At 43.5% G+C, this 143414-nt stretch overlaps 11 protein-coding genes across 12 annotated transcripts in view; 4 read left to right on the top strand and 7 right to left on the bottom strand.

Annotated features, from left to right (window-relative positions):
* Positions 1-1982, bottom strand: part of LOC141006046 (SERTA domain-containing protein 2-like) — a 10912-nt gene extending 8930 nt beyond the window's left edge. Inside the window, exon 1 of the mRNA XM_073478146.1 lies at positions 1737-1982. The gene's annotated coding sequence lies outside the window, so the exon portion shown is untranslated. The remainder of the gene's footprint in view (positions 1-1736) is intronic.
* Positions 1983-8870: 6888 nt separating this feature from the next.
* On the bottom strand, positions 8871-16466 carry rab1aa (RAB1A, member RAS oncogene family a). The gene is made up of 6 exons (XM_073493390.1): positions 16306-16466; positions 13442-13514; positions 13207-13302; positions 13016-13111; positions 12084-12215; positions 8871-10256 (listed from the first exon to the last, which is right to left on the bottom strand). Exons 1-6 carry the CDS (start codon positions 16317-16319, stop codon positions 10059-10061), a joined length of 609 nt encoding a protein of 202 aa, XP_073349491.1. The 5' UTR covers positions 16320-16466; the 3' UTR covers positions 8871-10058.
* A 1249-nt stretch (positions 16467-17715) lies between these two features.
* LOC141018319 (E3 ubiquitin-protein ligase TRIM21-like) lies at positions 17716-23167 on the bottom strand. Its single transcript, XM_073493290.1, has 2 exons — positions 22963-23167; positions 17716-20081 (listed from the first exon to the last, which is right to left on the bottom strand). The coding sequence occupies exon 2, from the start codon at positions 20077-20079 to the stop codon at positions 18436-18438; it is 1644 nt and encodes a 547-aa protein (XP_073349391.1). The 5' UTR covers positions 20080-20081; positions 22963-23167; the 3' UTR covers positions 17716-18435.
* A 946-nt stretch (positions 23168-24113) lies between these two features.
* LOC141000357 (E3 ubiquitin-protein ligase TRIM39-like) lies at positions 24114-26773 on the bottom strand. Its single transcript, XM_073471067.1, has 2 exons — positions 26725-26773; positions 24114-25736 (listed from the first exon to the last, which is right to left on the bottom strand). Exon 2 carries the CDS (start codon positions 25725-25727, stop codon positions 24114-24116), a length of 1614 nt encoding a protein of 537 aa, XP_073327168.1. The 5' UTR covers positions 25728-25736; positions 26725-26773.
* Positions 26774-29408: 2635 nt separating this feature from the next.
* On the top strand, positions 29409-38796 carry LOC141018223 (actin-related protein 2-B). The gene is made up of 9 exons (XM_073493179.1): positions 29409-29524; positions 32191-32301; positions 32499-32714; positions 32834-32906; positions 33032-33168; positions 33389-33538; positions 33654-33799; positions 34205-34337; positions 35414-38796. The coding sequence occupies exons 1-9, from the start codon at positions 29477-29479 to the stop codon at positions 35582-35584; spliced, it is 1185 nt and encodes a 394-aa protein (XP_073349280.1). The 5' UTR covers positions 29409-29476; the 3' UTR covers positions 35585-38796.
* A 9609-nt stretch (positions 38797-48405) lies between these two features.
* Positions 48406-72997, bottom strand: LOC141002477 (sprouty-related, EVH1 domain-containing protein 2-like). The gene is made up of 6 exons (XM_073473818.1): positions 72972-72997; positions 55715-55889; positions 55389-55557; positions 55036-55100; positions 50738-50893; positions 48406-49280 (listed from the first exon to the last, which is right to left on the bottom strand). Exons 1-6 carry the CDS (start codon positions 72995-72997, stop codon positions 48588-48590), a joined length of 1284 nt encoding a protein of 427 aa, XP_073329919.1. The 3' UTR covers positions 48406-48587.
* Positions 60628-63635, top strand: LOC141019239 (tripartite motif-containing protein 16-like). Its single transcript, XM_073494127.1, has one exon. It carries the CDS (start codon positions 60806-60808, stop codon positions 62471-62473), a length of 1668 nt encoding a protein of 555 aa, XP_073350228.1. The 5' UTR covers positions 60628-60805; the 3' UTR covers positions 62474-63635.
* On the top strand, positions 64015-66509 carry LOC141019325 (tripartite motif-containing protein 16-like). The gene has a single exon (XM_073494248.1). The coding sequence runs from the start codon at positions 64226-64228 to the stop codon at positions 65891-65893; it is 1668 nt and encodes a 555-aa protein (XP_073350349.1). The 5' UTR covers positions 64015-64225; the 3' UTR covers positions 65894-66509.
* Positions 72998-80536: 7539 nt separating the features above from the next.
* On the top strand, positions 80537-128772 carry LOC140995360 (homeobox protein Meis1-like). Its single transcript, XM_073465337.1, has 13 exons — positions 80537-81039; positions 84410-84654; positions 86352-86493; positions 87306-87356; positions 87461-87511; positions 87768-87914; positions 89922-90033; positions 97342-97487; positions 108137-108213; positions 122032-122090; positions 125327-125416; positions 126209-126323; positions 127983-128772. The coding sequence occupies exons 1-12, from the start codon at positions 81028-81030 to the stop codon at positions 126265-126267; spliced, it is 1191 nt and encodes a 396-aa protein (XP_073321438.1). The 5' UTR covers positions 80537-81027; the 3' UTR covers positions 126268-126323; positions 127983-128772.
* Positions 111668-113930, bottom strand: LOC140994193 (tripartite motif-containing protein 16-like). Of its 2 annotated transcripts, XM_073463753.1 has the most exons (2): positions 113629-113930; positions 111668-113379 (listed from the first exon to the last, which is right to left on the bottom strand). In XM_073463753.1, the coding sequence occupies exons 1-2, from the start codon at positions 113899-113901 to the stop codon at positions 112222-112224; spliced, it is 1431 nt and encodes a 476-aa protein (XP_073319854.1). In that variant the 5' UTR covers positions 113902-113930; the 3' UTR covers positions 111668-112221. The 2 variants fall into 2 exon arrangements, with proteins under 2 accessions (XP_073319854.1, XP_073319846.1); XM_073463745.1 differs by having other exon boundaries at positions 111668-113930.
* On the bottom strand, positions 116251-118760 carry LOC140994208 (tripartite motif-containing protein 16-like). The gene has a single exon (XM_073463766.1). The coding sequence runs from the start codon at positions 118601-118603 to the stop codon at positions 116924-116926; it is 1680 nt and encodes a 559-aa protein (XP_073319867.1). The 5' UTR covers positions 118604-118760; the 3' UTR covers positions 116251-116923.
* Positions 128773-143414: the final 14642 nt, after the last annotated feature.

Here is a 143414-nt window from a genome sequence, read left to right as displayed (position 1 = left end):
AACACACTTCTCATTGATTCACAGAGGCTGCTAATTAATTGTAAAAGTCATCTTTATAATAATAATTAATAAAACTCAATACATACTCTGATACTGGTGTTAGATTGGCCGAAGATGATAACAGACTGCAGCACATGAATCACCAATAAATGATGGTTCAATTAATAAATAAACGTGACAGGCAAATATTAATTAACTTATTTATAATACAGGCTCGGCCTCATCAGACACATTTAACATTTAGTTGACCATTTTTCGCAATTTTGACCCGCCAGATGTTTTCAGCCAAAAAACAAATAATAACAATTTTTAAAAATCATATTATCATCAACTAATTCATCAACTGAGAGAATCTGGTACCATTCTGCATATTGACATAACTGTACAAAAGGTGCTTGCTTTTGGAAGAAGTTTGGTCACTGCTGCTCTAATCCACATTTTAAATCTTAATTACTTGAGGCTCTAATTTAATCCACAAAAAACTGGGTACAAGTTCAATCTACTGATTCTCTATAACAGATAAATATCAATAAGTACATTAAAGGAGCACTTTGTAGTTATTAGGAAATATATTTTAATTAGAAGAAAAAGTTTTCTCATTTTATTTTTATTTTTAAACAAACTAAATAAACAAACTGTCTTTGTTTTCATGACTGATACCGTTTCACTTTGTTTATATGTGGCGGACCCTGCCACCTTTCTAGCGTCAAACCTTATTGTCCTCTGAGAACAGCTGGTTTATTCACGTATGGAGAAAAGTTTGTGTTATTACCTCATTAATATTGTCAATATTAAAATTCCTGAGTTTGAATTTCTTCTACAAAACTACACAATGCTCCTTTAAAAAGTCACAAAGTATGAAAAAGCTAGGACAGACTGAGATTCAAACTCAGAATTTGAATATTGACAATATTAATGAGGTAATAACACAAACTTTCCTCCATCAGTGAATAAACCAGCTGTTCTCAGAGGACAACAAGGTCCCAGGACACTGTTTGAAGCTAGAAAGGTGGCAGGGTCCGCCACATATAAACAAAGTAAAACAGTATCAGTCATGAAAACAAAGCCAGTTTGTTTATTTAGTTTGTTTGTTCATAATAAATGATGAATCTCTCCTCTCACTAACATTTCTCCTCCAGAACTACAGACTGCTCCTTTAAACGACTAAAACAACATTACAGTCTTTCTAACAGCGTCTGTCTTCGTGTTTCTGCTCACGTGTCGCTCGGTTTCCTCCGCAGTGTGTGAATCACTGCGGGTGACCGGCCCAGTGGTCCCGGTACAAAGCTGTCAGAGCGGCAGCTGGTTCCCGGACCCGCCGGGACCCGCCGGGACCTCCGGGGCCACCGGCTGCTCCGCGCCACCTGTCCCGGCCACCGCGCAGCCGCCCCCCGGCCGCAGCCTCCGCACGGCACCGGGACAGGACGCGGTAGTTGTTTAACATGAAAACGTCAGTGTTTCTAATAATAAACGTGTTCCCGCGTGTCGGAGGTGTAACGTTACGTTACAGACACACAACTCCGACATCATCACTAATAACGTCAAACAACAGCAGCTTAGTTTCAGCAACACGACCCGCGGAGACCTCCCGGTTCCCGGCGGACTCACGGCGGCTCCGCGCGGACTCACGGCGGCTCCGCGCGGACTCACGGCGGCTCCGCGCGGACTCACGGCGCCAACACAACTTTGTGTGTATTTAAAGGTGTCGGTTCGGTCGGTGCCGCTCTGTCACTCACCACATGTAGCTAGTCCCATCCAGGGGCTCCTCTGCGGGCTGCATGGGTGTCGTCGGTGAGGCCAGGAGCGGAGCGGCGCGGCGGACCGTCAGGAGGCGGGAAGAGGAGGAGGAGGAGGAGGAGGAGGAGAACATGGAGGAGCGACGAGCCGTTAGTCCGTGTGTGTGTTCGTCCGCTGGGTTCTACTCCGCCATCGTCCCCGCGGCGGCCTCGACCCGACACTCACCGAGCTCCGCACACAATGGCGAAGCGGAGCGGCGGAGGGAGGAGGTGGAGGAGGAGGAGGAGGAGGAGGAGATGTGTCACCGAGGAGTCAAGATGGCACCGACCGCCATTAACACTACGTCCGGTAATGACCTTCAAAATAAAAGCTGCTTCCGTCGCAGTTTGCTGAGGGACCCTGTCAGAATAAAATGTGGTCCCGTCAACTGTTTTATGTTTTTATCAAGAAAATACAAATACAGCAATGACAGAATACTAATTCATTAGTTTGAGATACTAATTTATTAAAATGTGTTATTTTAATAAATGTTGTCGACCTTCAGAGGTTCAGCGGTGCGTCAGTGTTTCTAACAGTGTTGTAACTGACCCCAGGTCAGCCGCTCTCACAGCAAACACCCCTCAGATGAGCCTTCACTGCTGAGACGAGTCCAGTTCAGGGAGATCTGCTGCAGTGTCGTCCGTCTGAACGTTGATCCGTTTTCTCGCTTCTCCTGCTGAGCGAACGACCACAACTATGTGAAGCATCCCAGTTGTTCAGTGTTGGTCTGCTGTCAGCTGTGCACGTTAAACCCAACTCCTCTCACAACATTACAGTCAAAATTACACTTATTCTGAAAAGCCTTCTGAGTACTTACAAAAAGATAAGGCTTATTTTTTAACATAAAGTCCTTAAATGAACTGAACACCACTACCTGTGAGGCCGGATCATGTTAAAATACACTTAGATGAGATTCTTTACTTGTTAGCTTGGTTGTTGTCGTGCTAATATATTAGCACGTGCAGATTTGATGACAGTAACCAAGTTAACAAGTTTAGTTTCTAATTTAGTTTAATCTGAGTTTATGTCACTCTGGTTATCTATAGTTTGCTGCTAGCTAGCTTGGCAGCTAGTACCAAAAGAGACATCTAGTCACGAAAGTTCATTTCTTAAAAGTAGTATAGCAAATAAATGGACATAAATAATTGTTTTTATTGCCATTGGTGAGGATTTATTGGGGCTAAAGTCAAGAAGCAAGTCTGTTTCTTCTCGCTGCACAAATAATCCGAGCAGCTGCAGTTAAATACGACTCTGCATCTGTAGCTGTCTGCAGAGTGAGCTGACTTTCTGTGTCTTCTAACTTGAAACACATGAATATCTGCCAGCAGCTCATCCTGACGTCACAGCTGACTCACTTCAGAGTTAGACTGGTCGGACAAGTTCGACCAAACAGGCAGTTTTTCCAGCCCTGAGCTTCATCCTCCTGCAGGAACGTTTGCAGCAGATGCGCCTCGGTCCTTGTGATCGCGGTGCTGCTGCTCTCAGGCAGCTGCTCAGTGAGGTGCCGGTCAGGCCCGAGTGAGGCAGAGCGTGACATAATTGCAGCCAGATGGCCAGAATGAAAGAAAAAAAAACCCAGCACCAGCAGCTGATCCCCTTTAAATGAACATGTGTGTAAAGATATGGAAATCCCATATGTGACCGCTGGGCTCTGAGCTCCATACCATCAGACCAACATTACATGTGCAGAACTTGCCTTAGAAACATCATGTTTTTAAGTTTTCTTCAGTATCACAGTAACCCAGTGACAGTTGTCTGTACATCCACAGGTTCACTGCAAACAGGAACTACTATCAGATAATTGGGCAAAGTTTTAATGTTCATTCAGTTGTTTTTTTTTTCCCATTTTAAATCAAGTCTCCAGCTGCTTCAGTTGTTTAGCAGAATGCTGCAACTCTGTTTTACTGTGAAACTCCAGAAAAAAAGAAAGTGGAGCAGATCAGTTTACCTCACAGATATCGGACGCATTACCAGAAGTATTTTCCAGCTTGCTTCATGAAGTTATTCCTCAACCTCGTACATCATCTGCTGAGAAGAGTTCAATGTGTGTGTCCACATACTTTTGGCCAAGCAGTGTACGATGATCAGAGGCAAAAGAGGGATGGAAAACACGTCAGTCAGGGAAAAATCACTCGGTTTATTAAGAAAGTGAACCTGATGCAGCTCAGGTTCATTCAGACCTGTTCCTGTCCTCCGAGTCTCCACAGAAAACACTGCTGGCTTCTCCACCACATCATGCACCACTTCATGTTTACACTGTTGCCATGGATATGAAAACCTCGTCTCTCTCCAGGAACTAAACCACCAAGAAAAGGTCATTAACTCGTGGATCGCCCCGGTCTGCAGAGACAGAGGTCCAACCAGGAAGTACCAGTCTGAGGTTTCAGGGAGTGGGCGTCCTCTCGCCTGACTCGACCCCGGAGCTGCAGCCAGGCAGAGAGGAGGTCGGCCTGGTGTTCACGGCCGAGAGCAGAGGTGCTCAGAGAGGTGGTAACGCCTGAATGGAAGCAGAATACTGAAGTTTAACTGCTCTCACTGGTACGGACGTCCTGAGGGGCAAGTTTCATCCATGCGATCCATTTTCTCAAGTCTCATCTAAATTGTTTTCTGTGTTTATGACTTGAGAACTGGTGGGAACAAAACGTTTTGCAAGGATGAGTTCCTTATTTTCTGTCCATCACTGAAAACACGTGAAAAAAAATATTCAGGAGGAAAAAATTAATTAATTTGTGTGTTAAACCGAGTAAAAAGTACTATTTTTTTTTTCAGTTATGAACTAAGTACATTTTTTTGGGATACATTTTTTATGTGTACGTGGAAAAAAAGTTGAATTTCATTTGGTTCCACAGATGGAAAAACTAAAAATCTCATTGAAAAAAAAAATCCAGTGGTTTCAATGGGAAAGAAATGATACTGAAAAAACATTGACTCTGTTTCATACACCTTTTTTTTTTCATCCTGGTTTTTTTTTCACGTTTTCAACAAAGGAACAAAAGAAGGAGCTGAGATGTTTGTGATAAACTGAAGGATGAAGTTTTCCTTTAAGTGTTGAAGAAAATGACCTGCTTCTTAAAATATTTAATTTCTACCACGTCTGAAATAAAGAACGTCTTCCACATGTTTTGTGGGTTTGTGCAGATCCAGACCTTCTGGAGGAGTAAACACCTGGAGCCGCATCAGATTCTGTTCTGATCCGGATCCGTTTACTGACGGGAGGAGAGCTCAGAGGTTACTTTGTTACTACTTTGTAACTTTTGGGATTTTACAGTGTAGTGTTTTTACAGTGTAGTGTTGTAAGCAGATGAGTCAGGCTCAGCCGTGCGCTGCTGCTGTTAATGAGGCCTTCAGTGTGTGTGTGTGTGTGTGTGTGTGTGTGTGTGTGTGTGTGTGTGTGTGTGTGTGTGACACTGCAGCTCTGTGTCTTTACAGCGAGCCGTCAGTCAGATCAGCTGGTGAGCAGCAGACTGACTGTGAGACTGAACTTCACTCATGGACTCATAGTAACCTCCTCCTCCTCCTCCACCTCCTCCTCCTCCTCCTGCACCTCCTCCTCCTCCTGCACCTCCTCCTCCTCCTCCACCTCCTCCTCCTCCTCCTCCTCCTCCTGCAGCAGCAGCAGCAGCAGGGTGACTGGCTTCGGCCTCTGCAGCTGTCACAGATGCCCCCCCCCTCCACCACCAGCACCCCCGACCATCACCCAGCAACCGGCCACAAACCAGCAAACAGACCCAGCAACTCAGACACACCACCCCCACCTCCTCCACCTCCTCCTCCACCTCCTCCTCCCCCACTCCACCACTGCTCCCTCTCATTCCTTCAGAAGCTCAGACCACAACATCTCTCTCTCTCCTCAGTCGGTGTGAAGCTCACTCGCTCGCTCGCTGTGTGTTTTGTTTTGCAGCTGAAAGCAGATTGGGGGGTTCAGCCTCAGAGGGGGGGGCCTGACCTCATCCTCCCCCTCTTCTGTTTGAGTTTTAACGATGCTGCTTAATTTCATCAGAGTGCTGCTCAGTGAGGGAGGAGTTCACACGGACGCCCACTGAACCAGCTTCACCAAAGAAGTATTCTTACAGATATAACTTGTAATGACGACACTTTGTCTTCTACATGTTGTTGAGTTGTGTTCTTACATTTTTCCAAATGTTTCCAACAATGTTCAAACCAGAGAAATCCACAAGTTCACTGAAGGTAACGGTGCGTTTCATTTTATGACCTCTCGGCGAATTAAACTAAACGCAACGTGAATAAAACTTTAAAACGTGACCTCGTCTGTGAACATCTGAGTCACGTCAGACAGATTCTCATCAGCGATGGAGGTCGTTTCCATTTAATGTTATTGTTGACTTCTACTCTGACATCTGAGAGGTAAACACTGTACTTTTACTTCACTACGTTCACTTTATAGAAGAAAACTTTTTTTGAGGATTTCTAAGCTGATTCATGGAGTCATCATCTCCTCCCTCCATGATGATGTGAAGTCAGGTGAAGTCTCGTAGTCCACAAAACATTTCTGGACTTCAAGTTCAATCAAGTCTCCAGCTGCTTCAGTTGTTCAGCAGAACGCTGCAACTCTGTTTTACTGTGAAGCTCCAGAAATGTTCTGTGGACGACGAGACTTCACCTGACCTAGTGTTTTGATTTTTTGGGTGAACTGTTCCTTTAATAATACAAAATGTAACCCGCTAATAAATGATCATGCACTACTTGTTATTTTTTCTGTAATTAATACTTTTACTTTGTGTACTTGAAGTATATTTTGATTCTGACACTTTTTTTACTTGTACTTGAGTAAAACTTTGACTGACGGAGTATTTGTACTCTGTACTACTCTGTGTACTTCAGATGTGAATACTTACTGACTTCTTCCACAGATCTGAACCACACAACTCAGTCCTGTCTTTGCTCTGTGGAGACGCTCAGCTCCAGACTGGACTTCACCATTAGAGCTGTCAGCAGGTTCTCAGGACCATTAAAGGGACTGTGAGCATCAGCTGATCCTGTTGTTGCTGCTGTCAGCAGGAAGCCTACGCCGCCCTCTGCTGGTGGAAACATGTCACTTCACGTCACACCATCAGCAGAGCTCAGTGCTGGTTCTGTCTCACGTGGATCAGACCGGACTGCACCAGTGGTGGACAGTAACTAAGTACTTAATTTAAGAGCTATAGTTACTGCTTACAAATCAATAACAATCATGATATAATACTTTATATTAACAGTACAACACTGACGGACACTCTGCTTTTCTGAGTGTTTTTACTTTTGATACTTCAAGAACAGTTTGTTGCCAATACTTCCAGTACTTCGTACTCGTAATTAAATACTTCTGTATTGTTTTACTGATACTTTTATTCAAGACCTTGACTTGAAAACTTGAAGACTTTGTGTTAATGTGTGAGAGTGATGAGGTGATTACAGCCCTTAAAGGAACACGGTGAAATAAAGCTTCTTCGCTCTGTTACCTCTCACACATCAACACTGTAACCCTTCATGTCCAGTTCATGGACTTATTTGACCTTTTTAAACCTTTTCTTTCAGCTGCCGTTTTAAATATTACCTTGTACAAATGAGACACAATCAACAACACTCGAATCATGTTTCTGGGATGTGTGTTGTCGTACCTGGCAACCCAACCCAGAGGAGAGGTGAGCGTGTGCTAACGACCCTGCCTGACGTTCCCGATCAGCTCAAATCCTCCATTTTGCTTCTGAAAATGTCCCGAGAAGAAGAAATCAGCTTTGTTTGTTTGTTTGTTTGTTTGCTTGACTGTGAGCTGTGACTTTAAGACCAACTGAAAGATATTTTACTTCCACATCGTGGTGGTGCTGTGGGGTTGGTAGGTTGTGAGGGCTCATGTTGGCAAACCTCAGAAACAGATCAGAAAACTGTCAGTTCTTGTAAAATAATTAAAACATCGCTCAATCTGTTAATAGACCAGGCCCACAGCTCTGGGTGATGAGTGTGATTTGAGACATTATGCTGAATAAATAAACGTGACGTGACTCTGAGAGGATGTGGAGCTCCTTTCAGGAGTTTGAATCTTGTTCTCAGAGGTCAGATGTTTTGATAGTTTTAATTTTAGACCATATATGTTCTTGGATTTTGGATTATGTCGTGTTAAGAAATGTGTTTTCTTCACCTGGTTTTAAAGGCTGCGTTACACTGAAGTGTTTCTATTGACTGTTCTACTTGTTATACTTGTCTTTACCCACTTGATGATTATTGATCAGAAATCTCATTGTGTTTATATTTTGTGAAAGTACCAATAGTCAACCCTCCAATATTGTTCATCCATATTGAGGTATTCGGTCAAAAATAATGTGATATTTGATTTTGTTGCCCAGCTGAACATTTATAAAGTGCCTGGAGGAGATTTCAAAATATCAAGATAAATATTGTGTTTCTGGATAAAACCTAAAAATCAGTGGTCGACTGATACTGAGACTGAAAACTGACCTCTGGGACATTCAACAACCAGTGATGAAGTACAATTTACTCAAGTACTGTTCAATGTTCAGGTACTTTACTTGGGTATTTCCTTTATCCTTCCTGCTACTTTTCTCTCTACTACATGTATTTGATCAGATTATTCAGTGTTTATAGGCTGTTAATTGTGACCAATCAGAGAGTGTTGTGGGCGGGACATTGTGTGAGAGGATGTTGCATCAGTATAACTTTTTAAATACGTTTATTTTAATCAACAATGTGACAGAAATATCACCGATACTGAGTCAGAAATGTGCTGAATATCGGCCCTGATAATGAGTAAACTCTTACTAAAATATTGTGATATTTTAAGACCACTGTCGGCGTTTTAACTGGAACTACTGCATTATTATATGCGATATTGTGAAATGTGACTTCATAGTGATTTGTGTTTTTAAACCCTGAAGTAATGTCAGTACTTTCACATTGTAAAGCTGCTGTATTGAACAGAAGCCTTCAGTGCAGCCTGAGAGATGTGGGCCAAAGATCATCATTCCTCTCAGCTTATGGTCACTGACGGACCGGCTCAACCAAAGCTGCAACTGAGGCCCGACAACAAGTGTGAAGGAAGCGTGCAGATGGGAAATAAAACACACCGTGAGGACGAGCGGTTATCAAAGATCTCCTTCATTGTTTTAATAGTAGACATTGTGCCACAAAAATGTCATGTCATGTCCGCAGCCACAAATCACGTGCCGAGATTACTAATTCCAGCTACTTATCATGTCATTCGCTTCACCTGCTTCTCTACACAATTTTGCAAATCACTTCTTACATTTATGTATAAATATATACAGTTTATAGATTATTCTCGAGCTGGGATGGTGGTTTTCATTTCTCCTGTTGTGGTTGTGCTGTTGGTTGAGAAACATTAGCAGAGAAACACACACGGCTGACGTCACGTCTCCCAATGTAGCACATGCTTATTGTATCGTGGACACCAGCAGAGCACACAGAGCCGAATATAGATATATACAGGAATGTTAACCGCTATCATACAAAGTGGATTCTTTGAGAAGTCACGACTGCGGGCATATGAGGGGAAATATGCCGACAACGCAGGAGCACCGAAGGCATAAATGTCATGTAAATCTCCTGCCACAAAGGCACGTGGTTTTTCAGGGGGCGACTCTGCGAGGGTGGAGCGGGTGACGTTATCGGAGCGTTTCCTGGGTGAAGTTTGAGCCACTCGCTTCTGATCACATGCGGCCGAGGGGAGCATGTGATCAGGTCTAACATGCATGATGCTGGATTAAGCATGTGCTTCATTTGAAGTGCTTACTAATCATATGTTGGAGGAGATTGGGGGCCAAAGTCATGCTGTTCTCCACAGCTGAATAAAGACAACTTTGTGTTTTTTTTTTGTTTTTTTTTTCAGTTTTAGAAAAGTGACTCATTGAACAAAGGAGGGCAAACAATAAAGAAACAAAAAAAGAAAGAAAAGCTGTATACATGTGTTCTCTCTCATTGGTTAACTTCACACACTGTTAAAAATTGTTTACATGTCGTTTTTTTTTTCCAGTATGAGTGTGTTTTGGTAAAGTAAAGAAAAGAACCGCCCGGTGTGTTCTGTGGGTTTGGATGGGCTTACCGTCCTATTGCTGACTTTGAAATGGTGTGGTGGAAATCTGGTGTTGTAGCTGCACACACAATTACAAACCGGTCCACTCAAAGTCTTCGTGTCTTTCCCTCCCTTTCTCTCTCTCTCTCTCTCTCTGGTTCTTTCCCTGTGGAGCATGGTAACATTGAGACTGGTCGTGGGCTCGGGGGTGGATTCAGGTCGTGGCAGTTTTCGGGTCTCAGCAGCAGCCTCCGGACGAGGTGTTCACTGGCTTGCTCTGGATCTTGATGTTGGACTTCTCCGAGGCGCCGGCCGTGGCCCCGGGGCCCATCCTCTTCTTGATCTCGGCCGCCATGGTCATGAAGGCTTGCTCCACGTTGGTGGCACTCTTAGCGCTGGTCTCCAGGAAGGGGATCCCCAGGTTGTCGGCAAATTCCTGGAAGAAGAAGAAGAAGAAGAAGAGTTAAATGAAAGAAAAACCTCGACAACTGAGCAGTCTTTATCTGCTGAGGAAGACTGTGTGATGAGGATGAACGCTCCAGACCTGCTGCTAAACGGACCTCGTGGTGAGATGGTTTTACCAACTGCTGTTCTCAAGGTCCAGAATTTACTTTGAGTCGAACTCCAGGGTTAAATATTCTGAAGCCAACTTAACAAAAGAGGCCCAGTGTAGGGCTGCCACTGTTGACCTGTTGGTCTGTCAGCAGGATTACACTGAAATCACTGAACGGATCTCCATAAAGCTTGAATGGAGGATGTGTCTCAGCCCAGAACTTCTGGACCCCATGAACTTCTGGTGTGGATTCTGATAAAGGGACGGATCCAGGAAGTGTTTCTCACTTTCTTTAACTTTGCGTGACAGGGTGTTTTTCAATAGTTTCATAAATGTGATTTGTCCTGCTGGTGTGGCTGAAAATCAGCAGTTTATTTCTTTAACAACTGGGTTTTAACACAGTTTCCTGTTGCGTTTGACTTGGATGAAGAAAAAGATGTATTTATTAAATTAAAATGTATGATTGGATGCACTTAATGAAAAACTTAGGCATGTGACAATTAGTCTGGAGCCTGGTGAGGCAGTTATTGGTGGTGAGTGATTCAGGGCCATTGAGCTTGACATTGGATCAGGCTCGATGAAATTAAAGGATCTTGTTGGGCCTTGGCGGAGGTATGCGCTCTACTGGGTGCCGTTCTAGTTTTCATTTTCATAGTCGAGAAAATGTCAAAAAAATTGCACATGCATTATCACTGTCCTATTTATTCGCTTTATTTATTATATCTTCCTGAATGTTTGCCTGTTGTATCATAAGCACTTCAGTCAGTACCAGTATAAAAAAACAAACACAGAAAGAAAAGCAGTAAATCTTCACATTAAAGAAGCTGGAACCAGAAAATGTTTTGACATTATGACTTGAAAAATCACTAAACTGATCAACTGATTATCATAATAACTAATTTCCTTTTTAACAAATTACACATAATTTCTAATTTGACGCCACAGACACTAATTACACTGAATCAGGAAACCAACAATTTGCCTGCGTCATCGTTTCCAAATATCTTAGTTTCTGAGTCTCTTCACTCTGGAAGGAGTTTTCAAAAAACGACCCTCTTACATGTGGACCGGGCCTCATGTGTTGTAGTGATGTCGGTCTACTTCAACAACCGGCCGACGGCAGCCGACCTCATTTATTTTATCCACAGACGTAGATTTTTACCCTCATTTGGTGAGTGACGGGTGCCGACTCCGGATCTGGTTATAAAACATGTAGGTTGTTGCAGAGCTGGCAGCTGGAGCCTGACACATCTGCTGCACCTGGTGCCACCATTTATAAATCTAACTGGTTCATTAGGTCGCGGTCGAGGTGCCACCTCTAACTCATGCTGCGAGTGTGTCAGTGGAAACGGGCTGAAACAGTTTGCATGTGACTGACTGAGACAAACAATTCAATACTTGTGAATATAAATATAAAACCGGTTTATGCCGCTTTGATTTCCTCGATGTGACGCAGCTCAGTCAGCAGCTCCTGGACCTCCACACGCTGCTGCTTATATTTTCCACACTGATATCTCACAGTAACAACTGAGCTCATCAGATGTTGGAGGCTCTGACAGGAAGACCGCAGAGATACTCTGCTGCTCAGTCAGCTAATGCTTTATTTCATTATCCTGTTAGCTACAGACAATCTGTCAAACAGCTGCAGGACGCCAGACACAAAGATCCAATATTCCTGTGACACAGCGCAGTGCCATGATGTCCTCTTACCTTCGCTGTGGTGTAATCCACAACCTTCTTCGTTGTGAGGTCACACTTGTTGCCTACTAGCAGCTTGTTGACGTTCTCGCTGGCGTAGCGGTCGATCTCCTGTAGCCACTGTTTGACGTTATTGAAGGACTCCTGAGGACGGGAAGCAGAGAGACGAGGACATTAACTCTGATACCGACGTCTGACAAAAGAAACTATTCAGTCAGACACTTATCTCAATGACATCCAGAACCTACGACGTCTGATGGAGAGAAAAATCACACTTTTCTCTTTAATTGCAGAAACACACACCAATCTGTACTGAAGTGAAGTGAACCAGCAGCTGCCTCGACGTTATAAAACATGGCACACTTTGATGTAACTTCTAACAAAACACTTGAAGAACTATTTGAGAGATGATGTTTCTAATGTCGGGGGGTTTCCCCAGATGTGATGTCGGTTTGTAATTAAGTTACTGGTTATATTTATTAAATACATTTTCTCATGTCAGTGTTTTGAATTTCAGTTTGATTCATTCGATGAGCAGGACTTTGTCACGTTTAACAAGATACTTTTTGGTGTTAAGAAAATACGACTGTTTCTCCATCAGGCTGTTCTTGATCTTTCTTTCAGTGAAATTTTTGTTGATTAATGACATAAAACAAATGTATGTTCACTGGGTCAGGTATCGTTTAGTGTTTGCTTTCTTATTTCACTTCTTGAAGTAGTTTTTTCTGTTTACTGTTCACTCTCCTCTTCTTATTTGTGACTGTTTACAGCGTTTTATTTTTATTAGAGGTGAACTTTTATCTTCTTTGTTCACAAACACTGTTATCTTATCTTATTAAACGAATTAAATCATCATTACTGTGTGACTGGATGATGACTGGGTGTTGCAGTTCTTTAAGGACCTGGTGAGATCCCAACATTAAAACCAGCTGAGCTGCACTCACCTGATCTGTCACATCATAAACTACTATAATGCCGTGCGCTCCTCTGTAGTAACTGGACGTGATGGTGCGGAACCGCTCCTGACCAGCCGTGTCCCACTGAGAAGACAAAGCAGAACACGTCAGCTCGACCCGACACAAAGCAGTCCACAGTTTATCACTGCTTATCAGTTTACAGCCGCCGTGCTCCTTACAATCTGAAGCTTTATGGTCTTTCCGTCCAGCTCGATGGTCCTGATCTTGAAGTCCACACCGATGGTACTAATGTAGCTCTCTGTGTACGTGTCATCCTAAAACAAACACACACACACACACACACACAGGTGAGTCTGGGTGGTAAGTATGACACATGCAGGGTTATCAACCATCACAGTGCTGACAGGGAGAAAACACCTGTTATGTAATAACAGCTGAAACACAGACACTTACTGCAAACCGGAGGAGGAGACAAGACTTTCCGACACCAGAATCACCGATCAGGAGCAGTTTGAATAAATAGTCACTGTGAAGAAAGAGGAGGAGAAATCAGAAACACAGAATTATTATTAAAACACCTGCAGGGCACCAAACATTACACACGTCAGCTTCATCGATCAATCATTTAGTCGACAAAATATCAAAACAATCGTTAAAAAATGCTCATAAAAGTTTCCCAGAGCTCAAAGTGACGGTCCAGAACACAAAGACTCATTTACTGAAGCTGAGATCTTCAACACAGACTGTCACGTGGTCTCAAATAGAGCTGCCACGATTATTCGATCGACAACTATTTTGATAATCGATTAGTCATCTCAGTCATTTTTTCAAGCAAACCTGTCCAACATTTCCTGGCTGCAGCTTCCTAAACGTGAGGATTTGCTGCTTTTCTTCATCATCTGTGACACTGACTGAAGACTTCTTTGGTTTTGGACTGTTGGTTGGACAAAATAAACATTTGTAAGACGTCATTTTGGGCTCTGGGAAACTGTGCTGTACGATATAAAGTGAAAATTGCTCCTCACATTTTCCCAGAGCTCAAAGTGACGTCTTCAAATGTCTTCTTTTGTCCAACAAACACTCAACGTGTGTTTTCTGTTCATTTACCGATTGATTTTTCTTTCTGTCAATCAATTTAATTCCGCCCTCTTTTTATTTTCATTTTATTACCGACTCTGTTTTATTGGCATCATGGCCGTTATTAATTCTTCTTGTCATTATTGTTATGATTAATGACTCTGACTCACAGTTACTATAACTGCCAGAGAGGACGCTGCTGTGCTTTGTCTGGTTGTGATAGTTTTGTGTGTCGTATGTGTGATCGTCACGTCTCTTATACCTGTTGTTACGTCACAAAAACAAAAAATAAAGTTTGATTTTAAAAAAAGAGGAGAAAAATATCCGTCACATCTTAAAATGTCTTTTTTTCAAAATCCAAACATATTCACATTTTAATAATATAAAACAGAAGACGGCTCACAAAGAACCTGAGAACATTTTTAACTGATGAATATCTTAAATGATTAATCACCTGTTCAAATTTACTGACATTTCCCGTCAGTCGATTATTCATCTCAACACTGAATAGAATAATTTTATGACTAATACACTCATCCATTCATAATTGTCAGTACTCAGTACAATACTTGTTGGGCACAACCCTGCTAGCAACAACTGTACAATTTAACAACATACAGCTAAACAGAAGATCAATGTCAAAGATTACATTTAGTCAGTTGATTAAAACAGTCGATCAACAGAAGATTAATTACCAACATGATTAGGGCTGCAACAGTTTCATGTTCTTACAGTATATAACACAATTATTATCATCGTCATCATCTACAGTGACGCTTTAAAGACTACAAATTTAAGGTTCGTCTTTCTGGTTGAACACTTTATTATTATCATCATGTAAAATGAAACTTAATATAAACTTGAAGTGTATAACTTGTTAATAACACTGATATGGTAGAATTCAATACAGTAAATAAGAAAATGTACAACAAACCGTCATTCTCATACCTGTTGTACCTGAAGAGGAGCTGGAAATATTCATACTTAACCAGTCCGGCTTTTATATAATGTCTCATAATTGTTATGGTTTTAATGTTTATACTTACTTTGATTTATTTAGTTTTTATTCTTTTTACTTTATTTTATACTGATTTTTATTGTTGTTATTCTTTTGTTACTTTTTATAAACTTTTTAAATTAAATTTTATGTTGATATTTTATTTCATTACTATCATTATTTCTATTGCTTGTTTTTGTCTTGTTATTATTTCAGCTATTCATTTTATTACAGTTGCTGTGTTTTCCTCTCTGAACCTGTTTTTCTCCCCCAATCACCTGTAAAGCATTTTGGTTTGTCTGAAAGCTGCTATATAAATAAAGTTTGACTGATTGAAACCAGCCACTCCTGAACATTATTCAACATGTTGGATATTTATCTCGCATAAACACCAAACACGACCAGGTTCACCTCCTCACATGAGAAGATTTCTCGCTTTTCTCGGTTTTAATGAGTGTAAATTGAGTATTTCGGTGATTTTTAACTGTTGATCGCTCAAAACAAACAGTTTGAGGACGTCTCTTTGCACATTTGTCCTTTTTCGCAACCCTTCGGCACATTTTATTGAGTACACAACTAATCCGTTAATCAGAACAATCAACAGATTGATCCATAATGTAAATAGTTATTAGTTTGAGCCCTGTAGTGGAGCAACACACAGGCTGACATTACCTAACTGACTCCACATCAGCAGCAAATGTAGTAACTTCCTGTTTGCGTTGGATAAATGATACGAAAATATCCGTTGCACCGACTCCAGATCAGTGAAGATACGTTCATTAGCTTCGTGTTTACCGACAGGAATCGGTCCTGAACCATTAACCCGTCACTGCGTTTCTGACCGAGCAACTATCTCAACAACAAAATCCTCAACAGTGTCAAGTAACGCTACGTAGCTGCTCGGTTAGCATGCTAACGCTACTTCCATTTAAGTTCCCGTAAGTGAGCTAACACGCTTTGTAGACGGAACACAAACGATGAGTCGGTACAATCGGTGTTATATTGACCGGAAAATGTTGACGAACGTGAGTTTTGTGATAAACATCCGCGCTGTCATTTGATAGTGCGCACAGCCCACCCCAGCGCTCAGCTCGCTAACTTAGCACAGGAGACAAAGCAGCTGACGTTCATTTTGTACACAGCCCACCGGTCCGCCCGGCTAGCTAGCGTTAGCTTAGCTTCCCCCGGCTAAGCTGACAGCTCAGCCGGACCTGTCATAAACGTCATCAAAATTCCCACTTACTATTCGGGATTCATCGTTGACTACAGGTTATAAACCGTTGTTAGTGAGAATGCAGCTGGATGCCGTCGCAGGTGAAGCTCGGAGGCGACCTCGTAGTCAACACAAAACACCGTTTTTCTGTGAGGAGCTGGCTAAACTGTTTGTCGCAGCCAGAGCAGCATAATCGAATCAAATATGGCTGTCAGCATTACCTACCCGGAAATACCAGAGCGTGGGAATCATGGGTAATGGAGTCTTTTGGCAATGGGCGTTCACAGCACAGAGGCTTCTTATGTTGGACTGTGATGTCTTTGCTCCGCTTGTGTTTAGATTTTTTTGTGCCTAGTGAACAAGATATAAGCTTCATCCTTATGTTTTTATTTTTATATAAACCCCCTTTATTTATCTTATATCCTCCCTGAGATTGTGTATGTTTTTAAATCGATAAACATAAATAAATAAATAAAAAAACAGCACAGAGGTATTTGAATTTTGTTGTTAAAGTACTGGAGAAAGTATGTTACGTGAATAAAAGCACTGGTACCACACTGTAAAAATAAAAGTCCTGCATTGAAAATGATAACGATAGTAAATGTATGTAGTATTATTTTATTATATTTCTATTTACTTTTATGTACTTTTCTAAAGTACATTGCTACACACCGTGTGTGTATTATAACTATAGGTGCAATTATCATGTGTGATTCTCCTCCTTGGTCATATCTGTGAGTAAAAGGCAAATAGTGCATAAAGTATATAGTCTTATTGAATTTCCCTGCTAAATTAAAGACTTATTAAAGGGATTAAAGACTTATTTTACCTTACCTCATCTTATCTTATCTTATCTTATCTTATCTTATCTTATCTTATCTTATCTTATCTTATCTTACCTTACCTTACCTTATCTTATCTGGTACATTTAGGGAAATTCAGCCAAGGCTACTTGAAGAATTGAAAGTAAAAGTACTCACTGTAGAAGAAAGTCCCCTGCGACCGTTAATCTATGTCACATCACTTCTGACTCATGCGTGTAAAAGCAGGATGTCACTGTTGTAGGCGGTTGAGGTGGAACCCATTTTGAACTATTTTGTATTATATGACTGCAACTAAAGACTATTGCATTATGAAGTGTTTCTTCTTTTCTTAATCATTAAACCAAACGTACAGTTTGTATTTGAAATAGTTTTGTCCCCCAAAGAAGAATAATTTAAGATAAAAGCAAGAAAAAAACTACCAAACATAGAGAGTAGTCCTCGCAGCTCTGACTTTACTGGATCAAACTTTTGTGATAGGCTTTTCCAAAGTTATGAACAATATTATATAGTTTACAGTATCTTTGGATAAATGTGCAAAGATAAGTCCAGTACATAAAATATTCTTTATTGGCACACACAATCATACTCAGGACAACATAATCACACTTGTTCTGTGCAGTAAACTCATCACTGAGGAGCAGTGGGCAGCCACAGCTGGTGACTCTCTGTTGTTTCACCATTATGAGCAAAACCTTTCACATTACAGAGTCATTAATCCACTGATAATACCAAAAAATATAAACACCTTTTGGTGTTGGATATTAGATATGAATGACTCAAGTACATCCAAAACAAAGATTTTTTTCATTTGTTTTTGTTTTTTAAATTTCTATAAAGCATTAAAAAAGTAGCCGATAATTAATGTGAGAAACTCAGATTGCAAAATGACATTGTTTTCATGCATTTGTGTTAAAATCAAACATATTTTACACTGATCAGACACAAAAGTACTGTATACATAGAGTATCAACCTCAACATGAATAAATCATGAAATAAATGCATTTCATGATGTTTTGTACACATATTAAAGCCAGAGGAAACTTATGGTACATTGAGCTACACCTGTAGACGCTACACCTCCAGATAAAACACAAGTATTCAAAATGTCCATCATTTTATACACGTTTCTACTCACTTCCAGAGACATTGGTGCGTCTCACAGGGTTGCAGAGGTTAAATAATCAGCATGTAGAATCACATGTAGTATAATAACAAAAAGACAACAACCAAATCAATCAGAATCAGAAGAAAACAAACAAAATCCACCGAGCACTACCAATTAATCTGTTCGACTGCTTAGCACTGAGCACTTTCGTGCTAATTTAAGTAATTGATCTAAGTATTTCTACCGACAGGGGTGATGATCAGAGGGGTGGAGTTTTTACCACCATCATTAGGACAAGGACCAAAGAAAGGATAAAGTTTCTCAGTGAAGCAGCAGCCAGTGAAGCGATACATAAGAGCTGCAGCATCTACGTCATAAAAAGAGACCAGACCCTCCTCATAATCCATAAACACCCCCACCTTCTGAGGCCGAGACTTCAGAGAGAGACGGACTGAAGGGTCAGCAAGAGCTTTGTACTCATTTCTGTTTCTCAAACATATTGTCCAGTAACCATCCTGAGGCGTGAGTGGGATGTTCTCTTTCCTGTTGATCGACTCTCTCACCACTCCTAAAGTCCATGAAGTCTTTCTTTTAACTTGAACCTCGTAGTAAAATCTGCCTGAAGAGAAACTCTGCTTTCCTAGGACACAGGGCCTGGCAAAAAACCTCGCTGGGTTGTATGGTAGATTCTTCTTCTCATCACAATGATTGACTTGTTTCCCATCATGAGACAGAATGAGTTGAGGATTTGCTGTATCAGGATCAAGAGTCACATTTATGGCATATCGTTGGACCCTCTTCAGCTCAGCTTCAAACATCTTCTTCATCTCTTTACTGAGTGTCTCCTCCAGCTGAGCCACAGCTCTCACCACAGTCCCCTCATGTGACGGAGGATGGAAGCTGACCTCTGTCCAGTTCTTGGTGGGCGGAGCAGCATTCAGGGATGGGAGGCGCTGGAGAAGATGGAGGTGGTCTTCAGAGTGTGAGAGCTGCTCCAGCTCAGTGCTTCTCTTCTTCAGCTCAGAGATTTCCTGTTCCAGCTCTCTGATGAAGTCTTCAGCACGTCTCTCTGTCAATCTCTGCCTCTCTTCGATCGCCTCTATGAGCTCATTCATGCCTCTCTGAACAGACTCAATCAAAGTTGTGAAGAGTCGAACACCTTCTGCAATCTCACCTTCTGCTTTTTCATTGCTGAATTTGAGTGACCGTTTGATCTTCTGAATCCTTAGTTGTCTCTCCTGGATCATCTGCTGAACTTCAGCCTCTGTCTTCCCCAGCTCTGCCTTCTTTTCTTCACATTCCTCTTTCAGAGAAACAACATCATGTGTCTTGTGGTCTAAAACAGGACAGAGAACACAGACACACATCTGGTCGGTCTTACAGAACAGCTCCAGAGGTTTATCGTGCTTCAGACACATCCTGTCCTCCAGGTTCTCCACAGGGTCGATCAGCTGATGTCTTTTCAGGCCTGAAGCTGTCAGATGAGGCTCCAGGTGAGTCCCACAGTAGGAGGCCAGACACACCAGGCAGGACTTCAGGGCCTTCAGTTTGGGTCCAGTGCAGACGTCACAGGGAACTTCTCCTGGTTTGGACACTTGTTGCTCTGAGCTGCTGCTGCTGGCTTTCTGTTGAGCTTCCTCTCTGAACTGGGCAGCCATCTCAGAGATGAAGGTGTTGACGTGCAGCTGAGGTCTTGTGTTGAAAACCTCTTTACACATGGGACACAGGTACTGGTCATTATTATTCCAGTGTTCAGTGATGCAGGTTTTGCAGAAGTTGTGTCCACATGATGTGGTGACAGGATCAGTGAACACATCCAGACAGATGGAGCACAGAAACTGATCTTCAGACAGCAGACAGTTGGCTGCAGCCATATCTAAACAGTGAGAAACAAACATGAAAGCGTTAAAAACCATCAAACATAAGTCTTTTTTTTTGTTTTGAGGAACATTTGAGTCTTTATTCTTGCAGCCTTAGAACAATAGGGACCTACAGTAGCTCAGCTGTGACTGTGAAGGAGAAGATGAAGAGAAACCAGTAGGAAACAAACAGCCACCTGCTTGAGTGCAGATGGAGGGCAAGGAGCCTATAGCCTATAACCCTTTTATAGGTCTCTTGATGGAGGATAGGAAAAGATTTATGATACATTTAAACCATGTTGGCCTTTGTGGATTACGACCTTCGAAGGATGCAGCTCCTAAATTGAGATACGGCTTCAGGTTCACTCAATAATACACAGGAAGCACTATCACAAACTCATAAACTGCTGATGGTCTGTGTTGTCTATGGTTGCCCGAACCTTCGTCTGCTGTCTGGAGGAGTGCAGTCTGATAATGCCAGTTTGTGCAGTGACCACTTTGTTTCCTTACTTTGTAATGATAAAGTTATTTTTCCTTTCTTTTGTTGGACTCTGTGCCCTTGTAACTGAACAAAAGTAACTATCCTCCATCTCATTCATTCTGCATTCTCTGAGACAAACCAAAACAACTGATAAGACAGCCCTCGGGAGGAGAACTACTACTGCCTGAGATAAGCTTCGAACAGAGAAGATAGCTGTGCCAGTAGGAGGAGGAGGACTCTTCACCACCGCCATCTTCGCCCCCCAAAGAGGAGTGCCCTCTGGTCTCAACAGGAGGGAACACCCAACTCTCCGCCCTCTCCAGTAAGCTCTCCTCCCCCCTCCTGGATATCATGGACGAGGCTGAATGCCACCGTACCAGGTACAGGAGCTGTGTTATCCATGTGTCCACCTAAAACCAACTCTAACACCATGACACAGTTTGATCCAATCAATGACGAAAACCTGCAAGAGATAATACAACATTTGAAATCTTCCTCCTGCTGCCTTGATATTTTACCAGCAGGTTTCTTCAAAAAAGTTACAGATTGCATGACTCCAGATCTGCTACAGATTGTCAACATGTCTCTTCTTTCAGGTGTCTTCCCCCAAGCCATGAAAACTGCAGCTATTAAACCACTCCTGAAGAAGAACAATCTAGACACATCAGTAATGAATAATTATAGGCCCATATCAAACCTCCCTATTTTAAATAAAATCATTGAAAAAGCTGTTTTTCAACAGCTGAACAATTACTTAATAATGAATGGCTGTGGCAGTGACAGTGGCAAAATTTCAGTCTTAGTATTGCTGGACCTCAGTGCTGCGTTTGACATGGTCGACCACAACATACTACTGGACCGACTGGAGAACTGGGTGGGACTCTCTGGTACAGCACTAAATTGGTTTAATTCCTATCTAAATGATAGAGACTACTTTGTGTCTATTGGTAATTACACATCTGAATGGATGAAAATGACAAGCGGAGTACCCCAGGGGTCCATTCTGGGGCCTCTACTATTCAACATTTACATGCTTCCTACATTAGCTCAGATAATGGAGAACAACAAAATATGTTGCCATAGTTACGCAGACGACCTAAAAATTTACATAACCATATCACAAGGGGACTATAATCTTATATATAAACGTATCCATGCATTTATCTTCAGCAGACTCGACTACTGTAACGGTGTCTTTACAGGACTCTCTAAAAAATCCATCAGACAGCTGCAGCTGATCCAGAACGCTGCTGCTCGAGTCCTAACAAGAACCAAGAAAGTAGATCACATCACTCCAGTTCTCAGATCTTTACACTGGCTTCCTATCAGTCAAAGAATAGATTTCAAAATCCTGCTGTTGGTTTATAAAGCACTGAGTGGTTTCTGATCTGCTGCCACGTTATGAACCATCCAGACCTCTGAGGGTGTCAGGTTCAGGTCTGCTTTCAGTCCCTAGAGTCAAAAGTAAACATGGAGACGCAGCGTTCAGTTATTATGAACCACACATCTGGAACAAACTCTCAGAAAACTGCAGGTCTGCTCCAACTGTCAACTCTTTTAAATCAATACTGAAGACCTTTCTGTTTGCCACTGCCTTTCACTGAAACAATTTTAAGGCCTTGAGCTGCACTGTGACTTTTATTTTCTAGTCTTGTCTCTTTTATTTTATTTTAGCCTACTTTCCTATTTTTTTAACTTGTTTTAATGTTTTGTGTCTTGATGTTTTCCCACTTGTTTTTAATGTCTTTTAAATGCAGTTTTTTATTTCTTTTAATGTAATTTTTATGCCCCTGTAAAGCACTTTGAGTTGCCTTGTGTCTGAATTGTGCTGTACAGATAAACTTGCCTTGCCTTTCACTTCTGCTCTCCAGCTGAATTTCAGGAATCATCAGCATTGCATGACTGCAAACAACCTATTCAAACGTTAATATGCACTGACAACAGCAGGTGGCACTTTGACTGAACTTTGCAACTCCAGTGGTTGTAATAAAGGGAAGTCAAGTGTTCATGAACACAAATACTAATGCATCCGAACAACTCGTGGCATTAAATGGTACGTTTTGAGTGACAAAACCTGAAGGATAACCACAATGAATAAATCATTTATGTCACAAGAGGTTCCTGTCTGAGTTCAGCGAACTTTGTTGTGAATGCTGGTTGTTGAAAAAGGGGAAGGGTGTGCAAGTTTCTGTCAGCTGCTTGAAGGAGGACACATGCCAACATTAAAAAAATGAACATCTGCAACACTGCGGGGCTCCCAAGTTATTTTTAAAAGTAATTATGTCTAAAAACTGTGTGCGTCCCATACTTAACCCAAATTAAACGGCACAGTAAAGACGTTTAGGGAGCTCCTGAGTGTGGCAGACATTTCTCTTTTACCTTTAGATGTAACAGTAAATATGATCAGACGTACTCACCGGTGTTTGTAAGAGACGCTGCTACACCGTGGAGAGAGGCCTGGTGAATTTACTTTTAGAGAGACTCATCTCGACTTCAGCTCCATCGTCACTCTGACAAACTTTCACTTTCATTGGAGGGATTTTTGTTGAGCCTGTCCTCTCTTTGCTGTGATGCTTGAAAGACTTTTAAGGCAGATTTCCTGTCAGACTGCTTAGTAATCCTGTCACCTCTGGAGCCTCGGACGCACCTTAAACACCAGTTGTTATGACACAAGCTTTGAAGCAGCAGACAGGATCTGATTGGTCTAGCTTGCTGTGGGTTGGATCTGGAGGGTAAAGGCTGTCTGGGATGTAATTTCCCCTTTCATTGTTACTCCCTCATCTTAGTTTTGATTTTCAGGGACCAAACAAAAGATTGACATTCTTGAAATGTTCTGCCTGAGTCACGCAGAATCTAATCAGCAATGGTTGTTGTTTGACAATGAAGACAACAACTCCCATGATCCCACCCTGCTTATGTCTCCTGTATTGTTTGATTGAGAGATAAAATAGAGGCAGAGAAATTAAATATTGTGCGTTTAATCTTTTTAATTGAGTATGTGACAAAAGACTCAGTGATGGGGATTATATATATTTTTATTATAGATATAAGAAGTTACAAGTCAATCAAAGATGAACACAGTCTCAGTTTTTCCTTTCCCTGCCAGTATGTGTTATAAAAACAAAACAAACCCAAAGTTGTCAGATAAAGTGGTATGAAAGGAAATAATATTAATAGGAGAAAAAGATCTGATATGACCAACAGGAAAACCTTGACTCAGATTTGCTGCTTTATCCTTTGAATGGTTTGAATGTGTTTGTAATAATGTTGAGGTTTGTTGGTTGGACTAAACAATCAGTCCAACAATCAATCAGTTAATGGAGAAAACAATCAGCAGAGGAATCCAGAATGAGAAATGATCATTAATTCATTCAGTCGAAAGCTCAAACTAAATCTTCCTCTTTTGACTTGCGAAGGGGAAGTCTTTCAACACAGAAGACTTTCCAAATAAAGTCACAAGACATTTGAGTGTGAAATCATAAAACCTGTGACTTGACTTGAGTCCAAGTTATGTGTCCACACTCGTGTTTGTCATCTTATTTAACACTGAGACAATGAACTGATGAGTCTATAGCGCGATCAGAGGTGCAGAGTTTTTGCCATCGTTATTGAGACCAGGACCAAAGTATGGGACGAGTTTCTCAGTGAAGCAGCAGCCAGTAAAGGAGAAGATGAGAGCTGCAGCATCTACGTCATAAAAGGAGACCAGACCCTCCTCATAATCCACAAACACCCCCACCTTCTGAGGCCGAGACTTCAGAGAGAGACGGACATCAGGGTCATCAAGAGCTTTGTACTCATTTCCATTTCTCAACCACAAACTCCAGTAACCCTCGTCAGGACTCAGTGTGATCAGTCCCTTCCTGTTGGTCGACTCTCTGGCCACTCCTAAATCCCAATCAGACTTTCCTTCAACCTGAACCTCAAAGTAAAATCTGCCTGAAGAGAAACTCTGCTTTCCTAAGACACAGAGACTGGCTGAAAACCTCTCTGGGTTGTCTGGTAGCTTCTTCTTCTCATCACCATGACTCACTTGTTTCCCATCATCAGACAGGATGAGTTCAGGATGTGCGGTATCTGGATCAAGAGTCACATCCACTGCATACTGCTGGACCCTCTTCAGCTCAGCTTCAAGCAGCTTCTTCATCTCTTTACTGAGTGTCTCCTCCAGCTGAGCCACAGCTCTCACCACAGTCCCCTCATGTGATGGATGGACTCTGACTTCTGTCCAGTCCTTGGTGGGTGGTGGTTGTTGGATGTTTAGGGACTGGACACTCTGGAGCAGATGGAGGTGGTCTTCAGAGTGTGAGAGCTTCTCCACCTCAGTCCTTCTCTTCTTCAGCTCAGAGATTTCTTGTTCCAGCTCTTGAATGAAGTCTTCGGCCCGCTTCTCTCGTGTTCTTTGCTTTTCGTTTATCCTCTCAATGAGCTCGGCCTGACTTCTCTCAACAGACTCCTTCAGAGAAGTGAAGACCTGAACACCTTCTGCTATCTCTCTGTCTGCATCGTTCTTACTGAGGTCAACTGACTGTTTGATCTCCTGAATCTTCAGTCGTCTCTTCAGGATCATCTGCTGAACTTCAGCCTCTGTCTTCTCCAGCGCTGCCTTCTTTTCTTCATATTGGTCTTTCAGAGGAACAAACTCATGTGTCTTGTGGTCTAAAACAGGACAGAGAACGCAGACACACATCTGGTCGGTCTTACAGAACAGCTCCAGAGGTTTATCGTGCTTCAGACACATCCTGTCCTCCAGGTTCTCCACAGGGTCGATCAGCTGATGTCTTTTCAGACCTGAAGCTGTCAGGTGAGGCTCCAGGTGAGTCTCACAGTAGGAGACCAGACACACCAGGCAGGACTTCAGGGCCTTCAGTTTGGGTCCAGTGCAGACGTCACAGGGAACTTCTCCTGGTTTGGACACTTGTTGCTCTGAGCTGCTGCTGCTGGCTTTCCGTCCAAACTGAGCAGCCATCTCAGCGATGAAAGTGTTGACTCGCAGCTGAGGTCTCGTGTGGAAAACCTTTGCACATATGGGACACCGACACAGGTTGGTATTCCAGTGTTCAGTGATGCAGGTTTTGCAGAAGTTGTGTCCACATGATGTGGTGACAGGATGAGTGAACACATCCAGACAGATGGAGCACAGAAACTGATCTTCAGACAGCAGACAGTTGGCTGCAGCCATATCTCCACACTGAGAACAAAAGTGAGAGTGAGGAAACAGATTTTTATTGCAGAAATGTCCGTCTTAAACTGAAGTTCACCTGCCAGCCGTATCACTGCACAGAAGAAAGTGTGCATCTACTCATGGACGAGAGGCATCGTGACAGCGCGAGATGTAAACACCAGCTATCTTAGTGAGCTTAGTTAGCTTAGTTAGCTAGCCTCTCGTCCATGAGTAGATGCACATTTCCTTCTGTGCAGTGACACAGAAAGAAAATAGTTCCTACATGAAACTGCTCACAACAAGCTCTGGGGCTTATTTTTGGTAACTGGGTCATGATTTCTTCAGAAAGAGACGGTGCTGTTGAGATTTGAAATTGAAGAGAAAACAAACATTTCTACGGCCGATATCTGCAAAACTCTGCAACTCACACCAAAACAATCCAGATGGATCAATAACACCACGGGTAAGAAATGTGTGTTTTTCAGCAAACTGAAGCTCTGACTTGTTTGGTTCTTGTTCGCAGCAGTAAAGGCTGAAGAACCAGGCAGCACCACAGACTCATCACATTACTCTGTCTAATAAAACTCAGTGGCACATTAACAGAAATAGAGATTGAGGTTGACCAAGAGAACCGGTGGGTCAGTACTATGAGCTGGACCGTCCTGCAGGCTCGTTACATGTTTACCACAAAGATCCTCATTATTAAATGAGGGAGTATTCTTGTTTTAACAACACTACAGCACCTCTTAATCATTTGTTATGTCTGTTATTAAAAAGTAATTCCACTTTAATTAACTTGTTCCTCCATTTAATCTCACATTTCTTGTTTTGTTCCCCCATAATTACATTATTGAACATTTTTAAGCTCTTTTTGATAAATATATTAAACACTGTTTGTTGCTGGTGGTTTTATTTTTTAGCATAAACTAAAAGAAGTGTTCATTTCTCAGTAGATGAAAGAAATAAACACAGCTGAAGTTGGTTTGTTGTGTACATGATCGTGAGCTGTACTCACCAGTGTTTGGCAGAGACTCCGTTGTGTTGCTGAGAAAGTCGTGATGAGATTTTTCTTCAGACGGAAATCCTACTGGCAGCTCTGACAAACAACACAACTGTCCTCTGGTGTTGCTCCGCCTGTTTTGTAGGTGAGGTTTTCTGTCCGGCTTCTGCTTTACAGAATCAGAACATAGTGTGATATTTAGTTCTGGTACAAGAGGAAGTCAATATTGAGGGAGCAAAGCACCAAGAGTGTCTGGACTCTTTTCATTTTATCATTTTTTGTTCTTTCTTATTTTTCTTCTACACCAGCTCGTAGAAAACACAGCAGGATATAAGTTGTGTTTGTATATTTCACCAGCAGTTGAAGTGTCTCAGTTGTCACAGTCGGGTCAGTTTGATGAAGTCAAAACAACGAACACTTTGTGTTTTGGCGAAACCACATTTTGGTTTCTTTGGCGATGATTCATGAATGAAACACAGAAACAGGAAGTGAGACATTTCTCAACACACGTTCTCATGATCACTATAGATAGAATGTGATTTAGATTTATTAAATCTAGTGCAGCTATAAGTTTGTTATAATACAGGATTAAACATGACATCAGGTATTTTAACACAGGGACACAAACACATTTATTAAAACAGGTTCAAGGCTTTAACTTTTATATCAACTATACCAACATGAAACAATGTTGATGTAATGTTTGGCGATGGAAACCAAAGGAATGGTCACATCGAACAAAAAGCTGTTTATGTTGTTGATATGTTGATATTTAATGTGTTTTTACTCTCTCACACTATTCCAGTGTTGGTGAGACGCTGAAGTGCAGGAGGATCAGCAGTGTTTCAGATCGCTGTGCTGCCTCCAAGTGGACGAAAATTCAACTGTGTCTTAATGTGCAGACTCGAGGTTTGAAACCAAGTTTAGAAAGTTGAAACGCAGTGATGTAGAGCAGCTTCATCGTCAGTACATTTACAACACAGATCAGCCAGAACATCAAAACGACTGACAGATGAGGTGAGAAAACATTGTTCATCTCGTTCATCCCCTCATTGGAAACTGCTCCCACTGATGGCATTGCCCTCCACCGGCAGGACAATGCACTCTGCCACAGTGAAAAAGTGATATTGTGATTATTTTGAGAGATATAGTGAAAGATATAATTCATGATTATTATGGATGATTACAGTTTACATCACAATGTTCATTGTCGTTGAAAAACAAGTAAAATCATGTTGATGAGGCCAAACACACATGTTTTACTACATCTGGAGAACAAGCTTTGTAGGCCAGAGCTGCAAAAACACTTCAGATGAACGTGACAAAGAGATCAAGGTGGCGACTCGGCCTCCAGACTCCTCAGATCTCAATCTGGGGAGTCTGTGGGATCCCCGGAACCAGTCCAGCCCATGTCGGCTCCACCTGGCTAAACCCACTGGACACAAACCAGACACAAAATTAAAACCACTGACACCGATCACACACAACAATGTTTTAATAGAGCTGATTGTGGACAACAGGAAGCAGCTGGGAGATGAAGAACACACCCCCTATCTCCATCAATGGTACACAGACAGCAGGACAGCAGCTCTTCTTCCTCTGCAGGCTGAGGAGGCTCAACATGGACTCCAACATACTGTGAAACTTTTACAGGTGTACAAATAAGAGTATCCTGACCAGCTGCATCACAGCGTGTATATTTATGTTATATTTATATGGGCTGTAGCAGTGACAGTGCCTGAATAATGAGTACTTTAACTTACTGAAAGGGGCAGTGTCTAGATATGGAGAAGAAATTCAAGCTCAGAATTTTAATATTTACAGAATTAAAGGTCCAATATGTCAGAATTTTAGTCAAAAACATTAAAAAAATTAACTAAAACTATCAACAGAATGTGAATAAATAACAGTTTTGACATGATGATGTCTCTGTATTGTTTTGCAAAGATATCTCCTGAAGTGAAGATGCTAACCAACTAGCAACAGCCATTTCTGTGATTTTGGCGTAAACACCAACACTCAGCTAACACTGGTGCTCCGAGCTCCCAGTTTAGACCACTAGATTCACGGCTAATCGAGCTAACTAGCTAATGCATGCCACAGTAAGCAGCAGTTAGCGCTTACTCTGGTGATATTAAGGACGTTACATTACAGCGTTGGAGGAGGAGCTCCATTGATTTCTATGGAAGCTGCTCAGTGGCTCGACTTCCCGGGTATGAAATTATCCGGATCTTCCGTGTTGTGCTAGTGCGCTAGAGGTTTCTGCGGACCGAGCCAGCTAACCTGTACCTCACGTGATGCTGTAATTCTCTTCCTGGCGGCTGCTGGGGTGCTGCTACTGCCCCATGAGTAGTGGCTCCTTTAATGAGGTAATAATAACAATACAAACTCAGATATATGTATTTTTTTATTAAGTGAATAAACAAGCTGTTTGAAGCTAGAAAGGTGGCAGGGTCCGCCACATATCAACAAAGTAAAACAGTATAAATTGTGTTGTCCTTCATGAGTTTGTTTATTTTGTTTATTTTAGACATTAAAAAAAAAAAGTCAGCCAATGAAGATCTTCCTCTTCTCATTAACATTTCTTTACCAAAACTACAGACTGCTCCTTTAAGTGAAAGATCATAAACGCTTCCGCCGCCCTCCGTGCTTTTATTGTGAAGGAGCCCCACTCGGAGCTTCGGCGCGCTGCTTCCGGCGGCTCGGTCAGCTCGCCGTTAGCTGGTGTGCAGGCAGCAGGAAGCTTCTGCTGGATCAGGGAACAAACATGGACAGTCAGGGGAGAAAAGTCGTGGTCTGTGACAACGGAACCGGGGTGAGTTCGAGCTCAGGCGGCTCTGTTCGGTCTCTGTCCGTGTCGCTGTCGGAGCTCCGGCGGTGCAGTTTGACAGCAGCACGGAGAGAAGTGGAAACAGGAAGTGAGCGAGAGCTAACAGGCTAACGCGTTAGCTTGTCTGGGTGGGTTGTGTTAGGAATGTGTCTGTCAGCTGGATTCACCTCATTCATCCTGCAGCTGACGGTCACAGCGGGGGGGGGGTTTTATAGTCCAGCTGGTGTTTATGTTTCGCGGTATCTCACTAGTTTAAACGGGAAAGTGTCCGACAGAGAGAAGCTGCGGTGAAGCTAGTTAGCTAACTTGTAACTTTGGCAGTGTAGCGGTATGACAGTTAGCTAGCGTTGCTGCTAAAGTGAGCGCACTGATAACAGCTCCTCACAGCATTTAAGCTAGTTTAGCTTTCTGATCAGTCATTTTATGTCATGACTATAAAACAACATGATTTCCGAGCCTGTGAGTTTAGAGCTACAGTCCCTGGGAGCGTTAGCCGCGTTAGCTAGCTCCTAGCTCCGCTTTGTTTACTAAATATTCATATATATTTGAAGCACAGTCACCACACACAGGCTGGAAACACGAGTTTAAGCTTCTCCCAACATTTCCCCTTGTGTTTGTTCAGTTAGCTAGGTTAGCTCAGTGGCTAATTCAAACAGCCCCGCCCTCGTTAAAAACAGCAGCAGCCGCTTTAATTTCCTCAGCCGTGAACAGTTTGACCGCACAGGTGCGAACACGTCTTTACTGTGTCACCTGTCTCATTGTCATATTATAAATTAAACACGAATTCAATCAATTCGCCCAGTAAACCTGAAGTGAGGCAGTGCGCATGCGTGAGACTTTGGTTGCGGAAGTGGTGGCACTTCTTCCATGTAAGGAAACTTAGAGGCTGCTGCAGCCGCGTGAGGCTGAAGAGACGCAACACGTTTTATAAATCATTGACACCAGGAAGTGTGTTCAAAAACAGAACTAATGCACAGACTGAAACGTGTTCAACTGTTAATGCAAATAAAGACGCGTCAGATTCATTTCCAGGAAATAAATGGGCCAAGATACTGACTGTCATCTAATTTGAACTGCTGAGGCTACAGAGCTCCTACACACCTGAGGCAGGACAGGTGTGTAGGAGAAGACCAAGGCCGACAAAACCAGAAAGAAACAACTGTAGGACTGAATGATTAATAGATTTTAAAGTGAAATCGCTCTTTGAAACAATGTGAATAATGTTGCTGCACATTATTATAACTTTAACTAGTATGTGCAGTATTTAGATGATGACACATCTCACTGTCAGAAATTGTTTACAGTAATGTCCTATTATTTTCTTATTGGAAGTTCTTTGTTATTTGTATTATTATTACTTTATTTATATAATTTAAGTCAAAACTTTTGTGATAACTGTGGGTTTGATTGTTATATGTTCCACACCAATTGAAAAAAAAAAAAAAAAACACTTGTTGGCTTTATATCTTTAAGCTCACGTCTTTTCATGAGACTGTAGATCAGTTAATGTTTTGGTGGTATATCAGTGTGGTAATGCTCCATCACATGTTTTAAATCTGTCACACAGTGAACATTAAACTGATTTTGACAATTGATCGTTCAGCCTTAATTTGGACCAATCAGGTCACGCCACAGACAGACACCCCTCATAATCCCATGACACACAGCTGGACCAACAAAACTACACCACTGAATGAAAACACTGCAGAATCAGACAGCAGAAACACGGAGGCTGAATATACGGTGCTATAGGTCCACAACAACATTAAGACTTTTTAAACCATTTTTGTAAAAAGCATCATAATAGGAAAAAAAGTATATATCAATGAAAATGTGCGTGTTCACGATAGAAATAGTATAACAGTATAAATATAATACAACAGTTGGTTGGTGAGAGCTTAATGTGTCCTCGAACAGCAAAAGAAAGACGGATCTCGGCTATGAAGAGGCTGATAAAGACAAACTGTGACTTCAGACGACCATGTGATGAAAAATTACTTGAGAAAAAGAAGAAATACACTAACATGACTCTAATCTCATCAGAAAATGACACCGCCCACCTCATGACGTCGATAGCTGAGGTTAGAGTTGTACTTAGATGAGCTGTCTGATCGATATCTGACCTTTTCTAAGCCGGTCAGATGTTGGTCAGACGTGACTGATCACCATGCGGTTCTGGTTCTGCTCAGCTCGTTTGCTGTTGCACACTAACGTTGATTCATGAAGCTGCAGCTGATGAAACTTCACCACCTGCATGAGCCTCAAAACAAATTATAGTCTGAAGGAGTCCAGAAACATTTGAAGGACAAAATCGTTTCTTATTCAGTTTTTTATATAATAATTATTTATGGCTTCACAATATGGTAAAAAAAATACGTTATTATATTTTGACAGATATTACCACTGTGATATGATTCACAATCAGAGGGAATCTTCATTTTTACATCACAATTTTCATTTTTGGCCATATTTCAATTTAGGTAATGTTCGATTAATGGTGAAGCTTTGTTATTATGTATAAATACAGTATATTATTTTATATATACTTGTTGAGATCCTACAGTACAACACACAGTACTCAGCGAACATGTATTTAACCGTGTTATTTAAAACGTGTATGTTTCCTTTTTCTTCTTTCAATCTTGTTCTAGTTTGTTAAGTGTGGATATGCAGGCTCCAACTTCCCCGAACACATTTTCCCGGCGCTGGTCGGCCGGCCAATCATCCGCTCCACAGCCAAAGTCGGCAACATTGAAATCAAGGTAACGTCGCCTTCCTGAGGCTCTTTTTTATTCCTGGAGTTCAAGAAGGCTCGTGGCTCCACGAGGCCTTAGAGTCAGAAGAGTTTGCAAGTTTGCATCTTAACCAAATGCTGCAGCAGCTTCAATGATTTACCGAACATAATGAAGAAAAGTGTTTCTCTCAGTCTGCTGAACTGTCGACCTTTGAACTCTCACAGGACCTGATGGTGGGCGATGAGGCCAGCGAGCTGCGCTCCATGTTGGAGGTGAACTACCCCATGGAGAACGGCATCGTCAGGAACTGGGACGACATGAAGCACCTGTGGGACTACACCTTCGGCCCCGAGAAACTCAACATCAGTTCACGCGACTGCAAAATCCTACTGACGGAGCCGCCCATGAACCCCACCAAGAACAGAGAAAAGATTATCGAGGTGGGTCACTGCAGAGATAAATGAGACGTGTCATCAGGACCGTGATCTTCACTGATGATAAAACTGTGCAGAAACAAGAAACAGCATGAATGTATGTGTCTTTGTGTTTCTGCCTCCAGGTGATGTTTGAAACGTACCAGTTCACAGGAGTTTATATCGCCATCCAGGCCGTCCTCACTCTCTACGCTCAAGGTGCGTTTGTGTTCGCAGCATTACAGACATTTTTTTGACCACCGGTGGCGCCGTAGAGCGATGTTGCTACACACATGCACTCCACGAGTACAGCATGAGTCACATGATGCACGTTCTTGTTTCAGGCCTGTTGACTGGAGTCGTAGTGGACTCCGGTGATGGCGTCACTCACATCTGTCCCGTGTACGAGGGCTTCTCGCTGCCTCACCTGACCCGGCGCCTCGACATCGCAGGGCGGGACATTACACGCTACCTCATCAAGGTACCGGCAGCAGCTCACACCGAACAAATGTCAAAATAACCTTCTACCTTCATGTCAAATTTAATTTATGATCTCTTCCAAATTTGTTTCCGTTTTTTAGATTATGTTGATGTTTCAGTCTACATACATGTGGCTTACATGTTGTTTACATTAGTGCTTTTACAAAATTTAAAATGAATGATAATAACCACCAGATCCTGTCCTGTCTGTCCTCCACCAGCTGCTGCTGCTGCGAGGTTACGCCTTCAACCATTCAGCCGACTTCGAGACGGTGAGGATGATGAAGGAGAAGCTTTGCTACGTGGGTTATAACATCGAACAGGAGCAGAAGCTGGCGCTGGAGACGACGGTGCTGGTCGAGTCGTACACGGTCAGTCACGTTAATGAACTATAACGTATCTGATTCTTCGACACTAAAGAGATGACGAGGAGAGAGAAGTGTTGAGGACATTTCTGAGAGGAGGACGTTTGTTGTGTGTCTTCAGCTCCCGGACGGCAGGGTGATCAAGGTGGGAGGTGAGCGCTTTGAAGCTCCCGAGGCTCTGTTCCAACCTCACCTCATCAACGTGGAGGGCGTGGGCGTGGCCGAGCTGCTCTTCAACACCATCCAGGCCGCAGACATCGACACCAGGTGAGCTGCTCGTCGTGTACAGGCGATAGAAAACACTCAAGTTCTGACATCAGAGCAGAAGTCACATTTGAGTTATGACTGAATTTGAATATTTACGGTTGACATGACATGTCAAGAAGTTCCAGCACTCCAGTGTTTGCACTGATTGACGGTGTTGACGCTGTTAAAAAGCTTCTTAAACAGCTTCTTAAACAGCATGTAGATCAATATAGTTCACTAAATCCCTCTGAAACAGCAACATAGGATGACTGACGCCTTCATATAGCACCTAATTATGTCACAAACAACATACAATAACAATGAAGAACACATTTTAACATACTTTGTCACAGCCAGGGTGGAGTAACTTGATAATAATATTATTTAATAATAATAATAATAATAATAATGTGTCTGTGTGATCAGATCCGAGTTCTACAAGCACATCGTCCTGTCTGGAGGCTCCACCATGTATCCCGGCCTGCCGTCCCGCCTGGAGCGTGAACTGAAGCAGCTGTACCTGGAGCGAGTGCTGAAGGGAGACGTGGACAAGCTGTCGGTGAGTACAGGTGTCCAGAAATATGAGGCCTTGAGGTGATGGTGTCACGATCCATCGATCTGGATCAATGGATCAACCCACTGAGCAAAAAACATACAAAGAGGATTGAACCTCGAGCCTCAACCTCAGTAGCCTGCATGAGGTGTGAACTTCACCTGGAGAAGCATTCATCAGCTGTATTGAAAACCATGACCAAAACACACGTCTGTCTCCTTCATCCAAGCTCAGCTCTGTCTTAAACATTCGCACAGTGCGAGCAGCAGGCAGGTGAAGGTATGAAGACGAGAAAAAGACGATGATGATTTTATCTCCTCTCTCAGGAACAAATCAACATGTGTGGAAATATTTTAGATTTTGGAGAAAAGACGCAGAGCATCTCACTCTAACTTGTTGCTCTCGCTACAATAATATTAGCTGCTCAGTTTTTAACAATATCAGACTTAAGAAACGTGTGTGCAGGCCGACACATAACCAGAGACGTAGTGATTTAAACCAGCAGTGAGTAACATCTGCAAACATCTCATCCTGATGAGAATTGTGATTTACACCCCTACATCGAGGGAAGACGTTGAACTTTTAAAAGTGTCCCACTGTTCACATAACTTGTGTAAATCATAGAGATATAAAGACCATAGACTGACATTGTTATTAGCATTTATTTCTAATAATAATGAATGAAACGATCCTTTATTTTCAGTTATTTTTAGATACAAACAACAGAAATACTAGTGAAGGAGTTCACATCACTGCTTCTTCCCTGAGGTTTCTTGTGCAGTAAGGGTTTTGTACCACTAGGAGGTGCTGAAGCAACAGTCTTGTTAATGACTTCAACAGCTCAGAGTCGTCTCCCTTTGTCACGGTCCGTGATGACAAGGTGAAAATATAACCTCTCATTGTTCCTCCGTCTGTCCCTGAGAGGAAGCTCGCTCTGCCGCCGCTCAGGGAAATCCTCCAACCTGTAATTAAAAGACAATCGGTCTATTTTCGGGACCTCACAGGGCGGCGGGGGTTTCAACATGTTGTTATTATCTCTTCCTTTTTCTCTGTTAACACTCTCCGCCTCATCTCCATCGCAGAAATTCAAGATCAGGATAGAGGATCCCCCTCGGCGTAAACACATGGTGTTCCTGGGCGGCGCCGTGCTGGCCGACATCATGAAGGACAAGGACAACTTCTGGATGACGCGGGAGGAGTACGAGGAGAAAGGGACGCGAGTGCTGGAGAAGCTCGGAGTCACCGTCAGATAAAACACAAACAAACAGAAACACTCCCCCTCCATCTTCCCCCCATCAGCTGATATCCATGCATCGCTCATCTCGATGTGTCTGGACGGTCACACCGTGTCTTCGGTTCACGCTCATTTTGTGAAAAGCAAAGAGGGAGGAGTGATGCGGAGGGGTAAGAAGTCTCATGGCGAGGGGGGCAGCGAATCACCAGAGGTCTTGAATATTTGCCCACGACACAAAAAGTACTGAGAATTAAGTGTGGAGGTGCAGGAGGAAGTGCCAAAAGCGCTGCACAACATGGCAGCTGTAGTTAAAGGAATAGTACAACATTGTAGGAAATATGTTTATCTTGGCGAGAGTTGGATGATGATGATGACGCCACTCTGACGCTGGAGCCAGGAGGCGGTTAGCTTAGCTTAGCTTAGCTTAGCAGGGGTAAACAGCCAGCCTGCTTCTGTACAGAGGTAATTATGAATTATTTCTCAGCTGGCAGCAGAGACGTCACACCACAAACTCTTCTGAGGCCCTGGGTGTCGTCTCTCAGGCCACATACAGGCTGTCCTGCATGATGTGGAGGTTGTTGAGGTCCAGGATTAGGAAGGGAAAACCTGCAGAGACTGTTGAGTCCAGGTGTCACGTTGAAAACTCGTTTTAATCCATTTTGGATGTAGAAATTGTGACAACTCAACAGCTGAGGCCTGAGAAAGTGCTTCAGCTTTGTCAAACTCCTGACACAAATGATTATTTTCATTATTGATAAATCTGCCAAATATTTCCTACAATTAATTGATTGTTTAGTTTATAAAATATCAAAAAAAGGACAGAGGAATGCTAGCTGTTTCCCTCTGTTTCCAGTCTTTAAGCTAAGCTAACTGGCCGTAGCTTTATATGATCTCATCATCCAACTCTCAGCAAGAAAGCAAAAATAAGTGTATTTTCCAATGTTTCAAACTTTTCCTCTGGAGATGAGATCATGATGGATGGCATGAATGAGGCAGACTGATCTCTAACGGTTTACTTTACCGGTGATACTCAGTTTTTCTTTTAGAGCTGCTCGTCTGCGAGTATTTCCAGTCGTCTGCCTTCCACACGAAGCCGTTTCTAAGTCGAAGACGACGACGATGATGATTATTAATATTAGTGATGCATTTAAATTCCTTTCCAAAGCGAGACCTCCGCCATGTGAAACATGTGTCACCTAATCTGTGAAAACAGATACTGACATTAAAAATAACGCTCACAGCGTTTGAGATTAGATATCTGAACAAATAGATCGTTACATACTGATCATCAAATAACATCCCCCCCCCTCATGTTTCCTGTTAGTGTGTTTGGATTGACGCTCTGTGCTGTAGGTGCAGCAGGGCAGGCAGCCATTTTTAACTCAGCACCTTGTTTTGACTCTTTGTCGGGACTCTCGCTTGCTTTTAGAGCAGTTCATGTCCTCCACCAGAGGAACCATCAAGATGAAGGTGTGAGATGAATGCATGAGAAAAATCTGAAGGAAACTTGAAGTCTTCTTCTTCCTGAGTTACACTGTTGGAAGGTTTGATTTCAAATCAGTGATCTCAGATCTGTTTCCATTCCTTAGCGATAACAAAGCATCAGATCATTCCTGTAGTTCTGATCCAGGACTGTCACTTTACACATCTGTACATCCAGAGGTTCAGACATTTCAGTCACTGAGCAGCTCTTTAACATTTGTTTGGATCGATCAGGGCTACGCTGTGCTGAGACATATTTCCACGACTTACCAGGTAGTCCAACTTCTTCACTCACTTTCCTCCTCGGCAGCTCCTTTTCTGTCCTGTCTCAGTACGAGTAGATGTGTCATCGTCCAGCTCTGGGTCACGATTACTGATTATTATCCACAAAATCTTCGCTCGAGCCCGCTGAGCTCAGATTCTGAAAAATAATTAATAATTCTGGATCCTTACGTCACAGAAAATGTGACCGAGGTCCGTCTGTACACCTGAGACTCGGCCGTCATCGAGTCGTCTGAGGCTGAAGATAAACTGCTTTTTAACTTCGTGTTCGAGTAGACAGCCAGCGGCATCGTGGACGTAGATGTTCACATGTTTTATACCGGAGGATTAAAATCTCTTGGTGTTCTTTCTTTTCACGACACGTTTTATTTTACCTTGCAGCTCAGTGAGTGAAATGTCTGACTGATGAGTCCTGGATCAGACTCGCTCAGCTTCCTTTATTTTAAATGTATGTTTTTCTTCTCTTTTACAATAATGTGCTTTTTGCCTCTTTCCTCTGACGGACTGTGGATGTGCAGCTGTCTGCTGACCTGAGTCATTCCCCGTGTTCACTGAGGTCCACAGCGAAGCCTTCTGCTTTTAACAGCTGATCTGGGTTCAGTCGTCATCACGCTACAGTTTAGAAGTGATGCGGACAAACTGAACAGCAGGTTCTGGGTCAGATGTTAAAGGGAAAAGGAAAGATGCTGTTGTAAAGGGACAGTTCACCTCAAAATCATAGATACGTATTTTAAAAAGCGATTCTCTTTCCATAAAATCATGGAGCTGGTTACTCAAGATAATCCACAGATTTGTTGCAGAAGGTAGCGTGCATCTACTCATGGACAAGAAGCTAGCTTACTAAGCTAACTAAGCTAGCTAACGTTACAGCTCAGTTGAGGAGGACGCCGTTAATGTTTACAGCATGAGCCACTCGTCCACGAGTAGACGTAGGCTCACAACACATCTGTGGATTATCTTGAGTAACTGTGACGTGATTTCTTGAAAGAGACGTTGCAGCTGAGATGTTAAAATGTTTCTTTTTGGCTCTTTGACCATCACAGTTTGAGTCCATATCTCCAAAACTCAGCAACTCACACCAAAACAGTCTAGATGGATAAAAGACACCACAGCTGAGAGGAGAACTCTTAGATTTTTTGGTGAACTGTCCCTTTTTAGACGAACTCTCCAATTAAAGGTTATTCCATGTTTTTGTCCTGAAGGAGAAAAGGGGGTGTGGCTAGTCGAGGTACATGATGCAAACATCTGGAACCACAGATGATCTCATTGGTTGAGACAGAGTGGAGAGGAAGTGATGTCACATGAATAATTTAATGAGATCAGAAGTTATGTTTGTTTCTGCAGTCGGGACCGAACTGATGTTCTGATCAACCAATGAGATCATTCTGGGATCTTAAAGGAACAGTTCAGCCAAAATGTAAACTCGGTCATCATCTCCTCCCTCATGCTGATGCAAAGTCAGGTGAAGTCTCGTAGTCCACAAAACATTTCTGGAGCTTCACAATAAAACAGAGTTGCAGCATTCTGACAACTGAAGCAGCTGGAGACTTGATTTAAAACAGAAAAACAACCAAAAACACAAAAGAAATTCTCCAAAACTCCATTAAAACTTTGCCGAATTATCTATTAGTACTTTCTTTTTGCAGTGTACTCATGTTTGCACACACAACCATCACTGGGTCACTTTGATACTGAAGAAAAATTAAAAACATGATGCTTCTAAGGTGAGAAAGAAAAAAAGCTGGAGACTTGTTCTTCCATTTTAAATCAAGTCTCCAGCTACTTGAGTTGTTCAGGAGAAACATGTGCAGAACTTGCCTTAGAAACTTCATGTTTTTAAGTTTTCTTCAGTATCACAGTGATGCAGTGACAGTTGTCTGTACATCCACATGTTCACTGCAAACAGGAAGTGCTAATAGATAATTCTGCAAAGTTTTAATGGAGTTTTGGAGAATTTCTTTTGTTTTTTTGGTTGTTTATCTGTTTTAAATCAAGTCTCCGGCTGCTTCAGTTGTTTAGCAGAATGCTGCAACTCTGTTTTACTGTGAAGCTCCAGAAATGTTTTGTGGACTACGACACTTCACCTGACTTTACATCAGCATGGAGGGAGGAGATGATGACTGGATATTAATATGTGGGTGAACTGTTCCTTTACTGGAAGTCTCACCATCGACATTAAGAAAACTTCAGAGCGTAGTTTGAATTTGCATTCGACTGATCGTGGATCTTTGTTTTCTTGTTCCTGGTGACCACACTTCCTCCTCTCCTTCCTCGGCCGTACTGACGATGAATTTGTGGGTTTGAAGTTTGATTTTTGTGGGTCACTGAAATATTATTTGTTATATTAAATAAGAATCTGGTTTCAGGAAGCGGAGACCACGTAAGAAGCTGGTATTTGTGGTTTTCCGTCTCGGTTCTTGTGTGTATATTGGAGGCACTTGGCTCACATATATAAATATAAATGTATAATTTCCTCTCGACAACACGGTCATCAAGTGCCAAGTACAGTTATTCTTGCTGGATATTATTTTTGCTCGTCCTTTTTATGTTTTGTTTATAGCATAACTGCCAACCGCTGATTTAAATAAAGCAAAGTGATTTATAGACGCCCGCTGCTGCTGCTGTGTCTTCATGTCTGTTGTCTTAAATAGCGGCGACTCTGTCCTCTGCTGAGGACGGCGAGACGGCGGATTAAAGGGGAACGATTTAGAAAGAAGCACTTCATCTATTTTGGTTTGGTTTTTAAGGATTTCCGGAGCCGACAGAGACTGAATCAACAGGACGGACAGGATGTGTGTCTCATTACGGGTGTTGGAGGATGAAACCTGCTGCTTTAGACGGACGCTGCAGCAGAACCAAACTCTGGGCCCGGCTGCTTTAATGTGGGGCAGTGACTGAATCACACCAGAGCGACTCCGGCTCACCTTGATGACCTCACATGCTCTTCTATCCATGTTGACTCTAAAATAGATATTAAATATGCAGCTAATGAAGATGTTAGTCGCACATTTACTGAATAGAATGAAACACAGGCTAAAATAAATGAAGATAAATAAATAAAAATAAATTCAGCAGCCCTGAAGCTGTATTTTGGGGTCAAACATATTATTTCCTCTGTTTTCCCATAAAAACAAGTTAAATTGTATCTGTTTTCTTGAGCCCACGACTTATTTAAGTCTTTATCATGAGATAACAACTGTTTTTGTTCATTTGAAAGTCGTTTCGTTAATCACACATCTGTGCTCGCTGTCTATCATTTGGCTCGTTCAGTGTTTTCAGTCATAAACTCAATGGAGGTCGTGTACATGATACGTGCTGCGTTCAAGTCGCGAGAGCGTCGCTGCACGGAAATGGCGTCTAGCAACAGAGGCTAACAGTTTAGCAAGCTAGCGAGCGGGTAACGTGATTCAGGAAATGCAAAGACATCAGAAAGACAAAAAACAACTTTTATCTTGGACACGTTATAAAATGAAATAAAAATACAAAATCTCTGTACGACTAAAATGACAATATATTCATTAAATCAAACCTCGCAAACAAACACGTGTTTCTACACTGAGGTCGTGATGTCATGAATGCCACAAGAGTGGAGCGTGTGCATATTATGGACTCTTCTTGTGAACACAGGAAATAACGACCCCGCCTGAAGGCAGCACAACTTCAGCTTGTTGTTGAGGTGAAGATGCACCTGAGAAAAACAATAAAAACATTGTGTGTGTGTGTGTGTGTGTGTGTGTGTGTGTGTGTGTGTGTGTGTGTGTGTGTGTGTGTGTGTGTGTGTGTGTGTGTGTGTGTCGGGCCCCCCCAGCAGAGTGTGACGCCTGTCTGGGCCTGATTTACTGAGGCCCCAGTGAGTCTGCCTGCCTCGCTTTGTTTACTCGGATGAAATCTGAAACAAATGTGATGGACCACCAACCCCGCCGACACACACACACACACACACACACACCGCCCCTCCCAGCTCATCCTGCTCTCAACATAGACACCACTCTGTGTGTGTGTGTGTGTGTGTTTTCTTCAGCTCTAAATTAACACGAGTGCTGATCCGATCTGATCTGATCTGATCTGATCCGTCCACTTCAGAACGTCCCAACAGCTTCAGTTGGATCTCACCTCTGATCACTGATTCTTCTTCTGCTGTTTTCTAATCAACAACCGACTCAAAAATCACCTGACACCATTTAATTTAACCTCTAACGATGCCTCAGATCTTAAACGTTGATCATAAAAAGTAACCAGTAACTAAGGTTTCAGAAAAATGTGAAGTAAAAGTAAAATGTTTAGAGCAGCAAGTATAAAGCAGGATAAACTACTCAAAACTCAAGTACAAGTACCTCAAAACGGCGCTTAAACGCAGTACTTGAGTAAATGTACTGAGTTATGTTCCAAACACTGCTGAGCAGCTTCTGGCCTGATGAAAGACACCTTTTAGTTCAGACACTGAAGATAACGAGACGTCTGTTAAAGGAACAGTTCAGCCAAAAAGTAAACTCAGTCATCATCTCCTCCTGATGATATGAAGTCAGGTGAAGTGTCGTAGTCCACAGAACATTTCTGGAGCTTCACAGCATTCTGCTAAACAACTGAAGCAGCCGGAGACTTTTTTAAAAATGTAAAAAACAACTAAAAAAACAAAAACAAAATACTCCAAAACTTTGCTGAATTATCTATTAGCACTTCCTGTTTGCAGTGAACCTGTGGATGTACAGACAACTGTCACTGGGTCACTGTGATACTGAAGAAAACTTAAAAACATGAAGTTTCTAAGGCAGGTTCTGCACATGTGAGGAGCGTCTTTCTTTGAGGGTTTCAGTTCAGCAGCTAAGTGAAGATTTGGACTTAAAAGGGTGAAAAAAAGTCTTTTGAATCCATTCAGGCGTTCGTAACGGCACCAAATCAACAGCGTCATGTGTAAAAAAGGATCCGACGAGACGCAGTGTAACATGATGATGATGTGTCACGTGTGCAAAACCCAAATATTTTGAAACTTTACATTTCTTTATGATTTGGTTCCGTTTTCAATGTTATGTTGTGACGAGGCTTAATATAAATATTAATAGATTTCCGCTTCAACTATTTATTTACTTTCCCATTTAATTCAACATTATAACATTTTATAATTATTTATTAATCTGTATATATAAATGTATTTATTCCTGTATTTATCTTTACTTTTCTGCTCCATTATGCTGATGAATACTTGGTTATAGTTAGTAAAAGATCACGTTCTGCATTAAAATACCTGTTTGTGTCGCCACAAAGACGACTGGAAAATGTTCCAACTCTACGAAGAAGGACAGGAGGTGACAGGCGAGACTAACCGCCGTTCAACAGAGATGACAAATGATTTTTATTGCCACGTTGTGCTGGTATTTAGAAAGCAGACGCTGTTGTGTTGAAATCACACGTGTAAGTAAAAACTGATTTTTCCCCGGAGATAAAAAACTTTCAGTCAAACATGACGACTCTCGGATGTTTTCACGTGACGCCGTGCTGCCGTTGTTCCTCCGGCTCACTGTGTTTGTGTCTCGGCTACAAGATATTTAGATCAGAAACAATTACACAACCGCTCCACACCCAACCCAGCGCACACACACACACACACACACACACGCCTGCGTTTGTCCACAGGCATTGTGGGAAAGCGGCCTCTCCCTCCGGCTGCCGCAGGATGCCGTCTCTCCCTCTCCTTCTGTTGTTCTACGGGCTCAATAACATCCTGGTTCTTGTCCTGCGGCGCTGCCAGCTCTCACTTAACTGAACGCTGAGGTGGCACCGGAGCCTCCAGGTTCTTATTGGACCCGGGCCTGCAGCCACGAGGCCCGTCGTCATCCGGCCTGCAGCTCAGAGAGAAGCCTGTGTTTCAGGCACCGGCAGGTCGTTTATAAAGAGTTTGTGTTGCAGCATCAGGTTTGTAACTTGTAATTCATTAATGTCTCTTTTTGGGGCCAGAAACAGAATTTCAAGTGTATGAGTCAGAAAAGAAAGACAAAAGTACACGAGACTCACTGAACACTGCTGTGAGATACTGTCTGACCTTGTATCTGACACGGTGTTTGTTATAATCCCTGAGCTGTAACACGAGAAGCTTCGATTGTTTGTCGTTTGTTCAACAAAGGGTTTAAAAAACGGTCACAGGAAAAGGAAATGACCAAAATGGAAACTTCCATTTCGTTATGCAACAAAAAGTTAAACGTCAAATCCCCCAAATTTCTGCTCAGTTGACACCAAAGTCCTCACGTTTTGATATAATATTCCCTGAATATGTTATTAAGAGTCGTTACAGTGGCTCTGAATCATGAAGTTTGTCGTGACAACCATCAAAATCCAGTTTGTCCTTAAATTCTCCAAAATAATTTAATATAACAACGAAAATGTGTTATTCTTTTTACAATCCAAAACTAAACATAGACAACGTGTTTGAGGACATTTTGATTAAAGTTATCGTGTGATTGTCTCGAAACACACACACACACACACACACACACACACACACACTCTCTCTCAGTGTAAACGTCACCACCAGGCTGTGTTTGGTTTCCAGATGATGTATTTGTATTTGTACACGTCTCATTGTCTCTTTTTTCTGTTAGAAGAGATTTTTACATCCATCATATTAGAAACAATAAAAAAATAGAACTGAAAATGTACATCATACACTTGATACATATACATATATATATATATATTCTGTTTTTTTTACATAGGTAAAAATGTGAATTATATAAAAAAGACAAATCAATGAATTCAACCTTTGCTGTATTTTGTTTTCTGAACTGTACATCAGGACGTCAATGAAGAGGAGGCTTCAGGCACTTTCCTTTTTTAATAGCTGAAGTGGACGCAGACGCCGAAGACGCCGCGTCCAACAGACAAACTGCTTTTTGTTCACTTTCCTCGCCACCGATAGAAAAGTAAACGTGGGGGAATCTTCTCTACGACGCATGGCAGCAGTATCACGAAGCTCGATCGACAGGAGACACAGCAGAGAGGACGGACAGACAGACAGACGGACGGACAGACAGACGGACAGACAGACAGGTCGATGACAGAGGCCTTCACTCCTGATTGCAGCTCCACGGAGCCTCGAGTCCCTTTTTTTAAATGAAAGGTGCTTCATGTTGGATTCAGCAGCGTGTCAGTGGTTTTATAAGATGACGACAGTTTAATCTGTAACATTTCAACCAACCGTCGAACAAAATACCTGATGACTCAGCTGGTTGGTTTCTACGGAGCCTCCTGAGGGTCATGGCGAGAATTTTTCAGGAACACTTCTGCGTTACATCGCAATCCTCGTCTCCTCCCGCTCCCTCTGAGTTGTGTTATTATGGATCGAGCACAACAAACTCTTGGGCCTCTCCTGTCGAGGTCGCTCGTCCTCCGGAGCTGCTCGCAAAACATTTGGCGAGGTAACGCACAAGTACTCCTGAAAAAATCTCCCCACGACCCTTCAGGAGCTCTGTGAGTTTCTAATGTCAATCAACAAGATTAAAACTCTCACATGATCCTAAGATTCATTTTATAAAAACAAAGAGCAACAGTGGAAAAAACTAATGTTGTTGTTTTATCGCCTTTTTACCAATAAAAAATAAATAAGAAGAATAAAAGAAAGAAAATGACGAGGACAATATTAATTTGACAACATATTCACCAGTTTGCTCTTGTACGCGGTGTCGAACACTGATTCACCTGTTTCAGCTTCAGGTACAGTCGGACCTCCGTCTGTTCGTAAAGACTCACAACTCTGTAAAATGAGCACAAAATCTTAAAATGGAGGATTCAGAGTGGATCCAACTGGTGTCAGGACACTCGTTAGTGAGACGTGTTAATGAAATGTTCCGGTTTTATTTACTGACCGGAGAAAGGAAGCAGTCGTGATTTAAAGATGTGATGTGATGCAGAGAGACGTCGTCTGGATTTATTCACAATCAGAGGATGTTTGTTGTTTATTGATTACTGCAGATCTCTAATGTCGATCGATGCGACTGTTCCAGGGCAGATACTGATTATTAGAAATGACAGAAAAACTGATATTTTTACAAGTTGCAGCCGGTGTCCTACACGGCGCCTCAGAGCCAGGATTGTTTACGCTCTTGTCCCTGACATCTGGAGCTTTGATCGGCCAGCGTCGGGCCGTCGGGGAGCGTCTGTGGCTCTAGTTGTTGCTGCATCGTTGGCACTCGTCGGTCTTGGTCGGCAGCTTTTCGGTAGAAACTGAAGCCCTCTGAGTCTGTCGCTGTACGGGTCATGATTTCAGTGCCGCGTCTCCTCATTTTTTCTCCTCCTCCACTTCTTATCAGACGTATTCTGGATTAGAAGTGAACACATCAGCGAGAGTGGAGTGGAAAACCGCTGCTTTATCATAAGAACGGTTTGTACATCCTCGCCTGGTGGGTTGGAGGGTTATTTTGCAGAACGTACGAGCTGGTTGGCCGTCAGCTGTAGTCCGTGGTGCGTTCGAGTGCATCTTTTTGACTGAGACAAAAGAGACGGGAGGCGACGCAACAGTCAGCTTCATCGACGCTAAATCTTTGGTATTGATCTGGTGTGTTTGGGCCTTTAGGTTCCTTCAGCCACCGCGGTCTGAAGTCGTCACTGCTGTCGTGTGACAACGTGACAGCTGTTTTCACGACTATACGAAAAATGTCCCGAACGTGGTCTGAATCGATCAATCTGTCGTTTGCTGAACAAAAAAACAAAGTGGTTTCCCCCCGACAGGACCGACGTTAGGAGTTACATTAATGTGGACGCTCATCGCTGCTGTGGAAACACACAGAGCTCCTCCTGAGGCTCCTCGTCCCGGGGGAAGGGTCCTGCGATGGGGGAAATTCAAACCCTCCTCCACACTGTAACTGACTCCCTCTGGACTGATTGCAGTAGATTCAGATCACCTGTTGCAGGTGAGGACACTGACTCCTGATCAATGAGTGACAGCAGCTTGGATCGTCCCCCTCAGAGCCATCAGGGTGTGAGACGGCCTGTAGTGAAGCTGAAGAGTCGGACAGAAGCTCTTCAGGTTTCTCTGCCGTCTTGTTCCTTCTAGTTAAGAGAAACCCGCAGCATTCCTTATAAATATTTATTATTGTTCATATTTGGTTTTTAAGGCATTTTTCTGCCCGTACAGCCACAACACAGCTGGACAGTCCCAGAGGGAAGTGGGTGTACATGTCTGGTGACAAAGCCAGAAGTCACGTCGACCTCAAACATCTCAAATGAGATTTAAAAGTCTCTAATACGTTGAATCAAACGAGATGAGGTTAAAGTTTGAGGTTCATCTGTCCATCGCTGTCAAGATTATGACAGATTATTGTTGTTATTTGATTCCTTTCATCTTCTGAAAATGCATTTTTCCTGAACTCTGCCTGCACCGTCAGACTTTGTGCTCATCTTGTAAAAATGTTGTGAGATCGTTCTTCAATCAATCATCAATCAATGGAAGAAGAAACATTTCTAAATAAGAAAAATGCTCTTTGAAAATCATGAATTAGTAAAGAAATTGGTAGGAATTTAGTACGGTAGCATTGTTATGCGTTGGGAGTTGGACAATCCTGGTGTGAAGTGGGCGTAAATGTCAGGAGTGTCCTGGAAAGTTATGGAAACTGTTGAACAAAGAAAATAAAACTGAATTTGACAGAGTTGTTTCTGAAGCCTTCAAACATCTCAAATGAGATTTAAAAGTCTCTGATAAGTTGAATCAAACGTCATGATTATGACAGTCGTGACACATTTTTATGATTTCCTGTTTTGATCTTTCTCAAACCTGCACTTTCAGACTTTGTGCTCATTTTCAAGAAGATGTCGTGAGATCGACTTGTTCGCTCCACTTCCTGTTCTTTCACTTTCACTTGTCAAGCATTTTTTTAAATCAACCAATCAAAGGAGGAGCATTTTTTTAAAGGAGAAAAAGTGGAAAGTGTTTTTAACTTAACTCATAACACAACCTCTCGAGGATGTTTCTGGCCTTTGCGTCTATTTCCACCGATAAAAAGACTATTTTTGATAAACAAACCTCCGACAGACGCTTCAGATACATTCTTGAGCGCACACACAGATAATGAACCTCCCTTTCCCACACACACACACACACACACACACACACACACACTTTAAGCTTAAGTATCTGAAGCAGTGTTGTGTCATAGCTTTACTCTTACCAGTTTTTCTTCTTCTTACCATCAAACCAACCTCCAAACCAGTGAAGACGTACCAGTGTGACCAGTACATCAGTATGTCAGGCAGCTGGTTCAGTGAGGTACAGCTGTGACATCTACTCGTTTACTTATTCAGATTTAAATCCAACCTGCCGACAGACAGTTTTATGAACGTTGGCGTCATCGTGTTTCTGGTTCACCTGGCTGAGGTCTTACTGGTCAGACTGGTTTATCTGGGAGCAGAGCAGAGCAGCTGTCAGACCAGTGAAGTGATCTGCTGACCATCAGGACACCAGAGCTGTGAAACATGATGTCACCTTCACTGTGTGAAGAGAGTTCAAGTCTGCTGACAGCAAATGAAGAATGTGCTTTCTTTATGAGAAGTTATGAAACGATAGACCGAGAGCTGGAGTCGGGACGGTGTTAGCCTAGCTTAGCATAAAGACTGGAGGCAGGGGGAAACAGCTAGCCTGGCTCTGTCAACGCCAACTGAGTTTTATTTCTTAATTTCTGAAAATGTGACAATTAAACAAACTATAACGTGTTTTTTTTTGTAGCTGTTGATTGTTGGTGGGCATTTTAGACAGAGCCAGGCTAACTGTTCCCCCCTGCTTCCAGTCTTTATGCTAAGCTAGGCTAATAAAGTGAAGGTGAAAATGTTTTACAGCTGCAGTTTCCTCCACAAACTTTCATTCTGACCTCACACAACGCTGAAGAAATGACATATTCAAGCCTCTAAAACACGAGTGTAAAAATATACCTGTACCTGTTTTCATACATATACATATATATATATATATATATATATATATATATATATATATATATATATATATATATATATATATATATGTATATATATATACATATATATATGTTGTTCAGTCTCAGTGAGGTTTGGTGCCGTTTGGTCCCAAATGTCACAAAAGACATAAAAACAAAAAAAACAGGGATCTTTTTTTCTCCATCTGTTCAGACAAAGTTCTTCTCCTTCTTCTGAAAATCGGAGACGAGACAAACGACAACAACAACATAAATATCACAGCGGCCTCGCTTCCTCCCATGAGTCCTTGCTGTCACTGTGAGGAGGGCGGGGCCTGCGGCGCCTCAGCCCACGGCTTTGTGTTTCCCGCCGCAGCAGTGGCAGGCCACGCCGCAGCGGTAGCACGCCCTCAGGGGGGCGTAGCAGCACATGCAGGGCGCCAGCAGCGACAGACCCACCAGCGCCGTCCAGCGCAGGCAGAAGCGCTCGTCGCTGGTGTCGCAGGAGCAAGGGTCCGAGTAATCCCCCTCCGGGTCCGACATGCAGTGATACAGCAGGCTGTCCGCGCACCACATGAAGCTGACCCGCCTGATGCAGGTCTGAATGGGGTCCGGTGCTTCCTGGCAGCGGCCCCGCCCGTTGTCCTCATGGTTGAACATGTCCTGACAGTAAACGCAGCGCGAGCGCTCGCCGTCCTCCTTCCGCCTCTTGCCTTTAGGCTGCAGGGCTCGCGGCTGCACCGTCACCACCGCTCTGTGGCCGCTGCCCAGCTCCAGGCAGCCGGGTTTGCCGTCGCAGCCTCGCTGCACCTCGCAGCTGAGCGGGTACGGGTACGTGTAGTCGTGTTTGGGCGGCTCGCTCTTGGTGAAGTGTACGTAAGCGTCGAGGTTTTCGGGCTGGGTGAGTTTGTCTCGTGTGGAGTTGGTGAGGCGGTAATCCTCGTAGCGGGTGAGCCAGGTCCGCTCGCGGGGGTTGATGCGCACAATCTCTTCCTCCTCCACCTGGAAGCTGACGTGACGAGGGAACATGTGCACCGCCTGCAGAGACACAGACATGGAGACAATGTTGAGGTCAGCAGAACGTGGAACACAGCTCGTTATGGTTCGCTGAGTTAAATGAGTTCCTGTTCATAAATAAATCTCAACAGAGGATGTTTGCAGCGTGTTGGGCAGAGCTGCTGCTGCTGCAGATCCAGACCAAACACCTGGAGTCTCATCAGATTCTGTTCTGACCCGACGGGAGGAGAGCTCAGAGATTACTTTGTAACTTGTGGGATTAAAAAGTGGATTTATCTTCACTCCTGTTTATCAACCTGACTGCAGCAGTGATCTGGAGGTGACCTCCACTGTCGGGTGGTTCTGTTCTGTGATGTTGACTGCTGACTGGAGCTGGAGGGGAAATGGACTTTACTTCATGAACGTAACGTTACAGAGAGGAGACAGAGAACCAGAACCAGAGTCTCTGCTGAGCGCTGACTTCACTCACCTGGATTCAAACATGTCGCTCGCTTGCTTGCAGCTAACATGCAGTAAACTAATCTCGCTGTTTGGGGCGAATAAACACAACTAATGCAAATAAAAAGAAATGATCCTGTGATCGAACTGACTTCTGCTGGTGGTGAACACACCGTTAGACAACCACCATCGCTGGTAAAAATCTACATGACGTGACTCAGACGCTTCACAGACGAGGTAGTGTTATAAACCTCTAAGTTGGAGGTAGCGACAAATGAAAAACTTGGTTGGAAACATTTGGGAAAATGTCAGAACTCAACAACATGTAGAACAAAGGTCTGGTTGTTGTTTTTTAATTTTCTATTCTTACGATTCTTATTTCCTCACCAGTCCTTTCGCTCTTCGTAACTCAAGGGTCCGTGTGGAGTTAAACTTGTTTTTCTACGAGTGTGTTCCCACTTTGTTTATCTCGTGCGGCGACGTGATTCACAGACCTGCTAATTGTTTCACACTATTCTGCTGATTAACAGGTGGCGGCAATGAAAGAAGAAGACCGCCGGAAAGTAAACGAGGACGTAAACACATCTGGATTGAAAATATTTAAAAAATCAGCTGTGCAGATGTTTTTTATGCCGAAGGAACACACAGTGACACACACACACACACACACACACACTGCTTCCCTCCACTGTGTGATTGTGTAACACTGGATGTAAACACGACTTCAGCTGGTTTACAGGAAACTCCACAGAGCGCCTGTAAGTCAAACGAGATCCAAACTGTTTAACCAGGAACCAAACTGAAAACAGGAGGCATCATGGGTAATAGAGGCTGAACTGTTCAGAGGTCAGTACTTCTAACTATCGGCCTAACTACATACCACCGGCTGCAGTTAGCAGCAGTTAGCGGTGCAGTCACCGGCCTCCTTCGGGCTCCTCTGCAGCTCTTTGCCTCCTCACTTACTGTCAGCAGTCGATCTGTAAAAGACGTCAAGCTGAGTCAGACTTTTAATCATTCGGAGTCGGATCACTCCCACTCACCTGGTCCAGGAAGTAGTGATCAGAGGTCCGGTGCTGCTCGTAGAAATGTCCCAGGATGCAGTGGTGCCGACGGGCCTCGCAGAAGTTGGGCGGGGCCAGCGTGTGCATCGCCGGCTCTCTCTTCTGGGACGAGTTGGACGAGCTGTCGGTGGCCGTCTGGAAGGAAGAGGACAGAGAAGAGGACGGCGTGAACAAGCGCAGACAGGTGGGGAATGATTAGCTCCGTAACGACATGGCCACACCCCTATCAGTGATGTCACAGCAGGTGTTTTGGCTTTGATACCTGATTGAAAACACCTGCAAGAAAGTAGAGACAGCTTTTAAAACTTTTATTTTCATGAGCGCTTAAAGGCTTTTTAAATTCTCAATGTTGGCTTGAAAGTCGAACATCATCGTGACGTCACGCTAACAACAACAGTCACTTCCTGGTGGACGGTTCGACGGCAGTTTACAGACTGTTACATTTAAAGATATGTAGTTAACCGCAGTCCGACGTCTCTTCTGTGGATATTTTATGTATTTTGATAAACAGAATCTACCCAACAGCTACATCTCGGACTAACTACGAGTTTTGGGTAAAATCAAGCTGTCATTTTGTTTAGTCTGTTGCCCAACACGTAAATTAGGTCTCCAATAATGCAAATAAACATCACTGAGACAAAGAAAGAAAGAAGTTCATGTCGAACATTTACTGAAAGAACAAGAAGGCCGAAATAATGAAGAATTAGTCAGAGACAACGTTTCACAAAGTTTATAAAGTTTCTCCTAACTCAACAACTCACTAAATTGAACGTTTTTTAAAGGGAGTCTGGTCACTTTCTCCACAAGTAGCCCATGTTGGTTATTGTTGTATGTGAAATTTGACATGTTTACCAGCAGTAAATTGTCTTCTTTCATAAATGAGTATAAATGGTGAAATCAGTGTAAACAGTGTGTTCAAACAGCTGCTTAATGTTGGCAGGTTGGACAATCTTTAGTCGCAACAAACCAACACTTTTTACAGGGAAAAACAACACCTCATGTTTTGCATTTAATGCCGATTTTACAAGAAGGTCTAAATAGGTAAGAATTAGTCAGAGACAGAGTTTCACAAAGTTTATAAAGTGACTCCTAATTCAACAACTCACTAAATTGAGACATTTTATAAGGGAGTCTGGGGACAAAGAAGTCGCCTATACTGGTTACTGTTTAGTGTATCTGTAAAATGTGACATGTTTAGCGTGAATAAAATGTTTCTTCTTTCATAAATTGAGTGTAAATGGTGAAATCAGTGTAAACAGTGTTCAAACAGCTGCTAAATGTTGGCAGGTCAGACTTTAGCACTTTAGACACAGAAGCAGACAGGCTGGTACAGCCATGCTGCCACAAACTGACACTTTCTACAAGGAAACACACAACTTACTGTTTTCATTTAATGCTGAATTTACAAGAAGGAGACAATGGTTCAGAATCTGTCAGAGACAGAGTTTCATAATGTTTATAAAGTTTTATGCTACTCAACAACTCCTAAAATTAGATGATTTGTTAAGGGAGTCTGGTGAAATTGTGGTTAATAGTTGGCTTCATATATTACATTTAATGCTGAATTTACAAGAAGGCACCAATGATGTACAATTAGTTCTTTAGCCTCTTTGGTATCGAAAGGGGAGTCGGGTTTTGTCTTAAGTGTGATGCTCGCTGCCATCTGTTCTCTAACAAAGTGCTGCAGTGTGACATCATCGACCTTTGTCCTCTTTGTGTGTCTTTACCTCCACCTGAGAATCAACCTGCTGTGTACAACTGTGAAAACACAGCAAGGAAATCATGAATTCAGAAGATCTTGGTTCTCCTCTGAAACCACCTGAGCTTCACTTGAACGTGTCCTGACCCTCCACCAGACCTCTGTGTGCAATTAGACAAGAACGACGGAAAAGACTTAAAGACCTCCAGAACCAAAGCAGCGAAGCAGAAACGTCTCTGAAGTCTTTGTGTTTTTATTGGGTCTGTGCTAAATGAATCCCAGCCCGGTCTCGCCGCCTACGGCCCTGCGAGCGCCCGGCGCAGCGTGTTGGGTTGCGTCATCCTCGGCAGCTTTCATGTGGATCGCTCGGATCACACAAGAAGACTTTCACAAAGTGGGAAACTGAAGAACCTGCAGAACTGCTCGCTCACATTTCTGGCTTTGTTTTCGCTTCACTGTTTGAATAAAGATGTCACTTCACTGCGGGTTCTACATTTGACTGTTTTTCTTATGGACTTCTGTATGGACTTCGTTACAATCATACAGTTTTCTTTACATTAAAACTTTCTCACCAAAACGCAACGTCAGCATCTTTCAGGCCGACGGTAACAAATACATTTCCAACCATTTGCAGAGTTCTTCATAAAAAATGTTTTGGAGTTTGCAGTGTTTACATCAGCCTGTGGTTTTCTTCTTCTCCTCTTTTTATTAGTGCATTGATGCCCCCAAACTATGTGGAGACGTCACACAGTTGTTCTTGGTCAGTCTTTGAGATAAAGACCAGATTTCTTAACAACACATGAGCGGATTAGACGTGCAGGTCCAGAACATTTAACTTCAAATGACAGTCAAGACACACTGATTTGTTTGTGTGATGACAGGAGATACTAAAGGATTTAAACTTCTCTCTCAGACTCTTTTTATTCGTTAAAACGTAAAAAAGAAAAACAATTAACATCCTCAACACAGTCGAGCTCGTGCACCCTTTAGCTCAGCAGCTACAGCGAAGATTTCAGCAGGAACAAAGTGTGTAAATGACGTCTTTTTAAATCAGTTTGGGATCTCAGAGCTTCTACAGATTTCGGTGACGCTGGACGAGCTGTATGGAGACATGTGATGTTGTTTTTTTGGTTGTTTTTCCGTTTTAAATCAAGTCTCCAGCTGCTTCAGTTGTTCAGCAGAACGCTGCAACTCTGTTTAACTGTGAAGCTCCAGAAATGTTTTGTGGACTACGAGACTTGATCTCCTCTGTTATTCAGCGGCCTCCACAGGAAGATCATGACAGGGAGGGTTTTATTCACTCCTGACGGATGTTGATCTACGTCCTCGTTGTCCTCCGAGTCTTCTCAGCGCTCCAGAGTCGAGCTCCTCTTCCTCCTCTTCCTCAGAGAGCCTGACTCCAGAGCTGTGGACAGGATGGATGGGAACGATCTGCAGCCGGGCGGCTCGGCCACGTTCCCCTCTCTGTCCAAACCAGGCCAGCTATGTAAACAGGCAGCTCAGTGACAGATCACTGACAGCTCACACTCTCTCCTCCAGCTCTGGACCTCCTGTGAAACCATACAGCCCTTTCCTTTCAGGAAAAAAAGAGTCGGACCTGCTCCCTCCATCAGACTTCAAATGTATGGAGAATATTTAAGGGTCAGGGTTGTCTGCGGTTTGGTGCTGGTGGTCTAATGTGTCTGTAATCGAGGTGAACTCCGGACTCAGGCTAGCTGTTTCCCCCTGCTTTCAGTCTATATGCTAAGCTAACCCCGCTAAAACTCAACCTGACTGCAGCTCGTACTTCTTGAGGAAAATCTAGATCTATCTTCTCATCTAGATTCTCAAAATCAGTTAAATATTCAGTCACGACTTTGTAAATAAATTCCTGCAGGCTGTTCCTGGAGATAAAGGCTGTTTGAGGGTTAAAATAGGGTTTAGATCAGGGACTGCATTGTGTAAATGAGGGTCCTCACAAGTATAGAAGTGTGTGTGTGTGTGTGTGTGTGTGTGTGTGTGTGTGTGTGTGTGTGTGTGTGTGTGTTGCTCGGTGACAAAACCAAACCCCAAACAGGACGGCGACGTGTGTCTGGTCACAAACACCACAGGATACCAAACCCCTCCTGTCCTTCATACTTCCTGTCTCACACCCCGCAAAGCACAACACACACACACACACACACACACACACACACACACACACACACACACACCATTGCTGCAAACAAAAGCAGCATCTCCTGTCTGAAGCCAAAATAACAGTCCGGACAGCTCCATGTTCGGGCCGTCACGATATCAGACTTTTACAGTTCGATTATCGACACCTGTCCTCATTTGACAGGAAGTCGGTTCTAACACACTGCACCTTTAAATATCACGGTTGCTCTCGATACAGGTGTGTTACAACACCCCTGCTAGATAAGAACAAACACCAGGAATGTGAATTCTGATGTGTTGCATTGACAATTAAAGGATGATGGGTCCTATGAATGAAGGATGGAGGTGTTCGCTCCTCGTGTTATAACTACGAACAACAAGACAGGAAAAGATCCTGGAAGTTTCTGACACTCAGGTATCGACTTTAAGAGTTTCTCACCGTGAAGACGTCATCGTCGCCGAGCTCCGCCTCATTCTGCAGCGTGGACGAGGACGTGGTCGACCCTGGAGAACACACGGCAGGATCAGTGCGACAGGAACCTTTTATTTCATCAGCTGATTTCACTTTGAACACGTTTTACTTTGTTCAGCCAGAGCGGTTTGAATAAAGGAGGTGAGCAGCTCTATGACGGTCCAGGTCGAGTTTGGCTCGATTCAAATGTAGTACAGGAAAAATATGGGTCTGAGTTGGGCTTTAAATTTGGCAGCACCAGCTCGGGATGGGTCATGATTTCTGAATAATTGGATATTTGAACATTTTCCACTGATTGAGGTCATTAATCCTCTGCGTACCTTCCGTCAGGTCCTCCAGGGCCTTCCTCACGCCGCGGTCGAAGGCTCTGGCGTCAGCTGGACTCTGGAAGGTCAGACCGCACTTCCTGTTGTCGACCTTCCAGTGGTGGAACGTCGGCGTGGCCTTGGTGTAGACCAGATCCTTCTTCAAGAAACACTCCAGGATCACCTGGAATAAATCACAGACGACAGACAGGATGAGACGAATCGTGAACATAAAATCATGTGACCACCAGCAGCATTCATGCATCATCAAAACAACTGTAATAGCTACAGAAAAAGAGCGACAGGTGATTTTAGGCCGCTGTGTTTCTTGCGGCACCCACCTGCTTGTCTTTGAGGCGTTCTCCGTGGATGAGGAAGGTGTTGCGTCCCAGCAGCTCGCTCGGCAGCAGCCTGCACACGCCCACTCTGCTCAGGCATCCGTCCTGCGCCAACCAGCCGCCGCTCGAATCGTCTCTGGTCATCACCACCGCTTTGACGCGCACAATGTAGCTGTCACTGCAACACACCGGAGAGAGACCGTTAGCATGGTGGAGAACTTTTTACTATTTTAATACCAAATACAAGATTTTCTGTCAAGCAGCAAACTTTGGTCCAGATGCTACAGGTTGATCAGGAAGTGTTCAAACACAAGAACAGTCCAAACACACGCCAGAGAGTGAACGGACAAACAACGAGGGCGCTCACTTCATGACCTACGTGAAGCTTTTCCTTGAACCCTTCACAGTTTGATCTGTAGTTTACGTCTCACACACACACACACACACACACACACACACACACACACACACACACACACACACACACACGCAGGTCGAACAAAACATCTATTGATGAATGTAGGAACAGTTACGCTTCATTTTACAGATATGCAAATGTCCTGTCGAGCAACATATATTCAATTACCACAACACTCAAAATGTATTCTTAATCACCCTGATATTATTCAATCAATATATTCTGATTTTGTAGTTCACAAAACATTTCTGGAGCCTCACAGTAAAACAGAGTTGCAGCATTCTGCTAAACACCTGAAGCAGCTGGAGACTTGATTTAAAACGGAAAAACAACCAAAGAAATGTCTCAGAAGCTCGAGAACCCACCCAGACTACGAAACTGACTTTATCTCAACATGGAGGGAGGAGATGATGACTGGACTTTCTTTTTTTCTTTTGCGTGAACTGTTCCTTTAAGAATCACAATCCATATCGTGATCGCGATGGGATCGAATCGTATCGATCCAGCCCGACAGACGACTGAGAAACCCTGGACTGGACCGACCAATGGTGAGCGAGATCATGTTGCCGCTGCTGTCCAATGAAAACCCGGAGCACTGACAACACCAGCAGCATCAGCAGCAGCATCACTCACCTGTGATCACACACACACACACACACACAGAAAACCGACACAAGCCCGGTCCATCAGCCTGAAGCACGGCAGCGTCGAGGCCAAATACAGACAGAGGAAAAATATGAAGGTTGGGATTTAAAACAAATCTCTCTCTCTCTCTCTCTCTCTCTCTCTCTCTCCATCTTGCCTTTTGTGCTCCGACATCGCTCCTACATCCTGTCTCCACGGTCACAGTGTCACGGCGGCTTCCATCGACGACAGGCTGTCGAGCTGTGCCGCTGCACGCCATCGACGCCACATCCTAACAGGCCGGATAGAGGCGGGAGACGCTGCTGCTGCCTCCTCTCCAGCCTCACACACTCACACACACACACACACACACACACACACACACTGCTTCCCTCCACTGTGTGATTCAGCCTGCCTGTCAAACAGATGGTGCTTATGTGTGTGTGTGTGTGTGTGTGTGTGTGTGTGTGTCTAGCATGAGTCATCACTGCATTTGCCGGCAGCGTGCAGTGACACACACACACACACACACACAGAGGAGGGACGACACACTGGAGTTTGGCTCTAAAATGAGAGAACCTCCATTTGCAAACAGCGACACCTTCACTTACAAAATGACTGATGATGTAAAATGAAACATTTCCTGTTTTAGTTTCTGCAGGTTGGCAGCCGTCAGTGTTTGTTCGACAACGTCAGATCCAGACACAGATCAACTCTGCAACTACTGGCCGTAAAAATCAAAGGATTATTACACTTTATGTAGTTACATAGTTATATCCTGGCTGATCAATTGAAATGTAAAGGACAGATTCATGTGGTGGAAAGTCAGTGGAGATATGCGACAACAAAGCACAATAAAAAAAAGTCATCCAAAAGTTTTGAGTTGCCAGTCCGAGCTGTCAGACATGTCAGCCAGGTTTCAACCACATTTTAACCACATATTCAGAAAATCAGCAAAAGAAAATAAGAATTTATTTGTGTCCATCTTCTACCTTCATGCTAATATTCAAGGTTGTTTCATTGTTCACCAGTCTTGCAGAGTGGCGCACAGAGAACAATCTGCTGCTCAATGTCAGCAAAACCCAACCCCTCTCTACATCAGAGGAGCTGAGGTGGAGCTGAGGTGGAGCTGAGGTGGAGCAGGTGACAGGTTTCTTGGAATTGTCATCACTGAGAATCTATCTTGGTCATCACACATCACCACCCTGGTGAGAAAGGCTCTACTTTCTACGGAAACTCAGGATGGATAAATTCTGGGACAAGATCCTGGTCGACTTTTACAGAGGAGCAATAGAAACATCACAGACTGGCATGGTTCAACACGACCCGGGACAGGACGGCTCTATACCGGGTGATTAAATCCACCAGAACATCACTGGTACATCTACAGAACATCAGTGACATCAGTGAAGTGAGACGTCTGCACAGAGCCCAAAGATACTAAAAGACAACACCAACCCAGCCACAGTCTGTTCACCCTGCTGCCCTCTGACAACAGATACAGAACTACAGAGCAGCTTCTCTCCTCAGACTACAGAGCAGCGTCGCTCCTCAGGCTACAGAGCAGCTTCCCTCCTCAGACTACAGAGCAGCGTCCCTCCTCAGACTACAGAGCAGCTTCCCTCCTCAGACTACAGAGCAGCGTCCCTCCTCAGACTACAGAGCAGCTTCCCTCTTCAGACTACAGAGCAGTTTCGCTCCTCAGACTACAGAGCAGCTTCGCTCCTCAGACTACAGAGCAGCTTCGCTCCTCAGACTACAGAGCAGCTTCGCTCCTCAGACTACTGAACAGCTTCCCTCCTCAGACTACAGAGCAGCTTCGCTCCTCAGACTACAGAGCAGCTTCCCTCCTCAGACTACAGAGCAGCTTCACTCAGACTACAGAGCAGCTTCGCTCCTCAGACTACAGAACAGCGTCTCTCCTCAGACTACAGAGCAGTTTCGCTCCTCAGACTACAGAGCAGTTTCGCTCCTCAGGCTACAGAGCAGCTTCACTCAGACTACAGAGCAGCGTCTCTCCTCAGACTACAGAGCAGCTTCGCTCCTCAGACTACAGAGCAGCTTCACTCCTCAGACTACAAAGCAGCTTCGCTCCTCAGACTACAAAGCAGCTTCGCTCCATGATCACGTCACTCATGATCACGTCAGTGTCACTCATGATGATGATGAGCAGTGTTGGCAAGTTACTTTCAAAATGAAATATATTACACATTACTAGTTACCTTCATTTTAAAGTAATATAATGACGTTGAAATATTAGTCTGCACAGAGTAATATATTACTTATTAGACCACTTTTTAGTTACTTTCAAAATGCAATGTCGTTACTTTCATTTTAGTAATATGTTTTTATTTAAGTCCACAGAACAAGATTTGCATGATGTGATTCAAAAAGTTAAAGTACGCTCGGCGGATCAGGGTCAGAACTTATAGGCTCGGCTGTATTAAACATGCTGGTGTGGATGGGTTCTTAAGAAAACAACAATAAACACGCGTTACGTGACAGACCTGTAGTAATATATTACTGAAATATTCTTAGTAATGTGTTATATTACTCCGTTACTGCTAAAATAAATATATTACTGTAACCCCCAACACTGATGATGATACATGTGAAAATCTTCTCGTCAAGTGCTGCTGCCTCACAGTAATAATAATATTAATAACAATAATAATAATAATAATAATAATTATTATTATTATTTATTTAGGGAGCACCTTGACAATCAAGCAAAAACAGGAAACTCAAGACGACGATATTACAAAATAAACACTCAACAGTCGAGCCGAACACGAGGAAGTCTTGTCTAAGATGAGTTAAAACAAGAAGGCAGAACACAAAATGTAAAAACACAAAAAAATCAAAAGGAATAAGTAAAAGGAATAAAAGTGATCAAAATCACAGAAAAGGAAGAGAGGGAGAAGAAAGACAAGAAAAATAAATAAATGAAACAAGAAAAAATAGAAGATTCATTAAAAAAAGTAAATGCAAAAATAGAAATAAATAAAAGAATAAAGGACGATAAGATGACGACATCGCATCCAAGGAATTAAGGACAGATAAACAGATTATGAGCAGTAAAAGGAATAAGGGACAATAAATAGATAATAATAAGAAAATAAAAGCAGGAAAGGACGGTAAGGAGAAAGGAAGAAGACATCACAGGGTAGGAATTAAAAGAAAAGTCAGTTAAGAAAAGTAAACTCCTCTGTCCATCAGCTGGTTCTTCCATCAGCGCTGTCTCACTGATGATTCCTCACACTGACTGGGAAGTCTGAGCGGAGAAAGCTGCTGACTAACAGCCTCAGATCAGAAATGCAATCAGCACGATGAACTCTTTCTTTCTCTTTATAGAATATTTCTATTACATAATACTCGTTACTTTCATTTTAAAGTCCTATAATACGTTACAATATTACTTTTTTTTTTTAAAGTTACATTCAAAATGCACTATGTTACATATTACTAGTTACCTTCTTTTTAAAGATTTTAAAGACCAATACATGGAAAACCACAGGAAAATAAAGAAATAAAAGCTCAGGTCTTCTAGGATCAGATTCGCAGGCTCAAAGCTGCAGCTGTGTGTTCGTGTTCAGTGATGAGAGCTCGACCGGATCACACCTGAGTCATACAGAGCAACACACACACGTGAAGATAAAGGATGACAGCACACATGCCTGAGCATGGTGACACACACACACACACACACACACACACACACACACACACACACACACCATCACGTGCTGCAGGTTTTATTGGAGGCTTGGTTGTAAATGAGGAAACACAGTTCAGAGTCACAGAGCTGCTCCTCTTCCTGGAATGACTCGCAGCTCGATCAGCCCTCCCTCTTCCTCCTCCTCTCACACAGCAGCTCCACTCTGTCAGTGTATTTCCTTGTTCCTCCCCTTCAGATCTGCAGTTTGAAGGAGGCGTAACTGAGCTGGGCGGCTTCATTCGCTGCACAAACACAAGCTGTTCAGATCAGAGCTCAGACTAGTTTCTGTTATCAGGAAGTGAAACTCAGACGGTCGTCGACACTGAGAGGTGAAATGGCACAAAAAGGAGTTCAGCTGGACCGAGAGACTTTCTCTTGTTCCATCTGTTTGGATCTACTGAAGGATCCGGTGACTATTCCCTGTGGACACAGCTACTGCAAGAACTGTATTCAATCCTACTGGGATGAAGAGGACGAGAAGAAAACCCACAGCTGCCCTCAGTGCAGACAGAGCTTCACACCGAGGCCTGTCCTGGTGAGAAGCACCATGTTAGCAGCTTTAGTGGAGGAGCTGAAGAAGACTGGACTCCAAGCTGCTCCTGCTGATCTCTGCTATGCTGGAGCTGAAGATGTGGCCTGTGATGTCTGCACTGGGAGGAAACTGAGAGCATTAAAGTCCTGTCTGGTCTGTGTGGCCTCTTACTGTGAGAAACACCTCCAGCGTCATTATGAAGCAGCTCCATTAAAGAAACACAAGCTGGTGGAGCCGTCCAAGAAGCTCCAGGAGAACATCTGCTCTCGTCACGATGAGGTGATGAAGATTTTCTGCCGTACTGATCAGCAGTGTATCTGTTATCTCTGCTCAATGGACGAACATAAAGGCCACGACACAGTGTCAGCTGCAGCAGAGAGGACTGAGAGGCAGAGAGAGCTCGAGGGGAGTCGACAAAACATCCAGCAGAGAATCCAGGACAGAGAGGACGATGTGAAGGTGCTTCAACAGGAGGTGGAGGCCATCAATGGCTCTGCTGATAAAGCAGTGGAGCACAGTGAGAAGATCTTCACCGAGCTGATCCGTCTCATGGAGAAAAGACGCTCTGATGTGAAGCAGCAGGTCAGATCCCAGCAGGAAACTGAAGTGAGTCGAGTCAAAGAGCTTCAGGAGAAGCTGGAGCAGGAGATCACTGAGCTGAAGAGGAAAGACGCTGAGCTGAAGAAGCTCTCACACACAGAGGATCACAACCAGTTTCTACACAACTACCCCTCACTGTCAGCACTCAGTGAGTCTACACACTCATCCAGCATCAATATCCGTCCTCTGAAGTACTTTGAGGATGTGACAGCAGCTGTGTCAGAGGTCAGAGACAACCTACAGGACGTCCTGAGAGAGACATGGGCAAACATCTCACTGACAGAGACTGAAGTGGATGTTTTACTGCCACAACCAGAGCCCAAGACCAGAGCTGACTTCTTAAGATATTCATGTGGCATCACACTGGATCCAAACACAGCATACACACAGCTGTTATTATCTGATGGGAACAGAAAAGCAACACACATGAGACAACAACAGTCTTATTCTGATCATCCAGACAGATTCACTGGGTGGTGTCAGGTCCTGAGTAGAGAGAGTCTGACTGGACGTTGTTACTGGGAGGTGAAGTGGAGAGGAGGAGTTCGTGTAGCAGTCGCATACAAGAATATCAGGAGAGGGAGCTCAGATGAATGTGTATTTGGATACAATGACAAATCTTGGATGTTAAGATGTGACAATGACAGTTATGAGTTTTGGTACAACAGAGTCCAAACTCCCGTCTCAGGTCCTCGGTCCTCCAGAGTTGGAGTGTACCTGGATCACAGAGCAGGTATTCTGTCCTTCTACAGCGTCTCTGACATCATGACTCTCCTCCACAGAGTCCAGACCACATTCACTGAACCTCTCTATGCTGGAGTTCGGCTTTTAAATTATGAAACCACTGCTGAGTTCATTAAAGTCAAATAGACAGAAGTCATTTCAGAGGAAACTCTACAGGTGAAGACTTCATGTCTTCATGCTCTGCTCCATTTTTAGATTTTGCTCCATTTTGCTTCTGTAACATGTTTTATTTCAGACTAGTGGAAAGAAAATGTCTTAAATACATATGTAGGTGTTTAATTTAGCTCACATTTATCTTCAGACATTCATTTAAATGTGTGCATATTTAATTAGATGGCCTCATTTGCATATTTGAACATAAAATATCAGAAACATTGTAAAACAAAGAATAATTGTGTTAATGTGAGTAATGAACTGGGGGACTTTCATGGTGATTTCTATTATTTCCAGGTTTATAATATATATATCTTAAAGTCAGTTTTCTTCCGTCTCTATTCTGAAGGTTTGTACAGAGCTTTGTTCATGTCTCGTTCACAGCCTGATTCATACAACAGTTTATTTCTAATCACTCGGAGAATATTGATTGTTTTTGTGTTTGTTGACAACATGTTCTGATTTATAGAGCGATAAAACGAGATATCCAAGATTCCCTCTGTGAAAACTTTGGACTCTAATATGTCGACAACATGAAACAAGAACTTTGAGCCTGATTTCATCCAATGTTCAGAGTTCTGTTCTGGACGGTTCTGATGAGATTACGCCTCATTTGAATATTTAAATGCACATTAACGATATGTTTGATGATATAAATGTGTCAGTAATCATGTGGGGAAGTTTGACGCTGATATCTGTGAGTTCACTTCACCTGTGGTGTCTCCGCGGGACAGTGTGTTACATTGTGTGTTTTTGTCTTCGTGTTTGTTGCTGATTGTTGTGGCATTTCTTCACATGTCAATCAAACGCTCTGGGCGGGACTTTGACCTCTTCTCAGCTGTTGTTGTGTAAATGTTTGAGTTTGTCCGGCAGAACAAACGTCCTTGTTTTTGTTCACATGGACGTTGGAACGAGGAACTACGAGGTTTTATAAAGTGTAATAATCATGATCATAATCAATAAGCAGAGCTGATTATTGTCTCGTACATGTGTGAGATTCAAACAAACTGATTGTGTGGATGAAGTGAATCTGTTGATGAAATCATTGAACAAGAGTCATTGAACAGACTTTACTGACGGGACGTGTGAACAAACTGCAGCTTTAAATCATCAATAAACAAACACGGACAAAGTCTTTTCTTGTCGTCTTCATTCAGGGTCTCACACAGAGCTGATGGACAAAACATGAAACTGATATGAGAGTATGACTGAGGCAGTTTTCAGCTGAAGCACCACAAAGTTCACACTTCATGTTCAGAGCAGAAGAGTCGGTCAGTCTCTGTCCTTCAGACTTCATCCATAAAACAGCTTCGTCACAGAGAAATGAGCAGAGTTTTCTGTCACATATACACACACACACACACACACACACACACACACACACACACACACACACACACACACACACACCATCACGTGCTGCAGGTTTTATTGGAGGCTTGGTTGTAAATGAGGAAACACAGTTCAGAGTCACAGAGCTGCTCCTCTTCCTGGAATGACTCGCAGCTCGATCAGCCCTCCCTCTTCCTCCTCCTCTCACACAGCAGCTCCACTCTGTCAGTGTATTTCCTTGTTCCTCCCCTTCAGATCTGCAGTTTGAAGGAGGCGTAACTGAGCTGGGCGGCTTCATTCGCTGCACAAACAAAGGCTGTTCAGATCAGAGCTCAGACTAGTTTCTGTTATCAGGAAGTGAAACTCAGACAGTCGTCGACACTGAGAGGTGAAATGGCGCAGAAAGGAGTTCAGCTGGACCGAGAGACTTTCTCTTGTTCCGTCTGTTTGGATCTACTGAAGGATCCGGTGACTATTCCCTGTGGACACAGCTACTGCAAGAACTGTATTCAATCCTACTGGGATGAAGGGGACGAGAAGAAAACCCACAGCTGCCCTCAGTGCAGGCAGAGCTTCACACCGAGGCCTGTCCTGGTGAGAAGCACCATGTTAGCAGCTTTAGTGGAGGAGCTGAAGAAGACTGGACTCCAAGCTGCTCCTGCTGATCTCTGCTATGCTGGAGCTGAAGATGTGGCCTGTGATGTCTGCACTGGGAGGAAACTGAGAGCAGTTAAGTCCTGCTTGTTCTGTCTGATCTCTTTCTGTGAGAAACACCTGCAGCCGCACTTTGAATCTCCTGCCTATGAAAAACACAAGCTGGTGGAGCCGTCCAAGAAGCTCCAGGAGAACATCTGCTCTCGTCATGATGAGGTGATGAAGATTTTCTGCCGTACTGATCAGCAGTGTATCTGTTATCTCTGCTCAATGGACGAACATAAAGGCCACGACACAGTGTCAGCTGCAGCAGAGAGGACTGAGAGGCAGAGAGAGCTGGAGGGGAGTCGACAAAACATCCAGCAGAGAATCCAGGACAGAGAGGAAGATGTGAAGGTGCTTCAACAGGAGGTGGAGGCCATCAATGGCTCTGCTGATGAAGCAGTGGAGCACAGTGAGAAGATCTTCACCGAGCTGATCTGTTTCATGGAGAAAAGACGCTCTGATGTGAAGCAGCAGGTCAGATCCCAGCAGGAAACTGAAGTGAGTCGAGTCAAAGAGCTTCAGGAGAAGCTGGAGCAGGAGATCACTGAGCTGAAGAGGAAAGACGCTGAGCTGAAGAAGCTCTCACACACAGAGGATCACAACCAGTTTCTACACAACTACCCCTCACTGTCAGCACTCAGTGAGTCTACACACTCATCCAGCATCAATATCCGTCCTCTGAAGTACTTTGAGGATGTGACAGCAGCTGTGTCAGAGGTCAGAGACAACCTACAGGACGTCCTGAGAGAGACATGGGCAAACATCTCACTGACAGAGACTGAAGTGGATGTTTTACTGCCACAACCAGAGCCTGAGACCAGAGCTGACTTCTTAAGATATTCACGTGACATCACACTGGATCCAAACACAGCACACACACAGCTGTTATTATCTGAGAGGAACAGAAAAGCAACACACATGAGACAACAACAGTCTTATTCTGATCATCCAGACAGATTCACTGGGTGGTGTCAGGTCCTGAGTAGAGAGAGTCTGACTGGACGTTGTTACTGGGAGGTGGAGATGGGAGGAAGAGTAGTTTATGTAGCAGTCGCATACAAGAATATCAGCAGAGCAAAGAATGTGAGTGGATTTGGAAGAAATGACAAATCTTGGGCGTTAAGATGTGACAATGACAGTTATCAGTTTTACTACAACAATGTCAAAACTCCCGTCTCAGGTCCTGTGTCCTCCAGAGTTGGAGTGTACCTGGATCACAGTGCAGGTATTCTGTCCTTCTACAGCGTCTCTGACATCATGACTCTCCTCCACAGAGTCCAGACCACATTCACTGAACCTCTCTATGCTGGAGTTTGTCTTTTAGATTATGAAACCACTGCTGAGCTCATTAAAGTCAAATAGACAGAAGTCATTTCAGAGGAAACTCTACAGGTGAAGACTTCATGTCTTCATGCTCTGCTCCATTTTTAGATTTTGCTCCATTTTGCTTCTGTAACATGTTTTATTTCAGACTAGTGGAAAGAAAATGTCTTAAATACATATGTAGGTGTTTAATTTAGCTCACATTTATCTTCAGACATTCATTTAAATGTGTGCATATTTAATTAGATCGCCTCATTTGCATATTTAAACATAAAATATCAGAAACATTGTAAAACAAAGAATAATTGTGTTAATGTGAGTAATGAACTGGGGGACTTTCACGGTGATTTCTATTATTTCCAGTTTTTATATGAACCTGTGAGGTTTTATAAAGTGTAATAATCATGATCATAATCAATAAGCAGAGCTGATTATTGTACATGTGTGAGATTCAAACAAACTGATGTAAATGAATGCATTGTAAATGCAGTTGTTGCAAGAAGTAGACTGCTGTGTGTGTGTGTGAAAGTGCTGGACTTGGACCATGTTATGAAGTGAAGTCACTATTAACAGCAGTACCCCAGACTCCCTTAACAAAACACATGATTTTGAGTGTTATTGCATGAAACTTATTAATAAAACGACTTAAACGAAACGGCTAGAGTAAATTCTAAATCATTGGTGCCTTCTTGTAAATTCGGCATTGCATAAAAAACATTACGATGTTTCTGTCTTTGTAAAAAGTTTCAGTTTGTCGCCCGGCACAGTCAACAGCAGCAAGGAAGATGAGGAGGGAGATAAATTCCCCAGACTCCCTTATAAAATCACTCAGTTTAGTGAGTTGTTGAGTTAAGAGAAACTTTATAAACATTGTGAAGTGCTGTTTCTAACAAATTTCTAATGATTTGGGCCTTCTTGTAAATTCAGCATATGTTACAGCCTCGTTTTAGGGGGTGCAGCAGCCCCCTCAGCAACGCATCCGTGTTCCTGCAGTGGAAACTCATAGCTGGACGCTCCTGCCCTCAAACAGCCCCGTCCTCAGAGGACGCAGTAATGAAACGACTGCTTAGAGCACTTTAACAACAGTGTGTGGATGCACTTAAACTAACAGCATGACACACACACACACACACACACACACACACACACACACACACACATCTGTGGGAGCTGACCAGAGATGCAGATAATAGCCTCTGGTGGTCTGTTGGCTCCATCATCATGAAAGACACACACACACACACAGGACATAACTACACATGATTATCCCACAGGAACACACGTGTTGTCAATCACACACCAACAGTCCATCCAGGCTCATGACATCATCATCATCATCATCATCATCATCATCAGGGTAGAAAACGTTGCTCTCTGGATCAGCAGATGGTGTTGGGCTCGCTCTCTGCCAAACTTCTCAATGACTTCCCTCCCTCGCTTGCCCATCACAAAGACAGCCACTGTACCTCCACCAAGCCAACAACAACAACAACAACAACAACAACAACAACAACAACAACAACAGCAGCAGCAGCAGCAGCAGCAGCAGCGGTGACGCCCTCGCTGACCTCCAGCCGGAGGATGTTTCACTGTTTTAGATTTTTGGTCACCGGATGTGTCGAACGTGAGCGGCGGTGGAGTCGATCTCAACCGAGTCGACCTTAAAGGAAATCCATCTCCCATTAGTCGTGTCACGTTGGTCGGACGCTGCTGTGACAGTGACATGAAACTCTACTTCAACAAACGGCGGCCCAGGTGACGGTGGAGCTGAGCAGTCGGCTCTGTTAGTGCAGCGATCAGAGCTGCTGGTGAATAATCAGGAAGTACGGATCTGATTTGTAGGTCCGAAAACATCTCAATACTTTGGTTCAGGTTGAATTTGGTTGAAAAGATCATTTTTAGACATTTAAATGACTTTTCAACTTGCTTTTTTATATCAGAGTATAGCTTTATTTTTGGTATTTCAACAGCTATATATATATTAACTTTTGAATTGAGGGCTGGGTGATATGGCATTAAAATAATACTGCAGTATTTCTGTGTATATTTCTTGAGAGTTTGATATTTTCATGCTCGAACACAATATTTTTGACCCAATACCTTGACATCGATCTGTGACGATATTGTAGGGGTAGCTCCTTCTTTCACAAAATATAAACACAATGAGATTTCTGATCAATGATCATCATTAATGTGGATGCAACAGCTAGAGTTAGAGTCGGACATCATCAGCGTGTAGAGGCAGAATATCTTCACGTTACTCTGTGGACTGAGGATTTATTTGGGCCGAACCAGACGTGACTGTGGACACAAACCAACACTGTTCTGGTGCCTCTGACTCAGTTTGTGTCCAGTTTGAATGAAGTGTGTTTGACGACGAGTTAACGAGGCGATGAAGCTCGTCTGAGTTCAGTCACAGAGAAACTTGAGTTCAGACGGTGACGGTTGGATTTTTCTGTTTAGAAGGAAAAATATTTCCTGTCTTCACATTTAGTGAGTTTGTTGTTTTAAGCTAAAATAAACTATAAACTTGGTGAAGAAATGTTAATGAGCAGAGAAAGATCTTTATTATGTCTAAACAAACTAAAGAATCAAACTCTCTTTGTCTTCATGACGTTTATATGTTTATATGTGGCGGACCCTGCCACCTCTCTAGCCTCAAACAGTGTTCTGGGACATTATTTTCCTCTGAGAACAACTTGTTTATTCACTGATGGAGAAAAGTTTGTATTATGACCGTATTAATATTGTAAATATTAAAATTCTGGCTTCGAATTTCTTCTACAAATCTACATACTGCAGCTTTAATAGCTCATTTTGCTTTTGCTCAAAAAAATAGCCTAAAACTGCGTTTTTCTATCTGATTCTGTGACATAAGTTTAATGTGAAGCGTATAATAAACACTTGAAAAGCACATGATGTTACAAAGATCCCCTCAGCTGTATTCAGTATGTAATAATTGAATACATGTGTATATAAGATGACCAGGAGCCCAACATTTAAACAACACTTTGTCACCACCAGAACCTCCTCAGCTGGACTCACCGGGCACCAGCAGCTCAGATGGAGGTCAGCACTGATATAAAATCGATGTCGTCCTGTGTGGGAGGGGCCGGCGTGCCAGGGACGCCGCTGCCTGCTGACCTTTCCTCAATGTCATTTTCAACCCCCCCTCCCTCCCTCCGGGATTATCGACAGCGCTCTGCTGGCCGGTTCGGGGGCATCGGTTTGCCCGATCAATAGAAAACACCCCCACAGAAACGCCTCTGGAGAGGAGCGGCCGAGAGGATCCAACGAAACCCTCCACAATAAAAGCACTGAGCAGGTGTCAGGTCACCTGAAGCCACAGAGCTGCGAGTGTTGCTTCAAGGTTCTCAGACGTGTGACCTCCATACACCTCACACCATACACATACACAGTGGTGGAATGTAACTAAGTACATTTACTCTACTTAAAGGAATAGTTCAGCCAAAAATGTAAAACCTCAGCCATCATCTCCTCCTGATGATATAAAGTCAGGCTCAGCCATCATCTCCTCCTGATGATATAAAGTCAGGCTCAGCCATCATCTCCTCCTGATGATATAAAGTCAGGCTCAGCCATCATCTCCTCCTGATGATATAAAGTCAGGCTCAGCCATCGTCTCCTCCTGATGATATAAAGTCAGGCTCAGTCATCATCTCCTCCTGATGATATAAAGTCAGGCTCAGTCATCGTCTCCTCCTGATGATATAAAGTCAGGCTCAGCCATCGTCTCCTCCTGATGATATAAAGTCAGGCTCAGCCATCGTCTCCTCCTGATGATATAAAGTCAGGCTCAGCCATCATCTCCTCCTGGTGTGTTCCTGGTGTGTTCCTGGTGTTTTGTTCCTGGTGTTTTGTTCCTGGCTTGTACTTTGTTTAGCGTTTGTTTTTGTTCTATGTATTTTTGATTATTGTGCACTTCTTGTTTTTTTGGGGGGGTTCTTTGGTTTTTGGATTTTGCCATTAGAAGCTTGTTTTTTGTTCTTAATCCTGCCTGCCTCCTGGGTGTTTTTGCATTTGGGTCTTCACTATTAAACGTGACGCATCATCACCACCAAGTTTCATAGAAATCTGGAGAAATTAACCACCAGACACACGGACACAGGTGAAAAACATAAAAATGGCTCCGTACAGCTCATTCAAGTCTCAAGAAGCCTTCTCAAGGAACTTTCAGTTTTTGTCGATCCTGGCGCCCCCTTTTGACAAAAGCGGTACGACACAGCGCCGGCTGCTGTAAAGATGTTGGGTACCGTGTGACAGGGAGACCTGCAGGACAGATCGCGATGACGAAATGTATTTATATGTGATTTTATGTGATATATGTGATCGACCCGAGCACAGGCGTTAATAATAACTATATAAAAAGAGCAGTCTGTTAAAGTTCCTTAGTCACTTTAAAGATTCAATATTGTTTGTTTTGTTTTTCTATCTCATCTTATATCGTGTCCAAACACACCTGTTAAAAGTGGTCGTGTGCAGTGCCGTCATGTTTTTCAAGGGTTAATTCACAGGGAACGACATCCGGTCATGTTTCCAAATCTGAGGCGTGGATCTAAGGTTTGGTCACATCAGTGGCTGGAGAGAATGAAATGTTTATTTTTAGAGTCAGGACCAGTTTATTATGAATAAAACTGCACCTGTAGATACAATAAATATCAAGACGCTGCAGGAAAGACGTGCAAAAGATGTTTGAAGAAATTTAGAAACGCATCATTTCAGTTTGTTGACGTAGTTCTAATAAAAACATCGGGGGGGCAGCAGCTTGTCTCTGCAGCCTGGTGCACTCTGGGTAAACATTTCACAAGTTGAGCCTATTATGTGAGTGCAGCGGCCGTGTGAGTCATGTGTTTACCTGCAGAGGTGTGCACAGCGTGAGGCCGTGAAAAGAAAAGGTAGCCAGCTTCATCAGGTTACCTGCCGCCTCCGCTCCCCAACCTGATTGGACTCTGTTGGTGCGTTCAGAGTCGACGCGTTCTGAGCGGTTTATTTAAACCGCGCAGCTTTAAAGTGCTTTGTTACAACAAACTAACAGAATCTAAACGTCTGAAAATAAGAAGGGTGAAGACACGACACATTCACTCACTGCGACATGCATCTTCAGCCTGCAGCGTGCTGGTCACGCTTGTCTGATGAGATCCACATCGACGGCGAAACAGGTGACGTTTTCCAGATCAGTTCATCCCTAAACACCGCAGCACGCTTCAGATACACTGTGTCGTCCAAACATGAACACACGTACGAGTGTTTCTGAACGTTTCTGCAAACCGAAAGACTAACGTGTGTAGCAAATGCCTGACTTCCACACCAGGAGGTGGAGGAGAGGTAGGTGGTGTTATTACCACCGGATATTTGACCACTGACCAAAACCAGCACAGCATCTGTGACCGTGGTGACATAAACGGCCGAACCATGATCTTCTCCTGACACTAACCACGTGGTTCTTGTGTCTAAACGTCACCGGAGCATCAGCACAGAGCTGCGACGAGAGAAAGAGAAAATTTAATCTAAACAAACGTGAAGTTGGAACATAAAGAAACGTTCAGTTTGAACTTAACTGTGTTTCTACAGAAACATACTTGTTTTTACAGAAACGTACTCGCCTCCCTGATCTCTCTCGTTTGAATCAACTCTGTAAACGACACAACCGGCGTGTACTTCACATTGTACACATACTTAAAATGTGTTGGTGTTATACAGGCGGAGGGGGCGGAGTTATCGTGACCAAGGAGCGACTCAAACCACACATGACCGCCATTTTTTAAAGGAGCAGTCTGTGGTTTTGTTGAAGAAATGTTAACGAGAAGAGAAAGATCTTCATCGGCTGATTTTTTTTCTGCCTAAACAAATTAAATAATCAAAATCTCTTGTACGATCTCTTTACGTTGTCGTTAAACAGCCTTTTCCTTTGGCACTACATTCCCTCAACCGTACCACGTCTGTATTCCTACGCACAGGTGGGACGTAGCGCCAGAGGAGGAGGCTGTTCATAATGTGAGACACTTAAAGATGTTATTGTGTCTTAGGTGGGACTAATTTCAGGAGGCTACAACACGTCCAGGGAGGATAAACCTCATACAACCTCACATCAGAAGACCTCAGCTCTCTCTTTAAAGGACGACACAGTTTCATACTGTTTTACTTTGTTTATATGTGGCGGACCCTGCCACCTTTCTAGCTTCAAACAGTGTTCTGGGACCTTATTTTCCTCTGAGAACAGCTTGTTTATTCACTGATGGAGACAAATGCATATTCCTGAGTTTTAATATTGTAAATATCTCTCGTGCAGAGCTGGTGAAGCGTCTTCTCACTGATCAATGGGAGGATAAACTCATTGAACTGAGTCTGAGTGGCAGTGGTCCGCCACAGTTGTTCCTAGCAGTGGCTGGACGAGGTGACTCTACGGTGGCTCGAGGGCTTTGGCGGAGGTATGCGCTCTACTCAGTGCCAGTCTTTGGCTTTTTCTGGGCCTCAACAAACACTCATGAGGAGGAGTCGTCCTCCTTCGGTTTGAACTGGTCACAACCTGTAGACACCCTGATGATGAGTCACAGCTCTTAAAGGGGTCATGAGGCGGCGAGGCTGAGAGCAGCTGTGCCGAACATGTGGACGGACGCTTCCTGTCTCGTCTGGACATGAACGACAACATGCAAACGTGGGGGAGAAAGAACCGGTGCGGTGCTGCAGAACCTCCATCATGATGCACACTGCACCCCCATCACCACCACCATCATCATCATCATCATCATCATCATCACCATCTCCTCTGTGTGTTATGACTGAACCACTGAATCTGCAGGAGGCTGCACGACCTCAACCAACCTGGAGGATGATGAGGATGAGGATGAGGATGAGGATGAGGATGAGGATGAAGATGAGGATGAGGATGAAGATGAGGATGAGGATGAGGATGAGGATGAAGATGAGGATGAGGATGAGGAGGGCCCGTGCACCCCCTCATCACTGGAGCCCATGACAACACATCAGCACCGGTCCATGTGACCAGTGCTGATAATTACAGGATGATGATAACAATAATGAGGAAGAGGAGGAGGAGGAGGAGGAGGAGGCGGCGGTGTGATCAGGGGGTACTCACTCGTCTGGGCGCGTGTCCTCGCTCATGTTTTTCCCGTTCAGCTCCGGTAATAACGAGCTCCCGCCGCGGCGGCACAGCGCGGTGTCTTCATGTCTCCTCGCCCTTCAGCGGCGGCGGCGGCGGATCCGCTTCTCCCCCGCGCGCCGCGCCGCTCCGCTCCGCTCGGTCCTTGGATCCCGATGTGCGTAATGTGTCCTCGGATCTCCTCCTCCTCCTCCTCCTCTTCCTCTCCTCCTTTTACTCCTCAATTACTGGAGCGCATCCGAAGAGGCGCATCCGATCTCCTCCTCCTCCTCCTCCTCCTCCTCCTACGCCTTGTCGTCCTCTTCTTCTTCCTCCTCCTCCTCCTCCTCCTCCTCCGCCGCCTCCTCTACCTCCTCCCCCGCCGACCCGAGCTGGAATGCGGTGACCGAAAATGGTGCGCTGGTGTCGGTGAGGATGGCCCCGGACGAGCCCCATCTCCTCCTTACTCCATGTTGGATTGAGTGAGCGCAGGAGGAGCGGAGCGGAGCGGACTGAGGAGGAGGAGGAGGAGGAGGAGGAGGGGGAGGAGGGGGAGGAGGAGGAGGAGGAGGAGGAGGAGGGGGTGACGTCAGACCCGAAGGACTGCAGAGTCACGTGCTGTTACCATATAATAATATTAGTAATAATAATAATGTTTAATATCTGTAACGACCCTGATACACACACCAATAATACTGCACATGTGTACTAGTACTCCAGTAACAGACAGAGTATTACAGATATTATTAAAGTATTAGTATGTAGATATGATGTACAGCAGTAATGTAGTATTTGATATGAACAACTGGAGTACAGTGGACAGAAGTACTGCAACATAACTCAGCATGACGAGTACTGCTGTGACTGATGATGACACCTCTGTACTTTTACTTCACTTTAAATATCAATACAGTACTTTATTACTTACTGCAGTATATTTACCTCTTCACTTATTAAATACATTATTTGAATACTTTTCCATCACTATAGTAGTATTAGTATCAGTGGAAGCAGTAGTTGTACTAAGTATCAGTAGTAGTAGTAGTAATAGTAGAAATAGTACTGTAGTAGTAGTACTGTAGTAGCAGTAGTAGTGGCAGTAGTAATAGATGGAGTAGTAGTAGTATTAGTAAAAGTATTAGTCAAAGTAGTAGCAGGAGTAGTATCAGTGGGAGCAGTAGTTGTACGAAGTATCAGTAGTAGTAGTAGTAGTAGTAGTAGTACTCTACTAGTAGTAGTACTGTAGTAGTAGTAGTAGTAGTTGTACTTCACTCCAGTACTTCACTCTGATACTTCACTCCAGTACTTCACTCTGATACTTCACTCTGATACTTCACTCCAGTACTTCACTCCAGTACTTCACTCTGATACTTCACTCCAGTACTTCACTCCAGTACTTCACTCTGATACTTCACTCTGATACTTCACTCCAGTACTTCACTCCAGTACTTCACTCTGATACTTCACTCTGGTACTTCACTCCAGTACTTCACTCCAGTACTTCACTCTGATACTTCACTCCAGTACTTCACTCTGATACTTCACTCCAGTACTTCACTCCAGTACTTCACTCCAGTACTTCACTCTGATACTTCACTCCAGTACTTTACTTTGATACTTCACTCTGATACTTCACTCTGATACTTCACTCCAGTACTTCACTCCAGTACTTCACTCTGATACTTCACTCCAGTACTTTACTTTGATACTTCACTCCAGTACTTCACTCTGATACTTCACTCCAGTACTTCACTCCAGTACTTCACTCTGATACTTCACTCCAGTACTTTACTTTGATACTTCACTCCAGTACTTCACTCTGATACTTCACTCCAGTACTTCACTCTGATACTTCACTCTGATACTTCACTCCAGTACTTCACTCTGATACTTCACTCCAGTACTTTACTTTGATACTTCACTCTGATACTTCACTCTGATACTTCACTCCAGTACTTCACTCCAGTACTTCACTCTGATACTTCACTCCAGTACTTTACTTTGATACTTCACTCCAGTACTTCACTCTGATACTTCACTCCAGTACTTCACTCCAGTACTTCACTCTGATACTTCACTCCAGTACTTTACTTTGATACTTCACTCCAGTACTTCACTCTGATACTTCACTCTGATACTTCACTCCAGTACTTCACTCCAGTACTTCACTCTGATACTTCACTCCAGTACTTTACTTTGATACTTTACTCCAGTACTTCACTCTGATACTTCACTCCAGTACTTCACTCCAGTACTTCACTCTGATACTTCACTCCAGTACTTTACTTTGATACTTCACTCCAGTACTTCACTCTGATACTTCACTCCAGTACTTCACTCTGATACTTCACTCCAGTACTTTACTTTGATACTTCACTCTGATACTTCACTCCAGTACTTCACTCCAGTACTTCACTCTGATACTTCACTCCAGTACTTTACTTTGATACTTCACTCCAGTACTTCACTCTGATACTTCACTCTGATACTTCACTCTGATACTTCACTCCAGTTCTTCACTCTGATACTTCACTCCAGTACTTCACTCCAGTACTTCACTCTGATGCTTCACTCCAGTACTTCACTCCAGTACTTCACTCTGACACTTTTCAAAATAAAAGCCTGGGTTTCCGGTCCCTTCAGTCTGTTATCAGCCGTCAGTCCAACATGTCTCTGCTCTTCAGTCACACTGTGTTTCAGTGACACCCAGTGGTCAGACAGCGTCACTGCAGCTGTGCGCTCACATCTGCTCCACAGCTGTGCTGAGCACAACATCCTGCAGTGTGTGTTGGGTGAAGAGGTGGTCGACGTGACTCTGACTGTGTTTTACTCACCAGATCTTATTAAACTGACTCTGTGTCTTCATCTGGTCTCACTCTGTTTGGACGGTCCAGTGCAGTTTTTAAGGTGGAATTTAGATTCAGATCAAGTTTAAGAAGATATCATGGACAGAAAATATCACTGAACATTAATTAATTAATAAAATGCAACTTAGATTTTTCCAATGCAGGTTTTTTTTAACGTCTTTCTTGTGTGTGTGGACTTTTCTCTGGGAAGTTGGGTCACATGTACAATAAATCCTGGCTCAGATTCATCTATTTATTTATTTTCAGGCTATATGAACATATCAAAGCTCCAGGAAGAGTTTTAAAGCCACTCCTTTAATCCATTTCTCCAGTGTCAGTCCAGGTCGCTTCATTTTTTAGTCAAGTTATGACGACAGACGCAGCTTCTGTCGCAAATTTGACTCTGAATATGAAACAAGTTTTGACTTTAATGATCCAGACAGGAAACTGCAGTGGAGTTTTTACTATTTACTTTTTTGGTTGGATACTTTTTTTTCCTACAATCTTGCCAACACCTTCTTTATTCATTGCAATGAAGTTAAAATTATATGCGATTATATAAAAATACCTTCATCTAAAAAAAATCTGTGTATTAGCTGATCAGGTAACAGATGAAGTGAAGTGAACTTTTACTGGATACAAATAAAGATAATTTCCTTATTTACTGGTGTTATAAAGACAACCGAATGAAGTTTGTAGTTTTATGCTCACTTTGATTTTCTACTCACATCCAGCTCGTTGTGAACCTTTTATTTTGAAGTTTGGTGCAGCATCCGTCAGAGGCGGGACATCTGTGTGTCCGCGTCTCATTGGATAATTGACAAACAGTCAGACATCTTGTGAGTATATAAAGCTTTTGATTCACCTGCTCAGCTTCACAGCCTGATGGAGACAGTGCAGCAGTTCATTGTCCTTCTGTGACGACATGTTGTTTTAGATCGTCTCGTCCTTTTTAACTTCTGTGACGACACACTGAGGACACACTGTGACGACACACTGTGACACACACCGTGACACACACTGTGACGACACACTGAGGACACACCGTGACACACACTGTGACACACTGAGGACACACTGTGACGACACTGTGACGACACTCTGTGACGACACACTGTGAGGACACACTGAGGACACACACTGTGACACACACCGTGACACACACTGTGACGACACACTGAGGACACACCGTGACACACACTGTGACACACTGAGGACACACTGTGACGACACTGTGACGACACTCTGTGACGACACACTGTGAGGACACACTGACACACACTGACACTCGACACTCTGTGACGACACTCTGTGACGACACACTGTGAGGACACACTGAGGACACACACTGTGACACACACTGTGACACACACCGTGACACACACTGTGACGACACACTGAGGACACACCGTGACACACACTGTGACACACTGAGGACACACTGTGACACACACTGTGACGACACACTGAGGACACACTGTGAGGACACACTGTGACACACACTGTGACGACACACTGTGAGGACACACTGTGACACACACTGTGACGACACTGTGACACACACTGTGACACACTGAGGACACACTGTGACACACACTGTGACGACACACTGAGGACACACTGTGACACACACTGTGACGACACCGTGACACACACTGTGACACACTGAGGACACACTGTGACACACACTGTGACGACACTGTGACGACACGCTGAGGACACACTGTGACACACACTGTGACGACACACTGAGGACACACTGAGGACACACTGTGACACACACTGTGACGACACACACTGAGGACACACTGAGGACACACTGTGACACACACTGTGACACACACTGAGGACACACACTGACACACACTCCTGCTGACGGTGACCGTGACGGCACAGAGCTGAACACCTGAGCAGGTGCGTCTTCTGTCTTCAGATAAAACACTCATCAGGATTCATTTCAGACACGTTGAGTTGTACCGAACGCTGCAGCCTGTAGATGGCGCTGACAGACCAGCGGCCTCACACTCACACTGCAGTGTCAGATTCACAGTTTCTGTTAATACTCAAACACAGTTCTGAAGTACTTTTCTTCTTATTTCCACGTTCTGCTACTTTACTCTTCCACTCTGCTGCATCTGTTGAGGCAGATATTGAACTTTTGTTCGTCTATAATCGATCTGTAACTTAAAAAAACCTTTAACAGTAGTTTCCTGTTGTTTTTTTAATTGTATACACAAAGTGATGGACATTATCTGTTAATTAACAAACCAACTGTTATTTAATTACATACACATGTCTGTAAAATGACAATAATTATCTGTAATTAAACATGTAGCTCGTCATATGAAGGTTTATGTTCATACCAACAATTTAACATTCGTCTCTGTAGTTTTAAGGTAAATGTTATTTGTTGTTTTTTATATTTCTGTGTTCTTTAACATTTAAAGTCTTTGATTCTTCAACACAAACCGATCAAACAGATGTTTCATCAGGATCTTCATCTCGTTACTGAAGGAAACATCTGTGGTTTGTTTGGACCTCCGGCTGGTCTGAACTCTTTACAGACACCAGGTGGAGCAGACGTCTCAGAGCTGGAGGTCCGAGCTGAAGGTCTGAGCTGAAGGTCTGAGCTGAAGGTCCGAGCTGAAGGTCTGAGCTGAAGGTCTGAGCTGAAGGTCCGAGCTGAAGGTCCGAACTGACGTCTCAGAGCTGAAGGTCCGAGCTGAAGGTCCGAACTGACGTCTCAGAGCTGGAGGTCCGAGCTGAAGGTCCGAGCTGAAGGTCCGAGCTGAAGGTCCGAACTGACGTCTCAGAGCTGAAGGTCCGAGCTGAAGGTCCGAACTGACGTCTCAGAGCTGGAGGTCCGAGCTGAAGGTCCGAGCTGAAGGTCCGAGCTGAAGGTCCGAACTGACGTCTCAGAGCTGAAGGTCCGAGCTGAAGGTCCGAGCTGAAGGTCCGAACTGACGTCTCAGAGCTGAAGGTCCGAGCTGAAGGTCCGAGCTGGAGGTCCGAGCTGAAGGTCCGAGCTGACGTCTCAGAGCTGAAGGTCCGAGCTGGAGGTCTGAGCTGAAGGTCCGAGCTGAAGGTCCGAGCTGGAGGTCTGAGCTGGAGGTCCGAGCTGAAGGTCCGAGCTGGAGGTCCGAGCTGAAAGTCTGAGCTGAAGGTCCGAGCTCAGGGTGAAGAACACGTTTTATTGCTTTGACTTGATTTCTTGAACAACACGCAGCATTATTTGATGAGTGTGATGATCCGTCCTGTCTGCTGTTAAAAAGTAACTGAAAGAAGACGCTCCTCATTTGCTTTCTGGCCTAAAACTGACTGCAGACTATGTATTCTATACTTTTCAGTGATAAAATGTAACTAAGTACATTTACTCAAGTACTGTACTGAAGTAACATTATGAGGTACTTGTGCTTTACTGGAGTATTTCCATGTTCTGCTACTTTACACCGCTACATCTGGAAGACAAATATTGAACTGTTGCTCTTCTATCATCATTCAGTTACTTTAGTTACTAGTTACCTGTGTTGTAGAAAGTAACTTGAAGTCAAGCCTGAGTAGAAGTAAAAAAACGTAAAGTAAAAGTCACCTGTATGAATAATACTGGATTGAAATATATTACTTTTACTCATTACTTCTTTTATACTCAAGTACATCTATTGCCAGAGGATTACATTTGAGGTTTTAGTGCATCAGAATATCAGATACTTTAAGACTTTCACTCAAGTAGCCTATTATTCACACAGGAGACTTTCACTAAATATCTCAACACCATATCTTTACTTTTACTCAAGTATGACCTCTAGTTACTTGTTACAACACAGGTAACTAGTAACTAAAGTTACTGAATGATTATAGAAGAGCAAAAAGTTCAATATTTGTCTTCAAAATGTAGCAGAGTGGACGTGTAAAGTAGAAATACTCAAGTAAAGTACTCCAGAACTGTATTTGAGTACAGTACATGAGTAAATGTATTTAGTTACATTCATCTCTGAGAGTATAAATAAAAGTCTGCAGTAAATTAAAGGCAACAAATCAAATGAATGTTGAATCAACTCATCTTTTGTAATAAACTCAACGCACACAAACAAGTTTTATCAGTTTCAAGTTGATTCAAGTCAAAGTTGAGTTTAATCTTCAGTCTGAACTGATGAACACGAGCTCTGATACTGAGGTCTTCTGACTTTAATGATGAGTTGGATGAATGTGATGTTCAGGCAGCTCATAGACACACGATCAGACTTCCCAGCATGCATTGTGTGAGAGGTGAAACTCTCCTGAGACCTTTGTTTTTATACTTTGAAGAAAAATGTCTGTTGTGGAAACTTTATCAAACGTTTCCACTTTTTCTCTGATCGTGAGGAGCAGCTGCAGCAGCTGAGTCCAGTGACGTGAGGAAATCATAAGGAAGATCTGAACAGTCGCTGATCTTAACTTCACTCAGGATGTGTTTTCAGCTTCAGTTAACTTAAAACAAACTATTCGTCCTAAATGAAGTCGACAGTTGAAGCATGATTTCTCTCCTCTCTTATTTTGAAATTGAAAATGGAAAGTACTCTTGTAAAGTACCAGTACTTTGAGCGTGTGCAGTACTTGAGTAGATACTTGTCCCTCTCAGGTCTTGTGGGTCTCTGCTCCTTTAAGTGAGAGAAGAAACTTCCCCCCTCTCCCCCCTCCTCCTCCCTCCCTCACCCCCGGACGGCCTGCTCTGCTCTGAGGGAGGAGGAAGCCGCTCCTCCGGAGCTGCGGTGGGGATTTGAACGCATCTCCGCGCAGACGACAGCGCCGCACGGCCGCTCAGAGCGCAGCGGGCGGGTCCGCGTCACTTCAGCGCCCCGGTTTGGATGTTCACTGATCGGATTCGGCCTGCGGACTGAGCCCTGGACTGGCTGCCTGTTTGGTTGGTTGTTGCCTGGAGCTGGAGGCCGGGAGCAGGACAGCGTCTGCCCGGGCTGCTGCCGCTGCTGCTGCCGCCGCTGGAGGAGCGTCGCCGTCGGTCGGTCCCGGTGGAGAGCGGAGCGCCGCGGAGCCTCGCGGGGACCTGCTGCCGCCGCTCTGCGTGTGTTTGTGCGGTTCTCTCCGCGGCTGGACCCGCTGGACACACGGTGCAACACGGGATTAACTGATTAACGCTCCGGTACCGGGGAGTTGGATGTGTGTTTTGCCCCGCAGCAGTCACCTGGAGTCCGGGCGGAGAGACGGGGCCGATGGCGCAACGGGTGCGTAAAAATCAACTTTTATTAGCGCGCGGAGACGCGAGGACGAGTCGGGCTGATGAAGTGCGGAGCAGTTTGTCTGCACGTTAAAACACAACTCAGAGGAAACGGAACAAACACTCTGAAGGATAAATTCAGCTTTTAAAAATAGATATTTAATTTATATTTCTATATTTTAACATTAACGTTGTTTCTTAAACAGATTTAATTTTATTTTACAGTTTGAGCTCGTAATGACACAAACTTTTGTCCCGTGCGTCAAAAATAATCCATCAAACTTTTACTGCAAAGATCAAAACTTATCTTTCCTGATTTATTTTTTTATTAAAAGTATTTTACTTCCACTTTGTTTTAATATGAACAGATTTATATATAAAAATCAAACTTTAGCTGTAGTGAATCTAAAGTGCAGCAGTGAAACTGTGACGAAGCTTCAGCCGCTTTAAATCCACTTTAAATCACTAAACAAAGAAAAAACAGCGAAATAAAAAATCATTAATCATTTAAATAATAAAAACTAAATAAAGACTTCAGATAAAATGAGTTTGTTCTGAACTTTAAAGGCCTTAAACTTTATTTCTCTTCTGTTGATTTATGACACAAACTTTGTTTTTGTTTTTTTTTCCTCCAACAACAAAATGTTTTTATGAACTTTTAACAAACTGGTTTTATTTCCAGGCTGATGCAGTGAAAGTGTTCACACGTTATAACGAGGCTGTAAACTCCGTAAACACGTCACCGGCACGTTCAGACAGTCTGAGGCCGCGCGACCGAAACTTTACATCCAGTTTATTAAATCTGAAGTGAGCGAGATTCAACGGCTCCGCGAGACAACACGGCTTTATCACAGGACTCGTGCGTAAATTAAAACATTTCTACATTTATTTATAATTCATTCTGTGTCCGAGGTCAAAGTTGAACCTGTCGCTTGATTGATCTCTGATCGGCGCCCGATGAGAGGCTGTTACACTTTAAAACTCTTTGTCATGTAAATATGTGACGTGTCATGTGAGCAAGAGTCGAGATTTAATTAGAAAAACAAAGAAACTGAATTATAAAGAGCGAAACGAAAATATATGAGTGAAGAATAAAATACATTCATGTGATTTAAATCAAGACACAGTTATTAATGTAGAGATGCTGTGTGGAAGATTAAAACTTTATTATTAAACACATCAGAGTTTTTACAGGAATTAAACTAAAATCACCTTTTTAATTTTCAGACAAATCAAAATGTTTTCTCTCGTCGTTTCTTCAGATCACAGATATTTTTTATGAAATTATTCTGAACTCAATTCTGTTTTTAAAATCTATTAAATAAAAACCTGTTGCACATAAAGACAAAACACAAATTAAAACACAACAAAAACCCTAAAAGATGAACTTTGTTTGCTTAAATTAAAACAAACTAATTAACTGTTAAAACATGTTTAAAGATGAAACAGTTAAACTTCACGTGTCCTGATGTAAATCACTCAGATAACAAACCCGCCTGTGTTTCAACTTTTACTCGTCAGACAAACATTTTAAAACGATTCTTCTTTTCTCTCTGAAGATAAAATCACTTTTGTGTCCGAGAACAAAACTTGTTTTCGCTGCAGAGTGAAGTCAGAGCTCATGAGGACACGAACAACAATATAAATATTAATCAAAGTGATTAATAAGATGAATAAAGATCAGTTTCAGTCTGAGACCTTTTGTTTTAACTTGTTTTTTACTGTTCACATTATTTTGTCCACGATGCAAACACAGAGAATGACTGAGTGAAAAACTTTGTTTTTAAAGTTACGACACAATTAGTTTCATTAAATTATTATTTGGATGATTTTTTATCTGTAAATGTAGTTTCTAGTTTTTCTATGACATCATTTAATTTTCACAGTCTGAAGTTTTAAAGGGTTAAAAAAACTCAAAGTTTTCCCAAAAGCTGTGAGGATCGATCCTGTGAGACGACATGAACAAGACATGAACAAGACGACAGGAACAGACGGCAGAAATCTTTATTCTGTCCTGATGTTATTTTATTCTCTTGTGTTTATTTTGTGGACAAACTTCCTAAAACGCAGATCCTTCTGCTGCTTCATGTGTCCGGGTTTTATTGTTTCTTAAAGAAGTCAGAAAACTGTTTTTTAATCGTACTTTTTATTGTTCACATAATAATCTGTGATAATCTGAAGTTTTATAAGAACATAAAAATAAGAGTTTTAAACACAAACTGTGTCTTTAAATGTGTAAAACATTATTTTCTAAAACGTCACAGTTTCAGTCACGTTAGAGAAAATCAACAAGTCGTTTTATTCTGTTGGATTTACTTTTATTATTTTGTGTTTGAGGTATTTTTTTCTCTACCAGATGTTATTTGAGTGTATTTGTAGATTAAAGGAGCACTACGTGTTTTTTTTGGAGGAAACTCAAACTCAGAACTTTAATATTTACAATATTAATGAGGTAATAATACAAACTTTATTGCATAAGTGAATAAACCAGCTGCTCTCAGATGAAAGTAAGGTCCCAGAACACTGTTTGAAGCTAGAAAGGTGGCAGGGTCCGCCACATATAAACACAGTAAAGCTTGTTTATTTAGTTTGTTTAGGCAGAAAATAATCAGCCGCTCTTCTGATGAACATTTCTCACGTTGTGCATCTTTTAATATACAAATAAAAAATCGACGTCGGTCTTTAAAGAAGTTTCTCTTTGTTACGAGAAACAAAAAGTTTGTGTTTCATTTTCTGAGTTTAGCGTCGACTTGTGTTTCAGTCTGTGTCTTTTCTTTCTCCTGTAGTTATTGTGACATCACCACTTTTAAATCAAACTGGAGTGTACGTAGAGTTCATGAACTGAAGCAGCTGGAGACTTGTTTTGAAACTTAAAATGGCTCCAAGCAGCTCGAACAGAAGCCCCGAGATCCCAAACTGATCTGAAAAGACGTTATTTACACCCTCGTGCAGACGCCTCAGACGGGCTGTGTGCTAACGCTGTTAGCTCAGCAGCTCCACTGAAGCTTCAGCTCACAGGACAGAGTGAATAACGTCTTGTATCTCGGGGCGTCTGCAGACTGTGATCACAGCAGACGAGCTGTTTGGAGACATTTCATGTTTTTTGTCTCCAGCTGCTTCAGTTGTTCAGCAGAACGCTGCAACTCTGTTTTACTGTGAAGCTCCAGAAATGTTGTGTGGACTTTATATCATCAGGAGGAGACGGTGGCTGAGGTTACTGTCCTGTTTGAACTGTTCCTTTAAACACCCTCGTCCTGCCTCTAAACCCTGAGCTCGGTCTGTTTTGGCGGCGCTCGTCGCTCAGGTCTCGAGGTGTTTGGCCTCCTGCAGCACAGCCCCAGAGGTCAAAGGTCACACAGCTCTTATCTCTGTTTCAGTATGAAGACCTGGCCCACTACGGGCTGGAGGGGGTGGGTGGGGTGTACGGAGACCCTCACCACCACCACCACCACCACCACCACCACGCCGCGGCCGCCCGCTCCCTGCAGGCCGTGCACCTGGCCGCCGCCGCCGCCGCCGGGCCGTACCCTCCACACCAGTACCCCCAGTCCACCCACACCAGCAGCAGCATGGCCGCCACAGCCGGGGACGCCGCCAAGAGGGACAAAGACGCCATTTATGGGTACGATGAGTTTACTGACACTGTTTAAAGAGAAAAACTGACGAGGACACACAGTTTCCTTCGTCTGTCTAAATAGTTCTGCTGTAATTTCATGTTTGTTTGGAATGGAGCTGCAAGCGGTGCCGATCCAGGCCGATCCAGGCCGGGCCGAGCCGAGCCGAGCCGAGCCGAGCCAGCGTTATCTGTACTTTACAAACAGACTCCAGAGGTTAAAGAAAGTATATTTAAAAGTAGAAATACCTCCATGTAAAAAATACTCCACTACAAGAAAGAGTTTCTTAGTTTGAGCAGCTAAATGTAATCAGAGTATAAAGAGTAAAAGTACTCGTTCTGCAGCTCAGTGACTCCTGTCAGGGTTTTTATTGTCTACTCATCATTAAATTGTATTATTATAAGAGTTATCTTAGATTAACACGATATTTTATACGCTCATACAATAACGTTATCTGTAAAGTAACTAACTACAGCTGTGGAATAAAAGTAATGGAGTAAAAAGTACAATATTTCCCTGTGAAGTGCAACAAGGGGCCCGTCTGCAGGGTTCATCCTGATATAAGCAACGAAAAGTAGATTTTATTTTGAACCAAAATACGAAAAACTAACAAAAAAAAACATTTTACTTTTTGCTTCTTCGGTGAAATGTGTTTGTTCTTCACTGCGAACTGCACATTAATCACACTGACACGAAATAAAGGAGAGGAGAAAGTCGGAGCTGACGAGCTTCAGACGCAGATGATAAAGTGACGTCAGGCTAACGACACCAGCTGAGAGGCGGCTAGTTCACCCAACCATGTAAACTCAGTCATCATCTCCTCCCTCCATGCAAACAGAAACAATAAATAAATAACCTCCATGGCTCCGTACAGCGCGACGCTCAGCTCAGCAGCTTCAGAGAGGATTTTAAAAGCGTCTCCTCAGATCCGTTGTGATCTCGGAGCTTCTGCACACTTTGCTGTGAAGCTCCAGAAATGTTTCGTGGACTCTGAAACTTCTGACTGTGTTTTCAGTTTTGGCTGAGCTTTTCTTTTAAATTGAAAAACAGTTAAAGTCATTTTCTACATTTCATTTCCACATAACCTGAGGTTAAGTCTGCGTCTTTACACGCGTCTTCACTTGTTTTTAATGACGCAGGAACGTTTGTTCAGAAGGCCTCCTGCTTTGTTTCAGCAGCACCTGCTTCTTGTTTCAGTATCGATCCTCGTTCAGCTTCCTGCTCTTCTTTCTAAACATCTGCTCCAGCAGGTTTTAATCGTCCGAGTCTGTCTTTAAGATTTTTCTTCCTCCGCCCACGATGCAGTTTGTTTTCTGCTGCTGTAAACAGTTTGGAGGTGAACCTCCTCCTGGAGAAATAGTCCCTGTGTGCACTGTGGATTATCAGAGTGTGAGAGGATGTTGACTTTTGAAATGTGTTTACGTCTCTCACCTCCAAACGTTCCAAATCCAAGTAGTGTTTTTGTAAATTGGTGAAATAATTGAATGAATTTAGTTTTGTTGTTGTATTAAAGTGATCTGTGGATGATTACTTGAACGTCTCTTATGGAAACTTTAGGAAAGTTTGAGGCAGCAGGAAACTTGTGTTACAGTTTTGCAGTCTGAGCTGATCCCTCCTCCTCCTCCTCCTCCTCCTCCTCCTCCTCCTCCTCCTCCTCCTCCTCCTCCTCCTCCTCCTCCTCCTCGTCTCTCTCTTCCTCCTGCAGACATCCTTTATTCCCGCTGCTCGCACTGATTTTTGAAAAATGTGAACTGGCGACCTGCACGCCGAGAGAGAGCGGCGTGGCCGGAGGAGACGTCTGCTCCTCGGACTCCTTCAACGAGGACATCGCCGTCTTCTCCAAACAGGTAGAGGAGCACATTTTTATCCACGGGTCAGAGTTAATGGAGAGCAGAGCTGCAGGATCGTGAAGTCCAGGGCCGGATTAAACCCTCTACAGGGCCTCTGGGCTGAAATGAGCTGAGGGCCCCTCACTTCCCCCCCCAGTTTCCCCACTTTCTGTGCATTGTGTGATTAGTAGTCTGCTGTGAAAGAAGTGTAGAGCGGTGTAGGGATGATGTATTGTCGTAGGTTAACCCTGAAGTTAGCATGGCTCTGGTTCCCTCTGTGGGATAACAGTGTAAATTAAATGTGTAGCAGTAAAAAGCTAATGTTAGGCTACAAACAGACCGCTAACTGCTTTTAACACACGGAAGAGATTTATAATTTAAACTGTGGGACATTTAATGATGGATTTTGTGTTGTAACCACATCTTATTTCACACATTTAACTGGAAACACATTCAACAAACTCTCAGATGTTGAGACGAGGGGACAGGACGTGCTAACATGCTAACATGCTAACAGATTTCCAGGTTTTAGGGCCACAGACGAGTGTTTTAAACTGGAGTTCGGACATTTTGCACCTTTTTGTTCAGCGAGCTAGTTTGAGCTGATAAAATCTGCTTCTGCTTCTGTCTGACATCAGGAACATGTTTTGTTTTATAGATTATGTAAAGATTTTTTTGCTCAGTTAAAACTTGTGTTTGGGGCCAAAATGACCACAAACCACACAGTGAACCAGGAGCCCTCTGGTCCGGCCCCTGGAGGGTCCGGGGCCCCCGGGGGCAGCTGGCTGTTGTTTTAATCATTATAATATTTATTCTGTGTTTCTGTTCAGATCCGATCAGAGAAGCCTTTATTTTCATCAAACCCAGAGCTGGATAATCTGGTGAGTTATTATTATTATTATCGTTCTGTTTTTATTAAACGCTGTAATGATTTTAATGCTTTTATTTTATTTTTCATGAATTAAATAAGTGTTTGTTTTTCCAGATGATCCAGGCGATACAAGTGCTGCGCTTCCACCTGCTGGAGCTGGAGAAGGTCAGACACAACCCGTCCGTCTCGTGACCTTTGACCTTTTTTTGTACCACCTGCTGATCAATATAAAGTCAGGAGATTAATGTTGAGAAGGAAAAACACTGTCACCCTGTAAATCTCTGTAATCATCCAGTTACATTCCTGTAATTTAATTTATTGGTCTTATATATTGAGTGAATTGTCATAATCTTATCGGCCATTTTGGTCGTCGTGAGCTACGTTTCATTCATAAAGTACCGACTCTGCATCTTATTTCCAGGTTCACGAGCTGTGCGATAACTTCTGTCATCGATACATCAGCTGTCTGAAGGGGAAGATGCCGATCGATCTGGTTATAGACGACAGAGACGGGAACAAGTCGGACAGCGAGGACTTCATCAGGTCGTCAGGGAACAACATGGACCAGGTGAGCTCGCCGTCACTGACGTTTGTTCTGCCGAGAGCTTTTTTTATTATTATTGTTGCATCACAGTTTGGACACGCGTCTTGTTTTCCTGTGAATAAGCGGAGTGTCTTCGGGTCGTACGGGTCGGCAGTGAATCACAACAGCAGTGAAGACACGCCGACACATTTCAGCCATTGAGGCCGTCATCAGGGCGAGAACAAAATGGCCGCCTTACATGTTTAGGTTAGCAGGCAGTCACGTGATCAGTATGAGACGGTGGGTAGTCACATGATTAGGCAGCTAAGATCAAAAGATTAAGCAACAGGAGGCAAGATGATAGAAAAACACAGCAGAAACACAGAAAAGCATCAATCAGTCGTCTCTTAAACGTATAAAATAACTTTTTCTGTCTCAGAAAAGTCTCGTTCCCCATTCAAACCTCGGTATGAGGTTTCTTTCAGTGTATTTATTTAAGTTTAGACTTTTTAATCCTCTTCACTTATGTAGTGATTATTGTGGCAGCAAAGGAGGAAGTCAGGTGAAGTAGTATAAAGATTTACCACAAACGACTCATCCTCATTTTAAAAATTGTGATTTGACGATTAAATGAGATCATTTCTGAACCAAACTTCGTCCATGTTGGTGTAAAAAATGGGCCTAATGAGTCTGAATAGTCCGAACTGGTGTTCAGCCTGAAGTCGGAGGCTTCGTGAGCAGCTTGTGGTCGCTGACATGTAAATGTGGTGAGAAAACGCTGAGTCGAGATTATGAGTCAAACGTTACGATTCCAGTTTTGTCTTCAGTCGAAGTCGCTCAGCTGGGTTTATTTAACTGAACTGAAGAGCTGAACTCGTAAAGAGAAGACAGATTATAGATGTGATGGTCCAGCTGCACACACACACACACACACACACACACACACACACACACACACAGGTATCTTTGTCCCTCTTCTCCTCTTGTCGTTCAGTGATAGTGGAGGTGAGAAGTCGGCTTGTGTGTGTTTTTTTGTCCCGAGCCAGCCGAGCAGGTTTTAAATCAGCCTCCCAGTGAAGCTCTCAGCAGCCACTTGTCGGGCCTTTAACCCTTTAATCACCTCGAAGTGTGAACTGGAGCAGCTTAGTGTCGGATGACCGGCAGCTCCAGCGCTCTGGTTTCATTTTCACCAGCCTCCTCCTGGTCAGATGATACACAGATAATCCTCCCGTCCGTCTTGTTTTTTTGTTTTTTTTGTTACTGAAGCGTCTCTGCATGATCACCTGTCAATCAAACGGTGTGGGTGGGACAGTGGCGCTCTTTTACTTTATTCAGGTTGACTTCTGTAGGTGGCGCTGTCGAGTGATTAAAGTAGGAAGGAGCAGATTAGTGTCATTAAATATCTACTTCCATCATTTTTAAACACGTTGGGGAATCTCGTCTTTTAGAAGTTGAAATTGTAGTTTGACTGCAAATGTTTCAACCGTCCTCCGTTTCTTGTTCTCCTCTGTTGTTTTAACAGTTTAATATCTGAGCGAGACAACAAATTATAAAACTACACGTGCTTCTTATAAGCGACACGTGTGACCTCCAGAGATCTTACATCTTGGATCACTGGTTTAATGTCCCGAAACTGTCTTTTTACATTTACAAGCTCTTTTTTAACAGCAACAGCTCGACTTCATCCTGCTAACAGCAGCCTCAGTGATCCAACAATAAACTACAAAAGAGAGAAATTCATCAGCTTCTCAAATCTGTCCAGAGTGAACCCTCTTCACAGACAAATCAATACAAGATCTCTGAAAAAGACAATAAACCAACATGTCCGACGCTGTCAGAGTTTCCTCTGGTACCAGTCAGCTGATCGTCTTCATCACACAGGAGAAGAGTCTGGTAGTGATGCTACAGGCTGATGCTAAGCTAGCTGCGGGCTAACGCTAAGCTAGCTGTGCTGTCTTTGCACAAACAGGCGAGGTGGAGAGAAAAACACTCCTGGGAGAATCTCAGGTCCAGATTTCATTTGACGCCACTGTTCTGATCCGTGTCCTGCAGATTTCGTGGAGCAGAGATCACGACGACGCAGCATCGATCCGATCGGCCGGGACGCCGGGACCGTCCAGCGGCGGACACACGTCTCACAGCGGAGACAACAGCAGCGAGCAAGGTGAGGCGACGGTCACACCCGACCGACGGGAGTCATGCAAACATTTACTCAAGTCCAATTCTGACGTCCTTTTTTTACTCCACTACATTTATCTGATAACTTTAATTACTAGTTACTTTACAGATTACCTGCTGCCTCAGAGCCAAATACAGTGTTTACATCCATGTTAAATACACAAGTAATCTAACTTTCACATGTACTTATAAGACGATACTTTTACTCAACTTTGACCTTCGGCTACTTTTTACAACACTGACAGCAGCTCAGAAATGTACTTGATAATAGTTTTTAATCAATAGTTACCTTCCAGCTAACTATGAGTGAGCGGTTACAACACTGCATCTTCAGTACATTTATATAACCTCACACACACACGTTCCCCAGTTCTTCTCAGTGTGTGTGTGTGCGTGTGTGTGTGTGTGTTTTCCGACATGTTGCACTTGATGTGAGTTTGAAAATAAAGGGAGACGGTCGAGAGAACGAGCGAGTGAGAGAGTGATGAAGGCTGACAGACGACGGAGCTGAAAGAAAGAGAGCCTTATGTCCCTGAACACACACACACACACACACACACACACACACACACACACACACAAACATGCATTAACAGGCTTCATGTACCTTCATATTTTCGACAGAAATATAAATACACACTTAAAACAAGACTTTCTCTCTGTTTCCATAAACTCTCACTGTAAACTGGTCTGTAGAAACTCAGTCACAGTCGCAGGTTTGTGTGTTTTTGCTTTGAATTTGCTTAAATCGTGTTGGAAACATCAACTCGTTCCTACACTGAAGAATAATCTCGCGGCGGCTGAGCGTACGTGAAAGCTCATGTATGGTTTTGTGAGTCTGGCGGCTCAACAGCACCCCCTACGTTTCACCCACGTGTGTGAGATTCTGCAGACATGTCCATCACATCAAGATCTAATAAAAAGCCTCTTGGTGCCAAACCCTAAACCCAACAGGAAGTCGGCCATTTTGAATTTTGTTTGAATTCCTTTGCATTTCATTTACATGGTGTGGTCGGCCCTTAAAGGTGCGACGTGTAAGAGTTAGCCACCTGTTGAACTCCGAACACTAACCACTGCTGACTGTATTGTTTGTGTCTGTAGCTACTGTTAGCTCAGTTAGCCATGCAGCTAGCTGGAGAGCTGGTGTCAAGCAGCAGGCTTCGAAGCCAAACAGTGAGATTACGACGTCACGTGATGCACAGCGACCCGAAAAGACTTTAGCGAAAGAAGCTGCAGTACAAAAAAGGGGGATACTTTATTTTTCAAGCATCACAACCCCCGGTGACATGACTCATTTGCCTCACGATTAAATTAATTTATCTCTATTTAAGTTAGCCGGGCGCTAAACAGGAAGTTAGCCAGCTCGGGAAGTTGAGCTTTTTTAGCGCCACCGAGCAGCTTTCACAGGGATGAGCGGGGCTCCTCCTCCGACACGGTGTCCAGGTTTTAATACAGCGTGGTCGGTTGGTGGGAGGAGGTTTGGACCGCTGGGAGGAAGAGGTCTTCAGGCCCGGGACCGGCTGGTACATGTCTCTGCAACACAATACATAGACGTCTTCGACAAAAACACATTCAGTTGATAATTTCATTTATGTTTTTGGATGTTTGATTAATATTTACATATTGCATGTAACATTATAAATCGTTGGCGTGTTGTTCATCTCTGAGAAGCTGTTTTTGAGTTTCTCACCAGTTTCTGACGTCTCCCGGGCCGAACAATCATTTTATTCATTAATCTAGAGAATATTTAGCAGATGAATTGATAACGGAGCGATAATAAGTTACAGCCAGACTTAAAACACACAAACACACAACCATCACCACAGACATGCATGAATAATGACATGACAGTAGAAGCTAACGTGCGATATAATAAACACACAAAGTGCAGTTCTATTTTAAAACACACACACACACACACACACACACACACGGGTCCAGCAGCTCTGGCCTCGTGCTGCTGGTCTCAGTCCAGCCGGGTTCTGTTAGCGTGCATCTGTTAGCGGGCCAACTGAAACAGGCCTGTGGTTTCTCTATCTGCTGGACACATTTACAGTTTGACGGCGCCGTGGGGGGGAACCACCGGCGCCGCCGCGTTCACCTGCGAGTGTGACCTTCAGGAATCAGCCGCCACCACAACTGAGTCTGACACACACACACACACACACACACACACACACACACACACACACACACACACACACAGGCCTGAACAGGGTCAGGGACTCTGTCTCTCTGAGGGTTTTGGTTTATTTCAAGCTAGTTTCTGTTTCTTGAGCATCGACCAGACGATGTTTTATCTCCTTCATGAGTTTCTACAGACCAGCTGACAAACACACATCAGGGTTTCCTCCAGTGTCTTACAAGACCAAATGTAATCTTGTGATGTGTTTTTAAAGTAAAATGTGTTATAGAAGAGGTTAACTCCTGGTGTCTCCGTAAGCACTGAGCTGGAACCACGAGGTGATTAGCCTAGCTTAGCATAAAGACGGGAAGCAAGGAGAAAAAAGTCGGCCTGGCTCGAATAAAACGTACAAAAACACGTTTCCCAGCAGCTCGACCATTCACCAGTTCACACATCTTCCAGAAACACAAATGTCAAAGTGACGTGTCGACCTCGAAAATATGGAGGATTTTGAAACCGAAGCAGACTTTATGTTAAACAGACTTTTAAAGGATGAACGTACACTACAACAGTGTTTTTATGTTAAACACTGTTCATTTTGACAAGTTTTCATGTATTTATTCAGTTTTTTCTTTACACAGTCTGTGTTTGTCGCCCTCAGCGTGATCGACGGGGCAGATTTCACGTGCGTGCTGCTTTAACTCCTTCGTCCGTCTCTCACTGAGGAGGACGAGGTGCTGCAGGTCACCAGACTGCAGCTGTAAACCGCCAGAAACAAGCTGTGTTGAATAAAAGAGGGAAAAAAATATGTGAGAAAATGTTTCATAAATCAGAAATACAGGAGAATTTTGACCCGGAGAGGAAACGGCAAAGAAAACTCAGGGAGGTTTGCAAGTACGGTTACGAGCTGGAACTATTTCCTGAAGTCTGAGACAAAAAACATGGCGGATGGATACGCTGCTGTTTGTGAAGAAATACTTCCAGCCCTCATATTAAAATGACCTCGTGTTTATGCTAAGCTAGGCTAACTCCCGCCCTGTGCCGCTCACACAGACATGAGTTTGTGTGCGTCTCTCTCTTGTCTCCACATTAGCGACAGAGAAGGTCCATTCAAAGTGACAGCATTACGGTCTCTGACGCTGAGGACACGTTTCTCTGTTTATGTTCTGCAGGATGGCAAATTAACACGGAGCAACCGGCCAAACATGCCGGAGAGTTTGGCTGTGGTTTCTGAGTTAGCCGTCGGTTAGCAGATGTCATCTGCAGTCCTGCTGAACTGAGGTTTTTTCAGTTAATGTCAAAAAGAAATCTCTTATTAACCACATTTGGCTGCGTCGCGGAGGTCAACTGGGGAGCTGGCTGCGTGCGAGTGATGTTTTAAAATGTCCGCCGGCCAACAGAGAGCGAGCTGAAGCAGCTCGTGGTCTGGCTGCTGATGCATCAGAGCGAACGGTCTGATAAAGCACATTTGTTTCCAAGTGGAGGCGTGACACAGTTTGTCTTTCCTCAAAAACACCCGGAGACGAAGCTCGATTAGTCAGCTCAGCTCAGTCTCACTTCACTACAGAGGGAACGTTGTCCACTGCTTTTAAACTCATATATACCTGTGTCTGTATACTGTACTGAAGTTAGACGCCAGAATGAACCTCGTCAATCAACCATCTTCATCTTCACCATCTCCAGACTTGCCTTTCCTACCTTTTAAATGTCAGCAGCAGGAAACGTTGTCCTTGAATCTCACATTTTCCTCTGTATTTTAGAGATCTCGAGGTTGGCAAGCACCGTTTGAGAATACTGTGCACCACAGTAGACGGCAAACTTGAACACCAACATACTAGGAGGATGAAGAGGGAGAGAAATCCCCAGACTCCCTTTAAAAATCACTCAGTTTTATGAGTTGCTGAGTTCAGTGCATTCATAAACTTAGTGAAACGTTTTTTCTGACCAATTCTTGTTTGGGTCTTCTTGTAAATTCAGCAAATGTTTTACATTCAGTTCTTCTTTCTTTGTGTAAAACACGTCGTGATATCTTCATGTAGAGCGGAGAAGTGAGATCCAATCACTCGAAATACATGTTGAGCCGCCTAATGCGAGGTGTGAACGGACGAGCCGTCCCCAAAGACGCATGTTAACGCAGGTTAACGGCCTCGTGGTTCATAGTAAACACAGCGCAGTGAGGATACAGACGAATATGACGCAGATCTGCCTGTTTGTCACTGTTTTCTGTTTTTATTTCTTTTTTTTAATACTTTATTTTGAAGTTTTCAATTAAACATGAACAACACAACCCATCCCCACGAAACAAAATCTCAAAAATCCAGCAAAAACAAACTAATAAATGAATTAACAAGAAAATACAAGAACCAATACAATTAAATAAATAAATACATAAATAAAAGTATATATTGTGACACACTTGTCACTAAGACATCTCAACCATTGTACCTGAACATTAGTATTCTGTTTGTCACTGTTAATATTAATAATTCTCTATTAATTAATCATTTTTATAATGCTCAGTTTTATGGGATACTGCAGCCTAACAACAGCGCTCGACACACATATGATTGCAATGTTCCAGTGTCCACATACTTTTGTCCATCTAGTATACTGTCACAGCAGGACCGGTTCAGTTTCGTCCTCGTCCTTCGTCTGTCTCAGTGTTTTGTTTCTTTATCCCAGTGCTGACCTCAGCAGTGAGGTCACCTTCGTTAGGGCGTCGGATTGGCCGTTAATTCATGTGACCCCTCCCACCATCGCCAGCAGAGCGGAGAAACGGTCCGTAGTGGAAATGTGGTGGAAAATAAAGCCTCTCTCCAGCGAGCGTCTCCTCCAGCAGAGCACGGATGATAAAATGTTGTACAAACACTTCTTGAAGAGGCCGGCAGCACGACGTCTGCATGTGTGTTTGTTCTCCATCTCACATGTGTGGAGCAGAGAGAGCTTCATCACTGGAGGCCTGCTGCAGGAGCGCTTCATGTTTCTCTGGATAACTTTTCGTTGGCACGTTTCATGTGCGTTGAACACGTTCTGGTGGGATAGCACATGGTGTCCCGAGCAGCAGAGCGTCCTGTGGTGGATTATTTGGTCAGTTTCTTCACTTAGAGCAAAATAGACTCTCGCACATGAAGCCACAGCTGCACGAGTGTGTTATTAAATGCTAATTGTTCCTGTACAGGCTGAGAGGTAAAGACAGAAAGCATTGTTTCCTTTATCTGCATGAAGTGGTGCTCACTCACAGAGACCAGCCTCCTGAAATCACCTGGTGTTGTTCATCAAACTTTATTCCCTGATGAATTAATGATACTGTTGAAAAACACTCGGCCCAACATCTGACAGCTGAGGAACAACTCCTGGATCCCTCAGTCCGTCCAGATCCACACAAAACCTCATGGGGTCTTTTCTGGGTCCAGACGCATCCTCCAAACACGTTCACACGTATAACACAATCCAGTGTGTCATCCTGCTGACAAACAAACCAACAAACAAACCAACAAACAAACCAACAAACCAACAAACAAACCAACAAACAAACAAACAAACCTACATAATAAAACACTGCTTTCTCCTCCTAAAGCCATTTACAGTTAATTTCCATCCACTTGTTTGAGTTTTGCACATTTTCAATTATTGCATAAAATAATCTGAGAGGACATTTAACAAAAAATTAATTTCACATACAGGAGATGAAACAACAACAGGGTCTTTGAACACACCGTCATGTTGCTGCTGTTGCTTCTTTTACTGGAGAAAAGTCTGATGTCAGTGTGACATCTTGTCTTGGTGATTATCAGAGATTAACGAGGTGTCACTGTCCTCGATCGATCCTTTTGTCTTGAATGTATATACATGTATATAGATATAAATTATGGAGTTCATGAATTGACATTTAATTTAGCAGAAAATTCTGACATTAGCTTAAAACCGGAGTAACTTTTTACTGGCTCATGTGCAGATGACAAACATGAGGACGTTGTCTGGTCGTGTGTTCGATGAGAATCACACTTCTTCCTCTAATCAGCTGTTCACCCGCCGCTCGTTGTGTCTCTGCCCGTCTCGTCTCTTCACACGCGTCTTCAGGTGCAGCAGCTCTTGATCACAAGATGAAGCTCCTCCATGTCTCCATTTCCTTCCTGCTTTTCATCAGCCACATACTTCCTCCTCGTGTCCTTTAGTTCACAGGTTGTTGTGAAGTTGTCACAAACCATTAGCAGGTTGGGTCGGACCGCTCTTTCCTCGGCTCTCTAAGGAGAGCGAGGAGACGGGGAGTGCGGGTGGAGGGGTGTAAATCAGCCTCGGGGAGCTTGCGGTTCAGCCTAATGAGGCTGAGAGCTTGTTTATGGAGTTACGCATCATTTTTATGATTATTTCCACCTTTTCAGGCTCTGCTGCGCGGCAGAATCCGCCTCTGTTCAGTCTTAGCGAGGCCCTCGTCCACCGCTGACTCTGGGCAGGACCCGGAGCTCCTGCTGCAGGCTGCCGGGGACTGTCGCCCTAACCTTGGCCCGGCGCTGTTAAAAACACTGAGGAGAAAATGAGCCTCATTAAAGAGGCAGAGAAAGTGCAGTAAAAACACCGGGCCCGGCAGCTTTTAGTGGTTTTCTGCTGAAATGCTGCATTATGTGCCATGATCCAAAACCTGCGGGGGGATGGTGGGGGCACAAAGCGGGCCGGGCCGGCGTGACTGCAGGGTCACCAGTTTGAATCCACTCATCAACTGGGAAAATGTGAGCAGGGAGAGTTCATAAGAGGAGGCATGTGTTTTCAAGGAGCCTTTAATGGGGAGAAAAGGGCCGAGAGGCCTCGCGTACACTCCGCTGGCTGTTACCAATGTGCTCTTTGTTTTCATGACTTCTGTGAGTTTTTTTTCCTAAAATGTGTCTTCAGCTTTTTTACACTTAAAGAGTAACATTTTGTCTTTGCTTCTTTCCCAGAGGAAATTGTTTTGAAGGGGGTGTGTTCAACCTAAAACAGGCTGTTAAATGGCTCTTTAAATGCTAGTTTTTAACCATCATATTTAACTCCACACAAAACCACCTTCAGAAATAGTCGGTCAGATATGAGCCAACCGGCCTGACATGTTCGCCTCATTTGGAGACGTTGGTTTCTTGTTGAGACGGTGAAATAAAGCTCAGTAACTCCCTTTCTTCTTCCTCGTGTGTTGATCAGGTGACTGCCTGGATAACGGCATGGCGTCTCCCAGCACGGGGGACGACGACGACCCCGACAAAGACAAACTGCACAACAAGAAAAGAGGAATCTTCCCCAAAGTGGCCACCAACATCCTGAGAGCCTGGCTCTTTCAGCACCTGACGGTACGAGCATCAGCCTGGTGTTTTTGGTGTTTTGCTACTAAATGTTGAAAGAGTAGAAAATGAGCTCTTTTGGCAGTCACGTCTCTCGTAGTTGTGGATTGGCCGACAGCTTCAAGCCTGCTGGAGTTCATGGACGAGGGAAAAAAGTCCATTCCAGCACACTTTTATCACCTCGGCATTGATTTATTAAAGACAGTTGTTTCGCTGGAATTTTGATTTTGGGGGGATTTGATTCCCTGCACCATAAAAAAGACAAAGCAAGTGTGTGTGTGTGTGTGTGTGTGACTCAGGAGTCAGAAGATGTATTTAACATTTGTGAAACAAGAATGAGGCAACTTCCATTTCGTTGGCAGTCAGCATGTTCTTACAACTTGTGCAATGCACTTGACCTCCTTTTATTTTTAAGGAACTTGACTTGAAGCATGTTGACCAATAGTTCTCATGTTATTGTGGTTTGGCACATTTGAGCATAACTGAAATTGTACAACCAGCACAAGGTCATTTATGCGTCTATTATACAAGGCAGGGTTGGATAATTAGGTGAAAGTTTTATAAACTACACAAATTACAGAACATGTATACAGTTATTTATATACAAATATACATAAACACATAGAGCATCGTTTTTTAATCTGCATCAGGGTGAATGTGAGCAGCAGCAACAGGATGGTGATGATAATGTGGTCGGCGTCTTCATATCAGAACATGGGAGTCCACCTCTCCTTGTCCAGCTGTCGTCAGCGTAACGATTTGATGGAGACAGGTCTGTAAAGATGTGGTGGAGACGGGTCTCTGTAAAGACGTGGTGGAGACAGGTCTGTGTAAAGATGTGGTGGAGACGGGTCTCTGGTCAAAAGACATGGTGGGCTGTGATGGTCTGTCCCAAAACACCTGTCTCCTTCTCCAATGATGAGGACAGTATTTCTGCCATATGCATTTGTGTTTCTGCAATAAAGCGGTAAAACGTAGAATAATCTGGAGGAGCTGTCAGCTGCTGCATCTTCAGCGTGTCTGACTCTACAGAGCTCGTCTTCCTCATGAGCACTAAACCAGCACTTCGGCTGTTTTTAGAGCATTGAACTTGTGACCTTCCACTTCTGCATTGTTCTGGCATTTCTGTCCACTTGTCCACCTCACTGCCCCTCATCTACTTTGAAGTTGTGTTGACCTTCTCGTCCCAACCTGAGGACGTTCTCAGTCTGGGGTGATGACCTTTGACCTCTACTGTGGTCCAGGTATTTCACCTGTGGGCTATTCAGGGCTCTTCAGAGGCGTCCTGACAAGAGGAAAAGTGAACTTTGACCCAAGAACTGGTGAAGAGTTGCAACTTGTTCTTAATTTATAGAAGAACGTTTTTAAATGTTGCTCATCGACTCCTGAAAGTCGGATCGTCGGTTAAACGTGCATTAACACCTGCAGGGTTTGTAATAATGCATAATAGGAAGGAGCAAGCACCAACAAGTGTTGCTAAGCTTCACAAAGACGGCAGTGATACAAACAACTTATTGAAAGAAAGAAATGATTGAATAGACGGAGGAAGGCGTTTGCTCAGTCAGACCTCGGTCGTATTCATAACGCCCAGAATCAGTCAATGCTGAGACGTCCAACTGCTGTAAAAACAAAAGCACAACGACAAACATTCATCTTGTTAGTGGCAGTTTTCATTACTCAACAGTTCAGAGTCTTTGTGTTGTGTTAGTGACGTGTTTCTTAATGTGAAATCCAGAAGTTTTACTGTGAACTCGGAAGATTAGGCCGGGATTTTTCTTCTTTTAGTGACTTAATCCTTTTATAATAGTTTTGACTTTGACAAAGTTAAAAACGTCTTGTTGTTCGTTACCCACATAAAATAAAAAATAACACACGGTGCAGCCTTTCAAACATCAAACATGGTTAATCAGAATCAAAAACACGTGTGGGAAATCATGTTTGTTACAGTTGCTCCCTCTAGAATAGAAAATATCACATCATCGATATAAACAAGATTCAAATAGAGAAAGATAATCTGACAAGTAAATGAGAATAAAATATATAAAGCCCTGAAAAAATACTGTAAGTACTGAAGCAACAACAGCAACCAATGAGAGAGGCATCCCAGAGCAGCTGATGGTGCAAACAACAGCAAGCGTCTGAGGCTAACGTTAGCTAGCATACCACTGTTGACAGAAGCCTCTTCACATTCACTACCAGACAAAGGTTTTCTGAAATAAGGGTCCATCGGCTGTGGCGTGACTCCGGCTCTGCTCTCTGTTTTGAGTCCAGATCACACCAAATTCGACACTGAACTTCTTCTGGTCCTCGTCAACAAAGCTGCAGAGTTTGAGGTCGGTCGGACGAATGATTCTCGAGATTAGTGAATTACAGACAGACGGAGATTCATTGTTTCATAGTTGGACATTTTGGTGTGCCCAAATTAAATGCATTTTATTATGAAGGTGTCCATCATGATAGCTCAATAAATTAAATCTGTGATGTTTGTTTAACTTAAATGAGCCTTGTTACAAGTAAATTACACAGAATTAAAGTGTATAAAGTGCAACACCAACCATTATAATAGCATTATTAGCTAAAAAGACACAAGCAGCTACTTGGTGAAGAGCTGTGACACGTGCAGGTTATTTTCCACAGAGTTCAAACCAGGCGTCGCTCATTATGATGATGGTGTCGCTGTGAGAGTTTGTCTGCTCGGGTTCAGACAGGGCGTGTCCAGAGGACCAGAACAAAGGTTATTCCCTCCACGCTTCATATTAATATTGTTCAGTTCAGGGAAATATGATTTTTTTTTTTTTTTATGAGTGTGAAGCTGAAATGAATCGTCCAGTAAAAGTGGGAGGAGAACGGCTCAGCGCTGAAAATCCCAGTCGTGACTGACTCATGAGTTTGGCTGAGCCCAGCAGAACCACCAAACACCCCCCAACACACACACACACACACACACACACACACACACACACTACCCTCCCATCTCCCCCTGCCTGCCTCCAAACATGGAGAGGCTAAATCGGGCCCAGCTCGGCGGGGGTCGGGGCTGCTGCCAGGACTCTGAGCTGAACCTGGAGGACAGCGAGTCCTGCAGCAGATGGGAGGTGAGAAGAACGATGGGAGGGGGAGGAAACACTTGTACCTGAGAGAGGGAGGGAGGGAGGGAGGGAGGGAGGGAGGAAAAAAGGCGCTAGCTGTTGGAGGCTAAGGTTGTGTGAAGGGCAGCAGAACGTTTAATCAGGAAAATAAACACAAAGCAGACAGAAAAATGAAACAACAGCGAGCACAGACACACACTGAACAACCTGCACCGGTTCATTCTAATCAATTCTTCACTTATACAGTTGCATTCTGGGTAAACGATGCCTTGAATGATGAAAACACACACTGCCGACCAGGAAGTCAGAAAGTTCTTCTACATGAACAAAATCTATAAAACTTGTGAAAGGGACAAAAAAATGATTCATTCACTTCATAAAAATAACTCTGACTTAGAACAGAAACCATCCTGTTAATTAGGACATGATATCACTATTCATGATTTAATTAAATTAAATAATAATTAGTAAGTAAGTGAACAAGACAAAATAAAACCCAGGACAGTTTGTGTTAAATGTGGGTGGATAAAACTTGCTTGCACAGATACGGTTCTGTGTTCAGGCTCCACATATCCACAATGTGAAAAATGAAAAACAACTGTGATTCACTTCCATGTAAGTTGTGTCACATGTTGCTGAACCCTGGACTCCAAATGTCACCATAGTTGGGCTGGGAGGTATATTTAAATCTAACATGGTGGCACCTTATTCTCCACAGAGGTTATTAAAGAGCTTTACAGGCTAAACGATGATAAAATAAACAGTTCAAAATCAGCTTAATGAAATAAATAAAAGCATCATAAAACTGTTTCGTTAGAAGCAGCAGAGAAAAGAAGTGTCCTCGGTTTGGATGTGAGAGACCCGGCGGGACAGAACAGGGCCTTGGACTGTCCCGTTCTGTCTGCTTTGGCCATTTAACAGCGACCACGTTTCATCTGTGTTTTGGTGCCTTTCAGCTTATTTGGTGTGAGTGAGTTCGCTGGAGTTGTGACATGATTTGCTCAGTTATGAACTACACACGTTAGAGTCCTGACAAACAAAGCTGCACAAACCTGTCTCTGCATGTGTGTGCATGTGTGTGTGTGCGTGTGTGTGTGCGTGTGTGTGTGTGTGTGTGTGTGCGCGCACTAATAACTCTCCTGAACTGACGGCATGTTTTCGTGGCGTTGGACTCTTTATTATCGGTGCGTTTTAAGCTTCAGCTGCAGCTGTTAATCCTGTTGGACCCTCGTTGCCGTGGTGACGCAGAGTGGTCACGGAAAAGCTGTCGAAGCAACATGTGGAAAAACGTCTGATTCACAAAACTTGTACTCATAATCCTGCTGCATGTTTAATCTGTGTGTGTGTGCGTGTGCGTGCGTGCGTGTGTGTGTGTGTGTGCATGTGCACGTGTGCGTGTGTGTGTGGCTTCATGGCTGCCTCCCCTGAAGTGATACACAAAATCCAGCAGCCTCCTTTTGAGCCACAGCTCATAAAAGCCGAGCCACAAGCCGACGTGCTGTTTACACCACACACACACACACACACACACACACACACACACTGCTTTTTCATGTTTGTTTTTTTCATTTTTTATTTCGTGTTTCATGTAAAAGTGCAGGACCGGACCGGACCGGAGGGCCTCGCCACCCTCCCTGTGGATGTTACTGAGTGTGTAATTGCCCTCCCTCTCTCCGCCCACAGATCTGATTTGCCTCCTTAAACAACTTCTTTTTTTCTTTTTTTCACAAACCCGAGCACAAACAGGTGGGGGAGGCTTTGTGTACGCTACCATTTGTTTACGGTCGCCCAACTCGTTAAAGAGCTGCTTTGGCTTACAAATTACACGTGTGACTCCGTCAAAACAGCTGGAAAGACTTTGCACGTCCGAGTGCTTCTCAGCACGACGACGACGACGGAGCGGCAGAATGTGAAAAAGGAAAAAGAAAAACCTCCACCGTCGGTTTGAAGAGACGAGAGAAACGACTCCTGAACTTCAAAGCGAGCTCCACAATTACAGAGGAGGACTTCACCCCGCTCGCCTGTCGGCCGGCTGAGGAATGGGCCTCCTGAGCCGAGCGGGACAGATGAGTTAGCAGGAAGCCCCGGCGCTGACCTCGCCACCCCCTGCCCTCCATCCATCAAGGGTCAGAGGGCACCGGGACACCTCCATCCATCCATCAGCGGCTGTTTACAGCCACAGAGCTGCAGATGTGGGTGATGGCGAGGCCACGGCGGCCCACAGGCACCAACACGTGTTCAGCCGCCTGCCGCCACCCAGAGATACACCCCCCCACCTCCACCAGCACCACCAGCAGCACCACCTCACCAGAGCCATGGCCGTACAGGAAGTCTCGCTCTAATAACGCCATCAGACATCAAACGCCACCGATGTGAAATCCTCCATCACTGCAGTCTGAGTCTCTGTCCGTCATCATTACTGCTGAGTCATTGGCGCCACAGACTTAACGAACAGATCATTAAACACGGTGGTCATTGTGTTTACGCACTCAAACTCCAAACTTTAGGAAAAATCTCAAAAGTGAATTTGATTTCTCTGTTTTCGTTTTTTTATTCCCGGTAGCTCAACAGATTTGGAAATAATGAAAGTTTATCAGCGACGACAGGAGGAATGAAACAGAAGAAACATTTTGAAGAGCTGAAATACTTCAAAGAAAAGTTCACCTATCTCCTAAACAACTGAAGTAGCTGGAGACTTGTTTTAAAATGAAAAAAAAATTACTCAAACTCCATTAAAACTCTGCAGAATTATCTATTAGCAGTTCCTGTTTGCAGTGAACCTGTGGATGTACAGACAACTGTCACTGCATCACTGTGATACTGAAGAAAACCTAAAAACATGAAGTTTCTAAGGCAGGTTCTGCACATGTAACTTTTTTTTAAGGATTTCTAAGCTGATTTATGGAGTCATCATCTCCTCCTGATGATATAAAGTCAGGTGAAGTCTCGTAGTCCACAAAACATTTCTGGAGCTTCACAGTAAAACAGAGTTGCAGCGTTCTGCTGAACAGCTGAAGCAGCTGGAGACTTGATTTAAAATGGAAAAACAACCAAAGAAACATCAGATGTCTCCAAACAGCTCATCTGCTGTGATCACAGTCTGCAGAAGCCGATCTGATCTGAAAAGACGTTATTTACACCCTCGATGTGCAGTCGAGCTCGTGCACGCTAACACTTTTAGTTTAGCAGCTACAGTGAAGATTTAAATCTCAAAATCAAAGACAAAAAATCACCTGCAGCATCTTTCACTTTCAGGCTGAAATTAAAGACAAATGGTACCAAAGTGTTTGAATACATTTAGTCTGTGAGCTTTTTCATGTCGAGGTGGAAAAAGAATCTGAACAAACTCAGAACGACTTGAAGCTTCTGAAAATGCACGAACACAGCCGCTGTTTCCAAAACTTTAAAGTTTGTTCCATGAACTTGTATTTTCTCAGACGGGAACAAAAGCTATCAGGGCTGCAGTTTGTCCGATGGGACGTTAACTCGCCGCTGCAGCCGACCCTCTCTGGGTTTGGTTAAAAATAAAGGCCTCTGTGATCAGACGTTGTGAGGACGGCTGTTCTGTGGCTCCCTCACCCTGCAGTGAAAACATCATCCATTACCTCTGTGACAGGCCCCCCAGGGACCCCAGGGCCCGGCGCTCTGTGGGGGTCGCCTTTATTGACCTCTCTACCCCCCCACCCCTCAACACACACACACACACACACACACACACACACACACACACACACACACAAAATGTCCAGCATGTGGTCACATACATCACGCCGCAGCCTTTCTTCCCTGACAGCGTAAATGAGCGTCCGTCAGATAATGAAGCGAGGAGGTGATCAGACGGCAGATGGAGGGAAACGTTCGAGCTGTTTAAAGACTCTGAGAAGGAATCAGTTAAAAGTCGCCTTTTTAATATCGAGATTTAACAAGTTACAATTTTAATATTATAATTCTACTTTTTTATATATAAATAAAATGTCTGATCTTCTCTTGTCTTTTTAAATTTGATCAATCAGACTGAACTGTGTCATGTCAGCTGTGGACCAGCGCTGACACGTTTGTATAACGCTATCCCACACACACACACACACACACACACACACACACACACACACACACACACTCTAAATGAGTAGTAATTACAGCCTCTTTACAGTTTTACTGGGACGCTAAACAACAACACCTCCCCCACATCACAGCATGAAACTGTGTGTGTGTGTGTGCATTTAAAGTCCTGCGGCTGTGTGTGTGTGTGTGTGCGTGTGTGTGTGTGTGTGTGTGTGCAGCCCTGCCACTCAGCCTCCTTTGCATCCATTAATGTTAATGCTCAGATGAAAGCAGAGCTGCAGACTTTATTACCAGGCAGTGATGGAGGACGACCCACGGCCACACAGAACAGAACGCTGAAGTCGGCAGGTTCTGTAGAAACTCTGGGTTTCGTTCAGTGACAACGTTTTTATTAATGAGTAACTAAACTCAGTTCTGCCCTCGCTGGTTGTGTTTGGTTGCACCTGTGTCACTGAGCTGATAAATAGCTCTCCAGGTGAAGATCACGCCTCATTCAGGCAGAGACTGAGGGTTTGGATCCGCCCTGTAGTTCTGCAGACGTCTGACTGAAGTTTTCTAATGTTACATTATAAAACGCTGTAAAGACGTCACAGATCTTTAATCCTGGCTCTCGCCACCAAACGTCTTTGCCTCCGTCTTCTGTTTCTGCTCAGTGGGGGTAAATCTCAATCCGTCCTCCGTCGGTCTGGAACATCTGCTGAAGATGAGCTCCTTCACAGTGAGACAGGCAGTAAAACTGATCCCAGACCAGTTTGGTGCTGGTCCAGGCTGCGAGCTGTGAGGCGGTCTGAGCTGCCGCTCCCTGCTAACAGGATTATAATTTTATAATGAGCAGGTGGCTCCAGATTAAAACCCTGAGTGGAAACTCTGAAATTAGACTTCTGGAGCAGCCTGAACCGCTCGCCATGTGTTTTTACTCTCGCTTCATTTGGTGGAGGACAGACTCTCCTGATTCTTCACGGTTAGTGTGGGAGATTTCCTGCGACTCGACGATCAGAGGGAACAGGAGAATATTCCTGATGTGATGCGTCTCCGTTTAAAACAATCTTTACTTCACGTGACGCTTGTAAAACATTGTTCAGCTCTTCAGATAAACAGTCTGGAGCTTTGTCTCGTCTTGTTTTTCGATTGAAGTCATCGGCAGGACGATTAAAGGCTCCTCCCTGGAGGAAAGCTGCGACTCTGAGGCTGACACTGTGATGAAACCACCTCGTGATTATCGCTCTTTGTGGCAAATTAGATGCAGTTTAGGCCAATTACCTGCTATCAGATCAGATCAGAGGGAAAACACAGCAGTCTTGGCAGAGCGATGGGCGGAGCGGAGGAAAGACGGCATCAAAGACGTTCCCTCCTCGACAGAGACGTGGAGTTTGGAGTAAAACCAGGAAGTGCCGGACGCTCGTCTTCACGTCTTTGTGCTCATTTCTTCTCCTTTTAAGATAAATAGGATAAACTAACTGCAGTGAAACCAGTGGTGCAGAGCAACTAACATGAACTCGACTGCTGTACTTTCCTTTCTTGAATATTTTTTGCTACTTTGTAACGATGCTCCACCAGATATTGCACTCATCACACCGCTGTAACTTTTGGTTACTCATCATGATTTACTTGATACAACAAATAAATTATTTATCAGACATTTTCAGACCACACATTTCCCCTCTTTAATCCGTCTGGACTGTGGAGATGTCTGCCTTCTCTTCAGTTTAACTGAAACTTGATGGCACTCGACTTGTGGTTCATGAGCCGGTTACACAAGTTGATCCACAGAGCTTGTTGTGAGCATGTAGGAACTATTTTCTTTCGGTATCACTGCACAGGAAGGGAGTGTGCATCAACTCATGGACGAGAGGATAACTATGAGCTCAGCAGAGGAGAAGGCCGTTAACGGGACAGTTAACACAAAAACATAAACTCAGTCATCATCTCCTCCCTCCGTGCTAAATAAAGTCAGGTGAAGTCTCGCAGTTGTTTAGCAGAACGCTGCAACTCTGTTTTACTGTGAAGCTCCAGAAATGTTAGTGGACTATGAAACGTCACCTGACTTTATATTGAGATTTTTTGAACTGTTCCTTTTAATGTTTACATCTGCTGTTCTGCAGTAGATGCAGGCCTGTTTTTGCACAGTGATGCAGAAAGACATTAAAATGCTCACAAAGAAAAACAATGAGTAACCAGGTCATGACTTCTAGGAAAGAGACATGCTGCTGTTTGAGTTTTGTAAATGTATATTTTGCCGTTTCCAGCACCACAAGCTGATGCCATCTTTTTGTGTTTTTCCACTGTGGAGAACGTGACTCGTTCTCTTTAATCACTCGGACGTGCTGAGTTGTTCCTGCATGAAGCCAAATATTTCCATCTGAAATGTGGGTGGAAATGTAGAAACAGGCCGTGCTTCACTTACACTTCCTGTTCTGAAGTTATTTTTAATGGTTTCTAACGCGTCTCCACTGCGTGTCCAGCGTTTTTTGGATGCTCTGTTCCTCTGCAGACTTTAATGAGTCTGAACGTCAGCAGCGCCGCGTGTTACATCAGCGTGAAAATAAACCCCTCGAAAGTGCAGCTTTATCTGGGTCAGGGACGGGCAGCGACGTGCCGGCCGCGGAGGATCTGCAGCAGCTGGTTTCAGTCAGCAGATGAAGAAACTCTCGCTGACTGTCAGCTGCTGCAGTGAAACGTTATTTATTGTTCGCAGCGCTGCGTATCTTGGCAGAGCTTTGCATGAACTTCTCTCTCCTGTCCACTCCTGTACGGTTTATTTAGAGCTGTTACCAGAGACGACTCAGTGCCTCTTGTTGAGTGCATGCAGAGATACCTTTATCTTTATCTTGTCCTCCAGTCACAACCGCTTCTCCTCTTGTTCCTACAGTTGAATGTTTTGAGCTTCACGGTGTTGAGTCTGATCTGCTGAGAGATTCATCAACTTATCGTTTCAGCTGTAACTCAAATGAAACCTGACAATGTGAAGACAACAATACGTCTTTGCTCTCAGAGTCCTCACAAAGACTGAAATACAAGAGCGCACGCACGCACACACACACACACACACACACACACACACACACACACACAGATCAATAAATACGAACATGTACGATCATACAACATGAAAAGATGAACACACACACACACACACTTCAGGGATGGAGCTGAGCAGCCTCGGGCCTGTTGACATCCTCTACTGTTATAGAAACAAGCCTGAACGACCCCCAACACACACACACACACACACACACACACACACACACACACACACACAGTCTCATTAACAGAGCCCTCTCTCTCCACTTGACTTCCCTCTCTAATTGGCTCACCATTTCTTCTCATTAATTATGCTCCATTTCACGCTCCCTTAATGAGTCTGGCCCCGCCTCCCTCCTTTAACGCTAATTAGCAGCTCTGAGACTCACACTGACGACGACAACAACAACTGGAACAACAACAGGAAACAACTGTGTGATGTTCTGCAGCGTGTTAACGTCTCTGTGTTTTGTCCCCGTGCAGCACCCGTACCCGTCAGAGGAGCAGAAGAAGCAGCTGGCTCAGGACACCGGCCTCACCATCCTGCAGGTCAACAACTGGTGAGTCGGCGGCGACGCCACGCACTCGCTGTGTTTGTGAACCCGAGGCAACCTGAAGCTAATGATTTGAGTCCTGTGGGGTTGACTCCACTCCAAATATCCCCCAGTTACAGCGAGAGAGGGGAGGAGGTCGTTAATTGGACGGTTAATTGGAGCTGGGAGGGCGGAGGTGGAGACCTGTCGGGTGCTTCCTGTTTACTGATACAGAAAAGGAACCGTCAGCAAGTTTCTGCTGGGAATTTAACCGCTAACGCATCGTTAGCACCAGCGGTGGGAGGTAACTAAGTATATGTACTCAAGAACTGTACTTGAGTACAAATCTGAGGTACTTGCAGTGTTGTAAACAGTACCCAACAGTCATACTCGAGTAAAAGTAAAGATGGTGTTGAAATATTACTTTGGCAAAAATACTTAAAGTATCTGATATTAAATATACTTAAGTATCAAAAGTAAAATTATACTTAGGTACAGTACTTCAGTAGATGTATTTAGTTACACTCCATCACTGGATACTCTGCTTTACTTAAGTATTTAAATTTTATGCTACTGTATACCTTTACTTCACTACATCTCAGAGGTAAATATTGAACTTTTTACTCCACTACACTTATCAGACAGTTACTTTTGAGATTAAGACAGTGGTGCATTGTAACTAAGTACATTTACTCAAGTACTGTGCTTAAGTACAAATCTGAGGTACTTGCAGTGTTGTAAAAAGTACCTAAAACTCGAGTTAAAGTAAAGATATGGTGTTCAAATATTACTTTGGTCAAAGTGAAAGTCTCTCATGAATAGTACTCGAGTAAAAGTCTTAAAGTATCTGATATATACTTAAAGTAAAATTACACATATATGCTAAACTGTATCAACAGCGTTTTTTAATCTGACTGACGATAAAATAAATAAATGTAAAAATCTACTACTGTGGCTCTGAAGCAGCATGTAATCTGCAAAGTAACTAGTAACTGCAGTTATCAAAGAAATGTAGTTGAGTAAACGTGTCTTGTGTATTTGCCTCCAAAATGTTGTCGAGTAGAAGTTTAATGTTGAATAAAATGAAAATACTTCAGTCACTTTGCAATAACACAAAATTATACTTAGGTACAGTACTTCAGTGGATGTACTTAGTTACATTATATCACTGGATACTCTTCTTTACTTAAGTATTTATATGTTAGGCTTCTGTATACCTTTACTTCACTACATCTCAGAGGTAAATATTGTACTTTTTACTCCACTACATTTATCAGACAGTTACTCTTGAGATTAAGACAGTGGTGGAGTGTAACTAAGTACATTTACTCAAGTGCTGTGCTTGGGTACATGTTCTGCAAGTACCTCAGATTTGTACTTCGGTACAGTACTTCAGTGGATGTACTTATACTTATCGTGTCGCGGTGGTCGCACACTTTGTGCCTTCAGCCATCTAAACAACAGATTGTGCGACAACAACAACACAATTAATAAAGTTCTGATACGTTTACGTGGTGACTGAGGCCATTGAACATGTCAGGAAACATCTGCACGACTCCAATAGATCCAGTGAAGTTCTTTCATACGTTAACGTCACAGAGGACTTCACAGAACCAGTGATTCACATGGACCGGGACATCGAGTGGAGTCGACAACTGACGCAAATGTGTGTGTGTGTGTGCGTGTGTGTTCAACTTACACATGATTTCTCCTCACGTTCTTCCTCTCCTCTCCTCGTTTCCTCTCACCTCCTCGTTTCCCTTCAACCACTCTCCTCTTCCTGCCTCCCCTCTTCTTGTTTCCTTCCCTTACGTCCTTTTTAATTTCTTCTCCTTGTTCTCTTCCCTTGCCTCCTTTTTATTTCCTCATCTTGTATCCTAATCTTCTCTCCTTTTCCCCCGTCCTTGTTTCCTTTCTCATCTTGCCCTTGTTTCCTACTCTCTCTCCTTGTTCCCTCCTCTCCTCTTCTTGTTACCTTCCCTTGCTCTCTTTTTATTTCTTGCTCTTGTTTCCTTCTGTTTTCTCCTTGTTTCCTTTCTTTCTCATCTTCTCCTCCCTCCCTTCCCTTCCGATGCTTCCTTTTATTTCTGCTCCTTGTTCCCTCCTCTCTTCTCCTGGTTTTCTTCCTTTTCTTCTCCTCAGTTGTTCCCTTGTTCCTCTTTCTTTCACCTCCTCTCTTCCCTCTTTGGTTATCTCCTCTTCATCCTCTCATGTCCTCCTCCTCTCCACCTTCATCTCTCCTTCTTTCCTTCCTCCTCCTCCTCTCGCCTCCCGTCCTTCTCCTCACCTTTCCTCTGATCACACCGAGTCGTTAATTTCATCGTAGTTTTACTTCAACAGTTTTTTTCATGTCACACTTGTGTTTGTTGGTGTGTGTGTGTGTGTGTGTGTGTGTGTGTGTGTGTGTGTGTGTGTGTGTGTGTGTGTGTGTGGTGCAGCAGTTGGTGTAAATGGCATTTTCATGGCAAACAGCTGGACTGGTTTATTTAAACACACCCGTCATGAAGGGGGGACTGACCTGAGAATGACACCCGGGGTGGGCGGGGCTACCGACTGTTTTACAAGCTGTGTGTGTGTGTGTGTGTGTGTGTGTGTGTGTGTGTGTGTGTGTGTGTGTGTGTGTGTGTGTGTGTGTGTGTGTGTGTGGTTGTGTAGCTGCTTTGTTTAAACCCTCACTGAAGGCCTCTGACTGTACAGATGACTCTCGTCTCTGCAGGACTGAAACTGATTTCATGATAACGATTTTATTTCTAAACTTTTGAAGCAACACTGAGAAAGAAAAAGTAAAAGTAATACATGTGATTTGAAGAAAGAAGGAAGAAAACTGGACATTTAAGTGTCTGTCAGAGCTGCTGAAGTGATTTCTGCCTCAACGTCTGAGAAAAAACTCCATTTCAGAAAACTGACTTTAAGATATATATATTATAAACCTGGAAATAACAGAAATCACCATGAAAGTCCCCCAGTTCATTACTCACATCAACACAATTATTCTTTGTTTCACAATGTTTCTGATATTTTATGTTTAAATATGCAAATGAGGCCATCTAATTAAATATGCACACATTTGAATGAATGTCTGAAGATGGAGGAGGAGCAGCTCAGTGACTCTGAACTTTGTTTCCTCATTTACAACCAAGCCTCCAATAAAACCTGCAGCACGTGATGGTGTGTGTGTGTGTGTGTGTGTGTGTGTGTGTGTGTGTGTGTGTGTGTGTGTGTGTGTGTGTGTGTGTGTGTGTGCGTGTGTGTGTGTGTGCATGTGTGTGTGTGTGACAGAAAACTCTGCTCATTTCTCTGTGACGAAGCTGTTTTATGGATGAAGTCTGAAGGACAGAGACTGACCGACTCTTCTGCTCTGAACATGAAGTGTGAACTTTGTGGTGCTTCAGCTGAAAACTGCCTCAGTCATACTCTCATATCAGTTTCATGTTTTGTCCATCAGCTCTGTGTGAGACCCTGAATGAAGACGACAAGAAAAGACTTTGTCCCTGTTTGTTTATTGATGATTTAAAGCTGCAGTTTGTTCACACGTCCCGTCAGTAAAGTCTGTTCAATGACTCTTGTTCAATGATTTCATCAACAGATTCACTTCATCCACACAATCAGTTTGTTTGAATCTCACACATGTACGAGACAATAATCAGCTCTGCTTATTGATTATGATCATGATTATTACACTTTATAAAACCTCACAGGTTCATATAAAAACTGGAAATAATAGAAATCACCATGAAAGTCCCCCAGTTCATTACTCACATTAACACAATTATTCTTTGTTTCACAACGTTTCTGATATTTTATGTTTAAATATGCAAATGAGGCGATCTAATTAAATATGCACACATTTAAATGAATGTCTGAAGATGAATGTGAGCTAAATTAAACACCTACATATGTATTTAAGACATTTTCTTTCCACTAGTCTGAAATAAAACATGTTACAGAAGCAAAATGGAGCAAAATCTAAAAATGGAGCAGAGCATGAAGACATGAAGTCTTCACCTGTAGAGTTTCCTCTGAAATGACTTCTGTCTATTTGACTTTAATGAACTCAGCAGTGGTGTCAGGATCTATAAGACAAACTCCAGCATAGAGAGGTTCAGTGAATGTGGTCTGGACTCTGTGGAGGAGAGTGATGATGTCAGAGACGCTGTAGAAGGACAGAATACCTGCACTGTGATCCAGGTACACTCCAACTCTGGAGGGCCGAGGACCTGAGACGGGAGTTTGGACACTGTTGGACCAAAACTCATAACTGTCACTGACACATCTTAACATCCAAGATTTGTCATTTCTTCCAAATATACATTCAGTTGTGCTCCCTGCTCTGCTGATATTCTTGTATGTGACTGCTACATAAACTCTTCTTCCTCTCCTCTCCACCTCCCAGTAACAACGTCCAGTCAGACTCTCTCTACTCAGGACCTGCTGCCACCAAGTGAATCTGTCTGGATGATCAGAATAAGACTGTGGTTGTCTCATGTGTGTTGCTTTTCTGTTCCCATCAGATAATAACAGAAGTGTGTTTGCTGTGTTTGCATCCAGTGTGATGTCACGTGAATATCTTAAGAAGTCAGCTCTGGTCTCAGGCTCTGGTTTTGGGTTTGACAGTAAAACATCCACTTGAGTCACTGTCAGTGAGATGTTTGTCCATGTGTCTCTCAGGACGTCCTGTAGTTTGTCTCTGACCTCTGACACAGCTGCTGTCACATCCTCAAAGTACTTCAGAGGACGGATATTGATGCTGGATGAGTGTGTAGACTCACTGAGTGCTGACAGTGAGGGGTAGTTGTGTAGAAACTGGTTGTGATCCTCTGTGTGTGAGAGCTTCTTCAGCTCAGCGTCTTTCCTCTTCAGCTCAGTGATCTCCTGCTCCAGCTTCTCCTGAAGCTCTTTGACTCGACTCACTTCAGTTTCCCGCTGGGATCTGACCTGCTGCTTCACATCAGAGCGTCTTTTCTCCATGAGACGGATCAGCTGGGTGAAGATCTTCTCGCTGTGCTCCGCTGCTTTATCAGCAGAGCCATTGATGGCCTCCACCTCCTGTTGAAGCACCTTCACATCTTCCTCTCTGTCCTGGATTCTCTGCTGGATGTTTTGTCGACTCCCCTCCAGCTCTCTCTGCCTCTCAGTCCTCTCTGCTGCAGCTGACACTGTGTCGTGGCCTTTATGTTCGTCCACAGGGCAGAGGTAACAGATACACTGCTGATCAGTACGGCAGAACATCTTCATCACCTCATCATGACGAGAGCAGATGTTCTCCTGGAGCTTCTTGGACGGCTCCACCAGCTTGTGTTTTTCATAGGCAGGAGATTCAAAGTGCGGCTGCAGGTGTTTCTCACAGAAAGAGATCAGACAGAACAAGCAGGACTTAACTGCTCTCAGTTTCCTCCCAGTGCAGACATCACAGGCCACATCTTCAGCTCCAGCATAGCAGAGATCAGCAGGAGCAGCTTGGAGTCCAGTCTTCTTCAGCTCCTCCACTAAAGCTGCTAACATTGTGCTTCTCACCAGGACAGGCCTCGGTGTGAAGCTCTGCCTGCACTGAGGGCAGCTGTGGGTTTTCTTCTCGTCCTCTTCATCCCAGTAGGATTGAATACAGTTCTTGCAGTAGCTGTGTCCACAGGGAATAGTCACCGGATCCTTCAGTAGATCCAAACAGATGGAACAAGAGAAAGTCTCTCGGTCCAGCTGAACTGCTCTCTGCGCCATTTCACCTCTCACTGTCGAACGACTGTCTGAGTTTCACTTCCTGATAACAGAAACTAGTCTGAGCTCTGATCTGAACAGCTTGTGTTTGTGCAGCGAATGAAGCCGCCCAGCTCAGTTACGCCTCCTTCAAACTGCAGATCTGAAGGGGAGGAACAAGGAAATACACTGACAGAGTGGAGCTGCTGTGTGAGAGGAGGAGGAAGAGGGAGGGCTGATCGAGCTGCGAGTCATTCCAGGAAGAGGAGCAGCTCTGTGACTCTGAACTGTGTTTCCTCATTTACAACCAAGCCTCCAATAAAACCTGCAGCACGTGATGGTGTGTGTGTGTGTGTGTGTGTGTGTGTGTGTGTGTGTGTGTATGCATGTGTGTGTGTGTGTGTGTGTACATATATATATCTAATTCATGCTCTAGCTAGCTTACAGGAGGAAACAGTGTGATGGATCAGGGGAGCATCAAGGAGGCAGGTTGCTTTCTGTCCGTGTCATCTTTGACTGAGTGCACAAACTAAATGTCGGCTGTAAAAAGCAACAAGTGACAGAAAACTCTGCTCATTTCTCTGTGACGAAGCTGTTTTATGGATGAAGTCTGAAGGACAGAGACTGACCGACTCTTCTGCTCTGAACATGAAGTGTGAACTTTGTGGTGCTTCAGCTGAAAACTGCCTCAGTCATACTCTCATATCAGTTTCATGTTTTGTCCATCAGCTCTGTGTGAGACCCTGAATGAAGACGACAAGAAAAGACTTTGTCCCTGTTTGTTTATTGATGATTTAAAGCTGCAGTTTGTTCACACGTCCCATTAGTAAAATCAGTTTGTTTGAATCTCACACATGTACGAGACAATAATCAGCTCTGCTTATTGATTATGATCATGATTATTACACTTTATAAAACCTCGTAGTTCCTCGTTCCAACGTCCACATGAACAAAAACAAGGACGTTTGTTCTGCCGGACAAACTCAAACATTTACACAACAACAGCTGAGAAGGCAAGGCAAGGCAAGGCAAGGCAAGGCAAGGCAAGGCAAGGCAAGTTTATTTGTATAGCACAATTCAGACACAAGGCAACTCAAAGTGCTTTACGAGGTGCTTTAAGAGGTCAAAGTCCCGCCCAGAGCGTTTGATTGACAGGTGAAGAAATGCCACAACAATCAGCAACAAACACGAAGACAAAAACACACAATGTAACACACTGTCCCGCGGAGACATCACAGGTGAAGTGAACTCACAGATATCAGCGTCAAACTTCCCCACATGATTACTGACACATTTATATCCTCAAACATATCGTTAATGTGCATTTAAATATTCTAACGAAGCGTAATCTCATCAGAACCGTCCAGAACAGAACTCTGAACATTGGATGAAATCAGGCTCAAAGTTCTTGTTTTGTTTTGTTTTTTGTGATAAATTTTTTATTGAAAAATGTACAATATATATATGTAATAGGTAACAATATTAGAACCCCTATATGTTGTTCAAAAAAAAAAAGATCGCAATTCGGAGATGTGGTGATCTTCATAGAATAACGCCTTCTGGGGGTGAGGTACATCCTATGAACATACTTATAGTGTATTAACTGATGATTGGGGTTTTTGGATGTACCACTGAGATTTTTCCACACTGTGTCCCAGCAAATCTCTCTACCATTTACTTCATTTAAATCTCTATTCCAAATACCTTCTACTGGTAAGGGTTTATAGAGTCCAGAAATAAATTTGTAAAGTTTAGAAACCATCCCCGGTGTCAGTCCTACTGAGGCAAGTAATAGTATATCCATTTTAACTATTGCTATCCGGGCTTGAAGTGAATTTGGAAGATTCGACCAGCTCTCAAAGTCCTTCTCTATCTGACTGTATATACCTTGAAAATTTTTTATTGCAATGAACGACGTGGAGGGAAAAATTTCAACTCCAAGATATCTAAAGCTTTTAACTACTGGTATATGGGAGGGCAGGGGAATTTGAAGTGCAGCTGAGTTTAAATGCATCACGAAGACTTTGTCCAGTTAATTTTATATCCAGAGAGTGAGCTGAATGTATCAAGAGGGAAGCAAATGTGGGATTGAGGAACCAGCACTGCCTACATAAAGAAGGATGTCATCAGCGTACAAGGATATACGATGCGCCGTGTTACAAAAAGTGATGGGATGTACTGATGGATGTTGCCTTATTTTCTGCGGCAGTGGCTCGAGGAAAAGAGCAAAAAGTAGGGGTGAAAGGGGGCAGCCCTGGCGAGAAAAACAGAAAAATTAACCGAGAGCTTAAAAAGTGCCGTTGGGTATGAAAGTAATGCTTAAATATTGGGGGGTTCTGCGGAGCGACGAAACGAAGCGTCTACACCCCCCGCGATGGTCAAGTGACTCCCCAAAGTTCTTGTTTCATGTTGTCGACATATTAGAGTCCAAAGTTTTCACAGAGGGAATCTTGGATATCTCTTTTTATCGCTCTATAAATCAGAACATGTTGTCAACAAGCACAAAAACAATCAATATTCTCCGTGTGATTAGAAATAAACTGTTGTATAAATCAGGCTGTGAACGAGACATGAACAAAGCTCTGTACAAACCTTCAGAATAGAGACGGAAGAAAACTGGACATTTAAGTGTCTGTAAGAGCTGCTGAAGTGATTTCTGCCACAACGTCTGAGAAAAAACTCCATTTAAGAAAACTGACTTTAAGATATATATACTATAAACCTGGAAATATTAGAAATCACCATGAAAGTCCCCCAGTTCATTACTCACATTAACACAATTATTCTTTGTTTTACAATGTTTCTGATATTTTATGTTTAAATATGCAAATGAGGCGATCTAATTAAATATGCACACATTTAAATGAATGTCTGAAGATAAATGTGAGCTAAATTAAACACCTACATATGTATTTAAGACATTTTCTTTCCACTAGTCTGAAATAAAACATGTTACAGAAGCAAAATGGAGCAAAATCTAAAAATGGAGCAGAGCATGAAGACATGAAGTCTTCACCTGTAGAGTTTCCTCTGAAATGACTTCTGTCTATTTGACTTTAATGAACTCAGCAGTGGTGTCAGGATCTATAAGATAAACTCCAGCATAGAGAGGTTCAGTGAATGTGGTCTGGACTCTGTGGAGGAGAGTCATGATGTCAGAGACGCTGTAGAAGGACAGAATACCTGCACTGTGATCCAGGTACACTCCAACTCTGGAGGACCGAGGACCTGAGACGGGAGTTTGGACACTGTTGTACCAAAACTCATAACTGTCACTGACACATCTTAACGCCCAAGATTTGTCATTGTATCCAAATATACATTCATCTGAGCTCCCTGCTCTGCTGATATTCTTGTATGCGACTGCTACACGAACTCCTCTTCCTCTCCACTCCACCTCCCAGTAACAACGTCCAGTCAGACTCTCTCTACTCAGGACCTGACACCAGCCAGTGAATCTGTCTGGATGATCAGAATAAGACTGTTGTTGTCTCACTCTTGTTGCTTTTCTGTTCCCATCAGATAATAACAGCTGTGTGTTTGCTGTGTTTGGATCCAGTGTGATGTCACGTGAATATCTTAAGAAGTCAGCTCTGGTCTCAGGCTCTGGTTTTGGGTTTGACAGTAAAACATCCACTTGAGTCTCTGTCAGTGAGATGTTTGTCCATGTGTCTCTCAGGACGTCCTGTAGTTTGTCTCTGACCTCTGACACAGCTGCTGTCACATCCTCAAAGTACTTCAGAGGACGGATATTGATGCTGGATGAGTGTGTAGACTCACTGAGTGCTGACAGTGAGGGGTAGTTGTGTAGAAACTGGTTGTGATCCTCTGTGTGTGAGAGCTTCTTCAGCTCAGCGTCTTTCCTCTTCAGCTCAGTGATCTCCTGCTCCAGCTTCTCCTGAAGCTCTTTGACTCGACTCACTTCAGTTTCCTGCTGGGATCTGACCTGCTGCTTCACATCAGAGCGTCTTTTCTCCATGAGACGGATCAGCTGGGTGAAGATCTTCTCACTGTGCTCCGCTGCTTTATCAGCAGAGCCATTGATGGCCTTCACCTCCTGTTGAAGCACCTTCACATCTTCCTCTCTGTCCTGGATTCTCTGCCGGATGTTTTGTCGACTCCCCTCCAGCTCTCTCTGCCTCTCAGTCCTCTCTGCTGCAGCTGACACTGTGTCGTGGCCTTTATGTTCGTCCACAGAGCAGAGATAACAGATACACTGCTGATCAGTACGGCAGAACATCTTCATCACCTCATCGTGACGAGAGCAGATGTTCTCCTGGAGCTTCTCTGACGGCTCCACCAGCTTGTGTTTCTTTAATGGAGCTGATTCATAATGAGGCTGCAGGTGTTTCTCACAGAAAGAGATCAAACAGACCAAACAGGACTTAACTGCTCTCAGTTTCCTCCCAGTGCAGACATCACAGGCCACATCTTCAGCTCCAGCATAGCAGAGATCAGCAGGAGCAGCTTGGAGTCCAGTCTTCTTCAGCTCCTCCACTAAAGCTGCTAACATGGTGCTTCTCACCAGGACAGGCCTCGGTGTGAAGCTCTGCCTGCACTGAGGGCAGCTGTGGGTTTTCTTCTCGTCCTCTTCATCCCAGTAGGATTGAATACAGTTCTTGCAGTAGCTGTGTCCACAGGGAATAGTCACCGGATCCTTCAGTAGATCCAAACAGATGGAACAAGAGAAAGTCTCTCGGTCCAGCTGAACTCCTTTCTGCGCCATTTCACCTCTCAGTGTCGACGACCGTCCGAGTTTCACTTCCTGATAACAGAAACTAGTCTGAGCTCTGATCTGAACAGCTTGTGTTTGTGCAGCGAATGAAGCCGCCCAGCTCAGTTACGCCTCCTTCAAACTGCAGATCTGAAGGGGAGGAACAAGGAAATACACTGACAGAGTGGAGCTGCTGTGTGAGAGGAGGAGGAAGAGGGAGGGCTGATCAAGCTGCGAGTCATTCCAGGAAGAGGAGCAGCTCTGTGACTCTGAACTGTGTTTCCCCATTTACAACCAAGCCTCCAATAAAACCTGCAGCACATGATGGTGTGTGTGTGTGTGTGTGTGTGTGTGTGTGTGTGTTTGTACATGAAGTAGAAATTGCTTCATAGTTTGAGGACAGAATGACGTATTAAGTGTAAATGATGACATCTTGGCCGGTCGTCACAATTTGAGAGGGCTGTTTGAAGATTAAGACTTGGGCCAACGCACTAAAATATTAAAACTCAACTGGAGGGCTGCAGTCCACACCACAATCATAACGACAAATGGCAGTGGTGAATGATATTGTCGCGATCACTTTTTAGAGGTCGTTGATGAACGATAGAAACACTGACAGCCTGGCGGAACTTGGCATCGCTTACTCTGCTCTAACCTGGTTCACACCATACCTGACAAATCACATTTTTCAGGTCATGTGGAATGGCTCCTTGTCCAAACCCTGCTTTCTGGAAACTGGTGTCCCTCGAGGCTCAGTACTTGGTCCGCTTCTGTTTTCACTATACACTAGATCACTAGGCTCTGCAATCACATCACATGGATTCTCCACTGTTATGCAGACGACACCCAGCTGTTCCTCTCTTTTCCCCCATCCTCCAACACCCACGTTGCCACGTGCATCTCAGAATGTCTGGCAGACATCTCCGTCTGCGCACCACCTCAAGTTCAACCTTCATAAAACTGAACTCTTCTTCATCCTGGGGAAAGACTGCCCTTACATGGACCTGTCAGTCACTGTCGAGGACGTCACAGTATCGCCTTCATCGGCTGCGAGAAAACCTGGGCGTGACCCTCGATGACGGACCATCCTGCACCCCCAACATCACCGCAGTGGCCCGATCCTGCAGATTTGCCCTCTACAACATCTGCAGGATCCGGTCTTTCCTCACAAAGGACACAACGCAACTCCTGGTCCAATCGCTGGTCATCTCCCGCCTGGACTACTGCAACTCGCTCTTGGCTGGACTCCCAGCCTCTGCGACTAAACCGTTGCAGCGTATCCAGAACGCTGCAGCGCGCCTCGTTTTCAATATCCCGAAATTCTCCCATGTGACCCCCCTCCTCCGTGACCTCCGCTGGCTTCCTGTTGCAGTCCGCGTCTGATTCACGGTGATGGTACTGGCCTTCAAGGCCGTCAACGAAACTGCACCCATGTACCTCCAAACGCTGGTCAGACCATACGCCCAGCGCAAGCACTTCGCTCTACTACATCAGCTGGCGCCTCAGTAGTGGAACGAACTACCAACCAATGTCAGGACAGCAGTCACTCGCCATCTTCCGCAAAAGACTCAAGACACACTTGTTCTGACTTCACCTCGACCCCACATAGCATTTACAGCAAAAACAAATGCAGTGATTAATAGGAAATAAGGTGAAAGTATGCAGTATTCAACAATAACAAAAAAGAATCAGTCCGACAAACCATCATCAACCATCATCATTTCTTAATTATCTTGTGACACCTCGTACTCATTACAGTAACCAGAGAGGTTTTTAAGAGCTCTTCTCTGTCATCTTGGACACCATTTTTACCTTATTTCTTAAGTTTTTTTTTTTTTAAAATAGACTTTTCTTTAAAAAGAAATAATTTAGAGAATCATGCAGCACTGACATTTCTCTGAATCCAGAGGGGGGTAAATTCATTGAGTGTTTTCAGCTGTTCGGGGAGGAAGCTCCATCGATATCGGACCAGACGGTGTCATATATTTTACTTAAAGTAGTTCCTGCAGCTTTCAGTCGGACAGCTCAGTCTGTGACACATTTCAGCTTCCTGTTGGAGCTGAAGCAGATTCTACTTTACTCTCCTCTAAAAAAATCTTCCTCTCCTCCTCCTCCTCCTCTCCTCCTCCTCCTCCTCCTCCTCCTCCTCCTGCTTGCCCTTTTTACTCCCTGAATAGGCTGCTATGGCTTTTGTTTTCCTGCAAAGGAAACAGACTCACCCCCCACTTTTTTTTTTTTTTTACCCCTTCTCCTCCCTCTTTTCCGAACAAGTTGAAATGCAACCATCCCACCCGGGGGTGAGGAGGTGGGGTGAGGGTGGGGAGGTGGTTGTAGGGGACATAAATCAAGTGGGGAACCACAGAGCTTTCACTCCGGGGCGGGTCAGGAGGGGTCGACGGGCGGTTCAGAAAGGCTTTAAGCTGAGGAAGACCAGAACGCTCCTCAGCGGAGGGGAGGCGGCAGGGGGAACATGAGGAGTTAAGGGAGGGAGGGGGGGGTCACAGAAGGTGCCAGGTCAGAGGTCACGCATACCAGGATGATGGCTTTCAAGAGTGTACTTAGCAGGGGACATGTATGAATGCACTGCTGCTGCAGCCCCACTGAGGCCTGACTTCAGCCGACACAGTCTTCAGCCTCTGGCTTCACTTTCCACCCGCTGTATTAACCTGGTGAATCAACAGTGAGCCGATATTACCTGTGGAAAAATAAAGTAAATGCATTAAAAAAATGCAAAAAGTGCTGAAATGTGACAGCATTTATCGTTATCGTTACTTGTAGCTAATAGAAACCAAATTGATTCAGCTGCTAAATTTAGCCGTAAGCTAACCTGACTTTTAGTTATGATGTTTAGCTAACCTGAACCAAATTGTTTTATCCACTAAACCTGACTTTTAGCTGCTAAACTCATTCATCAGCTAACCTGAACTTAGTAGCTTTAGCTGCTAAACCTGACTTATTAGCTGCTGAACTGACTCACTGACACCCCCAAACAGTTGCTACACTGAACAGTCAGCTAATAACTGAACATTTAGTTCAGTGAAACCAAACTGTTTTAGCTGCTAAACAGAATTAATGAGCTAAACTGAACCAAACTGCATTAGCTTATAAACTGGACCAGTTGTAGCAACAGTTTAGCAGCTAAAGCAGTTTGGTTTTTTAGCCAGAAGTCAGATTTAAGCAAATGTTTGGTTTCCATAAGTCGAAAGTTACATGAAGCAGTTTTCTGTGTTTGTTATGTTGTTGTTTTTTCCAGTCGTTCTCAGAAAAAAGGAAACTTGAGATATTCTGTGAGCAGTGAGGTGTTTACTGTCTCTGCCTCTGTGAGCAGAGAGGAGGTCGAGGTCTCTCTGCAGCGTTACAGACAAACATTGAAATCAAACACTGCTGGTTCACCTCATTTATAACACTGCCACTGTGTCTTTCCCTCTTCCTGTCCTCAGGTTCATCAACGCGAGGCGGCGGATCGTTCAGCCGATGATCGACCAGTCCAACAGAGCAGGCGAGTTTTATAGTTCTCGTATTTACTGGGATGCTCCGGTGCAGATGTGACGGACATTGATAGAAATAGTGGTAGAAATTAGATTTAATGCACGATCGTGTCAGGAAAAGTAGTCTGACCTTTGAGATTCTGATAGTTTGTCTGAAACGTGGAGCTTCCTGTGTGAACGTCTCGAGTCTCAGATCTCCAGGTTTTCTCACATTCACAGCTCTGACTGCAGCCGTCAGGGTTTAAAAGATCAAGATTAAAACAAGTGAGAAATCACACGTAGATGATTTTTGATCTCAAACAACATCGTAGTGCCACCGCCTGAGTTACAAGCTTTGTTTTAATGTTAATAATTCAGCTTGCTTTTCTTATAAATTGCGAATTCTTCATTCAGGATTTTTCCATTTATGGTTTGAAATCCAGACTGTTAAATATGATGTCATGAGATGATTGTGACTCATTAATGTATCATCAGGATTTTTCTGTTGTAGTTGAGGCGGAGCTCAGTGTGAAACATTTTGTAAAAGACTGACACTTATGAATCTTTAACAGCAAAAATACATTTGCCCTGATATAATTTGGGAAAATAAAAAAAAGTGCCAAATTTTAAACAAAAAACTGAATCAATAGACGACGAGAAAAATATAGAAATACGTAAAAAACGACTATGCTGTCTGGTGTGACAGGAATGAGTCTCAGTCCAAAAACTCAGGAGGAAGTAATGCGACGAATACTTCTGTCAGCACTTTGTCCCACCTCTCTGCCACAGTCTTCCAGTTTCTCTCCAGCTGTTATTTCCCTGACACGTTTCTGAAAGCAGGATATGATGTCTTTATATATCGAACCAGGATACTCTGATCATAGCTGGCACACTGACTAAGTGCTGCTGAGTGCAGCCTGAATCTGAGCAGTCGCAGGCTGAACTTCCCTCCTGCTCGCCGAGTCTTCTGCTCTCTCGGCTCCTCGGCGTGTTAAAGCGAACACAGAGGCTTAAACTCCTGGATTGAATGGCCTCTAAACCCCAGCAGGATTAGCTCCAGACAAAGACGCTAATCGCATTGACTGACCACTCCATTGAACATTTTAACCTGGGATTAAAACAAATAGGAGCTCGGCTAAAGCGGGGCTAAAGTACCGCTAGCCTTTTGGCCTCCCGCCTTTGTTAGCATTAACCCCTGGGCTGACTTCCACACAAAAGCGTCTTTACGCTGCTCGACGACGGCGATGAGAAACTGTTAAAGACTTGAATCATGGGAATGTTGAGAGACACGTCTCATCAAGATGAAACTTTATCGAGCTAATTTCCCCACGAGGACGAACGCATTTCATATAAAGTCGTCTCATCACTGATTCATGAGCTCCCTCCTCCTCGTCTCCTCCCTCCAAAGATTAGACGCAAGATGAAAACAAGGAAAATAAACGACATCGTAAACAAGTGGAGAGAAAACCCGAGTGTACTTAAACACAACATAACTGGTGCTTGTTAGATGTTATGCAGAAATATAGTACATAAATATAAAACATGTAAGGTGACAGGATGTGAAGCTGCCGTCGGACAAACTTACTGACACTTTGAAACCTTTGAAACATCTCACAAATATATAGTTTCATTTTTTAAAAAAGGTTCAGTTATTTCCTAAAACCAAAAATAAAATAAATAAATATATAAATAAAAATAATTGTGATCAGAACCCAAGAAGTTGGTTGCAAGCTGGAACCAGAACCTGGCAGGTTGTCCATGAGCTGAAGGGCAAACTGAAGTGATCGTGTCCTGTTCTACTGGTCGCTGTGTCGGGGTTGAGACGGGTTGATGACGACGTCATGACGCGTCATCAACATCCGGTGGTGGTGCATAAATAAGGAAGGAAGTTAGGTACAATGTACAAACCAGTGATCAACGTAACGTGGTTCTGTTCTGCTCGCCTGTGTTTACTTTAACGCCGCATGTCACTGACATGAAACGTGACGTCAGTAACGTAACGTAACCGCCTTTAAAAAAACCTGTGTAGACCCAATCATTTTGGTGGTGGCATAATTTGAATGGCGGTCAATACAAATTCTAACAACTGCTAAAATTAACAGCATAAAATAAGAAACCTGCATGTTTTTTTAGGCATTAGGATCCAAAACTCAGGCCAGCAATCATATGATGTTGTTGCTGATCAACGATCGGCGTCGTTGCGTAGGAAACAGAAAGAAAGGTTGGATGATGAGTGTCTTCTCAGTCCCAGTCTCATCAAAGTGGACGAACCTGACACACAGAACCAGCTCATGAAGAGTCCAGGTCATCTTTCTGTCATTAAGACGGTTCATCCTGCGACCGTTGACTCGGAGCTGAGAACAGGTCGGTTCAGCTTCACTTCCAGAGTCACTTTATGCTGTTTACAAGCTTCATTATTAGAAGGCGGGTCAGCCCGGTTCATGTTATTAACATAGGTAAACCAAACTCCATTCTAAAAACAGCTGTTTTAAGGTTGGGCTTTAATTTTCCACAGTAGAAACTGTAGTTACAACTTAAGAAAGGCTCCTTTATGATTCACTTCGATCTGCAGACACATTGTTTACTCGGTGACATCACTAACTAACCTGTGGTGAGGCGTTAGACACAGACAGACACGCTGACTGACCCGTTTGACACAGCTGCTTTCAGGCATGTGACTGATAGCTGTCTTCAATCTGGTGCCAGCGTTTGTTTTCACCCAACGCAGGGCGTGGTCGTTCTGGCGACAGGATCGTGGCGTGTGGCTGAGCTCATATTTGGAAGCTCAAATTCCTCCTACTATCAACAAGGGTTGCAAGAACCTCGAACAGAACCGGTTCAAGACCCAGAGCTACTTCGGTGAAAACAAGTTGTATATGAGACCTCGTTAGTGCCCCCGGAGGCTGACGGGTGATTTAGCTTCGTGTACAGTCGGAAAATGAAATGTAGAGTTCGTCCTAAAGGTTGCAACTAGAAGAAGTTCAGGGTCAGAGGGTCAATGAATCGTGTTATTGATCCTCTGAGGAGCAGAAATATTCACAGTGAAGTTAAAGTGAATCCGGTCAGAAGTCGTAGAGATGTTTCATGTGGTTGGACGGACGGACGCTAACGAGAGGCTGATCTCTTCATGAAGGAAATGTTTGTGTGATAGACGGCAGCTGTCGAACCGGCCTCCTCCTCACAGTGTGAATGTGAGAGTGATGTCATCACTGTGGGACAGCAGGCAGCCAGATAATTAAAAAGCGTAAATCTCCCCCTGTGTCCGCAGTGAGCCAGGCAGGACCGTACGGCCCAGATGGTCAGCCAATGGGAGGCTTTGTTATGGACGGACAGACACACATGGGAATCAGACCACCTGGTAAACACACACACACACACACACACACACACACACACACACACACACACACACACACACACACACACACAGTTCATTCCCATACCTAGTGTAAGTGTCTTGCAGTGTTACTGTTAGTTTCCCGGGGGGGTGGATACATCTCAACATATTTTTACTTCAAGAATATTTTACTCCAGTAAAAGTAATCGAGTACAGGCTCTGACATGTACTCAGAGTATCAGAGTAAAAAGTCTCCCTCTGAAGGACATTTGTGGTCAAAGCTACTGAAGCTCACGTCATATTAATATAATTCAAAGACTATTAAAGTTAAAGGTAGAGTCAGCAGGATTTGTCCCAGCTGTTCCTGAACGCACCACAAAGATAGTTGATAGTTGAGTCTCATTCCCAGGACGTCAAACAGCCACATGTTGGGTTGGTAAAGCGTCCGAGCAGCAACAAAGAGAGAAAATAAGAAACTCTCTGCAGATACGAGACACTAACACGCCTTTTCTCCCCATTCAGCCTCCCTCTCTGTCTGTTCACGTCTTCTTACGTCTTTGTTTCGTCTCGTTTGCTGCAACGCTTGAAAAAACAATCCATAACACGAGATAATAACGAGCCTGTGAGGAGGAGAAAGTTCAGATGTTTGTGTTCAGGTGTAGAGAGGAGAAGTCACAGAGATACTCGAGTACAGTACAGATACCTGGAACGTGTACTGGAGTGGAGTAATGAAGTATTTGTACTCTGTTACTTCCTGCCTCTGTATGTTGACGATGGCTCAGCTGTTTCAGTGTGTGTGTGTCTGTCCTGCAGGTCCTATGGGAGGTGTGGGGATGGGGATGGGTGTGGAGGGACAGTGGCACTACATGTAGCACCACCACCTCCACCCTGCAGCCAGAGGCCCCGTCCAGTGTCCCGAGAAACCACCGTGAGTAACACAAGTCAGGTGTTTTTAAAGGGACAGTTCACCCCAAATTACACCAAACTGTCTGTTTCATCCTGGAGCAGCAACTCGTCACGTTCAAATGTCTGTTTTCTTGAGGATTGTAATGACTTTTTTTGGTTTTTATAAACACTCATTAAAGACGTACAGTACGACACCACAACAAAAACCAGGTGACCTAAAGAACTACAACAGCAGACTTAAGATAAGACGTCTAAACCTCTCTCATCTCATCCCATCACCGACTCCTCTCGGCTCCTCCTCGCTAATTAAACCCATTTCCATCTGATTTAAAGGTCAATTAATCCGCTGAGATCCTCTCCATATTCTGTCTAACGAACTGATCATTAGCGAGAGACGCAGAGCGCTCTCATCTCTTTATTTGATTACACGGAGTCCAATTACTTCGTAAGCAGTTTTCATTATTAGGCTGTAGAGGAGGCGGGGGGGGTGGGGAGGGTCAGTGAACGCAGCGTGGGGAGGAGAGATTAAGAGGATGTTGATGTGTAGAGAGGAAGTGTAGAGACGGGGGGTGAGGAGGGATTTCCCCAAAATGTGGTCAGTCAGACGGCAACATCACCCCGACCGAAGACAATTAAAGAGTCTTCAGAAGAAACGCTCGTCTTTCTTCCCTCTGCCATCACTGAACTTACGGCTCTGGGGAAACAATACACCTGTCAGCTGGGATCTGATGCAACCATGCAACCATGCATGCAGCACACACACACACACACACACACACACACACACACACATCCATACATAAGGACACGACCACGGCCTCCTTTTATTACATTTTTCTTCTTATGGAAAATTTGAGAACTGGATCATCTTTCGACCAGCGAGGGGACGGACAGCTGTAGTGTCCAAACTGGAGGAAGCTATCGTAGCTTCTGAGCTGTGTTTCACTGAGATAAACTCACTGTCCTGTTAGCGACTGCTGCGCTAGTTGGCTTTTAAGTTCGTTAACGAGCAACGTGGCGAGCTGTGACTCGTACGAGCGTGTTCCTGGCTGACTAACATGTTGGTGCTTAGTGTAAGCTACTTAGTTCAGCTGTGAGTAGTCGTCACCAAGCTTCTGAAAAGACTTACGTCGTCAGGAGGTTTTATCTTTGAGAGAGCTGTAGCATCCAAAATGGAGGAAGCTATGTCGCCTATCAGCTGTTTCACTGTTCACTGTATCTGTCCTCCTTTGTTGGAGGATAAACAGAGACACCGTTAAAAGACTGAAGACACAGGAAGTCATTTCAGTTAGCGAGCCAGCTAGCTAGGGGAGCTATTGTGATTTGGCTAGCGTGGTTAGCTCACCAGATAAGTCGCAAGCCTCCATGATGAGCGCCAGGCTTTGAAGCCAGTTTTCATAGTGGCCAAGAAGCGGCTTTAAAACGGTGGATACAGAAATGACTCGTCTGACTGTCATGCTCTGAGCTCCCGGTCCAATAAAATTAGTAAAGTCTAGAAGAGCCGCGCAATTTAATTGTTTTATCCCCGTTAAAGTTAGCCGGGCGCTAAACCAGAAGTTAGCCGGCTCGGTCGGCGGAAGTCTCGCTCTTTGAAAATGTGGAGGAGGGACGTGTTTGAGTCAGTGTCTGGTTTCTCCTTCTTGACTTCCTGTTGACTCGTTGCCTTCTGTTTCCTCTGCAGGACTCTCAGCAGGTCTGCAGTCCTCCTTGGCGAGCGTGAAGCAGGACCTCACGCCTCCTCCTCACCCCTCCTCCCCCTCAGCCCCTCCCCTCTGGGCATCCACCTGGCCCCCGTTAAAGGAAACACCTGACTGCCGCTGCGTCTCCACGGCCACCGGAGACGCCTTGTGACTTAAAATCCACCAGCTGAAGCACGAACACGAAGACAACGTGGGGACAGATGGAGGTCCTGGAAGGAATCATGAGCAGCTGTGCGTCCTCGCTGAGGATTGTTCTGGATCAAACATCGGCGTGGCGTCTGTGGATTCGATCATTTCCTGTGATGTCAGCCGACCAGAATGTCGTCCAGCAGATTTAACCTTCTGATCCTCTCTGCACTACAACTACAGAAGCCTCAAGTGGACATTTTGACACCAGCAGAGCGTCCTCCCCCCGCTCTCCTCCTCCGCTCCGGCAGTTGAACACATGAAGCTGATGTCTGTATTTCCCGAGTCGTTCTTTTGAAACAGAACGCGTCCACGAACCATTTTTTCGAGAGACTGAAGCTCTGAAAAATGTCCGGCAGAGGTCACGTGACCGAGCGCTGTTCGGCGTGGACTCTCAGAGGACGAGAGACGAGTCGTTACAGGCGCTCTGCTGCTGCCTTTTGCAGGATTTACTGTTTTAAAAGAAAAGGACTTTTCTGTTTCACTTTTCACACTGTGTGTGTTTGTCTTTTTTCATAGACTTGTGTCTTCCCTCGAGCCCCACAAACCTTTTGAGTTCTCAAATAAAAAAAAAAGTGAAGCAAATCCGTTTCCAGCTTTGTGATTTTATGGACACCTGGTGGTTCTGGCTCCTCGTGCTGCGGTCGAACTCCACAGAGGGTGTTAGACGTGGACCAACGCTCGTGGGAGTGTGCACTTATTTACTAATTCAAGAATTTAAGCGCACTTGAACGCACCTTAGATGTATATTTCCATTTCGAGACAGTTTCAGGAGAAAATGTTGTCGATTAACTCGACTACATTTTATCTGACGTCTCATAAAATCGATCCAGTATCGTGTTCTGTTGACACCAGTTCTTCACTAAATATATGAACATTTTCCAGTTAATATCCTGAGAGAAGCAGGAATGTAAATATTGATTCATACAATGTTTCCTGGAGACGATCACTTAGTTTGATGTGTAGTTATGAGAGAAACAGACGATGTTTAATTTACACTCAAAGGAAAAATTATGGCTAAAACAAAGACTTCAAATGTTTAAAGTCACATTCAGTGTTAACGTTAGAGGAGTAACCAGCTCGAAATGCATTACTTTTATGTAAAATACTTTTAACATTTAAAAACACATTCTGTTTACATAGAAGTTCCCCTTAAAGGAACAGTTCACCCAAAAGAATGAAAAAAAATTAAAGTCAGCTGAAGTCTCGTCGTCCACAAACATTTCTGGAGCTTCACAGTAAAACAGAGTTGCAGCGTTCTGCTGAACAACTGAAGCAGCTGGAGACTTGATTTAAAACATCAGATGTCTCCACACAGCTCGTCCGCTGCGATCACAGTCTGCAGAAGCCCTGAGATCAGTGTTGTGATGTTGGTACGGTGCCGTGCGATGATGCCAAATTAAAAAAATAATCCATAATTCTCCTCAAATGCATCAAACTAAAGAAACGAGCCTGTTTTGAAAATGTGAGGAGGAGAAAGTTCAGATGTTTGTGTTCAGATGTAGAGGAGAAGTCAGAAGCTGTCAAATAAATACTGACAATCTACTGAAGTACAATAAAGAAGTATTTCTACTCTAATGCTAAATATTGTCCCCAGCGTTGGCAGATATTGACTGTATGTCAGTAAAATCCTCATGAAGCTTCACATGTGCTTAAAGATGAACGTTACAAACTTTGGCAGATACATTTTTTGCATTTTTTTCACCCTTCGAGATGTTTCTGTCCACTTTTAACAACATGAACTCTTTTATTCTGAGATCAACTTCTTCCAACTCAAACACAACACGTACTCTTCACTTCCCTCCATCAGAAGACTATAAATCCACAGCTGGAGGTGTGAAGCTCAACAGTACTTTTACTCTGAACACATTTACATTTTACTTTTATTTGTCATTAAACGTTTCTTTTCACTGTGCAGTTGTTGATAAAGTCATTTCTTGCAGTCAGACGCAGGTTAGAAAACAACCTCTTCAACATTACTCAGCACTGTTTATTTTGCAGCAAAAGAAAAAAACGAAATATGTTTTATAGCCAACATTTTTACTTATTTTCCATTTCTGACTGCCAACATGGCAACTCAGCTCAATTGAGTTAAATCCACATTAAATCAAAACACTGCAGGAGCTGCTGGACTGTGGATGTTTGGGGGGGGGAGGAGGCCAAAAAGACTTCAGCAGAAACTTAAATTACAACTTTAATTTCATGTGTAACTGTTTGCGAGTGTCTCTGGTGTCTCTGCTGCTCGTCCAGCTCAGTTTGAAATAATCTCACACGGCGGATCGTCACTTCTCACAGCGAACATGCAGACCTGAGGCAGCGCCGGCCTCTGATGCAGCTCCTCTCCTGGAATTTGACTGAAGAAGAAAAAAAGAGGCGATTTACGTAAATCTGCTCCAAACTCTTAAATGGAGAGATTAGTTCCCCCTCACGCTCCAGTTGGCCCCCTCAATGGATGTGTTCTCCCAATCCGCTGGGAGTTTCCTAGATACACCTCATTTCAAAGCTGGAGGCCACAAAGAGACCTCCATTTATCTTCCTCTTAAAATCAATTACTAATTTGGAGAAAGGAGCCGAGGCGAGTGCAGATATTCAGCCGTGGTTTGTGACTCGAGGGGGGTTTTTTTGTTGAGCGGCTGCAGGAAGCAGAACTTGTTCAGATGAGTTTTATGGTCCTGGTGACTTTTTTTTTTTCAACCAACTGGAGGTTTTTTTAGTTTTTGAAGCAGAAAACATGAGAGCTGAAGCAAACAGACGTCCTCGTCTCCCCTCGGCTTCACTCTGAGCTGACTGACAGGCGGCGGCTCCAAACTCCCATGTTTGACTGCCCTCTTTAGGGGATTGTGGAAACTGCCTTCATCTCTGTTTTTTAAAAGCTTCATGTGTGATTAGTCAGTCACAGCGCTCATCAGAGATATCCAACGAGCTTTACTTAAAAATGCAAAAGAGATCAGAAAAGAAAAAAGAAAAAGCGGCATGTTGAAGAGCAGAGCGAGTCTGTGGAGACGGCGACTGCTGTGACAACAACAAAACAGCAAAATAAACAAGAAGATCAGATCTGAGAAGGGTTTTTAAATGTGCTGCGCTGTGATTTCCCACAGAACACTCAGGCTGTGAACGCAACACGTCAGGACAGGCAGTTAATTCACTGTTAACGAGCAATAACATGATTTACAAACCTGGTTTACATCAGGTTGTAAAGTTACAGCTGATGTTTATAATCCTTTAATAAATGGTTCATAAAGTATTTCAGCATTAACAGTGAAATAACTACAGTCTAATTAACTATAAATTAACATTTTAATGATGGTTATTATAAAGTGTTGACGTATTTCTGCTACTTCTACTACATTTTGGAGGCAAATATACTTTAATCTCCATTTAATTTATTTGATAACTTTAGTTACTTTACAGATTACACGCTGCATCAGAATAAATAAACCTATTATATCGGCAATCTGATTAAAAAAACACTGATTCTGATAGTTGACCCGTTTTACTTTGGTAAAACTGAACGTCACCCATATGTAGTGGTGGAAAGAGTACTGACGTCTGTACTCAAGTACAAGTGCAGTTACATTACTGAAAGATGAAGTAAAAGTAGTAAAAGTACAAAGTATTCTCCTCAAACACTACTCAGAGTTTTAGTAGGAAGGTTTAGAAATTAATCCAAACTGTACTCAGTGTTCAGTTATGATGTTAAAAGTACATTATAGGAAATACTCATAAAAGTACAAGTACCCCCCAAAAATGGCTTAATCACAGTAATGTGAGTAGTTGCACAGTTACTCCCACCTCTATGAAAAGTACTTGATACTAAATGTTATTGATCCGATCGCTGGTATAATAAACTAATTTATAAAATGTCGTGAAGTGGAAGTATAAAGTATCAAAAAATGGAAATACTCAAGAAAAGTACAAGTACTTTGAACTTGTACTGAAATACAGTTCCTGAGTGAATGTACTTAGTTACATTACATTACTTAACAGATTCAAACCTGCAGTCAGGTCTGGAGGGGTCAAAGGTCGTCTGTTGCCTAGTGACAATAACACATGTATTATTAAGGATCCATGTTCACAGTGTGTGTGTGTGTGTGTGTGTGTGTGTGTGTGTGTGTGTGTGTGAGGCGTCCTGCTGCCCTCTGATGCTCGTCATGCTGGCGTCTCTGATGTGATGTCAGATATCTGATGTTTACTGCTGTTTGTTTGACTTTGTGACGCTCGAGTCAAAACCACCTGCATCACCGTCACTTTATGTCCCGATCAGGCTGCTTCTGAGACAACGACTGACTTTAACTGGCTGCAGAGTTAAATACCCGTAACTCTTCTGCACCGGGGACGGAAATAAAGATGGTAGTCAACACTTTATGTAACAGATTAGTTCTGACTCCATACCTTATGTTTACAGTGTAAGTAAAAATGAAAATAAATATAAAGTATTTATATTATTAATTTATAATATAAATACTTTATATATTTTAAACATATATATATTATATATATATAATAACATGTCTTTGTAGTCATTTTATGTATCTATCTCTCTCTGTAGTTGCTTTGTGTCTCTGTAGTCTTTCTGTCTCTTTGTAGTCTCTTGGTCTTGTTTTGTCTCTTTGCCGTCGCTTTGTGTCTCTTTGTAGTCTCGGGGTCTTGTTTGTCTCTTTGTAGTCTCTTGGTCTTGTTTGTCTCTTTGTAGTCTCTTGGTCTTGTTTTGTCTCTTTGCCGTCGCTTTGTGTCTCTTTGTAGTCTCGGGGTCTTGTTTGTCTCTTTGTAGTCTCTTGGTCTTGTTTGTCTCTTTGTAGTTGCTTTGTGTCTCTTTGTAGTCTCTTGGTCTTGTTTGTCTCTTTGTAGTCTTTGGGTCTTATTTTGTCTCTTTGTAGTCTCTGGGTCTTGTTTGTCTCTTTGTAGTCTTTGGGTCTTCTTTTGTCTCTTTGCCGTCGCTTTGTGTCTCTTTGTAGTCTTGGGGTCTTGTTTGTCTCTTTGTAGTCTCTGGGTCTTGTTTTGTCTCTGTGTAGTCTCTGGATCTTGTTTGTCTCTTTGTAGTCTCTGGGTCTAGTTTGTCTCTTTGTAGTTGTTTAACGTGTTATCCCAGGACAAATGTAGCGGTCGCTTTAAACAGAGCCTCTCAGGATGTCCCTGGTTGGTGTTCGGCCCCCTCTGACTCTGCAGGTTTACCAGGAGATATTCAGTCAGTGTGTGCTGCCGACACACAAGGTTATTTTTCAGTTTTATGTATCGGTCCTGTCTCGGCGTCTGTATTCTGTCAGCAGTGAAGAAGGCAGCAGGTCTGTGCTGATGGTGATGAACGGGTCCTGAGGCCCGGTGGGCTCTGGTGCCCAGAGGATGACCCTCTCTGACTGCAGGCTGCGAGCCGCAGAGGTAACGAGGTTTATCTAAACAACCTGACAACTGATTTGTACTCCAGTAACGAACGTTAGCCTGAGCAGACCCAGATTCCAGGGAGACATTAATCCTCCTCCTCCAGGTCCGGGCTGTGACCCGCTGGTCCATCAATACTCCATGAGCTCACTCACCTCCCCCTGAAACCCTCTCTGCTCACCGTCTACATCTGTGGGCTCCAGGAGCAACTGAACACAAAGTTGGATAATTTATTGCCTTTAATTAAATGCTTGCTTCAGGACGGATTAAATGTGTTTCCCCATGTGCGGGGCAAAAGGGGAAGGTATTCAGTGTCGGACAGAGGATCCAGGAACTCGGGGAGGGGAGGATCATGGTTACCTTGAGAGAGGAAGTGGAGGAGGTCAGGTGGGGGAGACGAGGGAGGAAGGAGGGGAGGTCGGTTTACTCCAGCGGCACATGTCGACCCGGTGAACAGGAAGTCGACCTGGTTTATGAAAGACAGTCGTCATCTGTTCACCTGAGAGACGAGGAGCTGTCAGCTACGGCTTATTATTACTGTCGTCTGATGTTATTCACTGCTTATTATTATAGTGTCACTGTTCTGATTGTTTCCCTCCGTATTATAAATCAGCATCAAAGTACAACATGACTGAAAAAACTATAACATCTTAAAAACTGTTTAAAACAAACAAATGTGAAAATTAAGTCAAAACTATTTAAATAATCAGCCTAAAAATAATATTATTAAACATAAAAGCTGATAAAACTAATAACATAAACATCTAAAAAGTTTAATTACCATAAATTATAATTGAATAATGCCAGAAATCAGATTTACAGTTTTAGATTTAATGCAAAAAAGATTAAAAGAAAACACACCACGACGTCCATTAAGTATCTTTTTTGATCTTTTTTGACGACCCGGCATCTTTTAAAATGAAATATTCGATATTATATATAATATAAATACTCAGATCGTGATCTTGTGCTGTTGTTATGAGCAGATATTGTAGGAAAACACACGAAAAACATCAGATATGTTCATTAAAGGGTAATGCCACCATTTTTTACACATTAAAGTGTGTTTACACGTCTACTGACAGAGTACTGCTGCACATGTGAAAACAGTCGTATAAAGCCTCTTGTGTCTCCAGAGGAAGCTGAATGTCATCTGATAAATTGCCTCCAGTGATGTCACTCAGTGGCTAAGTTGCATTATGGGTAATGTAGGCAGCAGGTTCTGAAAAGGAGGAAGAATGCATGTAATAAAAGAGCTCAGAAAAGGAGTAAATAAATAAATAAATACAAATGTAGTGGATGAAGCTTCAAAGCAGCTTTTAACTGGACATTGTTCTGTATTTTCTGTGTGAACAGCTGTGGGTTTTATCTCATTAAATCTAAGAATCTGATTTGATTTGGCATTTTTTTTATCATTCTTGATTTTTTTAATGTATTAATTTTACCCAGTTACCCTTTAAAAAGGTTTCCTCATTATCTTGATTTAAAAAAACAAACATAATCAGGCAGAACTTTGTGTCTCAGGACGAATCACCAGCTGGACAAACTGCTGATGATCATGTGACACGATCGAAAGCTGCAGGATGAGAAATAAATGGACCTTGAGGGGAGAGTGTTGTTGTTGTTGTTGTTGTTGTTGTTGTCTAATTAAAAGTATAACGAAAAATAAATATAAAGAGACCTGGTCTCACCACAACGTCCATTTAGTTCGTAGCTGATCTGGAGCTTTCGATCGTATCTCATGATCTTCTGATGAGGTGTTCGGATTTAGACTGAATCTTCACAATGAGGTGTTAAACGCAGCCTGTTGGAGCAGTTTTGTCTTTAATTAAAAGACGACTGCTGGTCGGGTCAGACGGACACAGTTTGAAAGTCTCTTTCACAAACGCTTCCTGTCGGTGTTTCCTGGCCGAAGGTCTCGGGTCAGATTCATTTCTCCTGTTCAGAGGAAGAACTAATGACTCACACTGACATGTAATCTGTAGCTGTGGGGAACCAGAGTATTAATCAGGTTAATGAGAGTGAGAGCGGTCGCCTGCAGCTCGCTCATTAACCACCACATTCACTTCAATTAGCTCAGCTCGTTAGCGGGGGGGGGGGGGGGGCTCAGACAGGCTGTTTGTCAATAAACACGACATCACAACGCCAAAGTGACGAAGAGTAACAAAGTACATTTACTTAAGTACAAGTTTGAGGTGTTTGTACTCGAGTATTTTCATTTCATTTCAACATTTTCATGCCTCTCATGTTCAGAGAAAACCCTCGTTTACCCACTCAAAAAGTGAAGTCCAGTCATCGTCTCCTCCCTCACAGGCTGAACACGTTTTGTTCTCCGACATAAACTCCATCATTAAATGTCCACAGTTTAATTATAAAGCTCTTCATGTGTTAAAAACAGTTAGCGGTTGCTAACAAGTGTCTGAATGAGACTACAGAGGTTGTCGGGGACATTAAACGTCCTCACAGCGAACACGGAGACTCGTCTGCTCACTAGTCCGTCTTTACAGGCCACTTTAGTTACACACTGTTCTGACTCTTAAGATGCTCAGTGGTGGTGACGTTTAAGTCATGTGACCGTGATGTCGTCTGTTTGTAGCCTAGCATTAGCTTAGTATCATAAATGTATTTCTGCAATAATCTAAGATACAATTAAAAACGCCTCAGGCCTCATGTGGACCTGTAGATGGAGCCCACACAGCAGTTTCCACTTGTTTCAGTCTTTCTGCTCATAAGCTAAACAGGCTAAACACAACATGGACGTATCTTAAGGATTTCCCAGAATATCAGACCGGTCCTTTAAACGACAAAAGACGCAGCCACTTCTAATTAAACTGTAAATGTAGATAAACTGTGTTCGTTTGAGCCGAGCTGATGATCAGCCCTCCAATAAACAGGCGTTCATCTGTCCTGAGAGTCCAAGAAGTTAATTTCCATTCACTTTTAACTTCCCCCTGTGGCCTCACATATTCTCCCTCCTCCTCTTCAGCCTCTCAATGAGTTTGGCTATTAAATAAAAATAAAAAGTGCAGCTGTAAGATCCAGCAGAGTTTCTGAGGTAAGAATTACATGCGAGAGAAAAGTCACTGAACTGGTTTGAATGTCTCGACTCAAACGGTCAAAACTGAAGTGGATTACGGTCGAGCCGCAGAGTAGCGTCAGGGTTTCATTGCAGTGCAGCGATTGCACGCCGGTTCCCAACAGTCCAGTAAAAGCTCGTCCATAAATCCAAACAATCCTCGCGTTTGGAACGACGGAGGGGATTTCTCCAGACTCTGAGAGCAGCGTCCAGGGAACGAGGGGAGAATCAGACCGGAGGAGAGCACTCTGGCTGGAAGTAGACCGAGCTGACACAGGCCAAATACTATTGTCATCGTGGGAAGAATGAAGTTTTGGCCGGCTGGTTTCATTGCTCCGCTGCAGGCTCGGATTCTGTGAACTGCTGCGTGCTGACAGCCGAGCCTGCAGCACTTACAGTCTACAAATGAAAGCATTCCTGCGGGTGTTTCAGATTTGGAAAGAAAACAGACTCGCTTGATAAATGTTTGAATGCATTACCCAACGCAATTAGCTCTTGAAAATACTCTCAGATCCTTCGTTTGGCTCTGAAATCCTCCTCTTTGTTTCATCACATGTGTGTCTTGTGCCGTTTAATCTCAGAGCCATCAGGGAACCACTCCGGTTCTGTGTCCACGGCGTCGGAGCCAGTTCTTGTGAAACTCAATATCTCACCACAACAAGGTGATTGTGCGGCACAAACAGCGACCTCGGGGAGATTCACAGACTGGATCCAGAGCTCTCTGGCACCTCAGCACATGACGCCATCACGTCTCTAACCGGTGTTAATGAGGGTGGATGAGGTACCAAACGGCCCTTTCAGCCACACTGTTGGCAGGGTGACGGTGCGGACTGGTCCAGATCGAAATGTCTTGATAGGTTTGTGCTGGGTTGTCACGGTGCCCAGAGGACAAACTTTATGATTTTGGTGACTTTTCTGACCGTAAACTGAAACTGAAAGTTTAAACAGACTCTTGGAGAGACGCAGTCTGACGTTACCATGTGGCAGCCAATCAGATCAGCTGGTGAACAGGCCGGCAGCATTAACGAGAACAACCACAGTACATCGACACTGTGAGTGTTTTAAAGCTATCATTAGCATTTAGCTCAAATTAGTGCTGTGCCTGATGTTGTGTGAAGACTTCTGGTGGTAAAACAACGAGCTACAAGTCTTTCTGAATGGAAGCCGGCGACATGAAGAGTTAAAACTACGCTGTGTGACGGACAGATGACACTATTAAGATGAAGTGGAGGTTATTTCTAATCAAAATGTTTATGAAATATGCAGAATTATGTAAATGACTTGGTTTGGTGATTGTTTTAGCAGCTACAGGTTGTTCTGGTGCGAGGGAGAGAACATTTGTAAGAGGGACACGTCTAAATGTTTTTGACGAGACGTTGAGACATTTTCAAGTCGTGTTTGTGGCAAAAAAAACAGGTATTTTAGCCGAAACATGATGTTATCTGAACCCCAAGCAAGTGGTTTCTGTGCCTCAACCTAACTGGACCACGAGCATCTGACCGTTTATCTTCCGGGCCTTGAATTTTGTGAGATTCAGTCGAAAGCTCTGGAAAAACCTAACAAATGAACCTTGAGGTGGGATTTCTGCTCTCCAATAACACTTTAAACAGAGTTCATTACAAAATGCCAAAACATCGACAGCCCATCGGTGAAAAATGGAGTTTAATGTAACTTTATCAACAGGTCAGAGATCAGACGACTCACATGAATCGAAGGCCCGAACAGCCTGTTTTGTGTTTTCTGCAGGACTTCAGTCACAACGTCTCATCTGACGGGCCGACACCTCTCTGCTGTGACCTCGACCCGAGAATGAACCCTAAACTTGACCTTTCCAGCCCCTCAGACAGTCCGTGCACAGCTTCAGTCCTCCTGCTTCTCACAAAAACAAAGCGCTGAGACACCATCTGACACAGATTACAATGGGCCCGTCAGTGGCAGTAAATGCAGCAGTAAGTCCGGCTCAGACACGCCGCACGCTGGAGCGGCCACTTTGCGGGCGACGTCTTGGACGGCTCTCAAATGGATGTGACGGAGCCACTTATCGTAGAGTTTATAGGCCCGTAATGAAACAGTAACTGGAGTCGTTTGCACACATTAAAGTGGGTGTTGAAGTGGAAATCTGAAGGGAGGCTGGAGGAACATTAGACCTGAAGTGTGGTGAGCTGTAAACTGTGTACTCTGGACTCCTCGCCGCTCTGGCACGCCGGCTGAAGAAGCACGTCGATGGGAATTCTTTTGATGGAGGAAAACGTTGTCCACCTCCGTCTGTTCCCCGGCTGTGGACGCGTGACGTCACGTCTGCCTCGCTTCAGTTTGCTTCAGTCAGAACCCGTCCGGTTCCACTTTCTCTCAGTTCTTTCTTTTCTCTACGAGCTAAATATACTCTCCCCCTCCCTACTACTCCTGTCTTCTTGTAACTGAGCCACATCTGCTCTGCTTTGGATCAGACATCCCGTCCCGTCCGTATCTTTGAACCCTGATGTCTTTTTTAACGACTCTATATGAGGAAAAATATGTCTGAATAAACGCCACGAAGCAGATATTTTTCCATCGTTGTAAAATTCCAGTGGAGTCAAAAGGACATAAAGTGCCGACGCTGTCGTTTGATACTAATGTTTCCACTAAACTGTGATGTTCGCGTCTCATTTCAGCTTAATTCTCACCATCTCGTCCGTCAGGAGCAGACTAACGAGCTGACGGTGTCTCGGAGGCCGGAGTGAAAAAACAAATCTCTCCAGGAGAAGAAAAATAAACAGGAGCAGCTTCTCGGAGTCAATCAGCTAAACGGAGGTGATTAGTTTGATGTTCTTAACGAGATGAAGCTTCTGCTGCACGCACGTAAACAGAGCTGAGGGAAGCGCTCAGACATTAAACGTCCTAATGACCCGCTGTGAGAAAAACTTACTGCTGTAGTCGAGGCGCCGCTCGCGTTGAACTACCATTATTTAAAAAATGTTTTTTCCATAAGTGAATAAACAAGCTGTTCTCAGAGGAAAATAAGAACGCAGAACGCTGTTTGAAGCTAGAAAGGTGGCAGGGTCCGCCTCATATAAACAGAGTAAAATTCCTTTAAGGTCAGTTTGTTTATTCAGTTTATTCAGTCATGAACACAAAGAGAGTTTGTTTATTTAGTTTGTTAATCAGTTGATGAAGATCTTTCTCTTCTCATTAACATTTCTTCAACAAAACTACAGACTGCTCCTTTAATATAAAATATAGTTGGGAGAAAAGTTGAAAGTATAAATCAGCTGGTCGAAGGGAAATAAATAATGTTAATAACTCAACAACCTGCATCGTCGAGCTGAGAAACAGCTGCTGAAACGAGTGGAGCGAGTCTGAAGGAATATCCCTGATTTTATTTGTATTTATTTGTATTTTATGTTTTTATTTGTATTTTATTTGTATTTTGTCTGTATTCATTTGTATTTTATCTGTATTTATTTGTATTTTATTTGTATTTTATTTGTATTTATTTGTATTTTATTTGTATTTTATTTGTATTTATTTGTATTTTGTCTGTATTCATTTGTATTTTATCTGTATTTATTTGTATTTTATTTGTATTTTATTTGTATTTATTTGTATTTTATTTGTATTTTATTTGTATTTATTTGTATTTTATCTGTATTTATTTGTATTTTATTTGTATTTATTTGTATTTTATCTGTATTTATTTGTATTTATTTGTATTTTATCTGTATTTATTTGTATTTTATTTGTATTTTATTTGTATTTATTTGTATTTTATCTGTATTTATTTGTATTTTATTTGTATTTATTTGTATTTTATCTGTATTTATTTGTATTTCTCGCTCTTTTCCTCGACTTTTGACTCTTGAGCTGCTGTATCAAGTGAATTTTTCCCCACATAGAGATAAAAGTTCATCTTATCTCAGAAGGAGAAGCGTTTCTAAAACAAACAGGAAACTTTCTTCAGAACGAGCTGTAACACCAGAAGTGTTGGAAGCTTCCAGGTGGAGCGACGACTTGAAACATCCACAGATGCCCCGTGAGAGCAGTAACAGGCCAATAAATGAAAGCAGCCGTGTTTATATGCACCTGAAAGATCTGCTGGATGTTATAAACGTGCAACAGCAAGGATCAGATTCTCCTGCGGGGGAAGAAACACCGGCGCTCCTGTGAATTATTCTGGTAAGTTTCAGCTGAGATGAGTCGTTTCTGCCAGTTACAGTCACGTTACTGAGATCTGGAAACATTAGAGAGGCAGGAAACAGTTTATAACTTATCAGTTATCAGAAAATCAAGACAATAATTACTTGAGAATAATTTCTAAACAAAGACAAACGACTCAGCAACATCAGAAGAGTTCAGGTTTCAGTCTTTCTGTGTGTTTTCTGTGGATTCTTGTGATTGAGACACAACGTTTTATTGGATTTTAGTGTTTTTTTAGTTTTTAAAAAAGTGTTTTTAAAGAACGTTTGACATATTTCTTCGATAGTTTCCAGGTCATGTGACCGATAGACTCATAATCAATGTCTTAATGTCGTCCTGTGCTGATTGAATGAGACAAACCTGTTGTTTTTTGGGATTTTGGTGTTTTTCCAGTGTAAATCAGTTAAATGTGTCAGCTGGTCCTGACATTTAAAAGCCCACCAAGTCCAAAGTGTTTGCTTTCAGCTTTCACAACCAATAACATAAAAAATACTCCATTGCAAGTAAAGCCCAGCATTCAAAATCCTACATTAATAAAAGTACACAAGTATTGTCAGCATCACGTAGTAAAAGTACATGTTGTGCAGTAAAATGTCGCTGGCTGAAGGGGAGTGAGGATAAAGGACTGTGGAGACTCGACCGGCTGCACATGCTCGCTCACAAACGTTTAAGAGCATGAGAACGGCTTCAGAGACGGACGGGAGCAGAAAACAAAGAGAAAGGAAAGTGACGGTCAGGACAGGAGGCTTTTTAATGTCTACCAGCCAAAGTGATCTCCAGCTGCTGGTTTATCATCACCAGATAAACATGAATCCTTGATTTTTTTGTGAATGAATGTGTCGTTGGACTTCTTTTGTGCCTCGTTCAGTGAGAATACACCATCTGGGAAAATCTTTGTTGTAGCTGCCGACAGCTCGTAAACGTGGCCTGATTGGACACAAGAGGTCACGAGTCAGAGAGGGAAGCACAGGTTTCATCTTTACTGATGCCGTTCGTGTTGAAGGCCTGTAATGTGAAATCTCAGCAGAGTAACTAGTAACTGCAGCTGTCAGACAAATGTAGTGGAGTAAAGAAGAACATACTTGAACATGCAGTACTTGAGTAGATGTAGTCTCCAGCGCCGGGCCTCCTGCAGTAGCTGCAGTCTGACTCGTACACTGGGTTTGGTTCCAGTTCAGAGCTGGTACTGCAGTTTGCACCCCGGAGGCTCCCTGGCACTTCTAAGCAGGCAGTGATAGATTGGTGAGATTACAGAGCTGCATATCTGACACTGCTCTCTGATCCGCCGGCCTGAAAGTGCTCAGACCTTTTCTAACGAGCCTCCACCAGCGTCCCGGATCACATTTCAAAGACGGACTCATGTCTGCTGGGGGAAAAAGAGCCGCTTAGCTCGCTGTAATGTAAAAAGCAGGTAGCTGCCTCTTTCCTTCCTGACAGCTCGGCCACGGATTCCTTCCTCAGAGCATCGAGCTCAGTGTTTTCTTTAGAGCAGCAGGGTATTCTGTTCGGACGCACAGGCCATGAAATATGGTGCGTATCTGTTTGGCCGCGAGCCAAGCGGAGGGTCGGCATGTCGGCCCAACGGGACGCTGATGAATCGCTCGGATTTCACCTCAGTCCACAGTTGGTGAACTGGAAACAGAGCTGCAGTCTTTTGGAAGAGAGTTAGAGGTTCAGTGTTTGCAGAAATTATGGACTATTACGGACTAATATTCATAATTATGTTTTTATTAGTGTATAATCATCTGAAACTTGAGTCTTTACATCTGCAGAGGGAGCAGATAAGTCTGCCATGTTTCTACATGTTTCTCTGTCTCCTCTCTGTAACGTTACGTTCATGAAGTAAAGTCCATTTCCCCTCCAGCTCCAGTCAGCAGTCAACATTACAGAACAGAACCACCCGACAGTGGAGGTCACCTCCGGATCACTGCTGCAGTCAGGCTGATAAACAGGAGTGAAGATAAATCCACTTTTTAATCCCACAAGTTACAAAGTAATCTCTGAGCTCTCCTCCCGTCGGTGAACGGATCGGATCAGTGCAGAATCTGATGAATCACTGGGATTCAGCAGAGTGGAGGCTTTGACCGGTATGACTGCAACACCTTTGACTGCAGACGTGGTTGGATGAGCGTCACATGCAAACTGTTTCAGCATGTTCAAATCTCACACCATGTATTTGTGTTTTTTCCTTCCCTACCATGTCTCACCTCCTTACACCTTGTATTTCAGTGCCGTGACTCTTTATTAATACGTTGAAAATTCTCATGAAATGCAATGATAAAAAAAAATCTGAAAACATTTTTGTCAAATATGGACTTTCCTCCACCGTTCTGTGTTGTAATTCGTTGCTCTCGTTCTCTGCGTGTGTTTTCATCTCGTTTTGAAGTGAGCTTGTTTTCAGCAGCAGCATCATGTGTTCACATTACATCCTTCATATACTGTCGGCCCAGCGGGACGCGACGCGCTAATCCTTCCTCCGGGGGAAACAGTGGAGGAGGTGGAGAGCTGCTGCTGACAGCTTCACAAACAACCCCCGCTGTCGTCTGCTGGGTGGACTCGGCCTGCAGCTGCACTCTGAACACACACGCGTCTATTTGATGTC

Source organism: Pagrus major, chromosome 1 (assembly GCF_040436345.1).
Source record: "Pagrus major chromosome 1, Pma_NU_1.0".
Taxonomy (NCBI): Eukaryota; Metazoa; Chordata; class Actinopteri; order Spariformes; family Sparidae; genus Pagrus; species Pagrus major.
Note: the sequence above shows the minus strand (reverse complement) of the source record. Positions and strands in the feature narration are given on the sequence as shown.

Coding starts and splice junctions, on each gene's coding strand:
- rab1aa (XM_073493390.1), bottom strand. Junction 13,303..13,441: donor GTCTCCTCCTCCGGTTTGCA/GTAAGTGTCTGT, acceptor TGTTTGTTTTAG/GATGACACGTACACAGAGAG. Junction 10,257..12,083: donor TGGATTACACCACAGCGAAG/GTAAGAGGACAT, acceptor TTCTTCTTCCAG/GAATTTGCCGACAACCTGGG.
- LOC141018319 (XM_073493290.1), bottom strand. CDS start 20,079: ATGGCTGCAGCCAACTGTCTGCTGTCTGAAGATCAGTTTCTGTGCTCC.
- LOC141000357 (XM_073471067.1), bottom strand. CDS start 25,727: ATGGCTGCAGCCAACTGTCTGCTGTCTGAAGATCAGTTTCTGTGCTCC.
- LOC141018223 (XM_073493179.1), top strand. CDS start 29,477: ATGGACAGTCAGGGGAGAAAAGTCGTGGTCTGTGACAACGGAACCGGG. Junction 32,715..32,833: donor ACAGAGAAAAGATTATCGAG/GTGGGTCACTGC, acceptor TTCTGCCTCCAG/GTGATGTTTGAAACGTACCA. Junction 33,169..33,388: donor TTACACGCTACCTCATCAAG/GTACCGGCAGCA, acceptor GTCCTCCACCAG/CTGCTGCTGCTGCGAGGTTA.
- LOC141019239 (XM_073494127.1), top strand. CDS start 60,806: ATGGCACAAAAAGGAGTTCAGCTGGACCGAGAGACTTTCTCTTGTTCC.
- LOC141019325 (XM_073494248.1), top strand. CDS start 64,226: ATGGCGCAGAAAGGAGTTCAGCTGGACCGAGAGACTTTCTCTTGTTCC.
- LOC141002477 (XM_073473818.1), bottom strand. CDS start 72,997: ATGAGCGAGGACACGCGCCCAGACGA. Junction 55,890..72,971: donor GAGGACACGCGCCCAGACGA/GTGAGTACCCCC, acceptor GGTGTGTTGCAG/TGACAGCTACATTGTGCGCG. Junction 55,558..55,714: donor AACGCCTCAAAGACAAGCAG/GTGGGTGCCGCA, acceptor GATTTATTCCAG/GTGATCCTGGAGTGTTTCTT.
- LOC140995360 (XM_073465337.1), top strand. Junction 84,655..86,351: donor GACAAAGACGCCATTTATGG/GTACGATGAGTT, acceptor TTCCTCCTGCAG/ACATCCTTTATTCCCGCTGC. Junction 125,417..126,208: donor CATGGGAATCAGACCACCTG/GTAAACACACAC, acceptor TCTGTCCTGCAG/GTCCTATGGGAGGTGTGGGG.
- LOC140994193 (XM_073463745.1), bottom strand. CDS start 113,901: ATGGCGCAGAGAGCAGTTCAGCTGGACCGAGAGACTTTCTCTTGTTCC.
- LOC140994208 (XM_073463766.1), bottom strand. CDS start 118,603: ATGGCGCAGAAAGGAGTTCAGCTGGACCGAGAGACTTTCTCTTGTTCC.